This window comes from Trichosurus vulpecula, chromosome 9 (genome assembly GCF_011100635.1).
Source record: "Trichosurus vulpecula isolate mTriVul1 chromosome 9, mTriVul1.pri, whole genome shotgun sequence".
Lineage (NCBI taxonomy): Eukaryota > Metazoa > Chordata > Mammalia > Diprotodontia > Phalangeridae > Trichosurus > Trichosurus vulpecula.
Genome location: NC_050581.1, coordinates 123,751,010 through 123,895,188, shown reverse-complemented (window position 1 = coordinate 123,895,188; position 144,179 = coordinate 123,751,010). Strand labels below are relative to the sequence as shown.

The 144,179-nt window shown below is 42.2% G+C and overlaps 4 protein-coding genes across 4 annotated transcripts; 3 read left to right on the top strand and 1 right to left on the bottom strand.

Moving 5' to 3' along the window:
* Window positions 1–8,326: 8,326 nt before the first annotated feature.
* Window positions 8,327–9,324, bottom strand: LOC118832236 (60S ribosomal protein L19-like). The gene is made up of 2 exons (XM_036739635.1): window positions 9,313–9,324; window positions 8,327–8,910 (listed from the first exon to the last, which is right to left on the bottom strand). The coding sequence occupies exons 1-2, from the start codon at window positions 9,322–9,324 to the stop codon at window positions 8,407–8,409; spliced, it is 516 nt and encodes a 171-aa protein (XP_036595530.1). The 3' UTR covers window positions 8,327–8,406.
* A 2,269-nt stretch (window positions 9,325–11,593) lies between these two features.
* LOC118831376 (inter-alpha-trypsin inhibitor heavy chain H4-like) lies at window positions 11,594–44,656 on the top strand. Its single transcript, XM_036738697.1, has 21 exons — window positions 11,594–11,733; window positions 12,763–12,923; window positions 21,430–21,534; window positions 21,967–22,129; window positions 22,357–22,467; window positions 23,079–23,207; window positions 27,325–27,441; window positions 27,718–27,886; window positions 28,485–28,610; window positions 29,116–29,297; window positions 29,607–29,792; window positions 36,902–37,041; window positions 37,350–37,504; window positions 37,743–37,793; window positions 38,967–39,101; window positions 40,676–40,720; window positions 41,786–41,995; window positions 42,546–42,726; window positions 43,010–43,161; window positions 43,846–43,945; window positions 44,435–44,656. The coding sequence occupies exons 1-21, from the start codon at window positions 11,653–11,655 to the stop codon at window positions 44,517–44,519; spliced, it is 2,784 nt and encodes a 927-aa protein (XP_036594592.1). The 5' UTR covers window positions 11,594–11,652; the 3' UTR covers window positions 44,520–44,656.
* Window positions 44,657–65,836: 21,180 nt separating this feature from the next.
* On the top strand, window positions 65,837–90,479 carry LOC118831377 (inter-alpha-trypsin inhibitor heavy chain H4-like). The gene is made up of 20 exons (XM_036738698.1): window positions 65,837–65,933; window positions 66,693–66,853; window positions 72,702–72,806; window positions 73,090–73,252; window positions 73,478–73,588; window positions 74,199–74,327; window positions 75,058–75,174; window positions 75,416–75,584; window positions 76,158–76,283; window positions 79,238–79,419; window positions 79,724–79,909; window positions 84,944–85,083; window positions 85,391–85,545; window positions 85,781–85,837; window positions 87,086–87,145; window positions 87,453–87,650; window positions 88,192–88,372; window positions 88,675–88,826; window positions 89,557–89,656; window positions 90,252–90,479. The coding sequence occupies exons 1-20, from the start codon at window positions 65,853–65,855 to the stop codon at window positions 90,346–90,348; spliced, it is 2,670 nt and encodes an 889-aa protein (XP_036594593.1). The 5' UTR covers window positions 65,837–65,852; the 3' UTR covers window positions 90,349–90,479.
* An 8,719-nt stretch (window positions 90,480–99,198) lies between these two features.
* On the top strand, window positions 99,199–142,167 carry LOC118831378 (inter-alpha-trypsin inhibitor heavy chain H4-like). The gene is made up of 21 exons (XM_036738699.1): window positions 99,199–99,370; window positions 100,582–100,742; window positions 110,471–110,575; window positions 110,784–110,946; window positions 111,178–111,288; window positions 112,114–112,242; window positions 113,156–113,272; window positions 114,231–114,399; window positions 114,963–115,088; window positions 115,929–116,110; window positions 116,401–116,586; window positions 119,114–119,253; window positions 119,554–119,708; window positions 127,239–127,277; window positions 130,094–130,147; window positions 131,346–131,381; window positions 132,397–132,594; window positions 134,864–135,050; window positions 136,932–137,083; window positions 141,203–141,290; window positions 141,946–142,167. The coding sequence occupies exons 1-21, from the start codon at window positions 99,290–99,292 to the stop codon at window positions 142,028–142,030; spliced, it is 2,664 nt and encodes an 887-aa protein (XP_036594594.1). The 5' UTR covers window positions 99,199–99,289; the 3' UTR covers window positions 142,031–142,167.
* Window positions 142,168–144,179: the final 2,012 nt, after the last annotated feature.

Genomic DNA, 144,179 nt, shown 5'->3' with positions numbered 1-144,179 from the left:
AGGAGGGAAAGGCTATCTGGAGGTTTTAGGGGCTTCCAAACTTCCTATTTGCTAACACTATGCTATGGCAGCCAATAACATTAATCTGATCCCAGACTTACCTAAGAGAAGCAAAATGTCCAGGACTAGGGAGGTGAGGGTCACACTGTCCTCTGTTCTGGCCATATCATATCTGAAGTATTGTAATAAGTCCCGGGCACCACATTTAGGAAAAACACTGATAAGCCTCTTTCAGGAGAGGCAGGTGGCCAAGACTGTGAAGAGCTTTTAGATCATGCTATATGAGGACCAATTGAATGAATTTGGGATATTTAGCATGAAGATGAGAAGAGCTGGAGTGGGGTGGGGAGGAAAGAGAAGCAGGGTGGAGAGAATGAAAACTGTCTTCAATTATTTGAAAGGCTGTCGCATGGAATACCAGCTCTAGTTATTTATCCTTCCTCCTTTCTCAAGGAGTTCAGTACCTGTGTTAGAGTCTTTCCTTCTATGTCTCTGCTCAGGCTGTCCCTTTTGCCTGGAAGGTTTTCCCCTGTCACCTCCACCTTTCAGAATCTAAAACTTCCTTCAAGGATTGGCTTGGATGTACTGGTATATATTTAACAACTGAGCTCTCTGAAGGAAAAACGTATGCACGCGATCACACATCTAAGCATAGTTTTGCTCTATGTTTATTCCTCTAATCCTTTTTCTTATCTTATTGCTATAGCTAGCATTTCTGGCACTATGTAAAATAATAATGATTTATAATAACATCCTTGCTTTGCACCTGATCTTATTGGAAAGGACTCTAGCATTTCTTCATTGCATATAATGTTGGCTCTTGGCTTTTTGTTGTTGTTCGGTCGTTTTCAGTTGTGTCCTACTCTTCATGACCCCATTGGGGGTTTTCTTGGCAATGATACTGAAGTGGTTTGCCATTTCCTTCTCCAGCTCATTTTACAGATGAGGAGTGACTTGCCCAGGGTCACACAGTTATGAAGTGTCTGAAGTATGAGAAGTCTTCCTGACTCTAGGTCTGGCATTCTATGCACTGTGCCACCTAGCAGCCCTGTAGACTTTAGGTAGACACGATTTACCATATTAAGAAAAGTTCCATTTTCCCTATTCTTTTTAATGTCTTTAACAGAAATCATTCAATTTGTTTCAAAAGTTTTTTCTTCATCTGTTGACATAATTATATGGTTTTTCAATCATTTTTGTTAGGTTTCTAATTTTCCTAACATTGAACCAATCCTCTATTCTTAGCATAAATCCAATCTGGTCACAGTGTATAGTCTTTTAATATTGTTGGAACCTCTTTGTTAGTATTTTTAGTTAACATTTTTGCTGTGATAGTCATAAAGGTTGTTGAATTATAGTTTTCCTTTTATGCTTTGTCTTTCCCTGGTTTACATATCAAGACCATATTTGTAGTATAGATGGATTTTGGTGGGATCTCTTCCATTTTTTGCAAACATTTTATAAAATATTAGATTTAATTATTTTTGAATGCTTGTTAGAATTAACTTGTAAATCTATCTAGTCCAGTTTTTTTATTACTTTTGTAATTTCTTTATAATTTTTTTCAATTTCTTTTTTCTGAGATTTGGTTTATTTAAATATCCTATTTGTTGTTTGTTGTTCTGTTCAGCTAGTATTTTGTTTATAAACATGTATCCCTTTCATCTGCTTTTAATTTTGTTGGTGTATAATTGTACAAATTAGCTCCTCACAGTTTCTTTTATTTCATCTTCAATTATTGTGAATCTCCTTTTTCATTTTTGATAGTATTTTCTCTCATTTTTTAAAGAAAATTCTCTCTGTTTTATTTTTTAAAAAATCAACTTAGTTTCATCTATCAATTCACTGCTTTTATGTTTTCAATGTAATTAATCTCCAGATTTTTAGAATTTCTAATCTGGTATTTAGCTGAGTTTTTTAAAAATTGGTTGGTTTTCTGATTTTTCTTAGTTGCGTACGTAATTTATTGAATTGAACTTTTTCTCCTTTGTTGATAAAAGCATTTAGAGATAAAAATTTCCCTTAAGGACTGCTTTGTTTGCATCTTTAGGTCTCATTGTTATCATTTTCTTTGATACAATTTTCTGTTTCTATATTTTCTGTATTATTTTAATAAGTATTTATATACTATAAATATGTTTATATGTGTATATATTTCTGTTTTTATATCCTTTGACCCATCAATTCTTTTAGATTAAGTTACTTAGTCTTGAATCAAATTTTAAGCCTTTCTCCAGTGTGCTGGAATATGCTGGAACCACCTCTCTAACTGATTTGCACTTAAGAAAATTGTTAAATTTTCAGTGTGAGCATTTACACTTCAGAAAGCAGCAAATGCTACACATCTACATTTGATTTATTGTTTTGCTGATTGTTTAGACTTAAAGAAGTGATAGTAATGCAGAGTAAACTTTAAAGTGTGGTTGCACACATTTTTTTCCCCTAGAGACCCCAGTTGTTAAACAGTTACCATCACACCCCTGTAAACATTGTTTGAACTCAACAGGAGTTCGGTAGAAAGCTCAGGGAATGAACTCATCACCATAGGTAATAATAATAATAATCAACAACAATAATTGTCATTTATTTAGTTCTTAAGATTTGCAAACTGATTTGCATATATTATCATATTTGAGACTCACAACACCCTTTTGTCTTTATTAAATACAACTTTTTTGTATTATGGTCAGTAAAGGATATCTTTACTATATATCCTTTTCTGCATTGGTTTATGATGCTTTTGTGCCTTCATACATGTTTAGTCTTGTAAAGGTCTCATGTATATACTTTTTGCTGTTCTTATTCAGTAATTTCCAGAGATTTATATCTAACTTTTTTCTCTTTTTTTTTTTGGAGGGGAGAAGGCAGGGCAATTGGGGTTAAGTGACCTGCCCAAGGTCATGCAGCTAGTAAATGTGTCAAGTGTCCAAGGCTGGATTTGAACTCAGGTCCTCCTGACTCCAGGGCCAGTGCTCTCCTCATTGCGCCACATAGCTGCCCCTTATATCTAACTTTAAAAATATTCTCTCCAGATATTTAACTTCTTTATTGTTTCTCTTTTTGTTAGATTCATCCAGGTCCAAAAAATGCACATTGAGGTCCCTATTATTAAAGTTTTACTGTCTATTTCACCCAGAAATTTAATAAGATTTTTCTTATAAATAATAATGTATTTATACATTATTCCATCATATGTATATATACGTATATACACACACTGAAGTATTTACATTGATTCATTATCTATATTTCCTTTAAGCACAATTTAGTTATCTCTTATTTGTCCATTTTAATTGTGTTTAATTTAATTTAATACTTTGCTTTGATTATGATTACTGCTCTTGGTTTTTTTTTTGGAGTTCACCTTAAGTATAATGCATTTCTATCTTTTAAATTTGTGTCAATACTTCTGTTTCAAGTGTGTTCCTTATAAATAATATATTGGATTCTGTTTTCTAATCTATTTTGCTATCATCTATTTTATGGGTGAATTCCTCCCATTGTTGTTCATATTTATAATTTTTAATTGTATATTTCCCTCTATTTTATTCTCATCTTTTCTCCTATACTTGCTGCCAAATTCTTCTTTACAAAGAAAAAGGTGGTAAAAGAGGAGCGTGCTTAACCCTGAATGTAGCTTGCTCTGTTTGTATTTGTTTGCATGTTTTCTCTCCCATTAGAGTGTAAGCTCCTGGAGGGCAGGGACTATTTTTTGCCTCTTTTTGTATCTTCAGAACTTGGCACTTGGGCACATAGTAGGTGCTTAATAAATGTTTATTGATTGATCGATTACCTACTTTGTATAATCCTGACTGTAATTCCTTGTTGTTGAACTTTTTCTTTTGGTCTGCTTTTAGTATTTTTTTTTAATCTGGATGCTGTAGGTTTGGGTTCTACCATTGCTGGGAATTTTCATTTAGGGGTTTCTTTTAGGCAATGACTAATGGATTCTTATTTTTTTCATTTTGCCTTCTGTTTCTAATAGATCTGTGCTATTTTCATTTGTAACTTTTTGAAATATGGTATGCAGGTTTTTTTTTAATTCTATCATGATTTTTGGGAAGTCTGATGATTCTTAGGTGAGCTCTCCTTGATTCATTTACTAAACAAGTTGTTTTTATTACTCTCTGTATTATATTTCCTTTTTATATCATTTCCCAGGTGCTACTCTGGCCTCTTCTCCTGCTGTGACTCAGGAATGGGCAGCCTTGATGCTAGGTCAGGCACAGGCTGCCTGCGTATTAGCCTAGGCCATTCTCCTATTGTGTGCTCAGGCCTGACTGCTTAAGTACTGACCAGTTCCTGTCTCTTGAGCAGGATTCCTGCATTTAATACTGGGCACTGGTTTAATCCTGTCTCCTTTTGTGACTCTGGGTTGCTCATCCACTGACTTGTTCCTGCTTGCCTAAATAGATAGAATTTCCATTCCATTGTACTCTATTCTTCACTCTCTTGGCCTGGCCTGGCCTGGCCTGGCCTGCCTGCTGGGAAAGGAGAGAGATGCCATTCCATCCAAGCCTCTGCCTTGGATTATTCGCACTATCTGCTGTGTTCACTCCTATTCATATGCTGTTGAATGATGATGGAGAAAATTAGGAAACAGTGCTGATTGAACTCTCCACAAATTTATTTTACATAGTCTCAACTGGGCCCTCACTGCAGCTAGGCAATCCTTTTGCACCTCCCTAGTTGACTCACTATCTCATTCACTTTAGCAGCTATTCTGAATCTTTTCATTCCTCAAATCACTCATAGTTCCCCTCCTCCTGCTATCTCAATTGGAAACCTTACCTTATATTTTACTGAAAATTTTGAAGCAATTCAGAGAGCTCACTTTTCTCCTTTCTTCCTCATCTCAATTACTCAGGTGCATTCTGTAACTATTATTTTTTCAACCTCTTAGGTGAAGAAGAGGTGACCCTTCTTCTTGCCAAGACAAACTTCTCTACTAGCTTAAGTGATCCCATTCCATCCTTCCTCTCCAGCAGATTGCCCTCTCTGTCACTTCCACTCTCCCACTTCTCTTCAATCTTTCCATTGACTGTTTCCCTACTGCCTACAAACATGCCCATGTTTCCCTATCCTCAAAAGAAAAACTCACTTGATCCATCCGACCTTGCTAGCTAGGGTCACCTATTTCTCTTCCATTTTGCAGCTAAACTCCTTGAGAAGACCATCTACAATAGGTGTTTCCAATTCCCTTTCTTCTCACTCTCTTCTTAACTCTTTGCAGTCTGGCTCCCATGACCCCATTATTCAACCAAAATGGCTCCCTCCCAACTTACTAATGATCTCTTAATTGTCAAATGTAATGGCCTTTTCTCAATTGTCATTCTTCATGATCACCCTTGATAATCTCTTTTCTCTAGGTTTTCATAACACTGCTCTCTCTGGGTTCTTCTCCTACCTATATGACTATTTTTTCAGTCTCCTTTGTTGGATCTTCATTCGGGACACTCCCATTAATCATGGGTATATCCCCCAAGGCTCAGTCTTGGGCCCTCTTCTCTTCATCGTCTATACTATTCCACTTGGTCATATCACCAGCTCCCACTAGATGCAGATGATTCTCAGACTTATTTATCTAGCCTTAACTCCTCTGTTGACTTCTAGTCTCATATCTCTAATTGCTTATTGGACATCTTGGACTGGAAGTCATACAGCCACCCTAAACTCAACATGTACAAACTGAACTCATTATCTCTCTCCTACCAAGCCCCAAACCCTCCCCTCTTCCTATATTCCCTGTTACTATCAAGGGTACCATTGTTCTGCCAGTTACCTGGGCTCAAAACCTAGGTGTTATCCTCAATTCATCATTCTCTTTCATCCTCAAATATTAGAAGTGTTACGAAAGTAAAAATTAATCAGACAATCTGTTGCCAAGTCTAATCAATTTTTACCTTTGTAACACCTCTAATATTTGTCTCCTTCTCTCCTCCTGACACTGCCACCTCCCTGGCGTAGGTCCTCATCACCTTACACATGAACTATTGCAGTCATCTTTTGGTTGGTCACCCAGCCTCAAGTCTTTCCTCACTCCAGTCCATCCTTGTAGTGCCAATGTGATATTCACAGCGCCGATGGTGGCTATGAATATGCTGGCATAGTTCTGAATCACAAAATATAATAGACTCTCTATTTGGAAGACAGAACCAAAACATTTATTCAAACACCAGAAAGCCAAATCCATCAAAGCAACTAAGAAATCCACACACAATAACAATGCAGGGGGCACCGCCACCCCAAAGCCTTCCTCTGGCCTTCTCGAAAACAAACACTCATATCAGCTCTAACTGCTCTGACCAACTTCCTGTCAGCTCTGCTCCACCCTTTCTGTTCAGCAAGCTCCTCCCACCACAGGCTTCATGTGACTCAGGCTTCCATGTGACTTAAGCAGGTCACATGGGCCTATCAATGAATGGGAAGATCTTCAAATTAAGCAAAAATACATTAACAATACAATCCTCCACTCAGCTGTCAAATTAATCTTCCTAAAAGGACAGATCTGACTGTGTCACTCTCCTATTCAATAAACTCCAGTGGCTCTGATTGCCTTTAGGATCAAATAGAAAATTTGCTTAGTGTTCAAAGCCCTTCATGATCTGGCCCCTGTCTATCTTTCCAGTCTTACACCCTCCTGCCCCTTTCCCTCAAGTGCTCTGCCATCCAGTAACACTGGTCACCTTACTATTCCTCACACAAGATACTCCACTCCATCTCTCAGATCTATGATTTTTCCCTGGTTATCTCTCAGGCCTTGAATTCCCTCCTTCATCATCACCTTTTGGCTTTTCTGGCTTTCTTCAAGTCCTAGGTAAGATCCCACCTTCTATAAGAAGTCTTTCCCATCCCCCCTTAATGCCAGCACCTTCTCTCTCTTGATCATTTCCAATTTATCCTGGATATAATTTCTCTGTACATAGTTTGCATATTGTCTTCCCCATTAGATTGTGAGTTCCTTGAGATCTGGGACTGTCCTTTGCCTTTCTTTGCATTTTTAGGCCTTACTTTTCTTATCTATAAAATAAAGAGGCTGGACTAGAGGATATATAATATATATATATTACACACACACACACACACACACACATATATATGTGTATATATATATGTATATGTATATATATATGTATATGTATGTGTATATGTGTATATATATATGTGTATATATATATATATATATATTATGGTTTCTTCTGGACCCAGAGCTATGATTCTATGATCCTAGAATTTAAGAAAAAGTTATATTTTGGCAAAGTATTTTTGCATCATGTAGTCTTGTAGTAGGAATTTATCCTACATCTTTAGAGAAATGACACAAATTTATAAGATTAATAGTCACTCTGCAAGAGATAGGTGGTCAAAAGATGTGAACAAATAGGTTTCAAGAGAAGAATTTAAAACCATCAACAGTTATCTGAAAAATGTTCCAGATCATGAATGAAGAGATAAATGCAAATTACAGCAATACTGAGTCGTCACCACCTCAAACCCATCAAATTGGCAAAGATGCTGAATGGCAGAAGTAGTCAATGTTGGATGGAGGTGATGTTGTGGCACTGACAAGATGCATTTTTACATATCAGTCCATTTCTTCAAGTTTATTTGTCATGGTTTTGGAGCTAGGGGATTCACTGACTTTTCAGAGCAATGTTCCCAGAGTGCCAGCAGATAATCTGGCATGTGTATACAGCTACAGGCATAAGGGAGCCGTGCCAGAGACCAGAAGCCAGCAGACTTCAGTGAGGTCAGAGGTTTTATTTCACATTTAGTGCTCACCCTCACCCTGGGGTCCACAGTTCTGGGAACTGGCCCTGAGCAAGAGATAGGTTTGGGATATGTTATATAAGTCATCTTTCCCAGATGAGAAAAGGACAGCTGAGTGACTGCATATATGGGAGCAAATGAGGAGAAATAAGTCATGTCTGAATGACAGAAGCCTGAGCTCTGGAAAGGCAGCATTTACAAGAACACAAGGAAGACAGAGACAGGGAGTGCCCTTGGGTATCTGAGAAAAAAATAGTTCTGCCTGCTTTGCAAGTTTCCACTTAAAGATTGTTTCAGTTCCTTCAGAAGAGGAAAAAAACATTTTTGTGTGTTAAGTTAGATTGATTTTTTTCTTCTTCAGTTCCTTCAGCACAGAAAAAACCCCACATTTTTGTGTATTAAGTTAAACTTTGGTCAGAATATAGAGCATAAAGCTATACAACAAATGGGAAAGCAGGTAAGACTGATCTTAGGTACAGGGAAAAAATTATTTTTCTAATCTGGGACTACGGGAAGTTAAATGCGCTAATACATTGTTGGTGGAGCTGTGCTTTGATTTTTTTTTTTGACAGTCTGTCAAGTTTTATTGTATAAGCCAAATAGAAGGGTACTATGTACAGAAGAGATAGGGGAGGATCATTTCTTAGTCTCCTCCTCCTTGGACAAAGTCTTGATGATCTCCTCTTTCTTAGCCTGCAGACGCTCTTCCCGACGCTTTCGTGCTTCCTTAGTCTTGGACCTGAGAGCTTCAGCCTGGTCAGCCAAGAGCTTCTTCCGGGCCTTGTCTGCCTTTGGTTTATGAATGTGCCCAATGAGGATTCGCTTATTCTTGAACACATTTCCCTTCACCTTCAAGTACAGGCTGTGGTACATGTGGCAGTCAGTCTTTTTGGATTCCCGGTGTCTTCGGAGCAGACGGCGCAGAATCCGCATTTGCCTCATCCATGTCACCTTCTCAGGCATACGAGCATTGGCAGTACCCTTTCTCTTACCAGTACCCATGTGCCTGCCCTTCCGTCGAGCCAGAGTATTTTTCCAGCATCTAGCACGAGAGTGCACAGTAATGGGCTTCTGGATGATCAGACCATCTTCAAAACAGTTTGGAGTTATTTGAGAGGAATGACTAAATTGTTCATGCTTCTTGATTGAGCAATATTATTTCTGGGTTCATAATCCAAGGAGGCCAAAGGCTAAAAGAAAGGTCCCTTTGTGTTAAAATGCTTCTGGTAGAGCTATTTGTAGCATAAAAAGGTTAAAAAGTTAAAAGTTTAAAAGTTAAAGTTAAAAAAAAATTGTGCCCATTGAGTGGGACATGCTTGAACAAATTGTGGTATATGTATACATTTGAATGTAATGGAATAGTATTTCACTATTAGGATCTATGCATATGAAGAATTTGGAGAACCACAGAAGATTTGTGTAAATTGATACAATGAAATGGCCAAATGAGAGACAGAGACAGAAAGAGAGAGACAGAGACAGAGAGAGACACACAGAGACAGAGACAGAGAGATGTTTACAGATTTGATCTTCACCACAAACCTGTGAGGTCATAAGTACTATTCTTATCCTTGGAGATTGAGGCTCAGAGAGGCTGAATGAGCTCATGTGAGAGAAGTAGACAAAGCCCACCACCCCATTTGAATCCCAGGCACACCCTCTTCGGCTATTTTGTTGGGAGCTGAAGGACAAAGCTGCTGCAGTGCTATCCTAAGTGTCTCATTCTCACCTTTTATCAGAACCAAAAGACTGTTAATGAAGATGGGGGATTCCAGAGTCCCTGGAAAAGTTCTCTTCCCAATCTTTGATTTAAGTGGGACCACCTATATAAACCCCTTATCTATCTCCTACAACTAAGAATACACATTTTTTTTGTATACTAATACTAATCTTTTTGCATAACCACCTTTGCTTTATGAATAGCCACCTTTTTTTACTTTGTTTCACACGATGTTACTTTGAATAATGCTTAACTTATGAATGCTGCCCTAATAACCTGAATGTAAGGAGACTCTTACGCATGCGTGGCTAGATTGCCATCTACCTTGCTATCTATCCCGGCTGGCCTGAACAAACAGCTACTTGCTTCACTCTTATTTGACTCTGTACTCGTATTTTGCAACCCTGACCTTGAGAACCCAGATTGGTGAGTACTGTGACTCTCGGGTCACTAAAAAATGTCAGTACTGTACCCTCCAGGAAATGAAATCGCTTCCATGTGAACTGTCTCAGGAAGATTCTAAAGATCAAAAGATCACCTGGCAGGATGAGATACCAAACACTGAGGTCCTTTCTCAAACTAAACTGTCAAGCATTCAAACTCTAGTGCAGAGAACACAACTATGATGGGCTGGCCTCGTTATTCAAATACCAAATGTACGCTTGGCTAAAAGACCATTTTATGGAGAACTCACATAGGGTAAGTGCTCCCATGGTGGTCATGACGAAGAAGTGATACAAGGACACTTTCAAGGTCTCTCTTAAGAACTTTGGGACTGATTGTGTGATATGGAAGACCCTGCCGCAGGACTGCTTGGCATGGTGGGAAGGTGCTGTGCTCTATGAGCAAAGCAGAATTGAAACAGCTCCAAAGAAACGTGCGATGTGCAAATTTAGAGAATCCACCCCAGGTGTTCCCACGGACTATTTGTGCCCAACATGTAGAACATTCTGAGCTCGTATTGATTTGATCAGCCACAGTCAGATACATAGTAACTTGACTCTAACATAGTGAGGTCATTTTGGTCCTCTTTGAGAATGAAGGACAACCAGCAACTGTCACAGTGTCTGGAGGGAGGATGTGAACCCAGGTCTTCCTCAGTCGGTGTCCAATTTTCTGTCTGCTTTGCTTCATTGTGTTTAAACTTGATGACTATAAAATATATTTAATATTTTATTTTCCCTAATTAAATATAAAGACAACTTTAACATTCTTTTGACTACAAAAATATAAACAAAGACAAAACTAAAGGATCACCAAAAAAGTCAAATACAATGGCCTATATAGACCAACCGAGGTACAAATTCCCCTTCCTCACTCTGTTAAGAAATGATAAATTTCTAAGAACCCAAAGTTTCATGTTTTATCAGTCACAATTGCTAACTTAGATGGTTTTACCTAACCTGTTTTTTTTTTTTTTTTTGTGGCAAGCTGCCGGGTGTGGGGGTGGACTAAGTTGGTGATTGGGAAATGATGTTTGTGTTGAAACAAAATATGACGGAATTGATCTGCCTCCTTTGGATTTCATGCTTTGCGCAGAAGACGGGAAAGGGAAGATGGGGGCCTCATGGAGCGTACTTGGGGCTTGTGTGTTCAAGTCATCTGCATCAGCTTCTTTTCCCTGTACTGATCTGTGAAGGGGAAACCTTGTCTTATTGAAACATTTTTAATATCTCTCAGGTCCTTTCATTGGTCTCTAGATATAATATGATATCCCTATAATAATAATATCCCTAGATATAATCACACTAGAATGACTTGAACTCAACTCTCAATTCTGCTCAAGCTTGAGATTTCCCCCTCCTTGTCTCTACCTCCCTTCTACCTCCAGCACTTGGGGTAACCTAGTCTAGGTCCTGGGGTATGGGGAAGGAAGCAATATCCTAGGTCCAATAGCAAAAAGGGAGGGTTGGTCTGTGGGCGGTACAACCTAGGGTACAGAGGGACAGAGGAGGAAACTGCATGACACTTCCCATCTGAGGGGGTGTTTTCCGACAGTACCAAGGCGTGCTAGGAGGTTGCTATCCTGGAGCCCTTCGTTTGGCCTGTTAAAACCCCTCCCCCTTCCCAACTTCCCGTAATCACTGCAGGGGGTGGTTATTGATTCACCGAAACCTCTAAAATCCTGGCCCTTCTAGCACCTTTGCCTCTGTCCAACCAGAATGGGGGCCCCAGCTCACACCCTGCCCTTCTCTATCCTCATCTTTCTGTTGGCTTCCTTTGTTTCTGTGGCTGCTCAGAAGGTACTTGGGTATCTGTGATTGAGGGCATATGTGTGGGAGAAAATGGATTTTGAGGGCATATGTAGGCATCTAGAAATACAATGGACTTGGGGTTTAGGGACCTGAGTTTGACTTCCAGGTCTATCCGAGGATGAATTTGGGCAAGTTGGTTTATCCCTTGGCCTCAGTTTCTTAATCTGAAAAAAATGAGGTGCTTGGACTAGATAACCTCTATGTGTCTTTAGGCTACCGTGATGACCTTATGTTGGTAAAATGGGCACAAGGGAATGTGGGTGTGAATATGTACAGATGAATGTCTGAGCTGGCACATGGCTATTGGGTGTTTGTGCATCTGTAATATGGGCTAATAATAGCACCTACTTCCCAGGGCAGTTGTGAAGATTGAATGAAATATCTGTAAAGTGCTTTGCCAACCTTAAAGCTAGCTATTACATTGTCATTACGACCATCTATCATCTATTATATTACGAATATAGAAAAGTTGGAATGAGTTTGTTCTTACTGAGAATGAAGCAGGGTATCTACATCCCCTACTGTACTGGCAAGGACCCCAAGAACAGAAGGGCATGACTCAGAAGCCAGAGCTCCAGTGACATGGTTTCCCTGTGAAAAGAATCAGGCCAAAAAGAGAGAAGTCCCTAGGATCTCAGGACCAAACGTACTCAGTCTTTGTTCTCTCCACCTTTAAGAATAAAAGATGAACTGAAGTCACTTGCTCGGTTACCCAGAAGCTTGAGCAGAGGCAGAATCAAGACCTAAGTCTCTGATTCCCAACTCAACTCATCCTATATTGACATATTCTTCTGACCAGGCCCATAGGAATTAAATAATATTATTCCCCTCTCTCCTAATTGGGTTACATTGAGAAACTCGGGCTCTGTTACTTCTTCCATGCGATGATTAATGGCATTTGTGAATTGTTCTGCCTCCAGGGTTCAGGGAAGTGGGGATAAGACTGTGAAGGAGGCAGAATCATAGGCCAGATCTTCTCCCCTTGGTGACCTCCCCATTCTCTCAATCCCACCCTAGAATGGTATTGACATCTACAGTCTCACCCTGGACTCCAGGGTCACATCTCGCTTTGCCCACACCACCGTCACCAGCCGAGTGGTCAACAAGGCGCAAGAGGCCCAGGAAGCTGTCTTCCAGGTGGAGCTGCCCAAATCAGCCTTCGTCACCAGCTTCTCCATGTAAGTACTGATCCTGGATGACCTACTCCCCTCCCCTCCAATTTTCCTCCTCTCTGTGATGCCTTATCCCCCATATCTCAACTTTCTCTGCTTCCTATCTCCCTTATGAATATAGTCTAAGGAGCAGGACTCATGGCCTGATTATATATGCACCCAACATGCAGGGTATGGTTAATGAGCAGAGTGGAGCTGAGACTTTAATACAAGGAAATAAACATGACTTCATATGAATCACAAAGTCTTGGTAGGATGAGAGTCATGACTGGAGCCAATTAGGCAGAAGAGGATTGAAAAACCACCTTCCTGAAGCTGCCCAAGGTAGACTTATCACCAACTTTCCATAGAGGTGGTGAGTCTGGACCTTCCCCCAACCCCATACCTCCTCCCCCTCTCTGTGACATACCCCCCCATCAACTTCCTGTGCTCCCCATCTCTCCTAAGAGTAACTATTCATGACTTCAAGTGTCTGTACATCAATGAATACAGTATGGATAATAAATAAAGTCAACTTGAGGTTTTAACACAAGGAAGAAAATATAACCTCATTGGAATCACATCCTTTACTGAATGGAAATTCATGAACATGTGGGTAGCAATATAAGTGATGAGCATTTGGGCTAGGACGAAGAGAGAAACAGAGGAATGTTAGTTTTAAAGTATACTACTATACACTGTTTGGTCAGATAGGGGCTATGGATGATGTTTTCCTAATTTTAAGGGACTGAGGCATTCACCACCTTTGTAATTTCTTTTTTTTAATTTCTTTTTTATTTAGTTTACAACACTCAGTTCCACAAGTTGTTGAGTTCCAAATTTTCTCCCCCTCCTTCTCCTCCCCCACCCCCCAAGATGGCATGTAATCTGATATAGGTTCTACATACATTAGACTTATTTTCCCAGTAGTCAAGTTGTAAAGAAGAATTATAACCAATGGAATGAACTATGAGAAAGAAGAAACCAAAAACAAAAAAGAAAAAAAGAGAGAGAGCAAATAGTTTGCTTCAATCTGCATTCAGACTCCATAACTCTTTCTCTGGATGTGGATAGCCTTTTCCATCATGAAGCTTTTGGAGTGTAATTTCTAAGGTAGAATTAATAAAACTTGATAATTGATTGTATACAAGGGGTAAGGCAGAAGAAAGATTCAGAGACTGACAAAAATTGGAGACTGAATGGTGCACAGAGAAAAAAACTGAGAGAAAACAAATGTAGGGGAAAGATAATGAGTTCAATATTGTATATACCGAGCTCAAGATGCAGATGGGACATCCAGGTGGAGATATCCTGAAGGCACTTGGAGATATCATTCCGGAGCTCAGAGCAGAGGTCTGAGCTAGAGACATAAACTGGCTGTCATCTGCACATACATGCTCATTGAAAATAGGGGAGTGAATGAGATCTCTGAGAGAGAAAGAAGAGGGGAGAAAAGAGACCCTTAGGGAACAACTTCATTGAGGGGGTTAGAAGAGGAAAAGGAGCCACCAAAAGAGACAGAGAAGGAGAGGTAGAAGGAAAGCCAGTAAAGCACAGTGTCTCTGGAGTCGAGGGAATTGATGTATGGGTTGGAGGGATACTGCAGTTGTGTGGTGATCTGTGACCTTGAGGTTTCTTTGACCTTGAGATTCTCTGATTTCCAGTGTCCTCTTCTCTCCAGCGACCTCCTATTACATTCTTCATTGTTCTCCTTATCACCCCCTCCTCCTAGAGGTACCTAGAGGAGGACAGTAGAAGGTGAGCAGTGAGAAAAGTGGCAGATTGTGTCTCACCCGACTCAGAACACAAGCTCTCACCTCTCTTCCCCTCCATTTTTCTCTCTTCTCTTCCCTAGTCCCCTTTGCCCTCTCCTCTCCTCGGGGCGGTTCCCAGACAGATTTTGTAATGTTTGTAGTGGGGCAGTGAACTCCTTCTCTGGCCTTCCCTTGGTCATAGCAGGAAATGGAGGAGGGGCAGAGGACCTGGGACAGGCAGTGAAAGGAAGCTAAGATGAGGAAGAGAGGACAGTCTATTAGAAGGGAAGTCTAATTAGAATAGCTCAGTCTCAAGGAAGAGCCTTGTCTAGACAGGATGGTGTGAATGAGGTCCAACTGCAGAGACAGGAGTTTGAACCCTGTGACTTCTGGATGTCCCCCCCCACCCAGGATGAGGGACTCTGATTCTATGTCTAGGCTGGAAGGAGAGGTGTGGTGAATCACATTAGGCCTGAAGAGCCTAACATGTCCTCAGAGCATCTCAGCCTCTCTGGGGTGGGCAACAGTTTCATCCATTTGGAAATGAGACCAAATCCTTGTCCCCATCCTGACCCAGCACAGACATTTCTCCCAGGGTAGGGCCACACGGGCCATACCACAGGTGGTATGAGCTGCCTGGAGCTTTGTCCTCCTGGTTGGGAGCTCCTAATCTCAAGGGTTGGTCATATCTCTTGACTTGCTGGATGTTGCAGGGACCCGCCTTGGGGACCTTTAGTTCCCTGAGATAAGGGGGCAGGGGAATTTTTGTCTTGATTTCAAAATCCTATAGCAGAGGTGTAACTGGAGGGAGCCTGGATTTTTCTGGAGCCTCGGATCAGCACCCACTAAAGTAGCTATCCAGGCTCTAGAACCAGAATGTCACAGTCGTAGGAGATCTTAGTGACTCTTGCCCAAGCAACTTCTTTTCCAGATGGGGAGACTAAGGCCAAGAGAAAGTAAAAGACAGACAAACTCATACAGTGAGTTAAGGGTAGAGCTAGGAGGAGGCTCCTGCTAGGTGGTACAATGGTGGGGTGGATAGAGCACTGTCCCTTAAGTCAGAGAGACTTGAATTCAAATCCTGCTCCTGACATTTAATAGCTATGTGACCCTCAGTCTCAGTTTCCTCATCTGTAAAATGAAGATAATGGGATGTTAATACCACCTGCTTCACAGGGCTATTTTGAGGATCAGGTGACACAACACTTGCAAAGTGCTTTTGCAAGCCTTAAAATGCTGTGTAAATTCTAGCCCCGGAGAAGACAGGCCCGGACTATTCCACTCTTCATCTCTAGTCCCATGTCCAGCTCTGTCCTGTATTTGATTTTACTGTTTCCTGAAACCATCAAACCCTATGTTCATATTTGTGACTGCATATCATTTGTACACCAATAATTTACTAAAAATCCCCCTTCGAGGAGGTGATGGAGAACAGTCCTATGGAATTATATTTTTTCTATTCATAGGAAAGTGGCCCAAACACTTCTTGGTTAATCTAGAAACTGTATTAGACGCTCTTGAATATTTGGAGATAATTATAGCAACATTGGATATCTAGGGGGTGCAGTGGATAGAGTGCTGGGCCTGGAATCAAGAAGACTCGTCTTCCTAAGTTTAAATCTGGCTGCAGACACATACTAGCTGTATGGCCTTGGGCAAGTCACTTAACCCTATTTGCCTCAGCTTCTTCATGGAGAAGGAAATGGCAAACTACTCTAGGATCTTTGCCAAGAAAACTCCAAATGGAGTCACAAAAGAGTTGGATATGACTAAAACAACTGAACAATGACAAAATAGCAACATCTTGAGATTGTCATCTCCTATCTCCATGCTTTTGCAGTGGTGTTCCTCACACCTGGAACACACTCCCCTTTCATTTCTGTCTCTTGGAATCTTTACCTTCCTTGTGCCACTTCTTACAGGAAGTCCTTCCTGACGTCCAGTGTTTGGTGCTCTCTTCCCCTGGCTCAAAACAACTCCATTTTGTCTCCCTAGCACAGAGCTTTGCGTATAGTAGGCACTTACTATATAGCTGGGCCCTCTTCTCTCTGTCTCTGTCTGTCTCTCTCTCTCTCTCTCTCTCTCTCTCTCTCTCTCTCTCTCTCTGTCTCTCTCTCTCTCTCTCTCTGTCTCTCTCTCTCTGTCTCTGTCTCTCTCTCCGTCTCTCTCTCTGTCTCTCTCTCTCACACACACATATATTTCATATCTCATCATTTAGGTCTCATAGGTTCAATTTCTTCTCTACAAGTGATTTTTATATTTATACATCCAGCCCTCATCTCTCTTAAGCTCCAGTTCCCCATCATAAACCTCTTGCTAGACATTCCCAATTGGATGTCCCATAAGCATCTCAAACTCAGCATGTACAAAGCAGTGCATATTATTATTTATAATAATAACTAACATGTACATAGCACTTTAAAGTTTGAAAGTGCATTACTTATATTATCTTCTTTGATCTTAGGAACAACCCTGTAGGTTAGATGCTATTATTATCATCCGCATTTTATGAATGAGGAAACTGAGGCTGAGAGCAATTAAGTGCCTTGCCTCTTTTGGCTAATAATTGTCTGAGATAGGATTTGAATTCAGGTTTTCCTGACTCCAAGTCTAGCACCCTATGTATTGCACTACATTCCTCCCTAAACATAGCCTTTCTCCTAACTTCCTATTTCTTTTTAGAGTACCACTATCTTTCCAGCAACCCAGATTCCCAACTTTGTAGTCATTCTCTGCTCCTCTATTTCCTCTGCTACCACCATATGTAATGAGTCTTGGATTCTACCTCCATGGCATCTCTCGTATCTGTGCCCTTCTCTCTAACCATGTCGCAACTATCCTCGTCCAGTCCCCTAACATCTCTTGTATCTGGACATCTGGACTCTTGTAATAGCCTTCCAATCGATGTCCTCACTTTTGGTCTTTCCATTCTCCAATCTCTCCTTCACAGAGATATATAATTACTATCCTTGAAGTACAGCTTCCACAATGTCGCTTCTCCACTCAAGGAGCTTCAGAAGTCCTCTGTCGCCACTGGGGTAAAACATAAACTCCTCTGTTTATCTTTTAATTTTTTTATTAATAGCTTTGCCTTTGACATTACCTATATTTCAGAGAGGGAGAGAGCGTCAGAGTCAATAAACGTTGATTAATGCATTAGGCACTGGGGATACAAAGAAAGGCACGACATAGTCCCTGCCCTCGAGGATCTCACAATCTAACGGCAGAAGACAACGCATAGAAAGAAGCTAAAAAGGTGGGGGCGGGGATGGTACCAGCGTGGTGGCATGATTGAGGCATTTCCCAATGTGCTCTCCACCTTTCTCACCCAGAAAACCATCCTTTATAATGAAGAATTTGAAAAGGAAAAGAAAAAGAAAAACAGTTGAGCAAAACTAAACAACATGTAAACCAAGTCCAACATCATACGTGGAGTTCTACACTCAGACTCCCCCACCTCTGCAAAGAAGATTGGAGCTTGCACTCTCTCCTTTGGGGCCAAGCTTGGTTACTCTAATTTCACTGCCTTAGGTTTCATTTGTTTTGTCCTAGTTCTTTGCAGTTACATTGTTGCACTCTGAGTATGTTACTTTCCTAGTTCTGCTTGCTTCATTTTCTGTCAGCTCTTATACATTTTCCCATGCTTCTCTGTATTTTTCTCATCCATCATTATTTCAATGTCACAGTGATATTCCATTATATTCATGTACCAGAACATATCTAGCCATTCCCTTATTGACAGGCATCTATTTCATTTCTGGTTCTTTGCTACAAAAAGTATTCCTATAAGTATTTTAGTGTGTATGAGATCTTTCTTTTTATGATCGACTTCCCTGGCAGGTTCCCTGCCTAGCAGTGGAACTTCTGGCTCAAAAAGTATGAACATTTTAGTTATCTTCTTAGCATAATTTGAATTGCTTTCCAGAAGCATTGGATGAACCCACAGTTCCATTAGCAATGCATTAGTGTGCCTATCTATTTGATAAGAATTGCTAGGGAAACTGGAAGACCGGCTTAGGCTTGGACCACCATCTTATACCATACGCCACAATAAACTCAAAATGGAAAATGACCTGAATATTAAAGGTCACATCATTTTTTTTAAATTAGGATTAGAAGAGAAGATCAGATACCTTTTACAACTTAGGCTAGGGAGAAAATTCTTAACCAAACAAGGGATAGAAACTGTCACAAAAGATAAAACAAATATTTTTGATTTCATGAAATTAAAAAGCATTTTCAGGAAAAAAACAATATAAATAAGTTAAGAGAAGTGATTGGGGGAAAATCTTTGCATCATCTATCTCTGATGAGAGTTTAATATCCAATATACACAGGGAATGAATTCAATGATAGAAGACCAAAAATCATTCCCAATTGATAACTAGTCAAAAGCAGAATTGTAAGCGATTAACAACCATCTGAAAGACTGTAGTAAAAGAAATGCAAATCAAAGCAATGCTGAGACTTGACTGTATGCCCAGCAAGTTGGGCAAAAATGACAAAGCATGGGAATAGTCAATTCTGGAGGAATTGTAGAAAGACAGGCACAGCGTGAGACTTTTTAAGTCCTTCCCAATCTTGCTTCATCATAGACTTGCTTCGTATTACTTTTCTTTGCACACTCTAATTTCCAGCTAAGGGAACCAATTTTACGATTTCTGTACGGGACATTCCATCTCCCACTTTTGTGCCCTTCCTCAGATTGTCCTCCACTCCTGGGGTGTTCTTCCTTCTCACTCCCGCCTCTCAGGATCCCTATCTCCCTTCAAAATTCCCCATGGGAAGCCTTTTTTGTTTTTCCCAGTTGTTAGAGCTATCCCCACTTCCCACCCCATATCACACACACAAAAATTGCTTTGTGTGTACTTAATACTTTGTGTGCACATATGGTCACCCTCCAGTACGCAGCAAACTTCCTAGGGACAGGAATTGCTTCCCTTTTGCTGTTCAATCCCAAGCAACTGGCACAGTGCCTTAATAGAACAGGTGTTCAATAAATGCTTTTCAAGTTGAATTAAATTGAATTTTCCCAAGAAAGTCCCTGAGGCAGGGCCTAGGAAAATAGGGGCACAGGAAAAAATCCAGATAGGTTGGTTGGTTCTCTGACTTTCCTCTCCTCTGAGAGTTCATGGTCTGGTGGAGGAGATAGGACTTCCATTTGGGTCAACTGAACCAGTGTTCATTAACAAGCTACAGTATGGTGTGCAAAGTTTTGTTCTTTGCCTGGGGAGACTGAGGAGGATGGGATGGAGAACCTGCTGGAAAGAAGTTGATCGTCTAAAGATGAATGAATAACTCTGACTTGCGAGAGACAGAGCTAAGAAAAAGGGAGAAATCTAGACAGGCCCATGAGGAATAATGGCAGCAGAGATCAACTGCAGATCGAGGTTGGGAGAGAGGAGTCAGCAAAGGCTTCATGGAGGAGAGACTTCCATGGGCAGAAATGGAAGTTAGGAGAAGTCATTCGAGGCAGATGACTGAAGGCACCAAGATGGTCCAGGATAGAGTGAGAACACGGAATGAGGAGTTCTCTAGTTTGGGTGGTTCTAAAGTGCATGAAGGGATCTTGGGGCTGCTAAGTGGTGCAGTGGGTACAATTCTGGACTGTGGGTCAGGAAAATCTGAATTTGAACCTGGCCTTAGGCACTGACAAACTGTGTGGCCCTGGGCAAGTTACTAAACTGCTCTGGGACTCGGTTTCCTCATCTGTAAAAAGGGCATAATAATAACACCTAAGCAAGAGAGTGGTTGTGAGAATACATGTATGTGTGTGTGTATGTATATATACACTTATATGTTTCTTTGCTAACTTTAATAAATTATAGACATACTTTTGATTATTTTTATTTTTTACATATTAATATACTATAACAATATATTATAATTAATATATTATGTTATATAAAATAACAATACAAATTATATTATATATGTTTTTAATTTATACTTTATTTTATTCTTAATTAGTTTCTGGACAGATATGTAGAAGCCAGAATACGGAGGACCTGAAACGCTAGGATTAGCAGTTTTTATTTCACAGCTTTAAATTGGCCATAGGGAGCCATGGAGGGTTTTTGAGCCAAAAGAAGCCTTAGGAAACCCATAAAGGATGGGTTGGAAAAAGGTGAGACTGAAGTTAGGGAGAGCAGGTTGGAGGCTCAATCAATAAACGTTTATTTAGCACTGTCCTAGACGATGGGGATACAAAGACAAGAGCTTATATGCTGTCCAGAAAAATAACATGTTCACTTACCAAAAAATACAAAGTATATACAAGGCAAATATAAACTAATATAGGGGGATAGGATAGGTATTGGTATCTAGGAGGATCAGAGAACTAAGAGGTGGTACTAGAGCTGAGCTTTAATTCAAGGATTTGGTGGAGCAGAGATGAAGGGTGCATTTCAGTCATGGGGCACAGCCTGGGCAAAAGTACAGAGATGGGACATGGAATGTTTTGTACAGGGAACAGCAAGTGGGACAGTTTGGGTATAAAGTCCAGTTTGTGAAGGAGAATCATGTGTAATAAGCCTGAAAGTATAGCCTGTAGCCAGTGGTGAAGGATTTTAAATGATAAACAGAGGAATTTGTATTGGAACCATTCGGAACAAGGAAGGACAATCTAGAATAGTTAGGTTGCATCATGGACATTAAGTTATCTGCCAGGTCAGAATTCAACCTCCTCCCTCCTCTGTCCCTCCAGCCTTCTTCCCTCAGCCCCCACCTTGCTCCTTCCCTGAGGCTTCCCTATGGCCCCCTTCTCTCTCCCTCCTCAGGATTATTGATGGTGTGACATACCCAGGGGAGATCAAGGAGAAGGCAGCTGCCCAGGAGAAGTACAGCTCAGCTGTAGCCAGGGGTCAGAGTGCTGGCATCATCAGGTAAGGTCCGTGGCAGGGCTTGGGCTGGGGCAGCCAGGGCATCAGAAAGTCCCACACAGCCAAGCCCCTGCCTGAGAGCACCTCCTGCCTTGCCTGTTTAGGCTGTGGCCATTCTGCCATCAACCTCTACATGGCCAACTCCCTGCCGGAGAGCACCTCCTGCCCTGCCTGTTCAGGCCATGGCCACTTTGCCATCAGCCTCTACACGGCCAACCCCCTGCCTGAGAGCACCTCCTGCCCTGCCTGTTCAGGCCGTGGCCACTTTACCATCAGCCTCTACATGGCCACCCCCCGCCTGAGAGCACCTCCTGCCCTGCCTGTTTAGGCTGTGGCCACTTTGTCATCAGTCTCTACGTGGCCAAGCTCTGCCCAAGCTCCCACTGCCCACTCTGTCCATTCCCAGTAGCACTAAGGCGCCAACCTCCCACCCAGGGCCACAGGGAGGAATCTGGAAAAGTTCCAGGTGTCTGTCAATGTGGCTCCAACTGCCAAGGTCACCTTTGAGCTGGTCTATGAGGAGCTGTTGAAGAGGCAGCTGGGGAAATATGAGCTAATGCTGAAGGTCCGGCCCCAACAGCTGGTCAAACATCTGCAGGTAACAGGGCTCAACCCTAAGACTCCTCCTCTGGGAAGGCTGCTCTGATGCACTCATTCTACTCCTCACCCCCACCAGACAAGACTGTTTCTCTCCCCTTACCCCCACCTCCAAGCAGGGCCTCCCTGGGGCCAGAGGCTCTTCCTCCTCAGATCAGGGGTTCCCTGAGCAGAGCTCACTCCCTCCTCCAGACTTCTTCTCATGTCTTATCCCTCTCCACCCCACAGATAGATGTCCACATCTTTGAGCCTCAGGGCATCAGCTCCCTGGAGACTGAGAGCACCTTCATGACCAAGAACCTGGCAAAAGCCCTTACCACGACACAGAACGAGACCAAGGTCAGACTCTGAGACCTGGGGGAACAGAGTAGAACAGAGTCTGGGCCCTATCCCACATAGCCCAGTCTTCATCCCATCTGATTTCCAGAGGCTTGGGGTGTCCCAGACTCTATAGAATGTCAGAAGTGAAATAAGCTTAAAGTCCAGTTAATCCAACCCTTTGCTATACAGATAGGGAAACTGAGGTGCAGAGGGGAGGTGACTTACCCTAGAGCCAGTTTCCTCATTCCCTAATTCCAGTGCCTGTTCTCTGGGCTCAGCCCTAGACTGGGGGAAGGAGTCTCTGATCCCCAAATGTAATGGCCACTAGTCACAACAGGGACAGGAGAAACTGAGGTAGGGTGGGACAGGGATTGGGCAGGTCATTGAGGTTACCAGGTTGTCAAGCCTCAGAGAAGGACCACCCCGAGAGTAGAGGCAGTTCAGCTTTTCCACTGGCTCTTGGCTAAGGCCAGTCCCAGAGAGGGAAGAAGGAGGTCCTAGTGGGAAAGATTATCCACCATGTAGCCCATGCTGTCTCTCAGCTTCCCCAGCTTTGGGGGCACTGGAAGGGCTTGTAACTCCTTTTGACCTCTCAGCTAACTCCTCAGCACCAGCTTCTTCTCCTCCAGGCTCACATAGTGTTCAAGCCATCTGTGGCCCAGCAGCAGAAGGAGCCCGGGAAGCTGGACACGATTCTGGATGGTAACTTCATTGTGCGTTATGATGTAAACCAGGCCACTGCTGCAGGGGACATCCAGGTGAGGAGGGCTGCAAGGCTCTGGGAACCCTGTGGGAAGGAGGCAGCTACTTTTCCATCCAGGAAAGGTAGGTAGGTGCACAGACTGAATAGAGTCTGGAATCAGGAAGAACTGTGTTCAAATCCAGTCTCAGACACATACTAGCTGTGTGACCTTGGGCAAGTCATTTAATCTTTTGTCTGCCTCAGTTTCTTAATTGTAAAACAGGAATAATAATAGCACCTATATCCCAGGGTGGTTGTGAGGTTCAAATTAGACAATATTTGTGAAGCAGTTAGCACAGTCCAGCACGTACTTGATGAATGCTTGTTCCTGGCCCTCCTCCCACTAGCTTTTGCTTTTAGCATGGCTAGAGACTTTGGGAGAAATCGATCAGTTAGCAAACATTGCTAATCTCTTCTGTGGGTTTAGTTCTGTGCTCAGCCCTATCGTGAGGAAGACACATGATGTGCAAACCAGGACCCTGCCCTCTGAGAGGGATAACATATACATACATACATATGGATATATGTATAACATATACATACATATATGTATTTAAAATATACCTGTTGATATATTTTATTTTTATTTCACCATCAATTTCAAATATATCCTTTCTGTTTCCCCTCCCATACAGTCTCCTCTTACAATAAAGAATAAAAAAGAAAAAAATGTTCATTAAAACCAACCGGCATATCAACCAATCCAATGTCACATGTAGTATTCTCTACCCATAGTCCCCTACCTCTGCAAAGGAGGGAGGGAGAAGTATTCTCCTCTGCTTTCTTCAGGGCTAAGCTTGGTTAATATAATTGCACAACATTCAAGTTAGATATTTTGTGCTGTCTTTTTTCTATTTGCTTTATTATATTCATTGAATATATTCTTTTCTTTCTTTTGCATGCTTTACTTTGAAATAGTTCCTTTAGGTCCTTCACTGTGATCTTCACGTTCAACATCTCTTACAGTAGTATCCCATTACATTCATGCCCACAATTTGTTTAACCACGCCCCACTTGATAGTCGTCTCCTTTGTTTCCAGTTTTGTTTTGTTTTGTTTTTTGCTATTGCAGATAGTGCTGCTATAAATATTTTGAGGGATATATTGGACATTTTTTATCATTAACCTACTTGGGATATATGCTTACCAGAGTGATCTCTGGGTAAAGAGCACATTGTAGTCAATTTCTTAGCATCGTTCTCATATCGCTTTTCAGTGTGATTTACCAGTTCAAAGCTCTTTTGTTGTTTGGTGGTTTCAGTGACCCCATTTAGGGTTTTCTTGGCAGAGATACTGGAGTGGCTTGCCATTTCCAGCTCATTTTACAAATGAGGAAACTGAGGCAAACAGGGTTAAGTGACTTGCCCAGGGTCATATAGCTACTAAGTGTTTGAGTTCAGGAAGATGAGTCTTCTTGACTCCAGGCCCAGCAGTCTATCCATTGCACCACCTAGCTGCCAACAATACTTAGCGTGCTTGTCTTTCTACAACCCATTAACGTTTGCCATTCTCATTTTTTGTCATCTTTGGAAATTTGCTGGATGTGAGGTGAAACCTCCTGAGTTGTTTTAATTTACATTTTAATTCCTATTTGTCATTTGGAGAAATTAGTTCTCTTCCTCCTCCCTCCCTTCCTCCATGAGGGATCCTCTTTTTGCTGATGGTTTTTCCCCATCCTGTGTGTTTTCTTGTCTGCTTCCATTATGAGAGGGGATGACCTTTATTGTCCTCCACCTTGCATCTTGGGAGGCATGCTATGTTTTCAGACCCATAACTCCCTGTGCCTTAACTACAGAGGATATAGACAGTAAAAGCAATGGAAAGTAGTTCAGAAGAGGTCAGTGTTTTGTGCTTCTTTAGGCTTAGATCCCATCCTGCCCTGCCATGTTATAGTTCATGGAATCAGAGGATCAGAGATTTAGAGCTGAAAGGGAACTTCTCACTCATCTAGTCCAATCACCTCATTTTCATCATCACCACCATCATCATCACCATAATCACCACCATCACCATCACCACCATCATCATCACCACCATCACCACCACCATTATCATCATCACCATCACCATCATCACCATCACCACCATCATCATCACCATCATCACCACCATCATCATCACCATCACCACCATCATCATCATCATCACCACCATCATCATCACCACCACCATCATCACTACCACCACAACCACCACCACCACCACCACCACCATCATCATCATCATCACCATCACCACCACCACCATCATCATCATCCCCACCTCCACCATCATCTTCACAATAGCAGTTAGCATTTATATAGCTATGTGCCAGACACTATGCTAAGCAGTTCACAAATATTATCTCATTTGATCCTCACAACTCTAGGAAGGAGGCGCTATTATTATCCCCATTTACAGTAAAGGAAACTGAGGCAAGCAAAGGTTAAGTGACTTGTCCAAGGTCACACAGCTAGTAAGTCTTTGAGGCTGAATTTGAACTTGGGTCTTCCTGACTCTAGGCCCAGCACCCAATCCACTGGGCTGCCTAGATGAGGCCACACAGATGGTCAGTGGCAGAGTCAGGGTTTCAAACTTTTGGCCTGTCTTTCACCGCCCTTTCCCCAGATCAGTGAACTACATTCCTGCCATCCTTCTCCCATGTTGTCTGACCCTATCTTGTACTACTTTGCTTAGTTTCCTTTCAAAAACATTTTATTTTATTGATTATTTTTTCTTTTTCACCTCGTTGTCATATTACAATGACTATACTGCCCCAGACAGAACCAACCATCCTTTGTAAAGAAAAAGAAAAAAGAAAGAATGCAGTGAAACAAATAATCAATGCAGTGGCCATGTTTGAAAGTGCATGCCCCATTCTGAACCAGATGCTCACCACCTCTTTGCTGAGAGGGAGAGGGTGGGGGCATGCTTCACCAATTCCTCTGAAGTTATAGTTGTTTCTTGAGTTCCCTGAGGGCAAGGACCCGGTCCTAGGCACCCCTGTCCTCATCTCCACTTTGTTTGGCACCTGGGGCATGTTTGTTTAATGAATGAATGGCAGGAGGATATAGGGCACAGAGTCCAGAAGCCTTAGAACCCAGAAAACTTAACTTCTAGTGCTGGTTGTCATTAACTCCATGTTCAAGTTTTCTAAAGGCAGTCTTCAACTGACAGTCAGCTCCTTTCATGACCTACAAAATAAGGGATAAACTCACTTATCCTACCCACCTGATGGGGTCCCAGGAGGAAAGGAAAGATCTTTGTCAACATTCAAATGTCACAGGCGTGTGAAGAGGTAGATGCTGAGTGGTCAAGGAAGGCCCCTGCTCAGTGCAGAGCACTTGAGTGGGGCCTTGGACAACAAGCCAGATTGAGAGATTAGCTGGTGGGTATTTCTGGTCTGAGGAGAGGGGAAGGGCAGGATAGAAGCAGGAGAAAAGAGAGGGCTAACACACTAACAACAACAGCAATAGTCATAACCACTATTCACGTGGCGCTTCAGTGTTTGCAAAGTGCCTTATACATATTATTTCATTTATCCTCACAACAACTCTACAAGCCAGGTCCTATTTGTCACCCCCATTTTATAGGTTGAAGGAGCTGAGATCAAGAGGTAAGTGACTTGTCTAGGGTTGGTTGTTATTCAGTCGTGCCTGATTCTTCATGACGCATTTGGGGTTTTCTTGGCCAAGATATTGGAGTGGCTTGCCATTTTCTTCTCCAGCTCATCTTATAGATGAGGCAACTGAGGCAATCAGGCTCACATTGCTAGTAAGTGCCTGAGGCCATACTTGAAATCAGGAAGATGAATCTTCCTGACTCCAGCCTCCAGTGCTCTATCTGCTGTACCTCCAGGGTCTGTCCAGGGTTACCTAACTGATAATTAACTGTAAGACAGAAATTGAACTTGTATTTCTGAGTCCAAGTCAAGCGCTTTATCAACTCACTGCCTCATTTAGCTTTGAGGCCCTCATGTCTGAGAGAGAGAGATAGAGAGAGAGAGGCAGACAGAGACGGAGTAGAAGAGACAGAGACAGAGAAGGAGTGAGTGGAGGAAGGACAGCTGATTCTCATGTTGCTGTTGGCAAAGCTAGAAGGTATGTAGATGTACAGGAGGTGTAGCTCTGACCCACGGCTGTCTACACACTGCAGATCGAGAATGGATACTTCGTGCATCACTTTGCCCCAGCAGAGCTGCCTACACTGCCTAAGAATGTGGTCTTTGTCATCGACAAGAGTGGGTCCATGTCCGGTAGGAAGATTAAACAGGTAAGTTGGCTCCTCTACACAAGGAAGGCCTCAAGGACGCCTCAAGCCACTTCATTGTCACTCTGATGTACCCTCTCTATCAGCCTCAGGGTTGGTGCCACTACTGCCTCCTTTGGTCAGAAAATAGCCCACATAGCAACAGACCAGCATCTTCCAGTCTCAATTCTGCATTCCCAGAGGCTTTTGCCCACATCTGTCCTTGCTACCCCTGTTCATCTGTCATGCCCCTTCTTTGCTGCCTGAGCTTCTCCTCCCCTTCCTTTCCTGCCCTCTTAGACCCGTGAAGCCCTGGTAAAGATTCTGGGTGATCTCAAACCAGAGGACCAGTTCAACTTGGTCATCTTTGATGGACATGTGACCCAATGGAAGCCAATGCTGCTTCAGGCTTCACCTGAGAACGTGGAAGAAGCCAAGAAATTTGCCTCCTCTATCTTAGCCAGGGGTGGTGAGTGAGGGGCCAGGGCTTCTGGGGGTGGGTAGTGTGGCTGATCTGATGGCTCCTAGCCTAGCTACTTAGCTGAGGGTTTCTGGGGAATCTAATATGGATGGTCTGATAAGAAGAAACAAACAGGACCTGTTGAAAAGCTATTGGGAAGAGTGTTGGCATTTCCCTTATCCCATTCCCAACTGTGCCTTGGCCCCATGACCCAACTTTATTAAAAGGACCTTTGATCAATCAATAACCTTTCCTCTACCCCCCAACACATATACTTGGCACTCAGAACCTCGAGCTGCCCTAGACTGGCCTATGTAGAATCCAAGTGTGAATTTCACCTTCTCTGTTCATTGATGTAGGCCCTTGCTTGATGTTCCTGAAAATGTCCAAGCTATACTTTGCTAACTTGGCCTGGTTTCTTGACCCCATTCCCCTTCTGACCCATTTCTAGTCTCCTTCCCTTTCTACTGTGCCCTCTAACCTTACTTGATCCTTGACTCTGCTCCTGGACAACCTCCATCCCTCTCTCCCTCTCAGGCCTCCCAACCTCTGCTTGTCTCAGTTGATACCAAAGCTGAGGCAGGTATGAGCAGATTTCTCTCCCTAGCAACCAACATCAATGAGGCTGTCCTTCTGGCTGTGACAATGCTGGATGACAGCAACAGGAAGGAGCAGCTGCCATCAGGGAGTGTGTCCATGATCATCCTGCTCACCGATGGGGATCCCACTGAAGGTGAGGTGGGGGTGGGGAGGACTCTTTCTTCTTGGTCGATTCCCAGCTCTTCCTCTAATCATCTGGGTGACCTTGAACATCCCTGAGCTTCAGTTTTATCGTTTTCACTTTGATGGAGTCGAGCTCCCTCAGGGCGGCAGAGTTTTTTTTGGTGGGGGGCGGGGTGGTATTGTGGAAGGAGATGCCTATCCACATAGGGGTAGAGGTGGCTGTAGAGTCAGAGGTCATGCGTTCAAATCTCACCTCTGATACTTGCTACTTGTGAGGCCCATGACAAGTCATTTGGCCTCCATGGGCCTCAGTTTCCTCTTCTATAAAATGAGGTGCTTGGGACTAGATGATCTCTGGGGTCCTTTCCAGATCCACCTAGTTTTTTAGTCTGTGATCTCAGAGGTCCCTCCCAGCTCTGATATTCTACGATTCTAGCTTAATACTCCCCTGCCGAATACCTAATCAATATTTCTCTCTTCCCTCCCTGCCTACTCATTGGCTTCTGTTGCTATAGGGGAGAAAGATCCCCAGAAGATTCAGGAGAATGTAAAGGCAGCTATTGAGGGCCAGTACTACCTCTACTGCCTGGGCTTTGGCTTTGATGTCAACTATGCTTTCCTGGAGAAGCTGGCCCTGGAAAATGGTGGGGTGGCCCGGCGCATCTATGAGGACTCAGATGCTGACCTGCAGCTCCAGGTACCATCAGCTGGCCTTTGGGTTCCCATGGGGAGACCTCCCAGGAGAAGTTGTGAGTACGCTTTATCTGTGGGACACTGTGTCAGGTACTGGGGAATGGAGGAGTTACCACTTGATTCTTGTGTGGCTAAGGACAAGTTCTTTCCCACCTGTAGATTTTACTTTTCTTTTTTGTCCAATGAGGGAGTTAATTGGATCAGACCATCCCTAAAACCCTGTCTACCTCTAAAGTCCTACAAATCCCAGGCAGCTGTACTCCCCACTGTGCTTCAGTCTGCCCTAAGAAGCAGTCTCCCCTCCCTCCCAAAGGACTTTTACCAGGAGGTGGCCAACCCACTGCTGACCATGGTGAAGTTCCAGTACCCAGAAAATGCTGTGGAGCATCTCACTCAGGACAACTTCAGGGTCTTCTTCAAGGGTTCTGAGCTAGTGGTGGCCGGGAAGCTCCAGCCCCAGGTCCAGGATTTGCTCTCAGCCAAAGTCAATGCCCAGTCGGTGAGTGAAGCCCAGAAATCCTTAGATGGGAGAGCCTCAGCCTGAGAGCCAGGAGACCTGGGTCCTAGTCATGGCTGTCATCTGCCTGAAATTAATCAATCTATTCACCATCCAACTTTCCTAAGCTACAAGAATTCCCTTCCCCTCTTTGTGCCCAGGTCTGTGCTCCTCATTGACGGCTTAGTATAAGAAGCAGGTCTAGATGGAGACAGTATTTGAGAATGATCCAGCAGAATAAACAGCTAGAGAGTGCGGTACAACATAAAGTCAACAGACAGTGGGCTGGATAGTGAGTAAAGACTTTCTCAGAGAGGTGAGATTTGAGTTGACCTTTTGAAGAAGAGTAGGTTTTGTTCAGGTAAAGGGAAAGTAGGGAGGGATTTTAGAGCTTAGGGGGTAGAGGGAAAATAAGGGGATAGGATAAACTTTAGTTTTACATTCCTGAAAGATTCTAGAACCCTTTACTAAAGGAATAGTTTGTGAACAGTTAGGAACAGAAGAGATGATAGAGAAGAGCACTCTGAGTTGATTAAGAACAGATCATGCCAGAATAACCTCATTTCCTTTTATATAGGGCCACTAGTTTGTTAAATCAAGGGAATTCCATAGATGCCTAGAGAAGTAGTAAGACATAACGCATTGAGGGCCAGCCATAGACACAGGAATACCTGGGTTCAGGTTAGTAGTTCCTGACCTGCATTGATAGGTTGCTAAGGGACTGGACAAAGTTTCTGCATCAGTCAACCAACAAACATTTATTAAGCATCTACTGTGTGCCAGATGGGGCAGCTAGGTGGTACAGTGGTTAGAGCTCTGGGCCTGGAATCAGGAAGACCCATCTTTCTGAGTTCAAATTGGACCTCAGACACTTAGTAGCTGTGTGACCCTGGGCAAGTCACTTCACCCTGCTTGCCTCAGTTTCCTCATCTATAAAATGAGTTAGAGAAGGAAATGGCAAACCCCTTCAGTGTCTCTGCCAATAAAACCCCAAATAGGGTCACGAAGAGTTGGACACAACTAAAAAACAACTGAACGACAGCATGTGCCAGACACCATGCTAGGCACTGGGAATACAAAGACAGGAATGAAACCATCCCCATCACCAAGGAGCTGATTTTTATGGACAGGATGGAGAGATGTGGGATGCATACTACAGGTAGGACCAGATCCAAACACAGGTAGCTAAGGAATTTATGACAGCTCAGCCAAGGGCAGTTTCCAGTCAAATAAATCAATAGTCCGTCCTTGAAAATACTTTGTTCAATTGAACAAGCATTTATTGGGTGCCAATATGGTCCAGGCACTGTACAAAGTGCTGGACATATGAAGCAAAACATGAATCAATCCCTGCCCTCAGGGAGCTTCCATTCCCCAGAGGGGCTACAAACATAGATACAACTAAGAAAATCGAGGTAATTTGAATAGGAAGAGACAAGTGACAGTTGTTACATGAGGGAATTCCCTTTAGGTTTTTACTTTTTTTTTTCCTTTCCCAGATGTGTTATCATTCTCGTTACAAACCCAATGTAAATCATCAAATCATAAATGCAAACTGTCCGACCATGCTGCTGTTGATGAATGATCTTAATTTGCTTATTTTACAATTTAATTTGATGCACATTAGTTGCATGTAATTATTTCACTGCTTATTACTGTATATTCATGCTTAATTTGTTTAGCATTATTAGCTTGCTAAATATAATTTTATGTCACATTTATTGAAAAAATGGAGCCTGATGTATTTAACGAGTATTGTGAGTTGATGAGGGTAAATATATAAATAACTGCATGTAAAAACACACAGTTTAATGTCACCAATAAATCCCAAGTGTAAGAATAAGGAAATTATATGATTATTTTTGAAAACTTAAAAAGAGCTGAAGAAATGTAAAGTGGTAATTTGCAAAATAAGACCAGGAGGAAGTGGTTAGTCAATATTTTGTGAACTATAAGTCTGGATAATATTTTGAAATTGACCCCTAAACCCATCTGAGAAGTAGTTGATTTTTTTAAATGAAAGATTTCATGTGCAGAGATTTGCCGGTAGAAAACCTTAGAGGTATGCTTAAATCAGTGCTGAGTATAGATTTCTTATATCACAAAAATATTATAGGGCCATGTTAGGAATCTTTTTAGGACAAGATCTCTTTCCTCCTGGGTAAGGGTCAGGAGAAGTTTGGATCAGGCATGCAACAGAATTATTTGAAAGGCTGAAGACATGTAATTTAATGGAAAATGCCCAAGGAATAATTTTTTAAATGTGAGATCTCTAAAATCAGAAAAACTTGAAGCCAGTTTTAGGCACCCCAGTTTTAGAGGCAGCTGGGTGGCACCATAGGGCACAGAGCACAGAGGGTCTGGAGTCAGGAAGACCTGAGTTCAAATTTGACCTCAGATGCTTATTAGCTGTGTGACCCCAGACAAGTCACTTAACTACTGTCTGCTTCAGTTTCCTCGCTTGAAAAATGAGGAGGTTGAATTTGATGGCCCCTAAGGTCTATGATCCTATGTCTGACTAGAAAAGGAGATGGGCTAGTAATATAATGGGGGAATGGAACAGCAGATGGAAAGTCAAAGCAAACTTGTCTTCCCTGGCCTCAGATGTGTTCCTGAGGACAAAGTGTAAAAGTTTCAGAAATTCAAATTTCAACTCCAGCTGAGGAAAAACTTCCTAACACTTCAAAGGGACCAACAGTGAAGTGAATGAAGTCTTGGGAGTTTCTAGAGCTCTCCAAGGTTCTCTGGGCTGATGACCCCTGGTGGGGCATGATATTGTTGACAGAGCTCCTACTCAGGTAGTAGTTGGACTATAGAGGTGCCTTCAGGTACCTTCCTAAGCCATGGGGACAGGGCCACTGGGTGAAAGGGGCAGAGAGCATGGATAGCAAGGGCTGGTGAAGCAGCACCTTCACAGGGTGCAGGGGGAAGAAGAGACAGTCAGTCATACCCGGTCCTGGAACACTCCACAGTCAGTGACTTCTGGACCCAATTGATAAAGGTTTTGTCTGAGGTGAGTGGGGAGAGAGGGGATAAGCCAAGTGAGGTGTACAAAGATCGAATGGTCTTTCTTAAAAGGCAAAGGAGAAGAGGAAGAGGGGAGAATGATAATCTCAGTGAAGATTCCCTGGAGCAGCAGAAAAGTCTGAACCCATCAGTGTGAAAGTCATCACCTATAGCTACAGGCAAGAAGCCAATACTTCTGGGCAGGGGGTAGCTCCCCTGGTTGCTGTTGAAATCATAGGATACACACTGAGAGAGGTCATTGACCCAATTTATTGGTTACTGCTAGCCTCACTACTAAATTGAGCATAGTCAGTAAAACCCAGCAAACGAACAGAAATCCAAGGACACATCAATTCAGGTGACAAAACAACTGTAAACCTTCCCTCCTCTGGCCTAATCCCCTGAGGGTGCCCTGAATCAGTTTGGTATGTGTTGTGTCTCTGCCTCTAGAGCTGCACACTGTTTCCCCTGCTAGAATGTAATCTCCTTGAGGACAGGAGGTGTTTTGCTTTTGTGTTTGTATATCCAGAGCCTGACACACAGTAGGAGCTTATAAAATGCTTGTCGATTGATGGATTGTTCTCAAGCTCTAAGAAAAGAACTGAAATGGCACCATATGAGGACTGAGTGAAGGAGCTGGGCATGTTTGGACTGGAGAAGGGGTGGCTCAGTTCTCACCAACTGTATGAAGGGCTGTCATAAAGGGTGAATTAGATTGGTTCTTTTTGGCCCTAGAAGATGCTTTGGTTCTGAGGAAATATTGGCTTGTTTAGAAGTGGGGAGAGGGGTGCCAAGCCCGGTCACATGCAGGACTGTCCCTGCCTTCCTCCTACGGGTGTCTTGGGGTGCAGCGTCTGGGCTTTCCAAAGACTTGTGTCGGGGGCCTGAGCCTCCCTGACTCTGAGTCATCCGCAAACTTGGGCAACTTGTGACACCCCCCACCCCGACCCCAGACCGTGGGAGAAGATTCTGCCTTTCCCCGAGAAAGAGGAGTAGAGAATGACATCTGAGCTTCTGATGGCCAGGTCAATGGAATTGGTGACGTTCCAGGATGTGGCTGTGGACTTCACCCAGGAGGAGTGGGGGCTCTGGGAGCCGGCCCAGGAGGACCTGTACAGGGAGGTGATGCTGGAGAACTAGCAGAACTTTGTCTCCCTTGGAGAACTGCTGGCCCCCAAACCTCACGCTATCTCTCAGTTGAGGAGAGGAGAAGCACCATGGATAGCAGAGAGAGAAGCTGTAGGAGGCAGTTTATCAAGATTCCTTTATTCAGAATACAAGATACGAGATCAAGGAGCCATGTGTAAATTACGGCATTTTTATGGGATCATCAGCCAAGGAGAGACTCTCAAAGAATCCCACCTGGAATTCTAAGTTAGATGAAGCTTGGGATTTGAATGTCCGGTTGGAAGACCATAAAGGGAAGGAGGAGAGAGGGTCCCAGCAAGTTAGTCAGTCACAGAACAACTTCTGATGACTTGGATGTTTGTGAACAGAATGCTTTTGGGAGCAGGTTCAAGTTAGAGTCTGTTCTTGTTCCCAGGAGTACAACACAATCAACGTGACACGCTTGGGAGGAGCTTCAAACAGTTGTCAAACATAATTGACCATAATAGGAATTCCTTAGGGAAGAAAATTTGTAACTACAAATGCAAGAAGCCTGTTGTTTACCACTCAGACCTTTTTCAGTACCACAGATTACACAGTGGAGAGACTACATACATGCAGTTAATGTGGGAAAACCTTCAGCAGTAGCTCATGCCTTATTACACAGCAGAGAATCCATACTGGAGAGAAGCCTTTTAAATGTAATGAAGGCACAAAAGCCTATCGGCGTAAGGCACATCTTATTCAATATCAGAGAATTCATACTGGAGAGAAACCCTACGTTTGTAATGACTGTGGAAAAGCTTTCAGCATTGATTCACTCCTGGTTAAACACCAAAGAATTCATCCTGGAGAAAAGCCCTACAGTGTGAGAAAGGCTTTAGTCAAAAGGACATCTTAATCAACACCAAAGAATTCATACTGGAGAGAAACCTTTTACATGTAATGAATGTGGGAAAGCTTTTAACCAATATAAACACCTTAATGAACACCGAAGGATTCATACTGGGGAGAAACCCTATGAATGTAATGTATGTGGGAAAGTTTTTAGACAATTTGAAAACCTTAGTAAACATCAGAGAATTCATACTGGAGAAAAACCATATAAACGTAAACAGTGTGGCAAAGCTTTCACTGACAATTGTGTTCTTATTCAGCATGAAAGAATTGATACAGGAGAGAAACCATATATATGTAATGAATGTGGAAAGGCCTTCAGTCAAAAGATATGCCTCAAGAAACTGGAGAGATACAATATAAATGTAATGATTGTGGAAAAGAGTTCACTGACAAAACGTCCTTTATTTGTCACTAGAAAATTCATACTGGAGAGAAGCTCCATGAGTGTATTGACTGTGGGAAAACTTTTTGCCAGAAGGCAAACCTTAAAAAACACAAAATGATTCATACTGGAGAGAGAAGCCCTTTGAATGTAATGAATGTGGGAAAGCTTTCCAAGTGGTGGGACAGTTTAACATACATAAAAGAATTCATACTGGAGAGAAACCTTTTAAATGTAGTGAATGTGGAAAAGCTTTCAGAGACAGGGAAGGACCTAGTGTACATAAGGAAAAATATGAGAGAAATGTTACACACCTGATGACTGTGGGAAAACCTTCGGAAACCGGGCATACTTTTATATATATCGAAAAACTCATAATTGGAAGAAACGTTACAAGTGTAATGAATATGGGAAAGACTTTAGCCTGAGAGAATCCTTTGTTGTTCATCAGAGAATTCACAATGGAGAAAAGCCTTATAAATGTAATGTATGTGGAAAAGTCTTCATTTACAATACATCCTGCAGTAAACATCCGAGAATCCACACTGAAGAGAAGCCCTACACATGTAAAGAATGTGGAAAAGCTTTTATGCAGAAGCATTACCTTACAGAACATGAGAGAATCCATACTGGAGAGAGAGCCTTTGAATGTAATGAATGTGGAAAGTCCTTTACAGAAGCAAACTTATAAGGCTCATTAAAAAAAACCATCCTAGAGATAAATCACGCCTTCAGTTAGGACACATTTGAGAATATCAGTGATTATATAATATTGGACAATTGATGTAAATGGATCAATGTGGAAAAGCTATAATTTCAACCCATAGGGAAACCTGCCACCTCAGAATTCATCTGTAACTGAGACCATGACTGACCATGGAACGACTCTTGCACGTGTATTTAGCTTCTTATTACAGGTTTCTTGTGGAAATTTTACTGTGGGGTTTTAGCATGGGAAATACTTCATAGGATCACAAGGTCATAGGTTTAAAGCTGGAAAGAACCTTAAAAGGACATTGAATCCCAACTGCCTCATTAGGTAGACCTTTGTAGAACACAAAGGAAAAGTTTATCAAGATTATCAAGAGTGACTTGCCTGGAATCCTATAGCCATTAAGTATATGAGGCACTATTTAAACCCTGACACAGTCTGGTGCCCCACCCACTAGTCTATACTTCCTTTCATCTTGTTACTTGTTAAATACTGAAAGTTAAAATGTCAAAATTTTTTCACAAGTTACAATATTGTTTGGGGATTTGAAAGGGAAACATAGTAATCATAGGAATAATAAAATAATAAAAACCTTTAAAAAGAAATTAAATTAAATTTAAAAAATAGAAGTAGGGAAAGAATTCCAGCTCTGCTCCTCACCACCCATTTCACCTTGGGCAAATCTTTTTAATCATTTGGGCTTCAGTTTCCTCATCTATAATATGAGGGCATTGGAACAGGTGATTCCTGAGGTCTGTTCCAGCCCTGTGGGTGGTACGTATGCATGCTATTTTACATGCTATAACCTTTAAGAGACACAGGATGGCAAAGTGGAGCCAACAAGCCAGCCAGCAAGGGCCTGGGAGTTTGCCTGGAATTGCAGTTCAGCCTTGGTTTGATGCTGCTCTGTCCAGCTGGTGGGGGGGGGAAGTGGGGAAAGGGGCTGGGGTCTGAGCACAGCCCCAGGCAGATGCCTGGCTTCACCCCCATCTCCCCTCTATTCAGCACACCCAGAACTTCACCTTCCAAACAGAAGTAAATGTTGTGGGCAAAGAGAAAGTCTTCCAGAGCCCGAAATACATTTTCCACAACTTCATGGAGCGCCTGTGGGCGTACCTGACCATCCAGCAGCTGCTGGAGAAAGCGTGAGTGACCCTTTTCCCCATGACCTTGAGGAAAGCATTGAGGCTCTCTGCACCTCACCTGGGTCACTGACACCCATGAGTGAGGGTGCTCTCCTCCTCCTGGGCAATCTTTCAATCTGGCTGTGGGGTAGAGGAGGGATGAGGGATCTGGGTGGGTCTGTTATATCCTGTAAGGGAGAGGGAAGAAGCCCTCTGCCTCATTTCCAAAGCAGTGGATGCTAGAGTGATGAGCTCCCTTGGGGCCAGAAGGAGCAGAAGAATGATTGATGAGAGGGAAAGGGGCCATCATTGATGGCCTGGACCTTCAGTGTTTCAGCCTCAGATGATGAACAAAAGAGCCTGGAGGCTCGAGCTTTGGACCTGTCCCTCAAATTCAGCTTTGTCACTCCCCTCACATCTATGGTGGTCACCAAACCAGAGGGTCAGGAACAGGCCCAGGTGGTTTCAAAGCCAGTGGAAGCAGGTGAGCAGTGGGTGAGTGAGTGGATGGGGGTTTTCTGGAGGTCAGGGGCATTCCCTGAACCAGATTTTTCCAGGTCCTTTAACCTTCACTGCCCAGGTATCCCTCCTGTCCCCCTTTTCTGCCCTGCCCTGAGGGCTCCAGTGCTCTGTTTCTCTGAGAGCCTGGCCCCACTAGGGGCTTTGGGGGCAGAGTCAGGGAGAACCTGGGGGCCAACTTCTCTTTCCTTTTTTTTCTTCAGATAATGATAAGTCGTCTTCATTTTCAATTTTGGCACAACTTCCTGGAACAGGTAAAGACTGGATTTCCTGGAGCAGAGCCCAGGGGACAAAGTGGCTGCGTGATTGGGATTATTTAGTGGTTTAATGTCAAATCTGTCCACAGATAGCTTTTATGCCAAAACAGAGTGAGCTCTGACCTTGGCCCCAAATTCAGTCCTTACCCCAACCTCAGCCACAAATGGGCTCCAATCAACCAGCTCACAAAGGAGATAGAACCACAATGTGGGAGAGACCTTAGGGGTCATCTAGTGCAGCCTGTGCCCCTCTCACCCACCCCACCCCCAACACACTTGCACAGAACATCAAGGACAGATGGTTAGTCAGCCTCAATTTGAACATTTCCAGTGACAGGGAACTTGGTACATGCCATTGTTAAGTCAAGTCAACAAGCATTTATTAAGTCCCTACTATGTGCCAGGTGCTAAGTACTGGGGATACAAGAAAGGCAAAAAAAACCCCAAACAAACCAAAAAACCTCAGTCCCCGCTCTCAAGCAGCTCACAATCTAATTGGGGAGGAAACATGAAAGTGACTATACAAACAAAATATATATAGCATAAATTGGAGATAATCTCAGAGGGGAGGAAATGAGGACCCCTCTTGAGAAAGTATGAATGGTGCTATGGAATCCCTCTCCATTGCCAGAGACGTAACTATGTTACTTGATTTATCTTCCTTGGAGAGGAGGTGGGAAGACACAGATCATTTCCCACATTTTACGTGTAAGGAAATTGAGGCAAAGGAGGGTGAGTGACTTGGCCAATGTTATACCAGAAGTTAGTGGCCAAGGTGAAATGAGGCGGTAACAGTCAGGACTAGGGAGATGTCTAAGTTCCCCATCATGTCCTTGTAAATAGCAAGAAGCTTTCACCTGGACTGGATATCAGGAGAGAACGGCAGAGGTGATGCCTTGCGGGGAGATGTCTTAAAAATTTTACAGTTCATGTCTGTGGGTGGGGGACACATTCTCTGGAGCTAGCCAGGTCATCCATCCCTTGGAAGCCAAGCCCTGAGAAGGAGTTCTTGTCTGAAGACACAGGCGTTGTAGGACTCTGGTATACTTTCTCTGAGAAATGGCCCTTGTAGGGGAAGCCTCTGTTGAGCATCTTCCTGGGGGGTAAGAGCAGACTTTCCTGCCTGCCCTTGTGGTAGACTTTCTCCCTCACCCTCTGCCTCCTTTTCAGCTCTTCACCACAGTCCAAGGATCTCACAGAGTAAAGAAATTTTGTTACTACGAAGGCCTCCAGGTTTTCCAGGTGCTGGAGGTCCTCCGGGTCATCCAGGAAGGTTCTTTCTTAGGGGAGCACCCAGATTTGATAGTAAGTCAATTAACTCAGCCTTGGGACCTTTTCTACATTATTACTAACATCATCCTGGGACCATCACTGGGAAATCCTGATTCCTAAGCAATCCCAGAAGGCCCTGCGGAGGAGGTGAAGCTCCATGCACACTCTATCCCAGAGAGAGTTGAGTGGATATGGGCGAGGGACACTCAGCATTCCTTCCTGCCTGCCCTTGGCCTTGAGTATTGCCGAACCTGGACGTCTCTTCTCTGTCCTGATCCTAGCCCCCCAAGATGTGGGCCAAGACAGAAAGAGACACATCTTCTGCCTTCTTTTCTCTCTTAGCTGTGTATGACCGGTCCTCTCTCCACCCCCGTGGCTCCATGCTGTACCATTGATTCCCAGCTTTGCTTTGGTTTGTCCTCTGACTTACCCGATTTGGAAGTCTAGATTTTCAGCCATCAGATTAGCTGAGAGCAGGACCAGACTCTCAGAAAACGTGTGCCAGAAGGACCCTAGTCCTCATCATTGTACAGCAGCTAGGTGGCGCCATAGTGCATAGAGTGCTGGGCCTGGAGTCAAGAAGACCTGAGTTCAAGTCCAACTTTGGATGCTTACTAGCTGTGTGACCCTGGGCCAGTCATGAAACCTCTCAATCTAGGTTTTTTCATCTTTAAAATGGAGGTGCCAATAACAACATCTACCTTATAGGGTCGTTGGGGAGATTAAGTGAGACACCATAGAAAATGTTTTGCATGCCTTTAAAGCGCTAGACAGGGGGTATGCTGGAATAATTTTCAGTGCAAGCATTTGTACCTTGGAAATTTGCAAATGCTCCAAATTTTGATTTATTTGTTTTGTTGATTTTCTAGATTTAAGAAAGTGATGGAAAAACTGTTAATGCAAATTAAATGTAAAAGTATATCATGAGTTCCTTGTTTTTCTTCCAGAGAACTGGTTGTTAAACATTTGCCAGCATAGCCCTGGTACTGTAATGTTAGCTACAGAGAAGGAAGCTGGCGTCCAGAGAAGGGAGGGCGCATTTACAGAGCACCTACTGTGCGACAAAGAGTGTGCTTGGTGCTTTACAAATATTATCTCATTTAATCCTTACAACAACCCTGAGAGGAAGATGCTGTTACCCCATTGTACAGTAACTGAAGCAAATGGAGGTGAGGTGACTTGCCCAGGGTCACACAACTAAGTGTCTGAGCTTAGATCTTCTTGACTCTAGGCCCAGCATTCTGTCCATTTTGCCACTGAGCTGCTTGAGGTGGAGTTACCTGCCACGGTGACACAGCGGCTTTTGGGGACCAGAACTCTGGTCTTCTGAGTATGAGCTCTTGAAGTTTGGCTGGGTACTTAGTTACCACCCTCTGTGAAGCCTGGCAAACATGCTTTGGAAAGGGAAAAAATCAAGTTTCTTATTCAATCTTTTAAAAGGCTGCAATGGGCCGCTTAGGTTTGGGCCCTTGCATGGAAAGCATCTGTTCTTTAGGTGGCTCAGGGGAAGTATTTGCTGGGTTCCTTAATCCCAGCCTCCTCTGTCCTCTGCTCTGGTGACTCAACCTGGTTAGTTGACCTCTTCTCTCTCTCTCTTTTGTTCCTAGTGCGACCTGACTATGCCACTGAAGACCTCCCACCTGAAGGACCCGGTAAAACTGATTCATGAAAGAGCAGAGGGAATATAAATGGTTGGGTGGAGGAGATTGGGTAGGCCAATCTGTGCCTTTCTGTGCCTGGTCTGCCAACACAAGGGACAAAATCATGGCCATACTGTCCATAGCCAAGTCAGAAACTGCTCTTTTGGGGGGTGTCCAAACCAGGAGACCACAGCTGGGGGAACATGGAGGTTTTTTGAAAGGAATTAAGATGAGGTCTCTACACACACACACACACATACACACACACACACACACACACACACACAAACACACAAACACCGCCCCCCCCCCTAACCTTCTCTACACCTCTAAGATTAGTAGATCTAAGTCTAGTTGGTCCCTTTCTCACAAACCCGAGACCCCTCCATTATATTCTCTCATACCCTGTTCATCAGGATGAAGGTCCAGAACAGAGAAAGGCCTAAATACATACTCTCTGAATGGTCTTTCCATTTTCTTTTCTTTAAAATTAATTATTTGACATTTTAAAATTTCTTATCAACTCCCTTCATATCTCTCTCCCTTCTCCCATTCTCCCTTATAATAATATAAAAAGAGGGGGAAAAGCCATTCGATTAAGCTAATTAACCCATCATTCAAGCCTAACAGTTTATGGGATGCTCTGTATCCCCACCCCCTTTCCACCCCTTTTCAAAGAAAGGAGTCTTTCTATAGTATGTTTTCCTAAGGGATTTGACAGGGGGAAGGGGCGAAAGAGGGAGAGAAAAGTGGAGGGGAGACTCAGAACAGAGCTGATGACAGAGAGGAAGCAGATATTTTGATGTCCTCCACTGCTATCCTAGACAAGAGGGCCATTCTTGCCTAGAACCAGTTCCAGAGTCTCATAGAAAGAACAATGGTTTTTAGAACCTGGAGACCTGGGTTCAAATCCCAGCTCCAATGCATATTCCCTGTCCTTGGGCAGCTCATTGAATCTGTCTGGGCCTCACTTGATTCACCTTTAAAATGGGCATGATGATACTTACTCAAAGAGTTGTGGTGGGAAAAGAGATTTGTACACTAAAATGTTATCATTCTCTTCTATTTCTTCCTTAGATCCCTTTCTCTCTTCACGGCTTTTGGATTCTTCTAATTTTGGTCCTCAGATGGAATCGTATGAAGTTCCAAGTCCTTCCCCAACTCTGTCAGTGGAAAAGGCCCCTCATTTTATCTTGCTGAGAAACAACCGCACTGAGGAGACAATGTGTGTGAATGTCAAGGGATCACCCCTGACCTCCCAGAGTCTCTTCTCTGATCCTGCCCAAGGTAAGTGGACAGAGCTGTGTGCATGTACACACACACACACACACACACACACACACACACACACATGTTTATATTTCCCCTCAAATCTTCCACCCTCAATTGTGCAGATTTCTCCCATTTTGTTATGACATTTTGTTCTATGTTGGAGAGTTCTTTCTTCTAATTGGGAACTCCCTGAGGGCAAAACTAAGGTCTTCTCCTCCCTTGTACCTTCCACATCTTGGCTAAGAGAAATATCAGTGCATTATGGGCTTGTGCTTTCCTGGAGTAGACAAGACCCACATAGAAAAAGATGGGCCCTTTACAAAGCTATTTACAGATGGACACCAAAGAGCATAGACCAAGCCTGAAGGAAGAGAGGAAAGGCAGGGGAAAAGATCAATCAGGGCTGGGAGGGCCCAACTCCAGCAGGCTTCCCCAAGAGGACACTAGCTTCCATGGGGAAGGTTTTCCAGAGGGAGATGGTTAATCACCACGGGCCTCCTAAATGAGGTAACTAGTTGCTGTCCTGAGGGCTGCTCTCAACCCTTCTGATCTCTTGGGTTTCCAGGCATTAAGGTGACTGGCAAATACGAGGGGAGCACAGATAAGTTTGTCTGGCTCCAGGTGAGTTACAGGAGTCCTGAGGTGAAGGTGCGTGTGACCCAGGACAGCATCGTGGTGACTCGTGGCAGTGGTGGGAAAAGCTCCTCTTACCAATGGCAGGGGACGCTGTACTTGGTGATGCCTGGGTAAGCCTGGGGCTATTAGGGGACTCAGGAGCAGGTAGGGCCTTTAACCCAGGACTGGTCAGCTCTTTGAACCAGCAGAAATGGACAAGATCCACAGGTGCCAGACCTTGAGGCTTCTGGGAGCCTGTGGACAAGAGCCAATCCCTACATTTGGGATGGGGGCAGGGTGTCTTCACTTGAACATCTGCTTCCTTTGTACCTGGAGAGGCAGAAATTCCCTTTTCTGACTACTGTGCTCCCTGAATCTCCCACCTACCCTGCTTAGGACTTGGTTTCTCAACAGGCTGAAGTTGAACTTGGAAAATGGCCTCTTGCTGCTCAGTGACTCAGACAAAGTCACCATTGGCCTAGTGTACTTGGGCCATCCCGGTCCTGGATTGAGGCTCTTCCTAAATGATCCAGGTCACTTCTCCAGCCAAGCCAATGGAGTTCTTGGTATGGCCTGGACACTGTCCACAGCAATCTGTAACTTCCTGATCAAGTACTTTCTTCTTTCACCACCCCCCCCCCTTTTTTAACTATCCACTGTTCTAACTGTTTCCCTTTTCTGAATGTTTCCCTCTGGGATCACCTATCTGCTCCCTGGTCACTCTCTACCTCTCAGAGCATTCCCTTACCATCACCTGCTCCTCCGACCATCCCTAAGGCTCAGCCCACCATCTCCCCTCCTCCCATATTCCCCTTGTCATCCCTGCCTTCCTATCATTCTCCAAATCGGCTCACATCCCAGCTCTCCGACCATTTTCTCCTTCCCACTTGTGCCCATCTGACAATCCACCCACACCTCCGAGCATCTATTAATACTCCTCTTTCAGAAACCCCTTCCCCAGTACACACTCAAAAGCGACCTCTTTCTGGGAGTTGAAATCTGAATTTTGGCTTTTCTCTGTCCCTCTGACCTATTCCCTTATTCTCTCTGCCTTTCTCTCTGTCTCTCTTTCCCCTTCTCTAGCTCCCTCTTGCTGTCTTTCTCTCTGTTTATTTTTCTGTCTCTGACCATCTTGATGTTTTTCCTTCTTGGTTTCTTCTCATTTCTGCTTGTGTCTGTCTCTCTCTTTGTGTGTCTCCAATTCTCTGTCCCTCTTCCTCTAACATATCCCCCATCCTCTTGCTTCTCAGGTCAGTTTTACCAGGACTTGCAATGGGATCCTGCTGGGCCAAGCACAGTTGAAGACACACGGGAGCTGAGTGTGAGGGGAAAGACGTATACAGTCACCAGGTAACTATCGGCCACTGTGAGCCCAGGCTAGACTTTCTTTCCACTTCTTCAAGGAGAATCCCAGGTTTGGGCATCTTATGCCCAAGCACAGATCTGTTCATTCAAGGCAGTGGTGACACCTTTGGTCAAGTGGTCTCTGATGATCTGAGACAACCATGGGTCACTCTGCCATCCTCAGATAATTCAAAATCCAGAGATCTTCCAAAATACCCACAAAAATTACAAAAAAAAAGATCTTTGAAATCCATGGTCAATTAAACATGTTCCGTAAAGGTCAAACAGTACAGATAATGGGAAGAAAAAAATAAAGGAGTGAGAACTAGGAGAAACAAGGTACAGATCGTTTAAAAAGATGTATAATCTGAAAACCATAGATAACTGAAGAAAAAAAGAAATAGTTAATATAACACTACTACTATTAGATAATTAACGAAACTTTTAATAATTAGTTGAGGATTTTCTGACAAGCTGTGTTTGTGTATTTTGCAGAAAGTCCATGGTGGATTTCCAAGGAAGCAGAGATACCATCCCACCGCCAAAGTTATCATGCTTGTACCTAGAGCAGCCTTTATGAGGTGGAAGAGAATCAGGGCCAGCTATACCCTTCTGGTCTCCATACTTGCCCCAAGCAGGGTCAGGAGCTGCCTCTCTGCCCTTTGCTAATTGCCCATCTGGGACCAGGTGGGGGATGCATAAAGCAAAATCTTAGCATTTCTGTGTGTGATGCCTCTCATTTCCTGTGGGACAGTGGTGGGAAATGTCTTTGGTGATTGAATCCCATGATGAAGTGTCATGGAGGAATAAGGATTTCTGTCTCAGGGACTTATTCTGGGCCAGTTTGGGATGCAAATCCAAAATTCACAGATGTTCCAAATACCCAAATAAGTTGAACCAAGAGAGATTTTTCAATTGATCAACAAACATTTATTAATCACCTACTACATGCCATTCACTGTGCTAGGTTCTGAGGATTCAAATACAAAGAATTAAATAATTTCTCTCTGCATATCTTTGAAAAAAAGAAATGGTTAATTAACTCTCAGAGTTTAAAGTTTTAGAGTATAAATGTAGCCCTTCCTCTGGAACATTCCCTACCATTCCCATTCTGTTGTTGTTGTTTGTCCTTTGTTCTCAAAAAGGACCATGACATCGGAAGATGATGCCATGATTTGCAAACAAATTGGATTTCAGTGAGGCAGGGCTGTGCAGAGTTACCAACCTCACTTTCTCCTCCAGAGTCATGTGGGTCCAGTGGCCAGATATAGATCAGGATCACTGGAGATGGCCCTGGATGCAGTGGGAAACCTTGGCCTCTTTAAGCTAAGGTCTTTAAGAGGTCTCAGTTTGACTGAGGTAACACCCATTCAATGATTAAGGCTAGGCTCTTTGCTAAGGCAGAGAATGGCTTCTTTACCTAGTTAAAAAAAATCAATCAGGGAGGGGAAGAACCCATTCAACCTTTTGATTCAGTCCCCTTCAAGGAGTAACTACCTCCTCAGGCTCAAAACGTCCTTAGGGAGTCCTTACTTCTAAAACGTTCACTTGATGCTCTTGCCTGGAATCATTAGTCAGTAGGGGAAAAAATACCTCAAAGTGAAGGCATTTACTAGAAGGGCATAGTAAGAACAGTAAATTCCCCTCATAAACCTGAGGCAGACTCACAAATACACACATTATCAGTAGAAATATTGGGCACAATTTTAAAATAAGGTGGTTGTGAGACAGCTGTGTATGGAGCATGTGACAGAGGCAGCTCTCAACTCTGGTACCAAAAGGCTCTCATATTCTATTACTTCCCAGGTTGTTTTCACCTTGCTCCCCTCTCCAGTTGGCCTCTTCTCCTTACCCCCTAACCATGCCCACACACCGAGTGTCCCACCTGGTTACAGCTTCTCTATTAGGCAGGGCACTCAACTGAGCTTCCTGGGCCTGCTCCTCTTTGTTCAACCACTAACTACTAGGACAAATTTACTTCTCCCATGCCCTTCCTTGGTGTTGCCTCCTGACACAACTGCCTGTCTGTATATCCCTAGAGAAAGAGTTCTTAACCTATGATCTGTGAATTTCTTTTTAAAAAATAGTTTGATAGCTATTTTCCAGTATAATTGGTTTCTTTTGTGATCCTGTATATTTTATTTATTTAAAAATACTATTTAAGAAGGGGTCTATTGGCTTTACCAGAATATCAAAGGGGTCTAGGATACACATGCACAAAAGTTAATAACTCCTGCCTTAAAGAGCATGGTCCATTTTGTAAAGGTCACCAGTGACGTGGTATATCTTTTATCTGCCAATAGCTAGGTGTTCTCTGATTCTATCAAATACAATTTGATGCGTCATAAAGATATAATAAGACTTAGCCACTTTTATCAACAATACCTTCTATAATTTCATTAACTGGGCTGAAGGAGAGGGGTTAATTGATCAGGGACAAGTTTTTCACCCCACCCCCAATAGATAAAACTCACATACTTCACTAAGGACTTTGTGATGAAGTGTGTGTGTGTGTGTGTGTGTGTGTGTGTGTGTGTGTGTGTGTAAAACCAGAAAATACTTTAGCCTTAGAATCCTGAAACTAGATGGACTTAGGAGGAATTCTAATCCAATCTGCTCTTGAGCAAGAATCTCCTTTATAATAAACCTGAGAAGTAGTTATCCAGCATTTGTATGAAGACTTGAAATGATAGGAAATTTTCTACTTCCCAAACAACATTCCATTTTAAGCCAGTATTATAAGATGTTTTTAACATTAAGATGTTGTTAAGATTTTTTGACTATTACATTTTTGATTATCTTATTATTAAGAACTCTTTTTCTGGGGCAGCTAGGTGGTACAGTGAGTAGAGCACCGTCCCTGGAGTCAGGAGGACCTGAGTTCAAATCTGGCCTCAGACACTTGACACATTTACCAGCTGTGTGACACTGGGCAAGTCACTTAACCCCAATTGCCCTGCCAAAAAAAAAGGAAGTCTTTTTTCTTCCATTGAATTTAAATCTACTTCTCTGTACTTTCCCCGAAATGATCTACCTTCTGCTCTTTTGGGACCAATTTCTGTTTTCCACGACAACCTACAAACATGAGAAAAAGACACTCAGGTATCTCTTTCCCCCAGTTTGCACTCCAAGACCAGTTTCTTTTAGTCTCTTGTGGCCAGAGTGGCCTTTGTTTTCTTTGAGTGACTCAGTTTATCTCATTGAGCCTTGCTGGGTGCTGGGTCTGTGGCTTCTCTTCCAGGGCAGGAAGCCCAGAGACCATGCCTGGGAGCAGAGAACTTCCTGTGTGATGATTCATGGGGCTGGCTGAGGGGAGGTGTTGACTCCAGAGCCACGCCCTATTGGGTGTTAACCTAGGGGAAGGGGCCAACTCAAGAACCAATTGGCCTTGGTCATTCAGGCGGCGCTTGATGATGTCAAAAACTCTATAAGAAGGGAGAAGACAGCTTGAAGATCCCTTTTTCCTTTTCCGGTTGGCGCGGCAGCGGTGGGAAGCATGACTCTGGGCCAGCCCGAGCTCTTGGGCTGAACCTAGATGTTGGTAACTATGAATTGTATTGGGTCTGTCTGTTGATATTTATAATTTGTTTGTATTTAGTTCTGAAGTTCAGGGTGCTGGCTTTTTCCCCCGAACTAAATGAATGTTCTGAACTTCAGGGTGCTGGATTTTTCCCTTGAAGTAAGTGAATGAATCTGTATTTGGTCTGTCTGTTGATGCTTGTCTGTATGCTCCCCTGAACTAACTGAATGCTGGATTAAAGTAAGCTGGTCAACCCCTTCACCATGCTTTCCTTGTTTAAGCAGATAAAAAGAACCTGTGCTTTCCTGGCGTGCCGGCAGCTTTCTGGGCCCCACAGAAGCTGCTAGCCGGATTGTTAAAACATCTCTTTCTCCCTTGTTCTTTAATGATCTTCCTCCTCTCACCATCCTGTTGTCCTCCCCTGGCTTGCCTCTGTCTTTCAACGTCCCTCTTACAATATGGTGCCCCAAACCAATTACTAGTAGCTCCACTAACATAGAACTTTCTGACTTATGAAGCCCTTCCTCCAATACAGTCCCTTCAGAGAGACAGCATCCCTGGGTATTTTTAGTGTCCCAATTTTCTCCCATCCTCTCCAACATTTGTTCTTTTCCTTTTTTGTCATATTAGCCAATCCGATAGGCATAAGGTGGCACCTCAGAGTTGTTTTAATTTGCCTAGATCTTTTTATTATAAGGGAAAAGATTTTCCTCCTTACCTCAACTACTGTTGTCATAGATGGTCCAGAATGTATTAATAAGTTTAACTGTAAAGGATGTATCCCTGATCTCATGTGAGATGCAAATGCCTCTCTGATTAGGACTTTAAATAGCTAAGCCTTGAATGAATTTCAGCAGTTTGAAAATTTCCTGTTTTCCCCTGCCAATGGATTGCCCCATTTAATGTCTTTTCAATAGGGAAGGGGGAACCTAAGACATTTATTAAACACCTAACATGTACCAGAGGGCAGCTAGGTAGCACAGTGCATAGAGTGACCCCAGACAAGTCACTTAACCCTGTTTGCCTCAGTTTCCTCACCTATAAGATGAGCTGGAGAAGGAAATGACAAACCATTACAGTGTCTTTGCCAAGAAAACCCCAAATGGGGTTATAGAGAGTTGGACACAACCAATCAACAACAAACACATACCAGGGACTTTACTAAATACTTTTATAGATGTTGCCTCATTTGAGCCTCACAACCACCCTATGAAGCAGATGCTATTGTTATACCCCTTCTACAGTAGAGTGAATGAGACAGACAGATGAAGTGACTTGCCCAGGGTCACACAACTAGTAAGAGTCTGAGGCTGGATTCTGACTCAGGTCTTCCTGACTTCAGGCCCAATGTTTTATCCATTGTGCCATCTAGCTGCCTCCAAATGGAAGAGATTAGAAACTGGGAAGTTCCTGCAAAGGATACCCCTGAAGAGAAGAGGAAGGAATTTCCTTCCTCACCCTTCCTTTTCTCCTCTAGCTCTAATGGGGAGCTATTGGATGAGCAGGAGACACTACATCCAGGAAGGAGTAGGGACACGTACTCTAAAGTAACAAAGATACAGAGGTAAGTCACCTGAGGGAGAGAGCGGCTTCAAGGATTGTGATCTTTTGCAAGCCAGAGTTGGGTTGTAAGAAGGACTAGACCCTGAGAATCCAGCTTGAGAATTCTAGGAGAAGTCCTGCTCTACTAGGAGTTGTGAATTGACCTTGCTGAGGTACCACAGTGTTTTTTTAACTATTGTTCTTGCTCTGCCATTTGAGCAAATGCCTTTTGTGAGAGCTTATTGAGTCTACTGGCTGATTGTTCATGGGAGGGGCACTGGTAGGGTCTTGCAAGCTGGAGTAGTAGAAGTAGCCATCTACTATTCTAGGCTTATCCCTAGAACCTCAGGTAGCAGCTGTCCTCTGGGGACCCAATCCATCAGGACAAATTTATGTACAAATTAGGGGAGAAGGGTTATTATAATAACAAGGACAGTTTGGCTATACTTGGCTCATCTGTCACTTTTTGGTCAGTTGATTGATTTTTAAAGCTTTAATCAGCAGAGATTCCTGCTCACCAGTTGCCTGATTCTATTCAGTAATCAGTATCAAATGATCTCCAACACTTATCCCTAGATGTTATGTGCCCTCAACCAATACCAGACGTCACTTTTGGGAGGGAGTGCTGTATTTCCAATCTTTGTATATCAGATACTTGGTTTCCTCTTTTACCCTTTGTGCACAGCATGAATTTTTTTAAAGTTAATTAATTATTATTATTATTTTAGTTTACAACACTCAGTTCCACAAGTTTTTGAGTTCCAAATTTTCTCCCTCCCTCTCTTCCCCCACCTTCAAGATGGCATGTGATCGGATATAGGTTCTACATATACCTTCACGTTAAACTTATTTTCCCAATAATCAAGTTGTAAAGAAGAATTGTAACCAATGAAATGAACCATGAGAAAGATGAAACCAAACCAAGAATCAAATAAAATTAAATTTAAAAAAAGAGAGAGCAAATAGTTTGCTTCAATCTGCATTCAGACTCTGTAGTTCTTTCTCTGGTTGTAGATAGCCTTTTCCAACATGAGTCTTTATGAAGTCCATCTGCTCCTCATTTCTCTTTTTTTTATCGCTCCTCATTTCTTATAGCACAATAGTATTCCATTACATTCGTATACCACAGTTTGTTTAGCCATTCCCCAATTGATGGGCATCCACTTGATTTCCAATTCTTTGCCACCACAAAAAGAGCTGCTATAAATATTTTTGTACATATGGGTCCTTTTCCCCTTTGTATGATCTCTTTGGGATATAGCCCTGGACAATCTATCAGGAGGGATGTGGTACCTAAGAGTTGTTTTGATTTGCATTTCTCTAATCAATAGAGATTTGGAGCAATTTTTCATATGACTATAGATATCTTTAATTTCTTTCTCTGAAAACTGCCTGTTCGTATCCTTCGACCATTTATGCAGCATGAATTTTTTAAAAAGTGATTAAGTATTTATTAAGGATTTACTATGTGCAAGTGCTGTAATAAACCTTGGATATAAAGACAAAAGGTAAACATCTGTCCTGTCAGATTAGCTAACATGACAAAACAGGAAAATGATAAATGCTGGAGAGGATGTAGGAAAATTGGAACACTGTTACATTGTTGGTGGAGTTGTGAATGGATCCAGTCATTCTGGAGAGAAATTTGGAACTATGCCCAAAGGGCTGTAAAAAAGTGCATAACGGGGGGCGGAGCCAAGATGGCCGCATGAAGGCAGCTTCTTACCGGAGCTCTCTCACAAGGTCTGTCAGATTCCCATAAAAAAGTGAATTTGAGCAGATTTGAGAGAGTCAGAAACCGCGAGCAGTCTGCGTGGGGCAAATTTCCGAGCCGGGAGAGTTTGAAAGGCCGGAGGAACGAACCTGCAGGCTCGGAGAGTGCTCGGTGCAGAGCTGCACCAGACTAAGGCGGAAGCGGCTGGCCGGGAAATCCACGTGGGAGACGGGCTGGGAGAAAGCTGGGCGCCCGAAACCGGCAGAGATCCCCAGGCCTCCCAACACAGGACGGCAGTCTCTGGGAGCGATGAGAGGCAGCGCAACGCCACCAGCCGAGAAAATACCCAGCCCTGACGCTTGCAAAACCCAGGAACTCGGCTTCTTGAACTTCCGGAAGACTCAATGGCCAGGTAACCGCCTCTAACCCCTCCCCCCCTCACCCAGAGAATTCCTCGGGAAAAAAAAAAGAGAACTGAAACAGAGGAGAGAGTAGCGGGGCTTCACAGGACAAATACTAGAAGCTCATTAGTCCCAGAGGGGAAGAGTCGGCAGGGGGCCAAGCCAGGAGCCCAGACGTAATCTTGCTCCCCCAGGGGAAGCGCCAGTCATCAGCTCAAACAACAAACAGCTGAGACCATTGCTGAAAAGCAAGTGCTGGAGAGCACCCACAGGGAGTGAGACGCCAGGGAGCCAGACCCCTCCCCCACACCTCAGGAAACTGAAGGTTATAATTCTAGACTCACAACTGGGGGACAGAAAGCCCTGAGATCCACAGATAGAAATTCGTTGTAAAGCCAGCAAAAGGCAAACCAACATGAAGAAGAACACAAAAAAACCGAGGACAATAGATTCTTTTTATGGAGACAGGCAGGATCAAAATATCGACATAGAAGAAGATAGCAATGACACGGTAGATACATCAGATACCTCAAAGGCTAATATGATCTGGTCTCCAGCCCAAAAAGCACTGCTGGAAGAGCTAAAAGAGGATTTTAAAAACCAAATTAGGGAGGTAAAAGAAAACATGGAAAAAATGGAAAAGTCCCTAAAGAATAAGATTGGCGAAATGGCTATGGAGATTCAGAATCTAGAGAGAGAAAAGGACACCCTGAGAGGTGAAATCAACCAATTGAAAATGGAGGCTCAAAAGCAAAATGTAAACACTAACTCATTTAAAATTAGACTTGAGCAAGTAGAAGCTAATGAATCTATGAGGCATCAAGAAGTAATAAAACAAAATGTAAAGAATGAAAAAATAGAAAAAAATGTGAAATATCTGATTGGCAAAACTACTGACCTGGAAAATAGATCCAGGAGAGACAATTTGAGAGTTATTGGTCTACCGGAAATTCACGATGAAAAAAGGAGCCTTGACAGTATCTTCGAAGAAATTATCAAAGACAACTGCCCAGAGGTCCTAGAACCAGAGGGCAAAATAGTCATTGAAAGAATTCACCGATCACCCCCTGAAAGAGATCCCAAACTGAAAACACCAAGAAATATTATAGCCAAATTTCAGAGCTATAAACTCAAGGAGAAAATACTGCAAGCAGCCAAAAGAAGCAATTCAAATATCGTGGAACTACAGTCAGGATCACGCAGGATCTCTCAGCTTCCACATTAAAAGACAGGAGAAATTGGAATATGATATTCCGAAGGGCAAAGGAGCTGGGACTACAACCAAGGATCAACTACCCAGCAAAACTAAGCATAATTTTCCAGGCAAGGCGATGGACATTCAATGAAATAGGGGAATTCCAGACCTTCCTGATGAAAAAGCCAGAACTCAATGGAAAATTTGATCTCCAAATACAAACCTTAAGAGAGACATAAAAAGGTAACCAGGGGGAAAAACCCCACAAACTTCATTAACCAATAAGGTTAGGTTGTTTACATCTTTATGTGGGATTATATCACCTTATGTATGTTTTTTATGTATATATATATATATATACATATATATATATATACATATACATATATAAGTCATTCTTGTGAATGGTACAACTATTGTGACAAATGAAAGGGATATACATAGGTTGTGAATGCCTGTATAAATTAACTGATGTAAAGATATAAAATATAAATAAGAGATATAAAGGGAGGGCTATGAGGGAAGTGGTAAGGAGGTTGTAGAAAAGGGTAAATTACACCAAAGGAAGTGGCAAAAAAACATATTATAGTAGAGGGAAAGAAGGGAGGGAGAAGAGCAGTATTTGAGCTTTACTGTCATCTGATCTAGTTCAAGAAGGGAATAACATACTCTGATAAGTTTAGAAATCTAACTTGTCCTATGGGAAGTGGGAGGGAAAGGGGGGAAAAAGGGAGGGGGGAGGGCAGAAGGAAGAGGAGAAGTAGCAAGTGGGTAACGGTAAGATAAGGGAGGGGAATAAAGAGGGAGGGTTTACTGAGGAAAGCGGCGGTCAAAAGCAAAACTTTGTTGGGGAGGAGAAGGGGAAAGGGAGAAATAAAAGCATAAACAGGGGGAATTAGGATGGAGAAAAAGACACAGATAGAAATCATAACCCTGAACGTGCAGGGGATGAACATTCTCCCAAAACAGAAGCAGATAGCAGAATGGATTAAAAACCATAATCCTACAATATGCTGTTTACAAGAAACGCATCTGAAACAGGGGGATACACATAGGGTTAAGGTAAAAGGCTGGAGTAAAATATATTGTGCCTCAGCTAAAGTAAAAAAAGCAGGTGTAGCAATCCTAATCTCAGACAAAGCAAAAGTAAAGATAGATCTAATTAAAAGAGATAAGGAAGGACATTATATCCTGCTAAAAGGCACCATAAACAATGAAGCAATATCATTGCTTAACATATATGCACCAAGTGGTAAGGCATACAAATTCTTAGAGGAGAGGTTAAGGGAGTTACAGGAAGAAATAGACAGCAAAACTATAATATTGGGAGACCTCAACCTCCCCCTTTCTGAACTTGATAAATCTAACCTCAAAATAAATAAGAAAAAAGTTAAGGAGGTAAACAGAATTTTAGAAAAGGCACATATGATAGACCTCTGGAGAAAACTGAACGGGGATAAAAAGGAATATACTTTCTTCTTAAAAGTACATGGCACATACTCAAAAATTGACCATGTACTAGGGCATAAAAACCTCACAATCCAGTGCAGAAAAGCAGAAGTAGTCAATGCATCCTTTTCAGATCATGATGCAATAAGAATCATTTTTAATAAAGTACCATGGAAAAATAAGCTAAAAACTAATTGGAAACTAAATAATTTAATTCTAAAGAGTGAGTGGGCCAAAGATCAAATCAGAGAAACAATTAATAATTTCATTCAAGAGAATGACAATAATGAAACAACATACCAAAACTTATGGGATGCAGCAAAAGCAGTTCTTAGGGGAAGTTTTATATCTCTAAATGCCTACATGAATAAAATAGTGAAAAAGGAGATCAATGATCTGGGCAGACAGCTGAAAAAGCTAGAAAAAGAGCAAATTGAAAACCCCCAATTAAATACCAAATTAGAAATACTGAAAATCAAAGGAGAGATTAATAAAATTGAAACCAAGAAAACTATTGAATTAATAAATAAAACAAAGAGCTGGTTTTATGAAAAAACCAATAAAATTGACAAACCTTTGGCCAATTTGATTAAAAAAAAGAAAGAAGAAAATCAAATTACCAGTATCAAAAACGAAAAGGGTGAGGTCACCTCTAATGAAGAGGAAATCAAAACAATAATTAGGAATTATTTTGCCCAACTGTATGCCCGTAAATTTGACAACCTTAGAGATATGGATGAATATCTACAAAAACATAAACTGCCCAGACTAACAGAGAAGGAAGTGAAATTTCTTAATGACCCCATATCAGAAAAAGAAATTGAGCAGGCCATCAACGAACTCCCTAGGAAAAAATCTCCAGGGCCAGATGGTTTTACATGTGAATTCTATCAAACATTTAAAGAACAACTAATTCCAATACTTTGTAGACTATTTGGGAAAATAGGTGAAGAAGGAGTCCTACCAAATTCTTTTTATGACACAAATATGGTACTAATACCCAAACCAGGTAGAGTTAAAACAGAGAAAGAAAATTATAGACCAATTTCTCTAATGAATATTGATGCAAAAATTTTAAATAAAATATTAGCAAAAAGATTGCAGCAACTCATTACGAGAATAATACACCATGACCAGGTAGGATTTATTCCAGGAATGCAAGGCTGGTTCAATATTAGGAAAACTATTAGCATAATTGACCATATCAACAACAAAACTAGCAGAAACCATATGATCATCTCAATAGACGCAGAAAAAGCCTTTGACAAAGTACAACACCCATTCCTATTAAAAACACTAGAAAGCATAGGAATAAGGGGAACCTTCCTCAAAATTATAAATAGCATCTACCTAAAACCATCAACAAGCATTATTTGTAATGGGGATAAACTAGATGCATTCCCAATAAGATCAGGGGTGAAACAAGGATGTCCATTATCACCCCTATTATTCAATTTGGTTCTAGAAACATTAGCTGTAGCAATAAGAGAAGAAAAAGAAATTGAAGGAATTAGAATAGGAAAAGAAGAAACTAAATTATCACTGTTTGCAGATGATATGATGATTTATCTAGAGAATCCTAGAGAATCAAGTAAAAAACTACTTGAAATAATAAACAACTTTAGCAAAGTTGCAGGATATAAAATAAACCCACATAAATCCTCAGCATTCCTATACATTACTGACAAAGCCCAACAGCAAGAGATAGAAAGAGAAATTCCATTCAAAGTTACTGAAGGCACTATAAAATATTTGGGAGTCTATTTGCCAAGACAAACCCAGGGCCTATATGAACATAACTATGAAACACTTTTCACGCGAATAAAATCAGATCTAAATAAATGGAGAAAGATCACTTGCTCATGGTTAGGCCGAGCTAATATAATAAAAATGACAATTCTACCTAAATTAATCTATCTATTCAGTGCCATACCAATCGAACTACCAAAAAATTTTTTTACCGAGCTGGACAAAATAATAACAAAATTCATTTGGAAAAACAAGAGGTCTAGAGTATCTAGGATATTAATGAAAAGACATGCTAGAGATGGTGGTTTAGCCACACCAGATATTAAACTGTACTACACAGCAGCAGTCATCAAAACTGCCTGGTACTGGTTAAGAAACAGGGGTGTGGATCAGTGGAATAGGATAGGTACACAAGTAGGTGAAATCAACAAGTTTAGCAATCTACTCTTTGATAAACCCAAAGAAGCCAGTTTCTGGGCTAATAATTCACTATTTCACAAAAACTGTTGGGAAAATTGGAAAATGGTAGGGAAAAAAACTGGGCATAGACCAATATCTTACACCATATACCAAAATAAAGTCAAAATGGGTTCATGATTTAGGAGTAAAAGTTGATACTCTAAATAATTTGGGAAAGCAAGGAATAGTTTACTTATCAGATTTGTGGAAAAGTAAAGAATTCATGACCCAACAAGAGATAGAGAGCATTACAAAATGCAAAATGGATAATTTTGATTATGTCAAATTGAAATGTTTTTGTACAAAAAAAGCCAATGCAACAAGAATTAGGAGGGAAGCAGAAAATTGGGAGAAAATCTTTGCAACTAGTATCTCTGATAAAGGCCTCATCTCTAAAATATACAGGGAGCTAAGCCAAATATATAGGAATACAAGCCATTCCCCAATTGAGAAATGGTCAAAGGATATGAACAGGCAGTTTTCAGAGGAAGAAATTAAAGCTATCTACAGGCATATGAAAAAATGCTCTGGATCGCTGCTGATTAGAGAAATGCAAATCAAAACAACTCTTAGATACCACATCTCTCCTGTCAGATTGGCTAAAATAACAAATCAGGAGAATGATAAATGCTGGAAAGGATGTGGGGAAATTGGAACATTGTTGCATTGCTGGTGGAGTTGTGAGCTGATCCAGCCATTTTGGAGGGCGGTGTGGAACTATGCCCAAAGGGCTATAGAAATGTTCATACCCTTTGACCCAGTAATACCACTTCTAGGGTTGTATCCCAAAGAAATCATGCAAGCGGGAAAAGGACCCATATGTACAAGAATATTTATAGCAGCTCTCTTTGTGGTAGCCAAGAATTGGAAAGCAAAGGGATGCCCATCAATTGGGGAATGGCTGAACAAGCTGTGGTATATGAAGGTGATGGAATACTATTGTGTCATAAGAAATGGGGATGATGCAGACTTCATAACAACCTGGAAAAACCCACACGACATAATGCTGAGTGAGCGGAGCAGAGCCAGGAGAACGTTGTGCACAGCCACAGATATGTGGATTCCGTGAGGACCAACCCTGACATACTGCGCTTCTTTCAGCAACCTAAAGGGGCAAGGACAACTCCAGGGGACTCACGATGGAGAATGCTATCTTCATTCAGAGAAAGAACTGCGAAGTTTGAATACAGACTGAGGCACACTACATGCTCGCCTTTTCTGCTTCTCTTTTGTTTTTGTTTTTGGGGTTTTTTTTTGTTTGTTTTGTTTTTTTTTTTTTTGGTTCTGTTTCTTCTTTCTCATGATTCATTCCATTGGTCAAAATTCTTCTCCACGACTTGACTAGAGCATAAATTAATTCAATGCGAAGTTATACATGACAGTTATATGAGACTTCATGCCGTCTTGGGGAGGGAGGGGGGAGGGAGGGGAGAAAAATTGGAACTCAAAACTATGTAGAACCGTGTGTGGTAAACTAAAAATAAATAAAACACCTTTAAAAAAAAAGTGCATAACCTTGACCCAGCAATACCACTTCTAGGGCTGTATCCCAAAGAGATCACAGTAGTAGGAAAGGGACCCGTATTTACAAAAATATTTATAGCTCCCCTTTTTGTGGTAGCAAAGAATTGGAAATCAAGTGGATGCCCGTCAATTGGGGAATGGCTAAACAAGCTGTGCTATATGAATGTAATGGAATACTATTGTGCTATAAGAAATGGGGAAGATATGGACTTCATAATAACCTGGAAAGACCTACATGATCTGATGCTGAGTGAGGGGAGCAGAACCAGGAGAACATTTTACACAACCACAGTCATATTGCTTCTGTGATGACTAACTTTGATAGACTTGACCCTTCTCAACAATGCAAGATTCAAAGACAGCTCCAAAGGACTCATGATGGAAAGAGCTATCTACATCCAGAGAAAGAACTACAGAGTCTGAATGTAGATTGAGGCAAACTGTTCGCTCTCTCTCTTTTTTTTTTTTGGTTTTGTTTCTTCTCTCTCATGATTCATTCCATTGGTCATAATTCTTCTTTGCAATTTGACTATTATGTAAATAAGTTTAATGCGAAGGTATATGTAGAACATATATTGGATTCCATACCATCTTGGTGGGAGGGGGGTGGGGAAGAGAATTTGGAACTCAAAAACTTGTGGAGCTGAGTGCTGTAAACTAAAAATAATAAATCTAATTAGAATACAAAAACACAAATATATATATATACATATATATATACATATATATATATATATAAAAATGTGTGTGCGTATAAAATAAATGCTTATTCAAGGAATGGAAAAAAAGACAAAAGGTAAAACAGACCTGCCTTCAAGGAACTTGCAAAATATATAGGAAAAGTGGTAGCTGTGGAGGGGTGTTTTGACTCAGAAAGTTGGTGAGTGAAGCCATGGGGGAGTAGATTGATGCCCCCGTTCCAGGTCTAATGGCAGTATTATTTGATTATGGTTCCATACCTAGGAAGGGGGGAATGTAAATGTGTAATGGCAGGGCAGCTGGTGAGAACATCAGCAGGAAGTAAAGTGAAGTATTGCTGCGGCATGGCTGGAATGGTGAGCTTTTGCAGATGCTCTCAAATCAGAGCACAAGACCCATGATGGGAGTTCCGGACATGAAAGGATTAAGTCCTCGTGGCATGGTTTCTGGTTCTGGTACCGAAACAGCCGACTAGCATAGAATTATTATGCCTCAGATGTAATAAAAAAGCAGGGATGTCAAAGTCTCAAGATCTCAGACAAGGCAACAGTAACCACAGGTGTGATTAAAAAGGAAACTATGTTATGCTTAAATAACAGATAATGGGAAAAAAACACCATACTTACTATCCATGCACAGAAAGGCACAGCATTTATATATTTGAAGATAAAAATAGAACTACAAGGAGAAATACACAGAAAACTATAATAATTCATTCCTTTGCAAGCTAGACAACTGCACAGAAAAATATAATTCATTCTTTTGCAAGCTAGACAAATCTAAGAAAAGCATTAAGAAAGAGGTTAAAGCTGTAAGTATGATTTTAGAAAAGATAGATGTGATATAATAGATCTTTTGTCATTAATGAATGAGAATCAAAAGGACCATGCCTATTTTTCAGCTTTGTGTGGTACCTTTATAAGAACTGACTATTTCTAGGGCATAAAAATTCAAACAAGTATAAAAAAAAGGAGAAATATTAAGCATCCTTTACTGACTACAATGTAATAAAATTATAATCACTAAAGACTCTTTTATGTAAAAAGTCAAATGTAAATGGAAACTAAATAATATAATTCCAAATAATATGTGGGTCAAAGATCATAAAACCAATTACGGAACCAAGAAAATCAAAGAAAATGACAACGAGACAACATATCAAAAATTTGAGGATGCAGTCAAATAAGTTATTTGGGACATTTTAACTTCTAAATACCAGCAAGGCTTGGTCCAAGGGCTTACTGAAGGTAGGTTTATGAAATCAGACTTTTGGCTTAATCACCATTTTTACTCCAGGTAAATACCTCCCCTTATCCTATCCCTGCTGCATTAAATAGGAATTATTCAAAAATGTGTGTGCACAATTAATTATACTATTAGAAATGAATAAAAAACAAATTTTGTTGTTGTTAAATTATTTCAGTCATGTTTGACTCTTTGTGACCCCCATTTGGCAAAGATACTGGAATGGTTTGAAATTTCCTTCTCCATCTCATTTTACAGATGAGAAATTGAAGCAAATAGGGTTAAGTGACTTATCTAGGGCCACACAGCTAGTGAGTGTTTGAGGCAGGATTTGAATTCAGGAAGGTGAGTCTTCTTAATTCCAAGCCCAGTGCTCTATCCACTGCTCCAAAAAAAACAAAAACAAAAGCAAACAAACAAAACATTAAAGCAACCAGAATAGATTGGGAGCCCATGAATCCTTCCTAGACCAGGCAACCAACAGCTTTCTTTCTCTATACGCAAGTTAAAACCTAAGACTCAATCAACAAGTATATATTAAACACCTACCATGTGTCACAGTATATTAGATGTTAGGGATAGAGATACCAAGAATGAAACAATCCCTACTTTCAAGGAGTTTATATTCTAATGGTAGAGATAATAATTATGTATTAAAATATAGTTATATATAAAAATATGACTATATAAATATAAAGTTAACAAATACATCTACACACAGTAATTAAATACAGTCTACTAAGGGTGGGGTGGCAGCTAGGTGGCACACTGGATAGAGCACAAGAACTTGGAATCAGGAAGATTCGTCTTCCTGAATTCAAATCTGGCCTCAGACACTTAGTAACTGTGTGGCCCTGAGCAAGTTACTTAACCCAGTTTGCCTCAGTTTCCTCATTGGCAAAATGAGCTAGAGAAGGAATGAGCAAAACCACTGCAGTATCTTTGCCAAGAAAACCCCAAATGGGGTTATGAAGAGTCAGACTCGACTGAAATAATTAAACAGCAACACTATAGGTGGGAAGACACTAAGTGGTTGGGGGATTGAGAAAGGGTTTGGTGCCTGAGCTGCATCTTAAAGGACGAGAGGTTCTTTTTGAGATATAAGGAAGGAAGGAAGGAAGGAAGGAAGGAAGGAAGGAAGGAAGGAAGGAAGGAAGGAAGGCATTTCATATGCGGGAGATAGCCAGTACAAAAGCACAGAGATGAGAAATAGAACTCAAAAGAACACAGTTTTTGTGCTTAGATTCATCTCTCCCACTCCCAAGTAGAGAGGGAAATGCACTTGCCATTGCTGGAATCCCCAGACCAAACTGAGGTAAGGAAGACAATGGCTTGACCCCACCATGCTGCTAATCTTCCTTGCTGGATTTTGACCTTTCTAGTCCTGCTCTGTTTGCTGCTGTGACCCTTGACCAGTCTGCTCTGACTCTGCTTCCCACCCCTCATTTGCCTCTGTTTCTATCCCTCACTTGCTGCTGGGCCTGGGTCATGCCCAAAGCATATCATCTCTTTCCCTTGCCAACTCTCCTGGTGGCCTCCGCACTCCCAACCTGAACCCCACTGTCCTTCTTTCAGGGCCTCACTCCAATGAGACATGGCAAGAAGATGTAAGGTAGAGTAGGGAGAGGTGTGTGTGTATGTGTGTGTGTGCCTACTATGTGCCTCAATTTAGAGGGATTGTGGGAAGATGGGTACATGAATGCATTGTTGGTGGAGCTTTTGATCAATATAACTATTTTGGAAAGCAATTTGGTATAATGCAAATAAAAATGAGTAAAATGTCCATATGGTTTGACCTAGAGAATCTAGCCCATGGAAGTCTAGCCTTGCAGCCCAAGGAAATCATTGATTTCCACACCGGGGGAAATTTTGGTGATTTTATATATAATTCTATTTTAAACAATCACTTCAGCAAAACGAACTTATCGACCATTGAAAAGGATAAGGAGGAGTGTACCCCTCGCCCTAGCCCTAGGAATTGTAGACTGTGGTATTTTCAGGAGATGGCTAGGTTTCCTTGAGCACCAGAACACGGGAGCGATGTGAGAAGAGACCTAGAATGAAGGGGATTTTCTTAACCGTATACTGCAGTGGAAAGGGAAGGCAGAGAAGGGTAGAAACTGGGGAGGACAACAGAGATGAGAATGTAGGGAGAGTAGCCAGAGAAAAGGGGTTTCATATAGGCAGAAAGAGGTTCTGAATCATTGGGACTAGAGAAGCAAGATAAGGTGAAAGAAGGAAGTATTTCTGTCATGCCTACTATGTGTCAGGCACTTGCTAAACGCTTTACAAATGAAATCTCTCAAAGATAGACTCAAGAGGCAACATTTGCTGACCTAGTTATAGGACATTGTCTGTACCAAGGATAGGGAGGCAAAATCTACTACTAAGTTCTAATTAGAATGTTGACTAAATGTCTGCAGATCTTGACTATAGAGGTGGGGGGGAAATGGGGAGGGGTGGGTAGGACTCTTTGTTTTGACAGGAGACAGCCTGTCAAATATTTATTGACTGTTTATTCTGTAAGGGAGAGGTGTGAGATATCTGCCTTGCATTCTAAGTGTTTTACTGAGAGATTCGGAAGGGTGGTGGTGAGGCTGAATTCATCTTTCCACTTTTCTGGAGCTAATCCTGAGCATCCCCTGTAATGAGGGTCTATGGGCCAGCACAGGGCAGGGTGTGTATGTGTGTATGTGTGTAATGGGGATCATACATCCTGGTAGAAAGGTAGACCTGAGAGGGCAGGACAGTCATAGGATCTTAGTGGGTGGCAGGTCAAAGCTGGGAAAGGAAGTGGCAAGATCTGAGCAATTGTTTTCTGCAAGGGGGTTGGGCAGACCAAACACCCCCTTTGCCCTTCCCTCAACCCCATCTAAGGATCAGCATCTGAAGCAAAGCTCCAGTTTTCCCATGCTAGCTTTGGCTTTGTCTTCCATGATTTTTCAAAGATCACTTACAGTGATCTAGCAATAATAACAAGTGTGCATGTGTGTGTGTGTGTGTGTGTGTGTGTTTGGGAGAGAACAGCCTATGAAGCCTTGTTTGTATTGTTTTCCATTAATTTTTTTTTATTGATGCCTTCTGTTACCCAAATTGTGGTCACTTTTATATATAAAACACATACACACACATATATGTGTGTATATATAATATCTATCTATACATGCATGTATATGTGCATATATTTATGAATATATGTGTGTATATGTATATGCACATTCTCTCTATATATACATATATACATATATATGTTTAGTCATTTTTCAGGCATATCTGACTCTTCATGAACCCATTTGAGGTTTTCTTGGCAAAGGTACTCGAGTGGTTTGCCGTTTCCTTCTCCAGATCATTTTACAGATGAGAAACTGGAGGCAAGCAGGGTTAAGTGACTTGCCCAGGGTCACACAGCTAGTAAATGTTTGAGGAAGGATTGGAACTTGGGTCTTCCTGACTCCAGGCCTGATGCTCTATTCACTGTATCTCCTAGCTGCCATATAAGTGTGTGTGTGTGTGTGTGTGTGTGGAGTGTATGTATTTATTATACATGTATATATGTGTGTATGTGTGTTTTTTGTCCAATTGCTAACTTAGCAACTTGGCTTTTCTCTTTTTTAGAAATTAGACTAGTTGTGGTATATGACTGCAATAGAATATTGGTGTGCTATAAGAAAGGATGAGCAGGTTGATTTCAGAAAAACCTGGAAAGACTTACATGAACTGATACAAAGTGAAGTAAGTAGAACCAGAACACTGTACACGGTAACAGCAACAGTGTATAATGGCCGACTGTGAATGATGTAGCTATTTTCAGCAATACAGTGATCCAAGACAATTCTAAAGGACTTAGGATTGATTAAAAATATTACCCACCTCCAGAAAAAGAACTGATGGAGTCTAAAGGCAGATCAAAGCATATGTTTTAAAAACTTCATTTTTCTTGGGTTTTTTTGTCTGTTTTCTTTTGCAACATGGCTAATATGGGAATATGTTTTGCATGACAATCCATGTATAATCTGTATCAAAGTGTTTACCTTCTCAAGGAGTGGGGAGGGAGGGAGAGAATTTGGAACTATTCTTATCCCCATTTTCTAGAAGAGGAAACCGACACAAACAGAAATGAAATGATGTACCCAGGATCACAAAGCTCGGGAGTGTCTGAGGTCAGATTTGAACCCAGGTCTTCCTGACTCTAGGCCCAGGTGCTCTATCCATCGAGCAAACAAACAGCGACACAGTATTCAAAAAATCCAAACCCCCTAGCTACTGAGTTAAGTCTTCACTGACTAAAATTCCAGGGAAACCTGGGAAGTAGTCTAACAGAAATCAGGCTTAGGCTTCCTTCTCACTCATACACTGATATAAACTCTAAAGAGATACGTAGCCCGGATATAAAAGGTCACATCTTAAGCAAATTAGAGGAATGTCTAGACACACCTTGCCTTCATCTCCTCCCCTTTGTTTAGGCTATTCCAGGGGCATGGATCATCCATTCTCCCCCAATTTAATTACTGGATTCTTCCCTATATATTAAATTCAAGTCAAATGCTGTCTGTACCAGGAAGCCTTCTCTGATCCCTATTACTTGTAAGCTCTTTTGTCTTGGACTTCATGTCATGCTTTTGTTTGTATCTCTCCGGTGCTTATTTTCCTCTATAAGATGTGTGTGTGCCCATGTAAGATACACATGTCCACATGGGTTGTCTCAATGTGTAGACATAAAGCTTGTGGGACTTATGAATAGATAACATCTTTTTCATCTGTCTCACCTCTTTTCAAAGGAGATGGTGATTTCCACCTTGAGGGGAGCAGGAGAAGGACCATGTCTGGTCAGTTGGTCCTTGCTTCACCTATCTCCGAGATGGGTGTCAGAGTAGAATTGTATGTATCTGTTCCTCCCTGTAAATACTGCTGGTCTAGGGATATAAGCAAGGTTCAGAAGTAAAGCTACTTCACCAGTCCTCAGCTTACATTTGCCAGCTGAATTCACCAAACACTAGTTATACAAAAGACTATAACAAATAAGAAATATATAGCCTGTGATTGGAAAGGAAGTAGTGCCCTCAATAGTGATAAAGAAGTTAGGAAGAGGGAAGCACCTGGGCATAAAGGTAATGGGTTTTGTTTTGGACATGTTGAATTGAAGATGTCTATGGGTCATCCAGCTGACATATCCAATAAGCAGTTGGTGATACAAGACTGGAAATAAAGAGAGATGTTAGAGCTTAATAAGTATGTCTGAGAATCTTCTGACTAGAAATAGTAATTGAATTCACAGGAGCTGATGGGAACATCAAAGCTAAACAGTACAGAGGGAGAAGAGGGCCAAGGATGCTTGGGGGATAGCCAGAAGTTTAGTGGGCATGACCTGGAGGAAAATCCAGCAAAGGAGGCTGAGAAGGAGCACAGGTGGAAGAAGAACCAGGAGAGTGCAATGTCACAAAAACCTGGAGAGAAGTGAGTATTCAAGAGAAGAAGGTGGTCAACAGTATCAAAGCCTAAGGGGAAGGCAAGGACAACGGGCATTGAGAAAAGGCCATCAGTTTTGGCAACCAAGAGATCATTGACAGCTTTGGAGAAGGCGGTCACAGTTGAATGATGAGGTCAGGAACCATATTGTAGAGGGTTTAGGAGAGACTAAGAGGAGAGGAAATAGAGGCACCAATTATGGAAAGCTTTCTGGAGTGGTTTAGTCATTAAGGGGAGTAGAGATACAGGGTAACAGCTACTGGAAATGTTCAGCTAAAATAAGAAGTTTTTTAAGGATAGGAGAAGAAGTTAGCATGTTTGTAGGAAGCAGAGGAGGCAGTGGACAGAGAAAGATTGAAGTTTAGTGACCTATGGTCTTATGGGATGCAGAACCACTAAGAACCTTGAACCTAGAGAGCTTCCTCTATGAGGAATAACAATCCTGTGAGCTGGGAAGTGGCTTCTGGTGTTATGAATATTTCTGAACATAAGTGAATTGAATTGATTTTGATACTACTCTCTTCTTAATTTTTATTGAATACATGGCTTCTTATTCCTTTTATCACCTTCTCCTCTCTCTCTCGGTGTTACCCAACCCAAATACTGGAGTTGAGAAAGTTGTAGTGGGCAGACCCAGAAAGGGGAGGTCTCTGGGTGAGATGATCTGCGCCTATAGGGGCAAAGAGAGAAACTATGCTAGGTCTTCCACTCCGAGTGTGTAGGGAAGGGGGGGAGGTATTTCCCAATAGATCAAAGGCCCTCTGGGAGGAGGGTATTGGCAGCTTATCATGAGCTGTTGGCTGCATTTGGCCAGTAAATACACATTACCTTGGGGCCAGCTTCCTGGAATCTATAGGAGTAGTGGGAGGGAAGGGAGCCAGGGGAGAACTGGGAGAGGGATGAGTTACTGATTCTAAATCCTGGCCCCTCCCTATCCCTGCATAGTCAAAATGGAGCCTGCAGCTCATGCCCTGCTACTCCCCATTCTCCTTCTTCTTCTGGCCTCCCTCAGCCCCATCATTGCCCAAGAGGTACCTATCTGTGCTCATGAACATGTATGACTATATGTTTATGAGAGTGTGCATGTACAAATGTGTGACTGTGGACATTTGTGGATATATATGAATATAAGACAGTATGAATGTGTTTTAGAGGACTTGGGGGAGAATGTCATGGACCTAGGAATAGACATCTGATAATAAGTGTGTTCCAGACATTGTGGGTAGTGCTAAATGTTGCAGGAGTTTATTGGGTTGCCTTTACCTCTCTACCTCTGTAGAAAGAATCAGAGCAGAGCTTCCATAGAGTTTGGGTGGGTGGGGGAGGTCGGTCTACGGACAGGGAAAAGCTCTGGCATAAACCCTGGACATGTGACCTGGCCCTACCTTTCTTACTGAGAGAATTGCAGTCTCTTAGGAAAGAGAAAGGAAAAGTTCTGAAGGTTTCACCTTCAGTCTTTCACCTCTTATGCTGCCATTAGCCCTTGATGAGAGATTAGAATAAAATTTCATTCTTCCCATCTTCAAGAGAAAGAGACTAAGGTCCAGCGAGGTTTGACTATTTTCCCCAAGTCACCCAGAGCTAGATTCCAAACACATCCCAGCTTTCTATGCCAAAATACGTTCCTGATTTCCCATTCCCAGGTTTTAAACGATATTGCATCTGTACTTTGCCACTGGATGCCTAGGGTGTACAGTGGGACTTGTGAATAGGTTGGCTAGGGTTAGTGAAGGGGAAAACTATCAAATATTCTCCCATTTTGTTTCCCTATTCTGGCAATCCCATTCTAGGATGGCATTGATCTCTACAGTCTCACTGTGGACTCCAAGGTCACAATGCGCTTTGCCCATACCACCATCACCAGCCGTGTCGTCAATAAGGCAAAAGAGGCCCAAGAGGCTATCTTCCAGGTGGAGTTGCCCAGAAGAGCCTTCATCACTAACTTCTGCATGTAAGTACTCATTTATGCCTATTCAATTTCATCTTGTTAGTTTCATCTCACAACTTTTTGGGGTATGTGCTGCAGATATTGGTATCCACATTTTACAGGTAAGGAAACAGGCTCAAAAAAATTAAGTGATTTGCCAAAGAACACCCTGTAAGAAAATGCATTGACTGATCCTGAACATAGATCTAATTCTAAGTAAAGTGCTTTTTCTTCTCCGTGAGGCTGCCTCCAGATCACAAAACTGGTACAGAGGCAGGATAGAGCCATAGTGAAGGATGCCAATTTTCTCTACATGTTCAAGATGTCTTTTTCACTAGAAGCAGGCTATCTAAGAAATTCTTCATTTGCCTGAAACTTTTAATCACCCTGTTCTGTTCAATATTTCTAACAATGACTTGGATGAAGACACAGATGACATTTGACACCTTTGCAGGTGGCAGACACCTGAGAGGGATAGCTAAATATATTGGACAACAGAAGAATCAAGATTCAAAATGATCACTATGGCTTTAAAAATAGGCTGAGACTGACAATATGAAATTTAGTGAATATTTTGAAACGTGAATCAAAAAAAAAAAATCAGCTAAACAAAGACAGGGTGAGGATTAAATGACAAAAATCACCTGAGATTCCAAGATCAACAGAAATCAACATGGTAGCCCAAAATGATGACACAATATTCAGCTATATTAGGGGAAGCATTGGTTCCATAATGAAGTGGAAGGTAATTTTGTCTTTTCTTTTGGTCAAATCACATCTGGAGAATTGTTTCTACTTGTGGGAACCACATTTTAGAAAGGACATTAATAAGCTGATACATATCCAGGCCACCCAGGATGGAGGAAGTGGAGAAGAGGAGGGCAGGGGGAGGGGGAGGGGGAAGGAGAAGAAGGAAAAGGAAGAGAAGGAGGAGGAGGAAGAGGAAAGAGGAGGGAGAGAGGAGAGAGAGGGAAGGGAAGGGAGAGAGAGGGGAAGGGGAAGGAGAAGAGGAAGGGGAGAGGGGAAGGGGAAGGGGAAACAGGAAACTCTCAGGCATTAAGTTGTCAAAGAAAACGAGCAGCCATTGAAAGATGCAGGAAAGGAGTGGTTAGAGAGGTGGGAGGCAAGGCATGGGAGTGTAATGTCTTTGAAAGGAAGAAAGGAGAAAGCATCTAGCAGATCATAAGATCATAGATTTAGAGCTGAAGAGGATCATAGAGACAATCTGGTCTTATCCCCTCATTTTATAGAAGAGGAAACTGATGCCCAGATGTTAAGTGGGGTAGGGCAAAAGGAAGTAGGGAGGTAGTGGTGTGTGTGTGTGTGTGTGTGTGTGTGTGTGTGTGTGTGTGTGTATGTGTGTGTGTGGACCTGCCTAGAACACAGGCGCTTCTCCCTTTCTCCACCCCCCTTTCCTGTTCTCTCTCCTCCTGTCCTGGAGTTGTTTTCCAAACATTTTTTTTGCAATGTTTGCAGTAGATAGAGAACTCCTGGTCCATTCTTCTCCACCTATTCCAGAGCTACAAGAAGAAAGAGGGGGATGAGGGGGAAAGGTGGACCCAAGATAAGTAACAAAAGGAAATGTAAACAGGATAGGAGGGCATTGTCAAGGGTCCTTTGGGGCAGGATAAAGAGGAGACTCAACTTCAAGACAGAAGGGTGGACTCGATTTTGAGATGTCCCTTTAATGTTGCTCCTCATTCCCTAGGTCCCACACAGGTGGGGAACCCACGGCCTCGAGGCCACATGTGGCCCTCTAGGTCCTCAAGTGCAGCCCTTTGACAGGATCCAAACTTCACAGTTTGGCCACACTTGAAGCCTCTGATTGTATATATCTGAGCTGGAGTGGAGTTAGGGAATTAGGAGGGGAAGGGGGAGTCATGTCAGGCCCATGGTTCTGTTGCCTTTACAGTACCTCAGCATCTCTCCAGGATGGGCAATAATTTAATCTACTTGCAAATGAGACCAAAGCCTTTCCAGGACCTGACCCAGCAGAGATACTTAGCCTCGGGATGGGCCACAATAGGCACACCAGCAACATGTAGCATAGGAGCTGGCTTGGATGTAGACTCTCCAGGCTGGAACCCCTGACCAGATCACCTGTTGATCAAACCCTTCTACTGTATAATCCCTCTTCCCTTTGGCTTCAGAAACACCATTCTCTCATGATTCACCTGCCTCTCTGTGTGGAGCTAGAAATAAGTTATAGAAGGGCATTGAATCCCTCTCCTTCATTTATATGTATGTACTTGACAAAGTGTTTTATCAATGTTATTTCATTTGGCAGTTAAGTGACTTAATGAAAAGTTTGCTGGACTTGGAGTCAGGGAGATCTGAGTTCAAATCCTGCCTCAGATATGAACTAGCTGTCTGACCGTCAGCAAGTCATTTAACCTCATCTGGAAAAATGAGAAGGTTGAACCCAATGACTTCTAAGGTCCTTTCCAGTTCTAAATCTATGCGTCTACCATCACAAGGTCTGGTCGTGTCTCTTCTTGACTTGCTTTGTTATCTAGGGTCACATAACCTCTCTGGGCTGAGGGCTTTTTATCCTCTGAAACAGGAAATTAGGGAAATGTTTGTCTTAAGCTTACCCACAGCAGAGATGCAGCTGGAGGGGGCCAGGATTTTCCTTGGACCCTTAGCTCAGCCTCCAGGGAGGCATAGATCCAGGCCCTAGAAAGGAATTTCAGATAGAAGAAAACCTTAGAGATTCTCTGACCCAAACTCTTCATTTTACAGATAGGAAGACTGAGACTCAGATAAAGCAAAGAACTTGTACAAAGTCTTGGTGACAAGACTAGGAAGATTTCCTACTCTCCTCACTCCTTGGCTCATTTTGGCCCCTAGTTAAATTATAATCTCAATTTAGGGGAGAGGACAAGTCCAGACTCCTTCATACCTCATCCCTAATCCTTGTCTGGTTTGTATAATTCTGATTTTTCTGTGTCTTAGACCCATCAAACCAGTGGCCCTTTTGCATCTGTTTATATATTGCTTTCATGCCAATAATTTACCAGGCATTCTCCTCTATGAAAGTAGATTTTTTTCCCCAGAGAAGTGACCCAAAGACTTGGTTATTCTAGAAACCAGTCTATTAGCTCCTTCATATTTGGAGGTAATAATAATTCATGCTGTATATATCTTGCATATATAATTTTTTGTGTTATTAGTCTCCCTTTTTTGAATGTAAGGTCCTTGATGGCAAGGACTCTGTTTTTGTCTTTCTTTACATTCTGGCACTTAGCATTGTATCTGGCACATTGCAGGCTCTTAATGTTTGTTGATTACAACCAACATCCCCAAATTGGTATTTTATCTTCCCTCTCACTGACTTTGTACTAGTTGTATACCATGCCTAGAATCTCTCCAAACTTATTTCTGCCTCTTAGAATCTCTAGCTTCCTCCCTCTCTCCCTCAGTCTCAATTAGATCTATTCTGCATCCAGAATTATTGTGTATAGCTGTAACTTAGTGAACCATTGTTGTACAACCCTTGGTGCAGGCTATGGGTATGGCCTTGCTGAGTATTACAGGTCTCCTGTGCCTCAGGAGCAGTAGTGGCTCACGCCAGCTCATGTTCTACCTTCTTTGAGGCAACGGGAGACAAGATGTCAATTTGCAATTAACCAGTGAGGAAGTAGAATGTGTATTTAACCCACCAAGTGGAGATGTACTCTTGCCATCAAAAAAGTAGTCGTATGCGGTCCAGTGAAAGTCTCTGAAATCTGGGCAGAACATTCTTTCTATGCACATAGAACAGTCACTCAACTCTGCAAATGGGTACTCTAAGTGGTTGGATCAGAATGAAAACCTGTTTTCTGAATTCAGACTACAGTATGATGAAATGTGGCTCCAAATTATTAGAACATTATAGATCTAATACCCACTCCCACCTAGGCAAGGGGGAGGGGGATAGTTTTTTTTTTCTTTTCTAAGGGACAGCCCTGTGCCACGTGCTGCCTACTAGGAACATAACTCCTGATTATCTGAGAGACTGTGGAATGAGAGGCTGCATACCTTCATAGGGGACTTAATTCAGTTGGTTACAGAAACTTTGAATGGGTGGGGGAGAGAGGAGAAAAGGGTAAGAGAGACAGATAGAGAGGGACAGAGACAGAGAGAGAGAGAGTGAAGAGAGACAGAGACAGACAGACAGACAGACAGACAGAGACAGAGACAGAAAGACAAAAACAGAAATAAACCCCACATGGACCCTCCCGTTGCCCTTACCCCATCTGCAACCCTCATTGTTCAGTCAGCTCCCAGAGCAAGGCTACATCACTTCCTCAGAGTTCTAGGAACAGCCCAGGAAATTGGGTTGTTCTTTTAAATGTTTTCTTTTAAATGAGAGCTTTAGCTGCCATTCCATTGTGTTCTTCCCAATATAAATGCCAATTACAGTTAATATATGCCCCATATCATTGTCTGACCAAGTGATTGTTGTCTCAGTATCATTTAACCAATCAACATCAATTAGATTTCTTTTAAAGAATATACACAATGACTTTAATAACATAAAAGGAAAGAACCAAAAAACCTCAAGCTGAACAAGATGTATTGTCCAAACTCGCCTCCAAACAATAGAGAAGAAAATGCACACCCCTTCTTTGCAGAAGTCAAAGTGTGTAATGGGAAGACTAGCAACAAGAGCGCTTTTCCTATGCACCAGGCTCTGTGCTAAGTGCTTTACAATCATTATCTCACTTGATCCTCACAACCCAACAACCCTGGGAGGCAGGTGCTCTTATTATCCCCATTTTGCAATTGAGGAAATTGAGGCTAACAAGGACTAAGTGCTTTAGCTAGCGACACATAGGCAGCAAGTGTCTGAGGCTGCACTGGACTCCAGGTCCGGTGCTCTGTCCACTGTGCCACTTGGCTGCCATTGAACATCAATTAGCTTTTGCAAAAAAAATATATTTATTGAGAAAATATACAAGAACAGAACTAGAAAATATTTCCCCCAACCAAGGGCACAGTCTCCCCATTCCGCTTCAGTTCCCTGGGGAGAGTGGACTCACACTTATAATGGGTACTCTCATTGAGCAAGCCTCCATTACCAGTGAAAATCCATGGATCCCCACCACACCAGATCTGAGACTTTTCCCAGCTCAATTTTAACCCTTTCCTTTTATAATACACAAGTGAGTAACTTTCCATGGCCATATAGTTTATTAGACATGGCCAAAGTTGGAAAGGTAGTGGATAAATGTTCCATGCTCAGACTGCTACATCCAGTTGCCTCCCAGTCCATCCAACCACAACAGCAGGTCATGGCAAAGGAATAAAGGAAGAGGGGTGTTGCATGAGTGTGTGTGTGTGTGTGTGTGTGTGTGTGTGTGTGTGTGTGTATGTGTGTGTGTGTGTGTCCTAGCCCCTAAGCCTGGATGGACCTTAGAACTTAAACAGCAAGGCAAGGGTGATGAATGGAGGAGTGTCTGTCTTCCCTCCCTTAACTTACCACTCCTCTATGTTCCAGTCCCCTGCAATCTGGATTTTGTCTCAGTGGCAGTGAGACTACAATATTAATCAGTAGCTCGTATTTCTGCTCCAGTTTGGAACTCAGCTCTATCCACCCCAGATACCACAGAGACTGTGAAGCTGCAAATCCAAGAAGTCTGATTCCTAAGTCACATATCACCACATATCAGGCAGTCTCTCTAGAATGAGGAGATTGTTGGTAACCTTAGGGAAAAAGAGAAGTCTCCTACACCCCAGTTCCATTCATCCACTTGACAGCCAAATTAGCTTTTGACAAAGAAATATTTACTTGAAAGGCATAGTAAGAACAAACTTACAAACAATTCCCCCAACCTGAGAGTTATAATCCCACATCACCTCAGTCTCTGTGCTCTTTCTCCCTCCTCAGGATCATTGATGGTGTGACATACCCAGGGGAGATCAAGGAGAAGGCAGCTGCCCAGGAGAAATACAGCTCAGCTGTAGCCAGGGGTCAGAGTGCTGGCATCATCAGGTAATGTCTGTGGCAGGGCTTGGGCTGGGGCAGCCAGGGCATCAGAAAGTCCTGCACAGCCAAGCCCCTGCCTGACAGCACCTCCTGCCCTGCCTGTTCAGGCTGCGGCCACTTTGCCATCAGCCTCTACGTGGCCAATCACCTGCCTGAGAGCACCTCCTGCCCTGCCTGTTTAGGCTGTGGACACTTTACCATCAGCCTCCACATGGTCAAGCTCTGCCTAAGCTCCCCATGCCCACTCTGTCTATTCCCAATGGCACTAAGTAGCCAACCTCCCACCCAGGGCCACAGGGAGGAATCTGGAGCAGTTCCAGGTGTCTGTCAATGTGGCTCCAACTGCCAAGGTCACCTTTGAGCTGGTCTATGAGGAGCTGTTGAGGAGGCAGCTGGGGAAATATGAGCTAATGCTGAAGGTCCGGCCCCAACAGCTGGTCAAACATCTGCAGGTAACAGGGCTCAACCCTAAGACTCCTCCTCTGGGAAGGCTGCCCTGATGAACTCATTTTACTCCTCACTCCCGCCAAACAGAAGGCTGTTTCCCCTCACCCCTACCTCCCAGCAGGGCCTCCCTGGGGCCAGAGGTTCTTCCTCCTCAGATCAGGGGTTCCCTGAGCAGAGCTCACTCCCTCTTTCAGACTTCTTCTCATGTCTTACCCTCCTTCACCCCATAGATAGATGTCCACATCTTTGAGCCTCAGGGCATCAGCTCCCTGGAGACTGAGAGCACCTTCATGACCAAGAACCTGGCAGATGCCCTTACCATGACACAGAACGAGACCAAGGTCAGACTCTGAGACCTGGGGGAACAGAGTAGAACAGAGTCTGGGCCCTATCCCACATAGCCCAGTCCTCATCCCATCTGATTTCCAGATGCTTGGAGTGTCTCAGACTCTATAGAATGTCAGAAGTGAAGTAGGCTTAAAGTCCAGTTAATCCAACCCTTTGCTATACAAATAGGGAAACTGAGGTCCAGAGAAGAGGTGATTTACCCTAGAGCCTAGTTTCCTCATTCCCTAATTCCAGTGCCTGTTCTCTGGGCTCAGCCCTAGACTGGGGGGAGGAGTCTCTGATCCCCAAATGTAATGGCCAGTAGTCACAACAGGGACAGGAGAAACTGAGGTAGGGTGGGACAGGGATTGGGAAGGTCACTGGGGTTACCAGATTGTCAAGCTCCAGGGAAGGACCACTCAGAGAGTAGAGGCAGTTCAGCTTTTCCGTTGGCTCTTGGCTAAGGCCAGTCCCAGAGAGGGAAGGAGGTCCCAGTGGGAAAGATTATCCACCATGTAGTCCCATGCTGTCTCTCAGATTCTCTAGCTTTGGGGGCACTGGAAGGGCTCATAACTCCTTTTGACCTCTCAGCTAACTCCTCAGCACCAGCTTCTTCTCCTCCAGGCTCACATAGTGTTCAAGCCATCTGTGACCCAGCAGCAGAAGGAGCCCGGGAAGTTGGACACGATTCTGGATGGTAACTTCATTGTGCGTTATGATGTGAACCGGGCCACTGCTGCAGGGGACATCCAGGTGAGGAGGGCTGCAAGGCTCTGGGAACCCTGTGGGAAGGAGGCAGCTGCCAAGCCCTTTCCATCCTTTGACTCTAGCAGCGCCAATGACCTTTGGGGAACCAATCCATCCAAGGTGCTGAGCTTTCTACGAAGTAGCTTTGTGGGGAGATACCAGAGGCGCATTCCAGGGCCCTGCCCTGAAGGAATCCCCAGTCTGAGAGAGACAGGACATCTCTACCTTAGTGTGCATTTCCATTTTATCTACAGACACTGCTTGCTGTGTGTCTCTAAGTAAATTCCCTCCTGTGCCTGGCTCTTAGTTTTTTCCTCTAAGCAATGAATACTTGTATTAGATGGTCCCATAGTCACTTCACCTCACTGATGTGAATCCATGTTGTGATCTGTTAAATGGTGATAGTAGCCCTCATGTGACCTACCTTGGAGGAACTATCTTTTTAAACATTCATATATCATAGGCATGTGAGCTGTTAAGATCATCAGGATAGTAACAAGAGCTCAGGGAATGTTTGCTCAGTTGGCAGGCTTTGGGTAAGATTTAGAGAGAAGCTGGGAGGATACCCCTGGTCTGAGAAGAAGGGAAGGATTCAAGGAGAAGGGAATATCCCATGTTTCATCAGAGTGAGGAAGGGTGGGGACAACAAGCTTGATTCCAAATCTACACGTGGAAAAGGTGGGGAGGTGGGGTATGAGAGGTGTAGCTCTGACCCACAGCTATCTCCACACTGCAGATTGAGAATGGATACTTCGTGCATCACTTTGCCCCAACAGAGCTGCCTACACTGCCTAAGAATGTGGTCTTTGTCATCGACAAGAGCGGGTCCATGTCTGGTAGGAAGATTAAACAGGTAAATGGTCCGCTTCAGACAAGGGAAGACTCAAGTTCAGCACAAGTTGCTACTTTGTTCCTCTGCCCCTCTGATGCCCCTTTTCTATCAGCCTCAGGCCCAGAGCTGACCTCACCTCTGCCACTATGTATGGGAGAATGGTGTATGTGGGAGGAGCACCACGTCCTCCGGCTTGAGCTGCTATTGCTAAGCATTCTGCCCCATCTCTCCTTCCTGCTTTTTGATTCTCCTTTCCTCTTAGACTCAGGAAGCTCTGGTAAAGATCCTGAGTGATCTAAAGCCAGGGGACCAGTTTAACTTGGTCACCTTCAGTGGGCTTGTGACCCAGTGGAAACCAGCACTCCTTCAGGCCTTAACTGAGCATGTGGAAGAAGCCAAGAAATTTGCCCACAGTATACAGGCACATGGATGTGAGTAAAGAATCAGGGCCCCAGAGGGTGGGCAATATGGCATGTCTCACGTCTCCTAGCCTGCCTGATTAGCTGAAAGTTTGGGAGGAATCTAATCTGGGAGATCTGTTAAAATAGGATTCACTGAACAGCTATGGAGAAGAAAGCTGCCCTGGCCCTATTTCCCAACCTCATTAACCCGAAAGGACAATCATTTACTTTGTGATCTACACCCCTCCCGAAACTCTCCGAGCCCCTCTTCTGATCCCCCACCCACAGTAAAACTCACTGCCTAAAGCTAGACTGACAATCTAAATAGAATCCAAGTATTAATTTCAAGTTATTCTCTGTTCATTGAAGCAAGCTCCTGACCAGGTCCTGCAAAATGATCAAATATCCTCCTCTGACCTGGCCTGGTCTCTTGGCCACCCTCCCTTTCTGACCTGTCTCTCAGCTTCCAACCTCCATCATTCTCTGCTGTCCTTCTGCTTCTGGACAAGCCTCCATCCCTCTCTCCCTCCCAGGCCTCCCATCATCCACCTGTCTCAGCTGGTACCGAAGCTGAGACAGGTGTGAGCAGATTTCTCTCCCCAGCAACCAACATCAATGAGGCTGTCCTTGTGGCTGTGAAAATGCTGGATGAGAGCAACAGGAAGGAGCAGCTGCCAACAGGGAGTGTCTCCATGGTCATCCTGCTCACTGATGGGGATCCCACTGAAGGTGAGGTGGGGGTGGGGAGGACTCTTTCTGCTTGGTCGCCAACTTCCTGGGGGATTCCTTAATGGTCTATGTGTGCTGGGGGCTCTTGTTCTGGGATCCCTTTCCCAAGGTAAGAGAGTAGTAGTTTAGGGGAGACAGAGGAGGAAAAGATTCTGGTCCTTCACTCAGAATGCACACAGTCTAGGAGAAACAGAAGAGAATTAGATCTGGCCCTTGCTAGTAAGGAATTCCTGGCCTGAGTGAGCGGATGAGATACACATGGCAATGAAGAAAAGGACGAAACAAGACAGACAGAGGGCTCAGGTGTGTGGTCCTATCCCTAAGCTCTTCAGGAGACCAGAAGAGGGGTGACAAAGTTAGAGAAAGTCTCATGTAGTGTACTTCAGAGAAAGCATGTTGGAAAGGGCAGCTGTCTGTGAATCAGGAGTCCTTGGTGCTAACCCCACCACGCCACTAATTCTCCAGATGGCCTTGGACAAGACAAAAGCTCTGGGCCTCAGCTTTGCCATATTCACCCTGAAGGAATCATGCTCCTTCAAGGTTTGAGGGAGAGGGCATTATGGAGGAGATTCCTGTTCAGATAGATAAAGGTAGAATAATCTAAGTAAGAGTAGAAAGAGGACTGGCTGTAAAGTTAGAGCACCTGGCTTCCAATCCCACCTCTGACACTATCTGTGTGATTTGTGGCAAGTTCCTTTGTCTCCAAAAGTCTCAGCTTTCACTGAAAAGTGAGAGGCTTGAATTAGATAGCCCTAATGGCTCTTTCTTCTCTTGTTCTACCACCATCCTTCTCCCTACCCACCCCACCCACAGCATAAAAAAGTCTTCATTTATTAGATTTAGCAAAGTTTACATTTAGGAAACTCAACTATTGCCTCTATAAGAAATCAAAGGTTAGGGTTAGAGTTCTGTGTTAAAGTATTCCATGAAGCTGAATATTTGAGGCACCAGGAAGATCAAGCTTGAAATGCACAGTGTTTGACTTAGCATGAAAGGCTTTTCCTCAGTGTGACATCACTTGCTTTCACTAAGCATCCGCATTTCTCCTGAATTTGTGTTTGCATGTCAAATTTCCTATTCAGCTCTAGTCTTTTCATTAGAAATGCTTAAAAGTCCTCTGTTCCCATAAATACCCATTGTTGTCCTTATGGGATTATATACATCTATTTAGAGTACAACATTCTTAGGCATAAGCCTTTTGAAAACTTAAATTACAAGATATCCTCTCATTTACGGGAAAAGCTGACAAGTCTTGTACGATCCTTTCTGTGGTTCCTTGGTGCTTGAACTGGTTCTTTCTGGATGTTTGAAGTGTGTTCTTTGATACAGGAGTTCTAGCTTTGGGCTATGCTATTACTAGAAATTTTTCTTTTGGAGTTTCTTTTAAGAGGTGATTGGTGGATGCTTTCTATCTTTACATTGCCTAGTGGTTCTAATAAATTTTTGGTAGTTTTTTTTTAAAATGATTCCTTGAAATATAGTGTCCAATATTTTTAAAATATGGTTTTCAAGGAGTTTTATGATTCTGCAATGAACTCACCTTGAATTGGTTTCTAGGTCCATTATTTTTAATATGATAGCTTACATTTTCTTCTATTTGTTCCAATATTTTTTTTTGCTGTCTCATAAGGTTGCTGAATTCTGTTTGGTCTATTTTAGTCTTTAGGGAATCCCTTACTTGGGTAAGTTTCACCATTTTGTCTTCTAAGCTTTTTACTCTCTTTCCAATTCTTTCTTCCAGAGTTTTTACTTCGTTCACCCCCTCTTGCTTAATTTCTCTCAGGTATTCATGCAGTCCTTGTGGAATATGCATTTTTCCCCTTTGAGTGTCTGCTATTAGCAAGTTTCTTTCTTTTTCTTCGGTAGGATTTCTAGATTTGCTGAATTTTTTTTTAGTAGTCTGTGTCTTCTGGGGTTTACTAATCTCTCCAGCTTTAGTTGCTGAACTGGGGCTTTGTACCAGGAGCAGGCTAAATATCCTGCTGAGGTTGTTGTTGTTTTTGGAAGGAGGACTGTGTAGGACTTGGTCCTGCTTAAACCCACCCTGAATCACCTCAGTTCCTATGCTGATCTCCTCCCAGATTTAGATATTTCCCCCTCCTTGATCTTTGAAGTTCAGGTTTCTGAATCTCCAGGGCCCTCTCTGGCATCTCAGAAGAAGCGATTAGGGATCTCCAGAGCCCTGGAGTATCCAGGTTCCAAGCTATACTCATAGTAAATCCTGCTCCACGTACACAAATCACTCCTGCTCCTTTTGGGACTTTTTGGGGAGCCTAGTGCTCTTGATGCCTCCAGACAGAAAACATTGTGGGCAGCACTGGTCTTAGGGCCTTCTCTGGTCCCACTGGAAGACTACTAACTTGTCTGCCTGTGCTAGTGGCCCTCTTTCTTATTGTCCATGGGTTGTTGACCGACTTTTTGTATAGTTCTAGGATAAGTAAAGGCACTTACTGAAGTTTCTCATTGGATTTCTTGATTGTTATTCGATCTGGAGTGAATTTCAGGTTTTTGCTGGAGTAGGTGTGGGAGAGCTAGGTAACTGGCTTCCTTTCAAGCAGCCATTTTGGACTTAAGTTCTAGTTGAAAATTCATCTCAGGACCTCTCTGGGCCTCAGTCTTACCATCTTCACTCTGAAGTGGGGTTATCGTGGAGGGGATTCCTGCTCATATGGAGATGGAGGCATCAAGGTACACAGGAAAGAATACTGGCTATGCAGAAGACTTGTATTCAAATCCCTCCTCTGATACTCCTTGTGAGCCATGACAAGCCACTTGGCCTCTGTGAGCCTCAGTTCCCTCATCTATAAAATGAGGGGCTTAGAGTAAGCAGTTAGTCTCAGAGGTCCCTCCCAGCTCTGACATTCTAAGATTCTAGCTTAATACTCCCCTGCTGAATACCTAACCAATATTTCTCTCTTCCCTCCCGGCCCATTCATTGGCTTCTGTTGCTATAGGGGAGAAAGATCCCCAGAAGATTCAGGAGAATGTGAAGGTGGCTATTGAGGGCCAGTACTACCTCTACTGCCTGGGCTTTGGCTTTGATGTCAACTATGCTTTCCTGGAGAAGCTGGCCCTGGAAAATGGTGGGGTGGCCCGGCGCATCTATGAGGACTCAGATGCTGACCTGCAGCTCCAGGTACCATCAGCTGGCCTTTGGGATCCCATGAGGAGACCTCCCAGGGGAGGTCGTGAGTACCCTTTTATCTGTGGGACACTGTGTCAGGTACTGGGGAGTGGAGGAGTTACCACTTGATTCTTGTGTGGCTATGGACAAGTTGTTTTCCACCTGTAGACTTTACTCTTCCTTTTTGTCCAATGAAGGAGTTAATTGGACCAGACTGTTCCTAAAACCCTGTCTAGCTCTAAAGTCCTATGAATCCCAGGCAGCAGTGGGGACACTGCACCTCAGTCTGCCCTATCCTTTCCCCTCCCTCCCAAAGGACTTTTACCAGGAGGTTGCCAACCCACTGCTGACCATGGTGAAGTTCCAGTACCCAGAAAATGCTGTGGAGCATCTCACTCAGGACAACTTCAGGGTCTTCTTCAAGGGTTCTGAGCTAGTGGTGGCCGGGAAGCTCCAGCCCCAGGTCCAGGATTTGCTCTCAGCCAAAGTCAACTCTCAGTCGGTGAGTGAAGCCCAGAAATCCTTAGATGGGAAAGCCTTGGCTTGAGGGCCAGGAGACCTGGGTCCTAGTCATGGCTGTGCCTCTGCCTGAAATTAATCAATCTATTCATCAGCCAGTTCTTCCTAAGCCACAAGAATTCCTTTCCCCTTTTTGTGCCAAGGTCTGTGCCCCTCATTGATGGCTTAGTGTGGAGAGAAGTAGGTGCAAATACTATTCTCAAGGAGCTCAGAGTCTTGAGACAGAGGGATGAGAGGAGGTGAAGAAGGACCCAGGCCCAGCCTTCAAGGGGTGGACAGTTTGGCAGACCAAATGTAGCTCCTAACCTCGGGCAGCTGACATTCTGTGAGAAGTGAGTAGAAACTGGGACCTGTCTTTAGCAAGCTAAAGGAGATGGAGAAGAAGCAGTTTCTGTTTTCAGAGAGCTTATAGTCTGAGAGAGACATCACTCACCAACGAGTCCACTGGAGAATGACAGAGTAGAGGGCAATCAGTGGCTACAAAGTCTGAGGAGAGAGAAGTCAAGGATGGAGTAGATACTAAAGGCCTCCTTGGAGAGAGAGGACTTGAGCTGAGTTTTTTAAGGATTAGTAGGATCTGTAAAGATAGAGGAATTAGACCTAGATCTTAGGGGTCAGATCTTTGTCCAGTAACCATCACTGCCTTTCCCAGAACATATTATGAAAAAATATTTGTGTGCATTTAGGAAGGGAAGAAGCAAGAGCAGGTAGGTACTCTGTACTAAGACCACTAAGTAAAAGCACTAATTGTAGTGTGGGTTAAGAATAGGCCATATCAGACTGACTTCATCTGAATTGTAGGTGAGGGGGTGGAGATATTGTAGATGGTACTCCTACTCAGATACGGGTTGGATTTGATTTGCCTTGAAGTCTTCCAACTGAGATTCCATGGTTGAATTGCATTCTCTGTAAGAGGAGAATTAGGGGAGACAAAGGGAAATATTAGAGAGTATGGACAAAGCCAAGCCCAAACATTCCTTTGTTCAGGATAGACTGGTTCAGTGTGATCCATCAAGGCCATTGGGTAGAAGAAGAAGAGACATGGATAGCAAGTTCCTGGGCTGGTGACCCATACCAAGGTTTGGGAGGAAGAGAAGACAGTCATATTTGATTCTCAAATGCACCAGAACCAGTAATTTATGGATCTAAGTGGTTAAGACATTAAAGGGGGAAAAGAAAAGACAAGCCAGAGCTTCACAGAAAGAATTTACGGACCTTTCTTAAAAGAACAGGGGAAAGTAAAAATGCAAAGACCTTTTATTTTGTTTTTTTTTTTAGTTGCTTTTATTTCATCAAATAAATTCCAATTACATGTAAATATTTTTAACAACTAATTTTTTAAAATTCGCATTCCGAATTCTTTCCCTCCCTCCCATCCTTCCTAAGAAGGCAAACAATTTGATATCGATTATACATGTAAAGTCATGCAAAACATATTTCCACATTAGCTATATTGCAAAAAAAACCCACAAACAAAATAAAAAAATAAAAATAAAATTTGCTTTTTTAAAAGTGAGCTTCAATCTCATTCAGAGTTCATCAGTTCTCCCTCTAGAGGTAGATAGCAATTTTCATCATGAGTCCTTTGGAATTGCCTTGGATCGTTGTCTTGATCAGAGTAGCTGAGTTTTTCATGATTGATCATCCTTACAATATTGCTATTACTATGTACAGTGTTTTCCTGGTTCTGCCCACTTTACTTTGCATTAGTTCATATAAGTCTTTCTAGGTTTTTCTGAGAACATCCTGTTCATACTTTCTTATGGAATAATAGCAATCCATCACATTCCTATACTACAACCTATTCAGTCATTCCCCAGTTGATGGGCATCCCCTCAATTTCCAATTCTTTTCCTCCACAAAAAAGAGCTACTATAAATATTTTTGTATGTATAGGTACTTTTCCCTTTTCTTTGATCTCTTTGGGATACAGACCTAGTAAATGGTCAAAGGGCATACATAGTTTCATAGCCCCTTGGGTATAGTTCCAAATTGTTCTCCAGAGTATTTGGACTAATTCACAACTCCAGCAATAGTGCATTAGCGTCCCAATTTTTCCACACTCTCTCCAGCATTTGTCATCTTTTTCCTGTCATGTTAGTCAATCTGATAATTGTGAGGTAGTATCTAAGAGCTGTTTCAATTTGCATTTCTCTAATCAACAGTGATTTAGAACCCTTTTCATATGATTGTAGATAGCTTTGATTTCTTCTTCTGAAATCTGCCTATTCATATCTTTTGACCATTTATCATTTGGGAAATGGCTCTTATTTTTATAAATCTGGCTCAGTTTCCTATGTATTTGATAAAGAAGCCTTTATCAGAGAATCTTGCTATAAATTCCCCCCCACCCCAGTTTCCTATTTTCCTTCTAATCTTAGTTATATTAGTTTTGTTTGTGCAAAAGCTTTTTAATTTCATATAATAAAATTATCTATTTTACTTCCCTAATTCGAATTCTCTCTATCTCTTGTTTGGTCAGAAACTCTTTCCTTATTCATAGGTCTGATAGGTACATTTTTCCATGCTCCTTTAGCTTCCTTATGACATCACTCTTTATGGCCAAATCATTTATCCATTATGACCTCATCTTAGTACACAGTGTGAGATGTTAATCTATACCTGTTTTCTGCCAAACTGTTTTCTAGTTTTCTGAACAATTTTAGTCAAATGTTGAGTTCTGACCCCAAAAGCTTAGATCTTCAGGTTCATCAAAGACTAGATTACTGTGGTCATTTGTAACCATTCATAGTTTATAGAATCTATTCCACTGATCCACCAGTCTGTTTCTTAGCTGACAGCAAATTGTTTTGATGATTACCACTTTGTAATATAATTTGATACCCAGGACCACTAGGCCACCTTCCTTAACATTTTTAGTGATCCCCTTGATATTCTTGACCTTTTGCTCTTCCAGATGAATTTTATTACTATTTTTTCCAGCTCTATAAAATAATTCTTTGGTAGTTTGATTGGAATGGCACTGAATAAGTAAATTAACTTAGGTAGAATTATCATTTTTATTATATTGCCTTGGCCTACCCATGAACAATTAACATTTCTCCCATTGTTTATCTTTATTTATGTGAAGAGTCTTTTGTAAATCCCTGGGTTTGTCTTGGCAAGTAGACTCCCAAGTCTTTTATATTGTCTGCAATTATTTTAAATGGAACTTCTGTTTTACTTCTTGCTGCTCAGTTTCATTGGTAGTATATAGAAATGCTGATGATCTATGTGGATTTATTTTATAACCTGCAACTTTGTTGAAGTTGTTAATTATTTCAACTAGTTTTTTAATTGGTTCTCAAGGAGTATCTGTAAAGAGGTATAGTTTTATTTCCTCATTGCCTATTTTCATTCCTTCACTTTCTTTTTCTTGTCTTATTGCTATAGCTAGCATTTCTAGTACAATAGTGAATAATAGCGGTGATAATGGCCATCCTTGCTTCACTCCTGATCTTATTGGGAAAGTTTCAAGTTTATTCCCGTTACAGATAATGCTTGCTCTTGGTTTTAGATAGCTATCACTTATCATTTTAAGAAAGGCCCCATTGATTCCTATGCTTCCTTGTATTTTTAATCTGAATGTGTATTGTATTTTGTCAAAAGGTTTTTTGCATCTATTGATATAATCATAGGGTTTTTGTTGTTTTCATTACTGGCATGCTCAACTATGCTGGTAGATATCCTAATATTGAACCATCCCTGCATTCCAGGCATAAATTCCATCTCACCATAGTGTACGATCATTGTGATATATTGCTGTAATCTCCTTGCTAGTATTTATTTAAAATTTTTGCATTGATATTTATTAAAGAAATCAGTCTATAGTTTTGTTTTTTACATTTCTTATTTAAAGTTTTCAGTTCCAAATTCTATCCCTCCCTCCTTCCTTTCCCTTCTCCCTCCCTGAGACAGTAAGCAATCAGATATAGGTTATATGTGTACAATTATGTAAAAATTTCTATATTTGTCATTTGGCACAAGAACGCTTGAATAAAAGAGAAAAAATGAAAGAAAGAAAGTTAAAAATAGCCTGCTTCAGTGTGTATTCAAACAATATCAGCTCTTTCTCTGAAGGCAGATAGTATGCTTTATCATTAGTCCTTTAGGATTGTCTTAGAATCAGATCATTGTATTGCTGAGAATAGCTAAATCACTCACAGTTCTTCATCGAACAATATTGCTGTTACTGTGTACAATGTTCTCCTGGTTCTGTTCACTTCACTTTGCATCAGTTCATGTAGGTCTTTCTAGGTTTTTCTAAAATCATCCTGCTTGTCATTTCTTATTAATATTCCATTACAATCATATACCACAACTTGTTTAGCCATTCTCCAATTGATAGGCATATCCTCAATTTCCGATTCTTTGCCACCACAAAAAGAACTGCTATACATATTTTTGTACAAATAGATGCTTTTCCCTTTTTTTGGATGTCTTTGGGATATAGACCTAGCAGTGATATTGCTGGACCAAAGGGTATGCACAGTTTTACAGCCCTTTGGGCATAGGAACTGGGGCTGTTTGACCTGGAGAAAAGAAGGCTAAACTGTCATCAAGTATAAGAAGGGATAGGACAGGAAAGAGTGATTAATCTGCTTCTGCTTAGAGGCAATGCTGGTGTACTCTAGTGGGGAAAGAATCCTAGCTTTGCTGCTTACCCTACATTACTTTGGGCAGATCATTTAACTTTTCTGGGTCCCATTTTCTTCATCTGTAAAACACAGATCCTGGAATAGGTTACCCCTAAAGTCCTTTGAAATTCTAAACTCTATTGGCCAATGGATGGTAGATATTTAAAATAGCTTTTTGTTTTATGATGAACTAAAATGGTAAAATTAAGTTCATGGAGCCAACAAGCCAGTCAGCAAGGGCCTGAGAGATTGCCTGGAACTGCAGTTCAGTCTTGGTTTGTTGCTGCTCTGTCCAGCTGGGGGGAAGGGGGAGAGGGGCTAGGGCCTGAGCAGAGCCCCAGGCAAATGCCTGGCTTCACCCCCATCTCCCCTCTATTCAGCACACCCAGAACTTCACCTTCCAAACAGAAGTAAATGTTGTGGACAAGGAGAGAGTCTTCCAGAGCCCAAAGTACATTTTCCACAAATTCATGGAGCACCTGTGGGCATACCTGACCATCCAGCAGCTGCTGGAGAAAGCGTGAGTGACCCTTTTCTCCATGACCTTGAGGAAAGCATTGAGGCTCTCTGCAGCTCACCTGGGTCACTGACACCTATGAGTGAGGGTGCTCTTCTCCTCCTGGGCAATCTTTCAGTCTAGCTGTGGGGTAGAGGAGGGATGAGGGATCTGGGTGGGTCTGTTATATCCTGTAAGGGAGAGAGAAGAAGGCCTCTGCCTCATTTCCAAACCAGAGATGCTAGAGTGATGAGCCCCCTTGGGGCCAGAAGGAGCAGAAGAATGATTGATGAGAGGGAAAGGAGCCATCATTGATGGCCTGGACCTTCAGTGTTTCAGCCTCAGGTGATGAGCAGAAGAGCCTGGAGGCTCGAGCCTTGGACCTGTCCCTCAAATTCAGCTTTGTCACTCCCCTCACATCTATGGTGGTCACCAAACCAGAGGGTCAGGAACAGGCCCAGGTGGTTTCAAAGCCAGTGGAAGCAGGTGAGCAGTGGGTGAGTGAGTGGATGGGGGTTTTCTGGAGGTCAGGGGCATTCCCTGAACCAGATTTTTCCAGGTCCTTTAACCTTCACTGCCCAGGTATCCCTCCTGTCCCCCTTTTCTGCCCTGCCCTGAGGGCTCCAGTGCTCTGTTTCTCAGAGAGCTTGGCCGTACTAGGGGCTTTGGGGGTAGAGTCAGGGACAATCTGGGGGCCAACTTCTCTTACCTTTTTTTTCAGATAATAGTCAGTCATTTTCATTTTCACTATCATCACGAAATGCACGAATATCTCAAGGTAAATGATAGATTTCCTGGAGCAGAGCCCAGGAGATACGTGTGGCTGTGTGACTGGGCTTACTCTAGTGGTTAGAGCTTAGTGTGAATGAATTCAAGGAATAAGGATGATTGTTGTGTGGACCAATTTGTCTCCTGACTCAGGCCTCAGATTAAACCCTAGCTTTGAATGTACTGAGCCCTTAATTCAGGCTCAAACTATACCCAGAATCCCCCCAGCAGCATCCCTGACTGGCTCAAACATTTCCAATGATTGGAATCTTACTCTATGTTATTGGTAAGAAAGGGATCCAGTCAAGATATTGTGAATGGTTCTGTGGAACCCATGCCCACTACCTAGAGATAGCTAGGTAGCCCAGTGGATAGAGTGATGGGCCTGGAGTCAGGAAGAACTGACTTCAAATCCAACCTCAGACATTTACTACCTGTTTATTCTTGGGCTGGTCACTTAACTTGTTTGCCTCAGTTTTCTCGCCTATGAAATTAAGATAATAAAAACAAGTACCTCTCAGGGTTATTGTGAAGATAAAATGAAATAATATTGGCAAAGCTCTTGGCATGGTGCTTGGCACATAATAGGCACTAATGTTTATTCCTTTCCCTTCCCCCTTGCTTCAGCATAGATGTCCTGATTTCTTCCTTCAAGAGGTCTTCATTCACCTTTTTCCAGATCATTTAAGGGACCCTTGGTAGAACAGCCCAGGTCATTTTTCTAAGCTTTACGTATGAGGAAAGTGAGCTGTGGGGGAGGTAACTGATTCAGCCAAGGTCATACAGTGAGTTATTGGCAGAAAGAGGGACTTGACCAACATGAGTGAGGTCCTGATGGTCAGGCTGAGAAATATCGCAGGACTCCTCGTCCTCTCTCTGCAACTAGAAGAAAGTATCAAAAGACTGGATTACATAGGCTCAGTGAGGGGATTGTGGTGTATGAAACTGGAGCTGACTTCTCTGGGGAGATGCCTTAGAGATTTTACAGCTAACATGTGTGCGTGGGGTGGGATTGGAGGGAGGGACACTCTGTCTGGACCAGGTCATCATCCATCACCTGGAGTCTGGGCCCTGAGGAAGAGTTCTTGTCCGGTGGTTGAGACATCGTAGGACCCTATTGTCCTTCCTTTGGAGAAGGGCCTCAGTGGAAGAAGCCCCTTCTTTCTTGGACCCTTTCTCTGGGGCATCAGAACACACCTGGCTGCTTTCCCTTGTTTTCCCTTCTTCCCTCATCCCCTCCATGTTTGTCTTCTTCCAGATTCAAAGACTATCAGGAGCAAGTTAGCCTCCAGGTCAAGGCCATCGCCTCGCTTTAAAAGTAAGGCACCCCATGATATTCAGAATAGCCCTTGCTGCTTACCTTTCTCATCTTTTATGTAAGACCCTCTTCAATGCCCAGAGCAGGCACACCATGGACCATTATTATGTATCTTCAGATCCTGTGGCTGGGGAGGATGTTAAGAAGTCAACAGTGTTACATTGGTCCAGTCATTCAGTCTGACTGAGACTAACTTTCTTCATCTGTAAAATGGACACGATGATACTTTGTAGCACCCAGATCACAGGGTGGTTGTGAGGAAAGAATTTTGTAATGTTCACCTGCTATTGTTTTTTTTATTCTTTAGATGTTCAAAGTCGTTATAAAACTGACCTGGAGGAATCACATCACTCAGTTCTGTCCTCTCCTGGTCCAATGGAAAGGGGCCCTCATTTCATCTTGTCACTGCCTAGGCAGAGTAATAACCGTATCCAGGAGGCGCTGTGTGTGGATATCAGGGGGTCATCCCAGACCCCTGTGAATATCCTGTCTGATCCAGTCCAAGGTGAGGGACCATCTACCAGCTCAAACACACACCATTTATGTTCCCTTAGTCTTCTCCCTGTTACACCCATTTGATCCATGTCAGGGAGTCTGCTCTCCTTAAGTCTAGAGCAAGGCTTGGGGAATCAGCTCCTACTCTGTCTCCTCTGAGGAAAGGGCTGCTCTCCTCTCTCTTCCATAGCATGGCTAAACATAGGGTTGTGTACAGGAGGGAAACAAGAAATACTGGCTGATATGAGAAACCAGGTCCACTAGGGGAGGCAGGATCCCTGTAGAAAAAGATTGTGGGCCCTTTACAAAACTATTTACAAATGGACACCAAAGAGCATAGGCCAAGCCTGAAGGAAGAGAGGAAAGGCAGGGGAGAAGATCAATCAGGGCTGGGAGGGCCCAACCCCAGCAGGCTTCCTCAAGAGGACACTAGCTTGCATGGGGAAGGTTTTCCAGAGGGAGATGGTTAATTACCACGGGCTTCCTAAATGAGGTGACTAGTTGCTGTCCTGAGGGCTGCTCTCAACCTTTCTGATCTCTTGGGCTTCTAGACATTGAGGTGACTGGAAAATACGAGGGGAGCACAGATAGGTTTGTCTGGCTCCAGGTGAGCTACAGGAGTCCTGAGGTGAAGGTGCGTGTGACCCAGGACAGCATCGTGGTGACTCGTGGCAGTGGTGGGAAAAGCTCCTCTTACCAATGGCAGGGGACGCTGTACTTGGTGATGCCTGGGTAAGCCTGGGGCTATTAGGGGACTCAGGAGCAGGTAGGGCCTTTAACCCAGGACTGGTCAGCTCTTTGAACCTGCAGAAATGGGCAGGATCCACAGATGCCAGAACTTAAGGCCCCTGGGAGCCTATGGACAAGAGCCAATCCCTACATTTGGGATGGGGGCAGGGTGTCTTCACTTGAACATCTGCTTCCCTTGTACCTAGAGAGGCAGAAATTCCCTTTTCTGACTACTGTGCCCCAGACTTTGAGCTGTCCCCCCTGGGTCTCCCATCTACCTTGCTGAGGGCTTGGTTTCTCAACAGGCTGAAGTTGACCTTGGAAAATGGCCTCTTGCTGCTCAGTGACTCAGACAAAGTCACCGTTGGCCTAGTGTCCTTGGGCCATCCCACTCCTGGATTGCGGCTCTTCCTAAATGATCAAGGTCACTTCTCCAGCCAAGCCAATGGAGTCCTTGGTATGCCCTGGACTCTGAGCACAGCTCTCTGTGGCTCCCTGACCACCTACTTCTCTGTGCCCCTACCTACAATCTTCACTTCTGAGCAAACCGTTTTCTGACCATCAGCCTTATGAACATCCCATCCTGTGACCACAGTCTCCTTTTAACATGCTCTAGCCCTCAGAGCATTCCCTACCCCTACCCATCATCTACCCTCTGTTCATCCCCCTTGAGACACTTAAGATCACCTTTCTTCCATCCCCCTTTTCTGATCCTTTTCTAGATTCACCCAACTCTGATCATCTCCTATCCATCTCACTACCCCACTCTCCGATGATTTGCCCCTTAGCTAATCCCCCCCAAATCTGAATAGTTATTCCCATATTTCAGAAAAAAACAATAAACCCTTATCCCAGTATACATTTAAATGTTATCTCTTTATGGGAATCTGAATTCATTTTCTTATGTCTCTGTTCATCTCTTTTCCAGTCTCCTCTGTGTTTTTCTCTTCCCTCCTTTTGGTTTGTCTTCATTTTCCTCTCCCTCTCCCTGTGTTTCTCTTTCTATCCCTGCAGACCATTCTCTCTGTTCAGATGTTTCTTTCTTGGTCTCTTTGTGTGTGTGCGTGCGTGCGTGTGTGTGTGTGTGTGTGGTGTGTCCCTTTGTGTGTCTCCTGTTCTCTGATTCTCTGTCCCTGTCCCACTGTGGCTCTTTCTCTAACATATCCCCCTGACCTCTTGCTTCTCAGGTCAATTTTACCAGGACTTGCAGTGGGATCCTGCTGGGCCGAGCACAGCTGAAGACAAAAGGGAACTGAGTGTGAGGGGCAAGGAGTATACAGTCACCAGGTAATATGGACAAAGAGTGAGGGTGCCTGAGTTCTGTTCTATCAATCCCTCCCTTCCATACCCTTCCAGTGAACCTCAAGTGTGGGCACCTTATGCCCAAACACAGATCTGGCCACTCAAGGTAGTGGTGGCACCTTTGGCCATGTAACTTCTGAAGATGTGACCCAACAAAGGGGTGCCTTGGCACCTCTAGATAATCCCAAACTCACAGATACTCCAAATAACAAGATGCATGGAGCCTCTTTGAAAACCACAGTTAATTCTTATTACATGTAATAGAAAAAGCTATAGACATAATTGAAATATAGAAATACTCTAGAAATAATTGGATGAGGAAAAAGAGAGAATTAGTAGTAGTAGAAAAGGCACAAATCATTTTAGAAAATAGATAATTCTGACACTACAGGTAATTGAACAAAAAGATGATTAATTGAAAATGAAAGAATGATTATAAAGTAAACAAAACCCTCAAAAAATCAACTGAGGATTTTTCTCTCTCTCTCTCTCTCTCTTTCTCTGTCTCTGTCTCTCCCTGTCTCTGTCTCTATTTCTGTGTCTCTCTCTGTGTGTGTCTCTCTCTCTTTCTGTTTCACAGAAAGCCTGTGATGGATTTTCAAGGAAGCAGAGTTACTACCCCACCACCAACATTCCCATGCTGGACTTTGGAGCAGCCCTTACAAAGTGAAGATTAATGGCCAGCTATGTTTTCCTCTTCTGGTCCCCATGCCTGGTGCTGCCCCTGCCCTTTGCTATTTGTCTATCTGGGACAAATGGGGAGGCAAGAAGAACAGTGAGATATTATAAAGCAGAGGTCATATCAGTACCATTTTGTGTGACGACTCTCATTTCCTGGGGACCAGTGGCAGAAGGCATCCCTAGTTACTGAATCCCACAATGAAGTGTGGAGAGTCATGGGGAGAAGAGGGTTACCTACCTCAGGGACTTGCCCTGGTCCAGTTTGGGATGACACTCTTAAATCTGTAGAACTACAAGGCTAGAACCTTAGAATCTTGAGATCATATCATCTCTGTGCTAGATGGACTTCTGAGGGCATCAGATCCAACCTGGACTTGAGCAAGAATCTCCTTTACAATAACTCTGAAAAGTTGTCTCCTAGTATTTGTTAAAGACTACCAGTGATAGGGAGCTCACTGCTTCCCAAGCACATGATTTCATATGGGGACACATCTGATTGTAAAGTTTTTCCTTCTAGTGAGTCCAAATCTACTTCTCTGCAATCTCCCTAAATGAATATATTCATATATTCTAATTTCAATTCCTCCTGATGTCCTTCATCTTGTCAATAGTCTTCCTAAAATATGGCACCCAAATTTGAATGTCCTACTCCAGAGCATCCAATCAGCTAAAAAAAAAATCGAAACACATTTACATAACAGTTTTACATGGACCAAGTCCTTTCCCCACAATAACTTTTTAACAGGTACCATCCCTAGATCTTTTTTTACCACGTGCACTTTAGCTCTAGCTTGTCCATCTGTACTCACTCAGTTGATTTATTTATTTTTATTCATTTTTTTTCATAATCACAGTTTGAAACTTAATTGTGTTTATAAGACAATTTTCCCTGGTTTAATGTCCTCATGGTCAGTGATTACCTAATCATTTTCAGTAATTGGTGGAAATTATAAACCTGCCACAATCTGACTCCAATTGGTCTTTCTAGGCTTATTTCTTATTACTGTCATTAATGGGCTTTCCATTCTGAACTGGCCCAGTAATTTTTCCCTGATTTTGACATTCCATTGAGAGGAAGCCATGGAAAGCTGGCCTCAGAGTTAGGAGCCCAAGCTTGTTTCACCTCTGACATGTACAGGCTATGTGACTGGGGGCAAATTACTAAAACTCTTAGCACTCTAAGCCTGGAGGCAGCTAGGTGGTACAGTAGATAGAAAACTGGGCTTGGAGTCAGGAAGACTTGAGTTCCAATTCGGCCTTAGAAACTTCTTTAGAAAATTCTGTTTCTAGCTGTGTGACCTTCGACAAGTCATTTAACCTTTCTTTGCCTTAATCCACTAGAGAAGGGAATGACAAACCACTCCAGTATCTTTGCCAAGAAAACCCCATGGACAGAGGTGCATGGGGTCATTGAAGAGGCAGACACAGCTGAAATGACTGAACAACTCTAAGCCCAAGATGTTAAACATATCCACTGGTGGCAAAACTCCCAGAGTGCAGCCTTCACCAGATCAAAAAGTAATTGGGAAATATTTAACAAGAAATGTAATATTTAAGAAATATTTTAAAAGCCAGATTCTCTTAAACTGGTTATCTTTTGACCAGATTAACCATAACAGGGAAATATTTAACAAAATAAAAGAAAATGCAATAGAATGTAGATAATGCTAATCTGTGGTTTTCAAAATCAATATGCAGCCAACAGGGATCCTTATGAACAGTTTAGTGGCCCCTTTTTCTTTCTGAGTTTGACATCACTACAACTCTCTCAAGCTATAAATTGTAAAGAATGTGTGACCTTGCATTGGTAGTTTCCTCATCTAAGATTTTCCTACAACTAAATGAAATCACAAGTCCAGTCCTGCCTGTTTGCAAACCCTATGTTATCTGGGATGTGTTCCTCCATTGGCTCTTCCTCTTAGAAATTTTGGCTTTCTTCAAGACTGCTCCTTTGTTGAGGCAGCTAGGTGGTACAGTGGATAGAGAACTAGACCGGGAGTTGGGAAGACCTAGGTTCAAATCTAGCCTCGATATCCACAAGCAGCTGTGTGAACCTGGGCAAGTCAACCAACCTGTCTCCTCATCTGCAAAGTGGGGGCCACAAGAGCCCCTGCCTCCATGAGGATCAAATGAGATAACATTTATAAAGTGCTTTTCATACCCCATAGATTAGCCGAGGCTCATTTCAGATGCCATCTAATACAGGAATCCTTTCTGATGCCCCATTCCTTAGTATTCATTTGAATAGGTCTTCAAATTATATTGCATTTATTTATCTATTTATCTGTTGCCCCTCCAGGAGAATCTCTGCTTCTTGAGGACGGGAAGTATTTCATTTCTCTTCTGTAGTCTTAGCACCCACCAAATGTCTCTCACACAGTAGGTACTTAACAAATAGTTGATTTATTTTTAAGCTTTAACCAGCAGAGGTTGCTGCGGACCAGTTACCTAATCTTGTTTACTAAGAACTTAGAGTTGTCAATCATTTATTTTGGTTGTTATGCAGCCCAGCACCAGAGGGAATTCTGGGAGAAGGAGGAATGCCAAGTTCTTTTTGGCTCCCCTGTCTCCTGCCCTTTGCAGGTAGCAACACTTGGCTCATGAGTCTAAGGGTTTAATGGAGGTTTGTCCAATCAGGTTCTTGGCTCAACTCCTATTAGTACATCCGCAACATTCCTTTGCTCATTTTGTCTCTGTTGCATTTCAGCCAAGGTTACTAAAAAAAAAAAAAAGAAAGGAAAGGAAAAGAAAAAAATAGAATATAGCTATATGCATTTCCTTAATTATGCCATTATAAAGGAATGAAACCAAATACATTAAATCAGTGGAGTGAAAATCCACAAATAATTCTCAGGTCAGGCAAGTCAAAACCCAGGAACTCAAAAGCACATTGTTCAGGTACTCAGATTCCAATCTCTCCCATCCTGGAAAGGCCTCTCATGGAGTCCCAAAATTGGGCAAAGTGCTAGTGGTTCTGGCTTGATCCCAACATGTTTCTATTCTCATGTTAGTCTCCAGTTTGGTCCTGCTCTGCTCACTATTCTTTCTCTTTTTAAAAATTTATTACTCAAAAATTTTAACACATTTTTAAAGTTTTTCAGTTCCAAATTCCCTCCTGCCCCTTCCCCACCCATTGTGAAGGCAAAGAATGTGATATCTGTTATACATGTGAAATCATGTGTAACATTCCCATATTAGCCTTGTTGCAAAAAAAACAACAAAAATAAAGTGAAAAAATTGTATTTCAGTTTGCATTCAGATACCATTAGTTCTTTCTCTGAAGATTAATAGCATTTTTCATCATAAGCCCTTTGTAATTGTCCTGGATCTTTATATTGATCAGAATAGCTAAGTTATTCATAGTTGATCATTGTACAATATTGCTATTACTGTGCACAGTGTTCTCCTGGTTCTGCTCACTTCACTTTGCATCAGTTCATATAGGTGTGAAGTTGTATCTCAGAGTTGTTTTAATTTGTATTTTTCTAATCAATACTGATTTAGAACATTTTTTCATATGACTACAGAAAGCTTTGATTTTCTTCTGAAAACTGCCTATTCATATCTTTAACCATTTATCAATGTGGGTATGACTTGCATTCTTATAAAGTTGGCTCAGTTCTCTATATATTTGAGAAATGAGGGCTTTGTCAGAGAAACTTGTAAAAATTTTTTGTCCAATTTCCTGCTTTCCTTTCGACCTTGGCTGCATTGGTTTTGTTTGTGCAAAACCTTTTCAATTTAATGTCATCAAAACTATCCGTTTTAATACTGTAATGCTCTCTATCTCTCATTTGGTCATAAATTCTTCCCTTCTCCATAGATTTTAGGGATAACATTTTTTATGTTCCCCTAATTTGTGTAAGATATCACCTTATATGTTACCACAGGGACTTTATGTTACCATGGTTGTCTGTAAGCACCACTCCTCTGACTTCTTATTCAACTCCATATACTATTCATTCCCTGCTTGCCCCTGAAAGTGGCTCATGCTCAGAGGAGTGTGTGGCCTCAATATAAATTCAGGAAAATGACTGATGGTGGAGGAGAGATAGAGATTGTATGCCCATTTTGCTTCTCTCTCCTTTTATCTTGTCTAGAATCTTATCTACCCTAGTTTCAGTCTCTTTTTTTGGAAAAGACTCCTCAGGAAAGGAAGAGTCTCATCCATTTACTCACCTTAAACCATTAAACCCTGCCCTAAGCTTACTGTTTTTACACCAAAGACATCTTGGGGGATAGAATGAGGAGTTCACCAAAGGGATAAATTTTAATCCTTTGCCAAAGGAGTCTCAGCACAGGACAAAATCCAAGAAAAGAACTAGTAGTAAAAACCATGGCCTCAATTGTCTCTACATAAACAAGCCTATGACTCTATATGAGTGTATCTTGTTCCAGAGAAACATGTTATGTAAAAGGGGCTGGGTGGTGGGTTAGCAGTATATATTGATAAGGTATAATACTCATGTGAGGAAATCCAGGAATCAGATAAGGGAAGCATCATGGAAAGTGTTTGGGTAAAGATCAAAAGAGGGAGAAACAGAAATGGTTTGGTTATCAAAGCATACTGTAAGACTTGGATAGAACGATGAAACAGATGAGAAGTTTGTGAAACAGATGTTAAGCCTGGTACAGAGGCATGATACAGTAGTAATGGGGGACTGCAATTACCCAGACATCTGCTGGTGTTCTTTCTGTGCCAAAAGCAGAGCAGCTAATAACTTCTTGACTTGCCTTAATATTCATTTCATCCTTCGAAAGGTGGTGTAACCAACAAGGGGAGACTATATTCTTGATCTCACACATAGGATGGATTTGGTGGTTACAATTGAAATGTTGAGAATTTTGAGGGGAAGTGACTACTCTTTCCCAGAGGTCATGATAGAGAAGAAGAGGAAATATCTGCAGTCTTTTATATGTCCCCTCGATACTAGGAAAGTAGATTTCAAAGGTTTTGGAGGAAAAATAAGTAGGATTCCATATATTTCAGGGAATGTCAGCCCAAGATGAATGAGAGGTGTTCAAGAATAAAATTTCTAAAGATGCAAAAGGCAACAATTCCCATGAAGAGGAAAAACAGGCTTTGTCTGAAGAGAACAATGTGGATGCACAAGGAACTTATCAACCAATTTCAATTTTCAAAAGAAATGTACAGAGGAAGGAAACAAAGCTGGGTAATAGAAGATGAATATAGGGGAGTGTTATGACCACACTCTGTAAAAGTAGGAATGTTAATTCTGGAATGAGTTAAAGACTGATGAGGTAAGCTAAGGTCAACAAACAAGATTTTTTTCAAGCTATATTGGGAGAAAAAGTAGAATCAAAGAAGAGATGAGACCTGTAGATAGGATGATGATAATTGGCAACAGAGAGATAGTAGAGTCACTCAGTTATTATTGGATTTGTTTTTTCTGCAGAGAATAACCTCTTACATTGAACATGACACAATCAAATGACTAAAAAGCTAAGTTAGGCTACAGTACGAAAGTATCAATTGTCTTTGATAAATTCAAGTCATTTGGCCCAGATCAGCTATATCTTTGGATCTTTGAGGTCCCAAGTAATTAAAGAGGTATAGAACAGTGGTATCAAACTTATATAGAAATGGAGTCACTAATCTATGTGAAGGGTGCAGAAGTAATTTTAGAATGACTTTTTATGTATAATAAGTATCATATTTCTTGCCTTTTCAATGGGAGGAGGTGGGATAGAACTTGGAATTGAAAATAAAAATTAAATTAAGTTAAAAATAAAATGTCATGTTATCTATGTTCTATTATTTTTTATTTATTTTTAAATATGCCCCAATTACATTTTAATCTGGTTCAGGCTGTGCTTGAGAGTGTTGCTTACATGTTTAACACCTCTGGTGGGTAAGGATTGCTTTGCTGCAGTGAAGGACTAGTTGAGTTTATGTAACATAAATTTATGATGGATTCAATGAGCACAATTTTCTGATTTTTTCCAGCTCCAAACAGTGGTGTGTGAGTAGGAGTAACAGAGGTGTGTGGTGGAAGTGCCCAGGTTTGGGATTAGGGAAAACATGATTGATCATACAAAAAGATGTTCTGGTCTGGGTCTGACTCAGGCCAATGCCCTGGTAGTTTAGGTTAGATATTGGAACAAAATGACACATTCAGTACGTCATTTGGCAGTTAACGAAAAGAACTTTACTGAGCCATAGCAGAAAAGAACGATATTTTGCAAGAATAGGCATTGAGCAAATACTAGTTGATTCAGACAATCAAAGCTGCTAGCTCCATTGCCTGTGTTAACTATCAAGATCAACTAGCCAAATCTCTAAGAACAATTCTCCCACTCCAGGTCCTTTGGCTACTTTGTTGGTCAGTGCCTGCATAAAATGACATCAACAAAGTCTGAGCCCTTAGACTCCTGAGCCAACCAAGTCGTGAAGAATAGCTCGATATCTTTTAAGGAAAAATTATCCTAACTTGCATGGAAGGAAGGATTAGATGTTGTTCCTCCCATGGTGGGGCAAAGGATTCAAGAGTATAGCATAAAGTTTAACTGAGTCACTAAGGGGTCAAGATAGAGAAGAGTAGAGAGTACAGTCAGTTCAGAGATAATGGCTTGAGAAAGGACAGAAGGATGGGAGGAATGAAGTGAAGATGAAAAAGAGGGTTGGGGTCATAAGGCATAGGGAAAGTAGGAATGATAAAAGATTATGATCAGATAAGGGAATTTTAGAGTTCACGAATATGGAAGTAAAACAGTCGTGGGTGATGGCAAGATCAAGGGCATAACCACTTGTGTATGTGGCAGACCTGAAATGGACGAATAGCTCACGGGAATTGAGTAGATGGACAAGGGTTTTTGAGAGACCATTGTGATCGTATTGAAATCCCCTAGTCTGAGGGAAGGAGTTGGGACAGAAAGGCTGTGAGCTAGGCGCACATTGAGAGAGAAGAGAGAATGTCCGTAGGTCAGTAGGTAACAACTACCAGGCTCTGGATTGGGCGATAAATTTGAATTGGATGAACACCAAAAGAGTGTTGCTGAGTCACTGCAGTAGAGGGAGAGTCTGGAAGTGGCAATGAGGAGCACAGAGTTTCCAAGTCACAAGACCACCATGACTAGTGGGTCAGGGGGGTTGGGGGGAAGAGTACTGAAAAAGATGGGCAGGGATTCAATATCTTCAGAAGGAAGTCAGTTCTTGTGAGTGCCAGAAGACTGAAGGAACAAGAAAAGAAATGGTTTAGGAGGAAAAGAAGTTTGGCAATTGTGGAGCAGATATTCCAGAGAACATAGTGGAAGGAACAGGCAGGTCTGGAGTGGGACAGAAAGGTTGAAGGGTATGGGATTAAGTGAGTAAGCAGCTGGGAAATGGGGAACGGGGTCTGTACACAGATGGTAGGTATAGAGTCACTAGGATTTGGGAGTCTATAAGGGACTGGGAGTGTGCTAGCCCTTGAGAAGTGAGTTCAAGTGGAGTATAAGTGAAGTGAGGTCTACTGCAGAAGGCGAGGGATTAGATTGTTAAAGTACTTCCTCAAAATCCAACCTCTTGGGCAGGTGGCAATGTTGTGTCTTGGGAAGCTAACCTCAGAGCAGGCAGGAACAGGTAGAGTTATGGGACTCTGGTGGGGAGACAGGAGATGGCAGTATAAGGTGGGTTGGCAGAGGGTTGTGACAGAAGCCTAAATGAAAACTGGCAACCAAAGTGTGGTTTCAAGAATACCCAAAGAAGTGCTAGAAAAAGCCCTGGGGTGAAGATTGAAACTGGAAATCAGATGGGTGGCCCAGTCTGGTACCTAGGATGGCCCCTGGAGAAAGCTCCAGGACAAAGCCAGAAGAGGGGAGGCAAGTGGACAAGTCTGATTGACACCATGGAAATGCCTGGGACTGTGGCAACTCCGAGCCCTTGGAAATTTGGGGGGAAAGCAGCTGCTACACAGGGGATGACTAGGTATAATCTAGCCTTCAAAGATTAAAATCAGGAGGCATACAGAATGCTTTCTGTAAGCTAGAGGAAGATTTCTGACAGAGACACAAGTTCCTGGGCCAGGAAGTTCTGCTTGAGAGAACTAGCTGTTTCTCTAGGGACATCTCTTCCCTTTATTCTAAAGAGCTTGATGCCTGTGGCAAAGAATCTCCTCTTGAAAATGAGGGGCTATGGCCAAGCCTTTGATGGGAAGAATGCAGGTCACCTCTTAGGGGAAAAATCAAAGATGTTGCTTTGTTCTGTTCTGCTCTGTTTCTAAGGGGGGCTGCTGCTGATCAGCCGGTGAGGGAGGGGGGCTGCTAATTTTTTAAACAAACTTTTAAAGAGACTCAAGGCTTTGAACTTAAAAAGCACAATAGAGTCCACTCTTACTATGAATAAGACATAGCATTAAAGCCAAGGCCTTTAACTAAAGTCAGAAACTAGAAGCAGAGTTCTGTAGGAAGGTATCCAGTGGGACTGTACTTGATAGTGTCTGATCAAGACCAGGTAGTCACAGGAAACTCTAGCATAAGCTTCATGTACAGCGAAGCAGCATCTGGTGGAGACAGTGACCCCAGAGGGAAGAGAATGAAAATATCACCAAAAGACATCTGTGGCTCTACATCAGAAATTAGAATTGCCCCCATAAATGCACACTGGCCACAAATGTTCCCTATTCTATAAGGGGAGGTCAATGGATGGCACGGTCTGACTATTGTCAGTGCAGAGAGGGTCTGTTCCAAGCCTTCCTATCTGGGGGGAGGAGGGGAAGGTGTTTCTCAATAGATTAAAGTTCCTCTGAGAGGTGGAGCCTGGCAACTTATTCTGTACTATTGCATTTGGTTAGTAAATATCTACCACCTTGGGACCAGCTTCCGGGAACCCACCCCCTAGGGTCAGGGATGGAACAAAGTGAGGGAAGGGAGGAAGAGAGAGTTACTAATTCATAGGAGATTCTCAATTCTGGCCCCTCCTATCCCTACATAACCAAGATGGAGGCTCTAGACCATACTCTGCTACTTACCACTCTCTTTCTTCTGCTGGCCTCCTTCAGCCCCATTGCTGCTCAGGAGGTACCTCTGTGTGTGTGTGTATGTGTGTGTGTGTGTGTGTGTGTGTTCATGAGCATGTATGACTGCACATTTGTGAGCTTACACTGGCACAAATATTTGGAAGTGTGTTGTATATCTGTGTACATGTATAGAAATAGGAGGGTATGAATATATATATAGTCTATCTGGAGGGGATGTACATGTATAGAAATAGGAGGGTATGAATATATATATAGTCTATCTGGAGGGGACTTTGGGTTGAATATTCTGGAAGGGCCTAGAGAGGGTATTTCAGGGACATGTGAGTGTTATAGGGGAACTGATGGTGGTAGCTGTGTGTGTGTGTGTGTGTGTTCATGAGCATGTATGACTGCATATTTGTGAGCTTACACTGGCACAAATATTTGGAAGTGTGTTGTATGTCTGTGTACATGTATAGAAATAGGAGGGTATGAATATATATATATAGCTGAGTCTATCTGGAGGGGACTTTGGGTTGAATATTCTGGAAGGGCCTAGAGAGGGTATTTCAGGGACATGTGAGTGTTATAGGGGAACTGATGGTGGTAGCTCTGTGTGTGTGTGTGTGTGTGTGTGTGTGTGTGTGTGTTAGTGGTGGTGGTGGGGTCCTAAATAATCCAGAAGTTTGGTGAGTTGTCTCTACAGAAGGCCAGAATAAAACTGCCATAGACCTTGGGTCGGTGAGGGAGAGCTGTCCTAAAGAAGCGGAGCAGTTCTAGCATAAACCATGGACACTCGATCAAGACGTGGCTTTCCTATTACGAGAATGGCACTCACCTAGGGTAGAGGGGGGGGAAGTCTTGGTGTTTCACTTGGTGTTTCTGTGCTCACTCCCCCAGCCCTTGATGAGAGACTAGGATAGGTTTCATTTTCCCCATCTTCAAAAGTGAGAGACAAAGGCCCCGAAAGATTAAATTACTCGACCCAATTTGCCAAACAAGTCAGCATAGGAAGGAATAGAACCTAAATTTCCCAAGGCAGCTCAACCTTCCCACTTCTGCTCCCCACTCTAAATCACATCCCTAGCAATGGAGATGCGCTATACTGCACTATCTACTACCTGATGCCCAAAGTGACCGATTGATTTGTAATTAGCTTGTCAGGGTCAGAGAACTGTCTGCAGTAGGGGAAGAACTGAGGGGTAGCAAAGAAGAGACTACCAGAAATTCCTTCAACTGTGTCTCCCTCTTCTGGTATCATTCATACCTTAGGATGGCATTGACATCTACAGTCTCACCATGGACTCCAGGATCACATCACGATTTGCCCACACCACCATCACCAGCCATGTGGTCAATAAGGCTGAACAAGCCCAAGAGGCCACCTTCCAAGTGGAGATGCCCCTGACAGCCTTCATCACCAATTTCTCCATGTAGGTACTGATACTCAGGATTTCCAATTCCCTTTATACTTCAACATCCTCTGCTCCCCAACTCCCTTATAAAGTGTGTCAGGAACAGGACTCACGACCTGATGTATATGCGCCAATATGCAGAATATGGGTGATGAACATAATGAACTCAATATTTTAGTACAAGGATATAAGTAATTCATATAGCTCATGTAGACTTGGTGGGATGAGACTTATAAATTAGAATGTTGTAATGCAATATCACACTTAGTTTTTTAAAAATTGATTTGAGAGTCTCTATCTGCATGGAAATTAATGGACTCAAGTAAGATATGTAGGTGGAGAAAGTTTAGATAAGAATAAAAGGAAAGAGGAAGAGAACTATTCCTATGAGAGTATACTACAAACTGCCTGGCCAGATGGAGAGCACAGATGATACTTTTCTAATATTAATAGATTCCTATAGTAATTTAAGGTTTTCAGAGTCTTGTCCAAAGAACAACTGTTAGGGATATTCATTGCAAATATTGATATTCCCACTTTGCAGCTAAAGAAGCAGAGGCTCAGATAAATTAAGCAATATTTGCAAGGTTATGCAGCAATAAAGTACTTTGAACACACACTTTCTAAACACAAGTATGGTGTTCTTTTCATTTTGTCAGGCTGCCTACAGGTCATGAAACTGTACAGAGACAAAATAGAATGACAATAGGGAATGCTGACTCTCTAGCTACCTGGTGGAGGTGTCTTTCTGCCAGAAACATGACCTAAGAAACTCTCCATTTGCTTGGTTAGAAATTTAATCTCCATATTCTGCACAAAATTTCTATCCATGACACAGATGAAAATATAGGGGACTGTTTACTGCCTTTGCCAATGATAGAAAGGTGGGAGAGGTAGTTAATATATTGGACAACAGAAGAATCAAACTTCAACATGATCACTACTGGCTAGAACAATGAGAATGAATTGAAACTAGCAGTTGAAATATGACAGGAATAGATTCTAGTTGAAGTATAATAGGAAAAAATGTGCCTTGGAACAAGGTAAGAGCTAAACATTAAAAAGGATCTGGGAGTCTTAATGGACTGCAAGTTCAATAAAATTAATATAGCAGTCAATGTCAGCACAATCCCACCCTGTATTAGGAAAGGCATTGGGTCCAATGAAGGAAATAATATTCTGTCTTCTGCCCTGGTCAAGTCACATCTTCTGCCCTCGTGGAGCTTAGTAGGGAAACCTGACACATAATCGGGCTTATCCTACGATATTGGTGGTGAGTGAGGAGGAAGGAATGGGAGACAGATATTCCAATGTAAACTAAATGAGAGTAACTCATTGGCTGAGAGGTGAGGGAGAGAGAATAGTTCAAGATAGCCCCAAAGTTACAAACATAAGCAGCTGAGTGAATGGTATGCAGAGAAAAATGATGAGGTGAGAAGGAGGAGCAAATGTGAGAGGGAAAATAGCGAGATTGGTTTGGGGACATTATCTCTACCTGCATGTTTCAGGTGTAGATGGGACATGCAGGTAGAGATGGCTTTCAGGGAGATGAAGATGAGGATCTAGAGCTCAGTAGAGTGGTTAGAGCTGGAGATCTGGTTTGGGCATCATCTGCACAGAGGTGGTGATTAAAGCCCATAGTGAATGAGATCAACAAATGCAGAGGATACCCCCAGGCAACAACCATATTAGAAATCACTGAGCCCATCTGTTCTGCTCCCTCTGAGCAGATGCCTCATTTGTTCAAGAAGAGCCTGGGAAGCCAGTGAAATGGGCAGAAAGAGTGCTTGAAGAGGTGGGAGGATAACTGAGAGATGACGTCTCTAAAGGCAAGAGGGGAGAAAGTCACAAAGGGAATCCATGATTTGGATTCACTATGACCTCTGAGGTCCCATCAACCTCTAGGGTTTGATGATTGCCTGCCCATTTTGGTTACTTCTTCCTCCAGGACCTCCCTTCTTCTTTCCCTTCAAGTACCTTGCCATTTCCCCCTTCTGAAGATACCCAGTTAGTCAGCAAGCATTTATTTAAGCTCCTACTATGTTCAAGGAATTGTGCTAAGTGCTGAGAATACAAAGAAAGGCAAAAACAGTCCTCACTCTCAGGGCTGTGCAGTCTAATGGGAGAAACAACACCCATGCAAGCTCTGTACATGTAAGAGATAGATGGAGCCAATGGGAGGTAGTCTCAGGTGGAAGGGATTAGCATTAAGGGGGAACCAGCAAAGGCTTCTTGCAGAAGGCAGGATTTTAGATGAGACTTGGGGAAAGTCAGAGAAGCCAGAAGGCAGAGATGAAAAGGGAGAGAACTCTAGGCATAGGAAACAGCCAGTGAAAGTGCATGGAGTCAGGAGATGGGGTGAGTCAGGAAAATAGTCAGGAGATGATGAGTCTTGTACAAAGAAGCCAATGACACTGGATTGTAGAGTATGTGGGGGAAAGTGAGATGGAAGAAGTCTAAGAAGGGTTTTAAAAATCAAATAGGGGATTTTATATATGATCATGGAGTTAATAGGGAGGTGTGTATGTGACATAGTTAGAACTGGACTTTAGGAAGATGAATTTTACAGCTGAATGGAGGAAGGAGTACAGTGGGAGAGAGACTTGGGGCTAGCAGACTAACCCGAAAGTATTGCGAGAGTTCAGGCATGAAGTGATGAGGGCCCATATCAGGGGTGAGTGGAGAAAAGGGACCGCACATGAGAGATGTGGCAAATGGAGATTTGATAGCACTTGGCAACTGGGTAGATATGGAGTTGGGGTAAGAGAGAATGAGGACTGGAGGATGACAGTGAGGTTGCAAGCGTCAATGACTGGAGAAATAGTGTGGTACCTACTTTTGACAGCAATAGTGAGCAGTTTGGGGGGAAAGATCATGAGTTCAATTTTGGATATGTTCATTTTAAGATGTCTATAAGTCATCCAGTTTGAGATATCCAGTAGGCAGTTGTAGGTTAGAGACTGGAGGTCAGGGGAGATGTTTTGGCTGCATAAATAGATTTGAGAATCATCGAGATAAAAATTTAGTCCATGGAAGTTAATGAGCTTACTAAGAAAAACTGTATAGAGGAAGAGAAGCCAGGGATCACACTTTACCATTAACTAGCTCAGGAATGTAATATAAAATTTGTCCAACAGGTGGTGCCATACTCCAGGCACCAGTCCAATGGTCTTGTCAATGTCCTTTGACATCTGCACAGAAGACCGAGTTGAGTTGAACAATCTAGAAACCAAACAATCCATCAAATCACTAGGCCTCTTCCCAGCCTCCCCAGTGAAAGACCATGGAGGATGGACTGATCTCTCCCAGTCAGCAAGTTCTCTGAGGTCAGGGCCAGAGTCTCCTCTGATTTTATCTCCTCTGGCTGTGAGGTCTCAGAGGGTCAGGCTGGTCCTATTCCTTCTGTCTCCCTAGCCTGTGGATACCCTGATGGCAGACCTTGGGTCTGCTCTTCTTCTGTCCCAAGGCTCCTAACAAGATCTTAATCACAATGACCATGGGACTTTTCTCAACCTGCATCCTTCTTGACCTCTGTATAGCTTTTGAAATTGTTGGCTACCCGTTCCTGCTAAATACTGTTCTCCCCTCCCCTGCGGCATTATAACATGGAACTTCCCTAGTTTTCCTAACACCCCTCTATTCTGCTCCTTCTCAATCTCCTTTGCTAGATTTTCATTCATTTCCATCCTCCTATGCATAGGTGTTATTCAGGATTCTGTCCTGGCCTTCTTCTCTTCCTTCGTTGTCCTATTCTCTTGGTGATCTCATCAGCTCCCATTGGTTCAATTCTTATCTTGATATAGATGACTCCCATATCTGCATATCCAACTCCTACCTCTTCCTTGAGATCCAAGTTCCCCATTACCAACTATCAGCCACCATCTGGGACTCAACGTGTCCAAAATGAACGTTCAATATTCAAATATTCAAAGGGTGATCAATCTTATTGATTTGAATGTTTGCTTGGATGATGCAGATAGCAACCCATTCATGCCTACCTATCCCATGTGACTCTTCTCCATGACCTTCCCTAAGTGCACCACAGAGGATTCATCCAATACACTTTCACCTGACTTTTCAAAGATGCCCATGGAGAATTTGGCCTGTTGAATCTTCTTTTTCCCTCACCATGTAGCCATCCCATATTTACCCATCAATATTTCCCTGATGACATCCTTCCCTACTCTTCTTCCTCAAAGTTCCTCAGTTTTTAAAATATATTACAGCCTACTCACACCCCACAATTCATGCATCTCTACATTTCTCTCTTTGTGATGGTAATTTTTCAATTTTTTGCAGCTTTTTGGGTTCATGTAACACAACTGTGATTGAATATTGATATTACAAAGCTGGGCCTTTGTTTATGGGAGAGATTTGGGGTCTTTGAGTATTGCAATTTCCTGAAGTTAATCCACCCAATCCATTCTCTTCCACCTATTTAATTTGAGGCCCAACTCATTGCTAAGTTGTATTATTGGCTGTGGATAGATGAGTTGATGAACAAGTCCTATAGGTTGTCCTTGCAACTGTATGTCATAAATTGGGTAATAGATATTATTTATCCACCAGCTTTTTCCTGCGTGGATTGTGAGGCATTATGGATCTCTTCTAGGAAGTGCTACAGTGTTCTAGAATTTGGTACAATGAGTACAATGTCAGCTAAAAATAGAAGGATCTGGAGAACCTCACCATCCACATGGAATACTTTTTTTTAACCTTGAACTCTGTGTTGAATTATCTCCATTAACTGTACCAAATACCTCTGGTGAGCGTGAATCTTCCTCTGTTATGGCTGCTAGGTGACATAGTGAATAGAGTGCTGGGCCAGGAGTCGGAAAGACCCGATTTCAAATCCAGCCTGAGACATTTGGTCCTGGACAAATCACTTAACCTCTCTTAGCCTCAGTTTCTTCATCTGTAAAGTGGGAAGAATAACAGCACCTGATTTCCTGAGATTTTTGCAGAGATAATATGAGATAAGATTTGCAAAGTGCTTTGCAAACCTTAAGGCACTGCATAGATGATAGCTATTATTATGGTTCGTCTTGATGTTTATGAAAACAGGGTCATTGAATAAGATTATATGTCTTATATCTGTCTCCTATGCAGGTGATATATATAGTATTCCCAGTGCTTTGCATATAATAATTACTTAATAAATGGTTTTCCATTCATTCATTCATTTAGTCAATCAGTTACCTTTCATGGATTCTTGAATGATATCAATGGGAAATAGCCCATTGGAAGATAGCAGTTTAAGGCAACATTTTGCTGTGCTGAATCAAACTTTAAGAGAAGCCAATAATAAGTATAGCAGAATCTCATATTTTCTACATAATTTAGTCAATTGTGTAATGGTTAAGTGTGGTCCACTATGGAAAGTTGCTTGTGAAAACCTTCCTGTTTCCTACTAATAACCTGACCAAGGATACCCTTGATGTTCATGACGATAATTCTCCTAAAAATTTTATATACATGGGAACTTGGGCGTATGTCAGTAGTAACTCATGTTCTCTCAGTCATTTATTTTAGTATTAATAAAGTCTGAGATTTTTTCCCCATGTCTTTGATATCTTCCCCTTTTCCAGATACATCATTAATACCTTCACTGCCCTCACAATTGTGTCACCTCCAGCATGGACCTCCTGAATAGACAATTGGTCTAATTTGGCTACTTTTCCCGTCTTTGTCCTTATGGTGCCTTTTCTATCTCTTCTATGAATATACTGAGGACTGTGATGTTATAGTCTCATTTTGATGTCTCTCCTGTCCTTGATGGTAAAAAAACAACTTGCTATAAAAAAAAATTTGCAGATTTTTTCTTATTTTCTTCTGTTTGTTTTCCTCTTTCCATTTTCATACTTAAAACATCCTCAAGATCCCTTATTTAGGTCTCTTACCAAGCTTTCTTTAAAATGGTTTTTACTATTGAGAGAAATGACCATTAATGACCAAATATAGGGGAGATCCAGGTTTTTTCCCTGTCTTATTTCCTTGTTCAAAGCTTAGCCTTTGAAGGACACTACTGACCTCTGCCAAAAATTTTCCCATTTAGGCCATCTTATGTGAGGTGAATTCCTACCTATTGTATTCCACTCAAACAAGTTTGGATGGAGGTAGATCCTTTGCCCAAGGCTGGAAATGGTCTGCGTATGGCTATAATCTCTTTGTCCAAGTATGACATGATGTCACTCTCTCAGCCCCTCATTGCAGTGAGTGTACGTCTCATTGTAATATTCATTCTCTCATTAGTTGTTAGCCAATCAGAGTTGATTGTGACCTTCTGAACAACCGCTTTTCCAAGGGCAATTAAGCCATGAGTCCACCACCATGATGGGCTTTGGCATTCGAGAATAACACTGATCTCTTTTATTAATAAAATGTTAGCATTATTAATAAAATGACTAATTATCCAGAAACTATGTCTCCTGAACTTTTTAAACATAACACTATCCATTGCCTTTCTCAGCCTTATGAGGTAATACTGTTAATCGTGTTCCATTATCTTTCTTTGTAAGATTTTACAAATATATATTCTAAACCGGTGCTCTCTATGTCCACCATCTTTCAGCACTTAACAGCTAAGTGCTGACTAAGAGGCTTTTGGGGCTCTAATTGGTCTTCTTGTTATAGCCATTAGTTCACATTGGTTAAACTTCTGAATAAATCATTATAATTAGTGTCAATGGTCCTGTCTCCATCTCCCAGTTTTCATTTTCCACAACTTATTTAAATAAGTCAAGATTTCAATTTCAAACCATATCTTTTTCTCATTCTTTTTCTTCTACCGCTATATTAATTCTCATCTTTGCTGTAATGCAAGAGTTCTTAACCTTTTATATGGAATGAACTCCTTTGGCAATCTGGAGAAGCCTATGGATCTTTTCTCAGAAAAAGGTTTTTAAACAGTTGAAGAAAATGCTGAATTTCTGTTAGAGGTCTGAAAATAAAGATGTCATTTTTTTCCCATCCAAGTTCTAGATCCCCTTGAAGTCTGTCCACAGAGCTTTTGTTCTGGAGTCAGCAAATTGGACAACACACAGGGAGTCAGGTGACATAGCGGATAGAGTGATGAACCCAGAGCCAGGAAAACCTGTGTTAGAATCCTTCCTCAGGTGCTTACTAGCTATGTGAGCCTAGACAAGTCACCAACTCCTCTCAGCCTCAGTTTTCTCATTTGTAAAATGGATGTAATAATAATACCTACCTAATAGAGTTATTGTGAGGATCAAATAAGGTAACATGTGGAAAACACCTTTGCAAACCTTAAAAAGTGCCACTATATGCTAGTCACTTAGGGATGACTTCTACATCAATAATGGGTCTTTTCCTGTCTATTAAAATTTCATCAATTTTATCTTTGGGGCTGTTATTCAATACTCACCATGTCTAGTATCTACTGATCCTTTTCTCAAAAAAAATATTCGTGATGTAGTCAGGAAGCTTTTGTGCAGTCTAGAAGTATCTCTGGTTTTTTTTTTTATTTCCTATTTCTGATCCATGGTTTCTAATACAATTTTCCCCATCTTTACCTATTTCTGCCTTTGTAATAAAGTTGACTATCAAAGTATACACTGACTTAATTGGGAGAGTTTGATCCACCTCTTTACACCTTATTTCTCAACATATATTCCTTCATGCAACGACACTGGCCTCCTGGCTGTTTCATGAACAAGGCACTCCTTCTCTTGGCTCCAAGAATTTTTCTCTGGCTGTCCCTCATGCCTGGAATGTTTTCCTTCCTCTGCTCTGCTTTCTGATCTATCTTCCTTTGAGCACCAAACAAAATCCCATCTTTTCCTGGAAGCTTCCCCCAACCTCTCTTAATTTTAGTACTTTCCCTCTGTTAATTTTATTTCCTATTTATCCTGTATGTAGCTTGCTTTATATACATACATACATATATATATATATATATACATATATATATATATATATATATATATATATATATAATTTGTTTGCATGTTGTCTCTTCCATTAGATTGCAAGCTTCTTGAGGGCAGGGACTGTCTTTTGCCTTGTTTTGTATCTCCAGCACTTAACACAGTACCTGACATATAGCAGATGCTTAATAAATGTTTACTGACTGATTGATTATCCTGTGAAATGAAGTTTTATATTGTATGCCAAGAAGCATACAGTAAAACTAATTCTACCAACCCCTTTCTTTATCTATAAGAAATACCTATGAGAATCCTTCCATCTAGCTTCAACTTCCCTCTGGTTTACTTTATAGCAAGAATGCCAATATTGTTATGCTACTGCTCCTCTAGTAGTAAATTAATTCATTAATTATTGGGTAGGGAATTTGTGTTTAGAGTACCAAGACACATGCTAGTTTATAGCGTAAAAACCACATGGTTCTTAGCCTCCAGTATGGTGTGCCCTCATCAGAGAAGATGCTGTGATCTATGAGCAAACCAGAATCGAAGCAGCTCAAAAGAAACATGAGATGCACAAATTTAGAGAATCCCCCCAAATGTTCACATGGACCAGTTGTGCCTGAGCATTCCAAGTTCATATAGGTCTGATCAGACACAGTCGGACACACTGTAACTTGACTCTGACATAGCGATATCATTTTGGGCCCCTTTGAGAGCAAAGGACAACAACCAACCACTCACTTCCTTCTCTGCCATTTTGTCACTGAGGAAGCAGAAGAGACACACAGGACCAAGAGTCATTGTGTATTTGTTTATTATCTTATAGTTTGCTATGGCAAAAGAATTCATCACCAAGTGGACAGCCTACTGGTGATGAGCCTCTCTCCACTAAGAAGATCCTTAGGGAATAGTCTCAGTATATTCCCAGGCTATATATGAAGCTTTACTAGTATGATAGAAACTCTCAGAGCTTACATTCCACTGGTATTACCTTTAAGATCCCGGAGTCACCTCCACACCACAATGAGGCAGCCTCCTAACTTCCCTGTTTCTTTTGACTAGTCCACTAGTTCACACTAGTCCACTGGTCCACAAAATCAGTCATCTTTGGGCCTTTGCTCTCTCCCATCTCCCACATTCACTCACTTGCCAAGTCTTTTTGACATTGCCTCAACATCTCTGGCATCTGCCTCCTTTCCACTCCCTTGGCCAACACCCTAGGTTAGAACCTTATCATTTCTTACCTTTCCTCTTGCAATGGCCTTCTCTTTGGTTTCCCCGCTCCTATTCTCTCATCTCCCCAGTGTAGCTTCCAACACAGGAAGGGTTCATTATTGAATGTCATTTGTGAAAGTTTGCTTGTTCCCTAAAAAATATTCTAAGTGATGATGCCTTTGATCCATGTAATAAGCTAGGCTGCAGCCAGCTGTGGAAGGGTTTTAAATAATGAATAGAAGTTTGTACAGGAACCATTCAGAACAAGGAAGGACAATCTAAAATAATTAAGTTGGGTTGTGTAGATGTTAAAGGCACCTAAGTGGCATGGTGGATAGAGCACTGGGCCTGTAAGGAGGACCTGAGTTCAAATCCAGCCTCAGACACATACTAGCTGGGTCACCCTAGGCAGGTCATTTAACTCTGTTTCCCTTAGTTTGAGCTGGAGAAGGAAATGGCAAACTACTCCAGTGACCCCAAATGGGGTGTTGAAGAGTTGGACATGACTGAACAACAACTAGTGTAAATGTTAAGTAATATGAGAAACCAATATCCAACCTGCCCTCCTCAGTCCCTCTAGCCCTCTTTCCTCAGCAGCCTGAGCTCCTTCCCTGAGGCTTCTCTGTGCTCTTCCTCCCTCCTCAGGATCATCGATGGTGTGACATACCCAGGGGAGATCAAGGAGAAGGCAGCTGCCCAGGAGAAGTATGGCTCAGCTGTAGCCAGGGGGCAGAGTGCTCGCATCATCAGGTAATGTCTGTGGCAGGGCTTGGGCTGGGGCAGCCAGGGGATCAGAAAGTCCCGCACAGCCAAGCCCCTGCCTGAGAGCTCCTCCTGCCCTGCCTGTTTAGGCTGTGGACACTTTACCATCAGCCTCCACGTGACCAAGCTCTGCCTAAGCTCCCTCTGCCCACCCTGTCCATTCCCAGTGGCACTAAGGGGCCAACCTCCCACCCAGGGCCACAGGGAGGAATCTGGAGCAGTTCCAGGTGTCTGTCAATGTGGCCCCAACTGCCAATGCCACCTTTGAGCTGGTCTATGAGGAGCTGTTGAAGAGGCATCTGGGGAAATATGAGCTAATGCTGAAGGTCCGGCCCCGACAGCTGGTCAAACACCTGCAGGTAAAAGGCTGAACCCTAAGTCACCTCCACCGGAAAGCCTGCCTCGATGCATTTATTCTACTACCCCAGCAGAGAGAAGTCTGTCTTTTTCCCCCTATTCCCCCTTAGACCAGGGGATCCCAGGGGCCAGGGCCTCTTCCTTCTCAGACTGGGGCCTCCCTGAGCATAGAGGTGTCACCTTCCTTTAGACCTCCAGACTCTTCCCATGCTTTATCCCCCTCCACACCACAGGTAGATGTCCACATCTTTGAGCCTCAGGGCATCAGCTCCCTGGACACCGAGATTGCCTTTATGACCAAGGATCTGGCAGATGCTCTCACCACGACACAGAACAAAACCAAGGTCAGATGCTGGGACATGGAAGAACAGAGTTTGGGCCCTAGACTAAGTACTTATAGGGACAGGAGGAAATAAGGAGAAGGGATTGGGCAGGTCAGTGTAAATACAAGGTTTTCAGGCCCCTGTGCACACAGAAGGTACATGGAATCTGGCTGTTCTATTGAACAAACTATGGAATTCTTGCTTAAGAGGGATTTAGACCCAGGGAGGGCAGAAGGGGATTTTGCCCATGGTTCTATCGCGACCTTTGTCTCAGTCTAATCACCAAGAGGAACCGGTGAGTGAGGTTAGTCACAGGCAGCTTTGCTGGGTCACTGTGGGAGAGTCTAACACATTCAGGTTCCCTGTGAGGAAGAGGAATGGTTGTTAGCATCTCTTTTCCTAGCTCATGTTAGAGCAGCAATGAAGATTTTTCCTAATAAATAAATCATACTCTAATTATACCATCGCTCCTTGGCTAGGAGTCATCACGTTTCTCTGACTGCCACCTCCCCCCCCATATACCCTGCAGTTCGATGGCTCCCCAGAGCAGATGTTCCCAATGTCCTCCCTGCCATCTGTGCCCCATGGCCTCTCTCTTGGACCTTCTCGTTTGCTACTATTTCCATTTCTATTCACATAATTCCTCAACCTCAAAACCAGGGTCAAGGGAAGAGCTTGGGAATCTGGCTAATCATTATCTAGCTGGTGAACCACCCTTTCAGAAGTCTCTCGGCTTCCTGTGGGTATAGGTTACTACAGCTTCCCCAGGTCTTGGGACACTGGCAGGGCCCAGAACAACCTCTGGCCTCTCAGCTAATTCCTCAGCACCAGCTTCTTCTCCTCCAGGCTCACATAATGTTCAAGCCCTCTGTGGCCCAGCAGCAGAAGGAGCCCGGGAAGCTGGACACAATTCTGGATGGTAACTTCATTGTCCATTATGACGTGGACCGAACCGCCGTTGCAGGGGACATCCAGGTGAAAGCTATAGGGGCCTGGCGATGAGAAGGATGGGCTCTGGGAACACTGTGGGAATGAAGCAGCTGTCAAGCTTTTTTCTACGCTTTGACTTTAGCAATACGGCAGACTTTTGGGAAATCAATCCATCAGCAAATGTTGTTGGCCCTCACTTGTGTGCCTAGCTCGTGCTTAGCAGCCTTGTGAGGGTGATGCAGGCTGTGCCACCCAGGGCCCTGTCCTCAAGGAAGTAGTCTGAGAGACACAGGACATCATTGCATGTGTAGACTCTACTGTCTACATATCTTGGCCTCAATCTTGTCTCCTATGTCATGAAAGTTCTTACTACGCTGCGCTGCCCATCTCTTTCAATTCTTACATTCTTGAATTCTGTGATTAATTGTCAAATCTGTGAATTACAGTTGAAAGAAAGTATGAACTTGGGCAGCTAGGTGGCACAGTGAGTAGAGCACCAGCCTTAGAGTCAGGAGGACCTGAGTTCAAATCTGGCCTGAGACACTTGACACACTTACTAGTTGTGTGACCTTGGGCAAGTTGCTTCAGCCCAATTTCCCTGCCTTCTCCCCTCAAAAAAAAAAAGAAATCCAAAGGTTTAAAATAAATAAATGAAAGAAAGTATGAACTGGATGCTTTTGCTCAGATTAATTGGTGGGCAGTGGAAGAGTAAGGGATTGCTAGCTCAGTCCAGAGTCTGTCTTACTTACTTATAGGCACTTAATAAATGCTTCTCAATTGGTCTATTGGATTAAATGGGAGGTAGTTCAGAGAAGGGCAATGAATGTACCTCTCTAGACTGAGGTCCTACTCAGGGATGGGGACCCTGTGGCCTTGAGGCCACATGTGGCCCTCTAGGTCCTCGAGTGCAGCACTAGGGGAGGGAGAGCTCTGACCCACAGCTGTCGTCATGCTGCAGATCGAGAATGGATACTTCGTGCATCACTTTGCCCCAAGAGAGTTGCCCCCGTTGCCCAAGAATATGGTCTTCGTAATCGACAAGAGTGGATCCATGGCTGGCAAGAAGATGAAGAAGGTCAGGAGGTGTCCTGGAAGCATGTGGGAATGGGAAGGGGCAAGAGTCAGGGACTGCTCTAGGCAGGAAAGGACCCAAATTTATTACACACTATGCCTCAACCCTTCTATTTTTCTGATATTCTCACCCTATCAGCTCCTCCTCCAGGGCATCCTTCTGACTCTGCCATGATGTATCAGGGAATGTGCCAGGTGGAAAGGGACTAACATCATCCTGCCCTAGATCCCTATTTCCTGAGAATTCTGCCCCCATCTTCACTCTTCACCTGAGCCTCCCTTCATTCTCCCTCCCTGCTGAATCTGCCTCTGCCTCCCTCCCTTTCCCTTTGAACATCTTCAATCTTACCTCTCTACCCATAATTCTCCACCATCTCCACCGTCTTCCTACCCATGAGTCTCTACCATCTCTACCATGGAGATAGTGTGGAGGCAGCTGCCGGCACAATGGATAGAACATTAGACATGGAGTCAGGAAGACCTAGGTTCAAACCTAGCCTGGGAGTTCTCAATCTTGTCCTCTATGTAATGAAAGCTCATACTATGCAGAGCTGAAAGTCCTTTTCAGTTCAGTTATTAGTAGGGTGACCCTGGGCAAGCTACTTAGCTCCTGTTTGACTCAGTTTCCTCAACTGTGAATGGGAGTAATAGTTACTACCTTGTAGGGTTATTGTAAAGACCAAATGAGATAATATTTGTAAAATAGTACACAGCTTGGCACAGCACCTGGCACATATTAGCTGCTATATAAGGGCTTAATCCCTTCCCTTTCCCTTCTCTGGACCCTCTCCCTATCTCCTAAGGCTTCCCAGCATCTGTCTTCTCTGCCTTTGATTGTCTCTCCACGTCCCATCTCTGCCCCTTAAACTTCCACCCAACATTTTGGCTTCCTGAACTCCTCCTAGCTCCTTCCCTTGCTCCCTGAACCTCTCCTCCACCAAGTTCTTCCCCTGCCCTTTCAGACCAGAATGGCCCTACTAAAGATCATGGATGATCTCAAACCAGAGGATCATTTCAACTTGGTTGCCTTCAGTGGACGAGTAATCCCGTGGAAGCCAATGTTGCTTCAGGCCTCTAAAGAACACCTGGAATCAGCCAAGATGTTTCTGACTAATACCCAAGCCCTGGGTGGTGAGTGAGGGGCCAGGGCTTCAAAGGGTAGGCATTGTGTTTGGCCTCAAGGATCCTAGCATCGCGGTTTAGATGAGGGTTTCTGAAGAGTCTGGTAGGGGAAGGCAGAGAACTGATCAAAAACAGGACCTATTGGGCCCCTATTGAGAAGAACATTGGTATTTCCTTGTCCCCATTCCTGACCCTATGTCCTAACCTTACTAAAAAGACTCTCAGTAATTTGCTCTCCATTCACAATACCAACACACTTGGAACTTACTGCCTCTATATAGGCTAGACTGACCAATCTGCATAGAATCTAGATGTGATTCTCATCTTCTCTGTTCATTGATGCAGAAATTATTAAGCTATGCTTCTCTTGGCTGACTCGGTCCCTTGACCCTCCACCCTTTCTGACATCAGTCTCCAGCCTCCTTCCCTTTCTGCTCTACCCCCTAACCTTACTTGATCTCTTCCTCTGCCCCTGGACAACCCATCCCTCTTTTCCTCCCAGGCCTCTCACCCTCCACCTATCTCAGTTGGTGCCAAAGCTGAGGCAGGTGTGAGAAGATTTCTCTCCCTAGCAACTAACATCAATGAGGCCGTCCTTGTGGCTGTGACAATGCTGGATGAGAGCAACAGGAAGAAGCAGCTGCCAACAGGGAGTGTCTCCATGGTCATCCTGCTCACCGATGGGGATCCCACTGAGGGTGAGGTGGGGGTGTGAAAGACTATTTTAGCTTGGGTACCAACTTCCTATGGATGCCTAAAGGGCGTGTGTATCCTGGGGGCTCTTGTTCTGGGAACCCTTTTCTAGGAGAGGAAGACAATAATTTGAGGAAAACAGGTGGGGCAGACTTTGGACCTACCCTCAGAGAGATTACATTCTGCAAAAGACAGAGTAGGAACAGATCTAGACTCTGACATTGGGATTCTCCCAACCTCAGTGGGGAGACGATACGCATGGGAACAAACTGAAGGCCCGGAATATGTGGTTCTGTGGTTAAGCTCTCCAGGAAATGCAGAAGGGAGCTCTCAATGTGGGCTTGAGTGGTCAGAGATGGGCTCCGGCAGGAGTAGGTAGAGCTCAGAGTAGGTACTCCTCAGAGCTCCTCACTGGGAGCCAACTGTCCTAAGCTCTAGTCCAATCTCTGCCATTAATTGTCTTTGTGACCTTGGATAAGTCGTTCGCCCTTTGGGGGCCCCAGCTTCACTGTATGATCCCTGGACTCCATGACTGACTGGGGTTGGGGTGAGTATTGTAAAGATACTCCCATCTGGATGGAGATTGGAGTTAATGATCCTTGAGGTTCCTCCCAGCTCTCACATCCTACAATTCTGTTCTTTGATATTTAACCGTTGAACAGATAACTGATATTTCTTGGCCTTTTATAATAAAACACTCAAGAAATGCCCTATCTACTCCTCTCTCTATATCTCTTTCTCTCTCCCTCTCTCTATCCACCAATATCTCTCTCTGTCTCTTTCTCTCTATTTTTCTCTGTCTTTCTCTTGCTTCTCTGTCTCTTCCCTGGCCTGAGTTGCTGCAGGGGAGACAAAATTGTGGAAGATTAAGAACAATGTGAAGGCAGCCGTAGGGGGCCGATACCACTTCTATTGCCTGGGCCTTGGCTCTGATACCAACTATGCCTTTCTGGAGAAGCTGGCCTTGGACAATGGTGGGATGGCCCGGCGCATCTATGAGAACTCGGATGCTAACCTGCAGCTCCAGGTACCAGCACCCAGCTTTGGGATCCCATGGGGAGACCTCCTGGGTATGGATGCCCTCTATATGTGGGATGGAGGAGTTAGAGAAGAAAAGAAGAACTCCCAGAACCTTGATTTGGACCTGCCCCTCAATTCCTGTGTGACCTTGGATATATCTTTTCCCTTCTATGGGCTTCACTTTGCTTTTATTATCAGTGAGGAAGTTGGATTCCAGTTCCAAAGTACTGCAGGCCCCAGAAAGCTGCCCTACCCACCATTCTTCATTTTACCCTAATCCCTCCCCTTCCCCCAAAGGACTTTTACCAGGAAGTGGCTAATCCGCTACTGACCACGGTGAAGTTCCAGTACCCAGACAATGCCGTGGAGCTGCTTACACAGGACAACTTCAGGGTCTTCTTCAAAGGCTCGGAGCTAGTGGTGGCTGGGAAGCTCATGCCCCAGGCCCCGGACCTGCTTTTAGCCCAAGTCAGGGGCCAGTCGGTGAGTGAGACCCAGAAATCCTTAGATGGGAGAGCTTGGTCTGAGAGCCATCCCTGGTATAGTACAAGGACAGGATGAAGGACGCAGGGCTAGACAAATATTCCTATGAATTCAGTTCAGTTCAGTTGAGAACACATTTACATATTGTATACTAGGGACCAAGGACAAAAAAGAAACAGTCCCTGCCTTCAACCGGCTTACCTTCTCCTGTGAGAAAATGGCGAACAGATAAGTAAATGTATAAAATATATAAAGTAAATACAAAGTTATTTCTTGGTGGAGACATGTACAGAGTAGCTGTATAGTTGTGGTTGGGGATAGGTAAAACACTAATAAGTAGAGAGAATTAAGAAAGCTCTCCTAAAATAAATGGACCTTAAAGTGGACTAGAGATTCCAAAATATAGAGGCTAGTACAGAGAGTATTGTACACATACGGGACAACCTATGCAAAGGTGTGGAGGTGGGAGATGGAATGTTATCTATGCAGAATAGCAAGCAGAATGCCATATAGTGAGCAATGTGAAATCAATCTAGAAAAAGCCAGATTGTGCCAGATGCCAGGTACAATGCATTGTGCCAGGTGCCAGAAAAGAGCCTGGTGTTTTTAAATTTGAAACAAGCAGAAAAAAAAAGTTAGTGTCATCTAAAGCTGCATTTATACAGACACCACATCTAGAATGAGGGAGGCCATAATCCTATTGTCCTCTGTTCTGCCTAGATCATATTTGGGGTATTGGGTTCATTTTTAGTGGGGGGGACTGGGTCTCTCTATCTTGCTGAGAGTAAAAGTACAGTAGCCACCTGTGGGCCTGATCCCAATACTGATCCAGGTAAAAGTTTTTTTTCTGAGCTGAGCCAGTTGACCCCTCCTTAGGGAACCTGGTGGCCTTCCATTCCCCGAGGGCTTGCCATACTACAGTTGGACTTAGCTGGACACCCAATTGGTTTTAGCTCTACTTAGAACTCCAGAACTTAACGATCTACCAGCCTCCATCACCTTAGCAGCAGGAACCACCAGGCATGTGCAACCACACCCAGCAGGAATATTGTGTTCAATCCAATTGAATTCAACAAAAAAATGTACTGAAAGCCTATTGCAAGCAAGGCATTGTGTTTAGTTCTGGGTACCATATTTGAGGAGGAACTTTGGTAAACTAGTATAGGTCTTCAGGAGGACAAAAAGAATGATGAAAACCGTGGCATTAGAGGGTCAAGGAAAGAAAATAGAGATATTTAGCCTGGAGAAAAGAAGATGACAGACATATTCCAATATTTGAAAAGTAGTCACATGACAGAGGAATAAGATTTATTTTACTTCAATGCAAAGAATTAGGAGGACTGGGTGAAAATTGAAGAGTGGTATGTTTTGACTCAATACAAAACAAATGTCCCCACATTTAGAACAGTCCAAAATGTAATGGGCTGCCTAGGATTGTAGTGAGTTTCCTGTCCCTACAGGTCTTCAAATAAGACGTGTTGTTTAGGTGCAGGTTGTACTATAAGATGTCTAAGGTCTCTTTCAACTCCAAAATCTCCATGACTGAATATGTCAATGACCAGGAGAGGATGCTAGGGATCAGGTTAGCATTTGAGGGGGATGAGCCAAAGGTCAAGCCAACCTGATAGATCACATTTTGGCCAGTTCGGTGTGATCCATCAGGGCTGGAGACAGGCCACTGGATGAAAAGAGCGGAGGTGTGGACATCAAAGTTTAGGGCTGAAAAGAACACTTGCCCAAGAGAATTCGGCTTGAGAGGGATATGTAATAACCTCTGGCTTTTCACCAGAGTCAGTGCCTTTTATAACCAGTTGGCTAAGACTTTGGGGGAAAAGAATAAGCCATAGCCACAAAGAATGAACTTGTAGGGCCATATTAAAAGGAAGGAAGAAAGAGCAAGAGCAAAGAATAATGAACTTGGTGGTGGTAAAGGACTTCTGAGGCAGCAGAAATGCTCAAAATCTATGAGCGTTTGGAAGAGTCAGGAGAAGTATACAGAAAGGCAATGGTATTATGGAAAAGAGGAGAAGAACAGAGAAAGAAGAAAGGAAAACAGTGGTGTTTGTAGTCAATTTAATGTCTGAGGAAACTTTTTTGTTTTGCAGTGGGAAAAGAAACCTGGCTTTGTTCTTTTCTTTGTATCCTCGACACTTAGCACAGGGCCTGGTAGGCCCTTAATAAATGCTGGATGGCTGACTGTTACCTAACATGTGTATGACGTTGGTGAGGCATTTACCTCAGTTTCCTCAACTGTAAAAAAAGAAAGGGAATTGGAAAGAATCTCAACATTTTCTTCTAGCTCTCAATCCTGTGATTCCATGGAAGACAGTTACAGTGTTTTATATTTTATAACCTTTTATAATAACTCCAAATGATGAAATGAGATGAACCAACCATCAGCATAGGCATCAGATATAACATGGAGCTGTGTGGTTTAGGCTCAGTTTGATGCTTCAGGAGGGATCCTACATCCTGGGATAGCCCCAGGCAAATATTTGGCTTATGTCTGTGTCTCCCCTCTATTCAGAACACCCAGGATGTCAACTTCCAAACAGAAGTGAATGTTGTGAACAAGGAGAAAGTCTTCCAGGGCCCAAAGTACATTTCCCAGAGCTTCATGGAGCGCCTGTGGGCATACCTGACCATCCAGCAGCTGCTGGAGAAAGCGTGAGTAACCCTTATCTGTGTGACTTTGTAACCTCTCTGAGTCTCAGTTTGTTCATCTGGGTAAGTATACCCATCTATGAAGGCCTAAGAAGTAAGGGAAAGAAAATTTCCCCCTGTAATCATGCATCCCTGAACTGCCCATCACTCAGCTACAGAGTAAGATTTGTCACATCCTGGACAACTTGGGAAGGGGGTGATAGCCTTGTTCCTTAAATTCTGAATTGTAGAGAGAACAGCGAGTACATGAAGGGAGAGAGGTGAAACCTCCTCAGGTTGAATGCTAATAGATCTGATTATCAGTGTTTCAGCCTCGGGTACTGAACAGCAGAGCCTGGAGGCCAGGGCTGTGGACCTTTCCCTCAATTTCAGCTTTGTCACTCCACTCACCTGTATGGTAGTCAACCAGCCTAATAGCCAGGGCCAGCCCCAGTTGGCTATGAAGTCTGTGGAAATAGGTAAGCAGTGTATGGAGTACTTCCTGGCTCTGGCAGGGCTAAGACATCAGGGTATAGTGGGAGGAGCATTTGAGTTGGAGTCAGGAAGACCTAGATTCATATCCTGCCTCAGATAAACTTACTGGATGATCACGAGCATATCACTTAAATTCTCTGCGCCTCTCAGTGTTCTCATCTGTAAAATGAGAGGGTTTGATTCAATAATCTCGAAGGTAACTTCTAACTCTAAGTCTATGATGTTATGATCCTAACACCACTTCCAGAGTTACTTCCCCAATTCCCACTAGTGCAAATAGGTTGGGTCTCCAAAAGGTAGCTGACTATTCCTCTCTTCAGGATTCTAGAGGGGTTGAGATTATTAATACTGTTGCTCATGAGCCCCCATCTGATGTGTTTCTCCAGATCAATCTACCAGCTGACATCAATGAGCTTTTTCAAAAGGGATATTTATAGCAACAATAGCAGATACAAAATAGTCCCCTTTTGAATATTCTTCCCTTGTACATACAAGGATCCTGGGGATAGTAGGATCAAATTTAGAGAAAACACATGGCAAAAGGTCAAATTCACAGTTCTTGATTACTGGAATTCTTTTTCTTCCTTTGTGGAGCACTCATGAAATTCCCCTCAAGTGTATCTCTCTATTGGGCTCTGAGCTAGAAGTTCTGCTCTCTATAAAGGAAGGCTTTGTGAGGAGTTTAGTACTCTACCCTCCAATGGGAGGGGAGAGGAGGCTGAGGAAGGTGGTATCCAAGGCTATCCTGGGAGAGGCATCTCGTTCTGTGGAGTTGAAACCAGGCATAACTACAGATGCAAAGTAGAGTGAGAAGTACCTAATTCTCTTCTACCAATCAGAATAATTCTTGGTGAAATGACTCGTTTTCATCCAATTATCAAGGCACTTCACTTTTCTCAAACTGATTAAGGATTTGTTCTTACCTACTTTGCACTTTGGGGCAGCTAGGTAGCACAATGAACAGAGAACTGGGCCTGGAGTCAAGAAGATCTAAATTCAAACCTGTCCTCAGAAAATTACTAGCTATGTGACCCTGGGCAAGTCACTTAACCCTGTTTGCCTCAATTCCTCATTTGTAAAATTTGTGAATCAATTGGAGTGCTTTGGGCAAATTCCATGGTCCCAAATCCTGTGAGCTTTCTAGTGATTTAGGAATGTTTTGGTTTGTTTGTTTGTTTTTCTAGTGTGTTGTACTAGAAGTTCTTCTGAAGAGTCTAGGTGGCACAGTTCATGAACAGATCTGGAGATTAAACTTCTTCCATACTCCCAATAAATAGTGATACAACTTCACAGATATCATTTTACAAGTTACAGCCTATCCATGTTTGCAAAAGGCCTCATTACCACCATACTCTAAGGTCAAGACCACTCTTCCCCTCCGATTTTGTGTGTTCTTGTGGGAGAGTATGTCCAAGGCTTTTGGGGGAAAATATACCAACTGTTCTTAATGTACCAGTCACTGGATTAGTCAATATCCTTTTTCTAAAAGCTAATTGAGACTACTGACTGATAATCAATGAGAAATATACCAGTGGGAGGCTTATGAGTGATAGCACTCGAAAACCCAGCAACCCTTAGGGTTGCTTGGGAATAGGACCCTCAAGGGAAAAGTAGTTGACCCAACCCCTAGGGATCTAATCTGCCATTGCTAGTAGGAGTTGGGGAAGTAGCAGACAGGTTTCTTTATGATAGCCTTTGCTTGAACTGAGGGTGCTTGATTGAGTACTTCAGTACAAATATTCATAATTGTGCCCTTAGAGGGCACAGGGGTTCTATGGATTTTTACTTGCCTAAAATACTGGAGCCTAACAATTTACCTAGAGCATACTATGACAACTTATAAATGTCCTTTTTTTTCTTTTTTACTTTTATACAGACCTAGATAACTTGCTTTATTGTGACATGAATCTAAACAATTTGTCTCAGACATCAATGGACTCAAGATCCATAGGATAATGTTTGTCTGCTATGCCGCAAAATCAAGAAATCAACCTCTAATGCTTCATCTCTTTTCTCCATTTCTCTTTGAGTCCTTTTCCTAGTTTGATTCTCTTTTTAAATTAAATTTTTTTTTCTTCAGTGAGGGGTGAGTTAGGAGCTCTAATGCATTGGCAGGGTTCTTTTGAAGAATTTTGTGATATTCTACAGAACAGGAATCCAGAAATAACTTATATCTAGTCCTCCAGTGGGGTTGTTTTGTGTGTGAAAAGGAGTGCTGGAAACATTTAGCACTCTGTGTGTGAAAGGAATACCTACAGATGTTTTTGAGGAGACCTCAAATTAGATCATTCTGTATGATAAAAGAAATCACAAAAGGATTTTCACCCAGAACAATAATGGTTTCTCACCTAAGGATAAGGGAGTAACTTCTAGATGACCCCAGGTCCATAATCTCTATGAGGAGAGGCTTGCCTGTCCCAGGAGCTCTGAAGGGACAAGGATTTTTGTCTTAGAAGGGAGGCTTGATTTTCTTTTCCTTTTTCAACTCAATTCAAAAGACATTTATGAAGTGCCTACTATGTGCTAGGCACTGTGCTGAGCACTGGGGGTATAAAAAGAGCCAAAAGAGTCCCTGGCCTCAAGGAGTTTTTTCTTCCATTAATTGTTTTTGGGTTGGGAAGGCCAGTTAAAAATGCCAAGATAGTCAGTAACCTATGAGAATTTTGTAAAATCATACCTGTTTGTTAAAATGTATTTGGCAGTATGTAGGAAATTTAATTTCCAAATTGACTCATAAACTATGCCCCTTAGGCTTTCCCTCAGACAACTTAGTACAAGGCAGTGGAAAAAGGACAATGCTTGAAATTCTCTCAATCGCTAGAGATATCCAGGATTTGGGACTGTGGACTTTGCCAAAAGCACCCCAGTTGATTTGCTAAAGACAACAAATGTTTAGCTGGGGATGGAGTATAAGAAAGTTGTTCCATACCCCACTTCAATTAATGTAATATAATCAGTGTAAAGACATGAGAGAGTTTTAAATGTCTAAACACAATAGCTCATGGCCTGTGATTTCTTTGTAAGGTGTCAGCTTCTTTGATTGATCAAGATTGGCATAGCCAATTGTTTGACCAAATGGGCCAGCCAGGCTTCTGAGGTCTTTAAATAGCTGGAAGAATTTTTCAATTTAACATAATCAAAATTATCCATTTTGCATCTTGTAACGCTCTCTATCTCTTGTTGTGTCATGAATTCTTTCCTTTCCCATAAATCTGATAGGTAAACTATTCCTTGCTCTCCCAAATTGCTTATAGTATCAGCCTTTATTCCTAAATTATGAACCCATTTTGACTTTATTTTGGTATATGGTGTAAGATATTGGTCTCTGCCCTACCATTTTCCAATTTTCCTAGCAGTTTTTGTGAAATAGTGAATTCTTAGCCCAGAAGCTGGACTCTTGGGGTTTATCAAAGAGTAGATTGCTATAGTCATTGACTACTGTGTCTTGTGTGCCTAACCTATTCTACTGATCCACCACTCTGTTTCTTAGCCAGTACCAAGTAGTTTTGATGGCTGCTGCTTTATAGTACAGTTTAATATCTGGTATGGCTTGGCCACCTTCCCTAGCATTTCTTTCCATTAATTCCCTAGATATTCTAGACCTCTTGTTCTTCCAGATGAATTTTGTTATTATATTATCCAGCTCTGTAAAATAATTTTTGGTAGTTTTATTGGTATGGTGCTGAATAAGTAAATTAATTTCGGTAAAATTGTCATTTTTATTATATTAGCTCGGCCTAACTGTGAGCAACTGATATTTTTCCATTTATTTAGATCCGACTTTATTTGTTTGAAAAGTGTTTTGTAATTATGTTCATATAGGCCCTGGGTTTGTCTTGGCAGATAGACTCCCAGATATTTTGTAGTGTCTACAGTAACTTTAAATGGAATTTCTCTTTCTATATCTTGCTGTTGGGCTTTGTTAGTAATGCATAGGAATGCCAAGGATTTATGTGGGTTTATTTTATATCTTGCAACTTTGCTAAAGTTGTTTATTATTTCAAATAGTTTTTTACTTGATTCTCTAGGATTCTCTATGTAAATCATCAAGTGATAATTTAGTTTCTTCTTTGCCTATTCTAATTCCTTCAATTTCTTTTTCTTATTGCTACAGCTAGCATTTCTAGTACCAAATTGAATAATAGGGGTGATAATGGACATACCTGTTTCACCCCTGATCTTATTGGGAATGCATCTAGCTTATCCCCCTTATAAATAATGTTTGTTGATGGTTTTAGGTAGATGCTATTTATAATTTTAAGGAAGGTTCCATTTATTCCTATGCTTTCTAGTGTTTTTAATAGGAATGGGTGTTGTATTTTGTCAAAGGTTTTTTCTGCATCTATTGAGATGATCATATGGTTTCTGCTAGTTTTGTTGTTGATATGATCAATTATGCTGATAGTTTAAAAAGCCAATGCAAGAAATTTTAGGAGGGAAGCAGAAAATTGGGAGAAAATCTTTATAACTACTGTCTCTGATAAAGGCCTCATCTCTATCATCTCTAAAATATACAGGGAACTGAGCCAAATTTATAGGAATACAAGTCATTCCCCATTTGAGAAATGGTCAAAGGATATGAACAGGCAGTTTTCAGAGGAAGAAATTAGTGATATCTATAGGCATATGAAAAATGCTCTAAATCACTACTGATTAGAGAAATGCAAATCAAAACAACTCTTAGGTACCACATGCCTCCTGTCAGATTGGCTAAAATGACAAAACAGGAAAATGATAAGTGCTGGAGAGGATATAGGAAATTGGAACACTGTTACATTGCTGGTGAAGTTGTAAACTGATCTAGCCATTCTAGAGATCAATTTGGAACTATGCCTAAAGGGCTATAAAAATGTTCATACCCTTTGACCCAGCAATACCACTTCTAGGACTGTATCCCAAAGAGATCATACAAGTGGGAAAAGGACCTGTATGTACAAAAATATTTATAGCAGCTCTTTTTGTAGTAGCAAAGAATTGGAAATCAAGGGGATGCCCATCAATTAGGGAATGGCTGAACAAGTTGTGGTATATGAATGTAATGGAATACTATTGTGCTATAAGAAATGGGGATGATGCAGACTTCGTAACAACCTGGAAAAACCTACACGACATAATGCTGAGTGAGCAGAGCAGAGCCAGGAGAACGTTGTGCATAACCACAGGGTTGGTTCTGTGAGGACCAACCCTGACATACTTCGCTCTTCTCAGCAACCTAAGGTGCAAGGACAATTCCAGGGGACTCACGATGGAGAATGCTATCTTCATCCAGAGAAAGAACTGTGAAGTTTGAATACAGATTGAGGCACACTACATGCTCGCCTCTTTTGCTTCTCTTTTGTTTTTGTTTTTGGGTTGGTTTTTTTTTTCTGGTTCTGTTTCTTCTTTCTCATGATTCATTCCATTGGTCATAATTCTTCTCCACAACTTGACTAGTGTATAAATTAATTCAATGCGAAGTTATACGTGATAGTTATATGAGATTCCATGCCGTCTTGGGGAGGGAGGGGGGAGGGAGGGGAGAAAATCTGGAACTCAAAATTATGTAGAACCGTGTGTGGTAAACAAAAAATAAATAAATAAATTAAAAAAAAGAAATGGGGAAGATAAAGACTTCATAATAACCTAGAAAAACCTACATGATATAATGCTGAGTAAGCGGAGCAGAACTAGGAGAACATTATATACAACCACAGATATATTGAGTCGGTGATGACTAACCTTGATAGACTTGGCTCTTCTCAGCAATATATGGTTCAAAGACAGCTCCAAAGGACTCATGTTGGAGAGAGCTATCTACATCCAGAGAAAGAACTATGGAGTCTGAAGCAAACTATTTGCTCTTCTTTTTTTCTTTTTTTTTCTCTTTTGTTTTTGTTTTCGCTTGGTTTTTTTGTTTTGTTTTGTTTCTTCTTTCTCATGACTCATTCCATTGGTCATAATTCTTCTTTACAACTTGACTGTTGTGTAAATAAGTTTAGTGAAAAGTTATATGTAGAAAATGTATTGGATTCCATGCCATCTGGGGGAGGAGGGGGGGAGGGGGAGGAAGAAAATCTGGAACTCAAAATCATGTGGAATTGAGTGTTGTAAACTGAAAATAAAAACATCTTAATTTAATAAAAAAAAATTAGCAAGGGTAAAAAAAATAGCTGGAAGAATTTCAACAGAAGTCAGCCCAATGGCAAAGTAGCCTAACAATGGAGAGCTTCAAGTTCTGGAGCTGAGGATTTCAGTTTGAGAGTTGGAGCCAGGTCCATGGGAGAGAACGTTCGTGTTTAAAAGAAAGAATTTTTTGTTACCTCCCACCTCCCCACCCCGCCCGCCCAGTGACTCCTTAGAGAATTGACTAGTAACAATGGTCCCAGCTAGAAGAGATACACTAAAGACATGCAAAGAATAAATGCATATAGAGAAAGAAAGTCACTTTTGGGGGGGGATTTGGGGGGGCAGCTTTAAAGAGCATGGACCCTTTGAATCATAAAAGGATATCAGATATAATCCCAAGAAATGCTTGCCAGTAATCAGGACTTGTGAGTTCCACATTTTTCTCTACATGTATGTCTCAGCATCGTGGTACTTTACATTTATGCCCACTCTCCCCACTGATGCTGTGTATATTTGTGAGAGACTGTGCCCCAGGCTTTTGGAACAGGGGTAAGGGAAGGTTTGTATCAACTGCCTGGCTTAGTAAATACCCTTTCTAAAATCGAATTAACTCTGGCTGATAATCAATGCAGAGCCCACCTGTGGAAGCTCAGGAACTAGAACAGGGTTTCTTGAACTTTTTCCACTGGGGACCCCTTTTTGTGTTTCAGCAGCATTTGTTGGCAATGCATGGCCTGAGGGCATGTGCAGTGCAAAATGCGCATGCTTTGGGTTCAGAACCAAGGCTACAATGAAGTTGCACAGTGCAGCAAGCCTTGCTAGAAATACCTCATATTCATTATGTGTTTGATCTTTAATTGATTTTTGGTCATTGTGTGTTCAGAAACCTTTTCTCTCACCAAATTTTTTTTTTGGCCCTATACATGGTTGTAATCCACAGTTTAAGAAGCACTGACTAGAGAAACCCCAACGCATCAGTGATAACCCCAGACATGCCCCCCCCCAAAAGGGGACAAGAAGAGATCATTTTCTTCAGGGAATCTAACTTGCCAACTCAGTATGAGTTTTGAAAGTGAGCCTAGAGGAGGTGCTGGACTATGACCAGACTTTTTCAGTCTTTTATCCTTACTACACTCCCCTCTGAAGCCCCTATGTGTAATGTTAAAGGTTTTCACTCCCATTTCATCCAATGCTCTTGTCCTATATCTACTATGTTCCACTGGGGATTTAGAATTTCCCTCCTTCTCTGGACAAAGGCAAGCCAAACTCTCTGATAGATGACTGGGGTCCTGTTACTCTGAGGGCTCAGTCATTCTATTTCCTCTTGCTTATGGGAAACAGTGGGGACTCATGGATCAGAGAGGCAGAAGTTCTTAGCTAGGAGTTAACATCTCTCTTCTTGGTTTCAGATCATGAAGAGCTGAAAATGGAACAACCAACGAGACTAGGTAAAATTTGGATTTCTACTAATGAGGTCCCTATACTTGTTCCTAACTCCAGCCCAAGACAATCTCTAAATCTGGTCACAGGCTGAGGCCTGACCTCAACCATAGAATGACCCCTAACCCCCAAGTGTAGACTGAATTTTATCCCTGGTTACAGAATAAAGCCCTCCACCCAAGGACAGACATTACCACATCCCTACCTACAAACCGAACTCTAAACACAGCCCTGAATCAAACCACCACCTAAACATAGACTGAGCCTTAACCTGGCCCTAGACTGATTTTGTGTTTGTGACCTTGTCCACAGACTTATCCCCTATACTTAACACACTCTGAACCATGGCCACAGAAAGAACCTCAACCCATGACCCAAACATACTGCCAACCCCCACCCTACTGTGACCACACACTAAGCCCTAAGCCAAACACATATACTCTGCTATGATTCCATGCCCTCATTGGACCCTAACTTCAGCCCAGAATAAGCCCTGCCTCTGCCCCTTCACCCTGGCCACAGGCTCCCCATGACCATGACCACATACAGAGAGCCTTGACCTTGGCCACAGGGTGAGCCCCAATGTCAGTCACAGACTGAACCCAGACTGCACACAAATTTCAGCTACCCACTGATCCTTAACCCCACTCTAATATGAGCCCTGATCCTCCTCCCTTGCCATAGTTATCAACCATGACCACATACTAAGAAGTCCTAACCTTGGCCTCTGACTGGGTCCTAACCTCAGACATTCCCTGACTCCAACCCCCAGCCTGAACTCTCACCCTGCTCTCTCACTTTGGTAACAGACTAATCCCCTCCCATGCTCACATATTCCTGTCAATTAAGCCTCAAAGAGGAGTTTGACCCCTTGTTTGTATCATATCTCTGGAGATCTGATGAAATATGAATTCCTGACAGCTAAGTGATCAATTGGATGGGAGCACTGGGCCTGGAGTCCAGAAGACCTAAGTTTAAATCTGGCTTTGGATACTTAATAGCTGGGTGACCTTGGGCAAGTCACTTAAATGCTGTTGCCTCAGTTTCTTCGGCTATAAAATGAGCATAATGGTAGCACCTAACTCACAGAGTTGTTGTGAGGATCAAATGAGATTAATATAGGTACTATATAAGTGTTCATTCCCTTCCCTTCCCTGAAATTCATAAAATAAAATACCAAGATTACAAAGTAAACCAATTATATTGAAATAATTATAAGAATATTTTTTAAAAAAATATATACTTACAGACCCCAGATTAAAAGAATCCTAGATTCAGTCAGACCCAAAGCCCTAATTCCAACCACATATTGAGTCCTGACAACTGGCCCCAGACTGATCCCGGACTCCATCCCCAGAATGAGTACATTGATAGATACAGACTAAGCCTCCTAACCTGAGAACATTGTTGTTCAGCCATTCAGTTGTGTCTGACTCTTCATAACCCCATGGACTTGTCCATGAGGTTTTTCTTGGCAAAGATATTAGAGTGATTTTCCATTTCTTTCTCCAGTGCACCCCCATTTTATAGATGAGGAATTGAGACAAATAGGTTAAAGTGACTTACCGAAGGTCACCGGCTAGTAAGCGTCTAAGGCTGGATTTGAACTCAGATCTTTCTGACTCTGGGCCCAATGCTCTAACCACTCTGTCACCTAGCTGCACTGAGAACATACTGAGCCCTAATTCCCACTCTTTGATCTAGCCCCAGACCAAGCACTGATTCCATTTCCAAACAGCACCATCAACAGCCTCAAAATTAGCTCCAAATCCATACTTTTCCCTAAACTTGGCCCAACCTGATCTCTCTCCTTAGCCTCAAATCTGAACCCAACCCTAGTATACACTAATACGGTGTATAAGCCATGTTCCCATTCCCAGACAAAGCCCTGATCCCAGCCAAAGACTAATTTGCTCTTTCTACCTCCCATACACAAACAACCTGGTACACACTAACCTCTAAATCTGCTCATGGATGGACTCCCCTAACCTAGTCCTAACCTCATACCCATACTGAACTCCAACGTAGCCTTAGACTTAGTCCTACCCTCAATCACAGAGCAAACTCTCATGCTGGCTACAAATTAATTTCCTCCCCTGACCACACTGAGGCCTAATCTCAGCTCTACTCTGAGCAGATATCAACACAGCCCCATACAGATCCCCTAAGCCCATGCCCAGACCGAGTCCAACCCTGGACTCCTCAGCCCTGAGCACACAATGAGTCCAAACCCCACTTCGGCCTGAGCACTAACTCTGGCTGGCCCCAGTCTGACCCTAGTCAGTCAGCTCATAAGCAAGTGCAATCAAAGAATTAGCAGAGATCTTGAAGATCGTCTAGCATGGCCTCCTTCCCTATGTTGAACTCGACCCTCTAGCATATCTTCCTGGTGGTCAGCAAGCCTCTTTGCTGAATACTCCTGCCAATGTAAGATTACTGCAGGCCACAAGAGGATCTGGGAGACATTGTGAATAGTAGCATATACCTACTGCTAAGGACCCAACATGGCTTAGGTGACATACTTGGGAGAACCTTGAACCTTTCCCTTCTTCCTTGGAGGGAATTGGATTGGGCTCCTCTCTTAGCTCTTTCTAAAGCTTTGAACCACCATCTCCTCAGGTGGACCTGGTCTGGCAGAAGTACGCAGACCATCTCCCTCATTTTTACACATGAGAAAGCTAAGGATCAGGAAATGGGAGTAATTCAGCCAAGGCCAGACAGTGAGTTAGTGGCAAAGAGGAGGACTTCACCAAGATGAGTGAAGTACCAACAGTCAGGATTAGAAAGAATCTGGGTTTCCTGACTCCTAATCATCTCCCTGCAGGCAGAACGAAATTTCAAAGAAGGAAGATCATTCTCCAGGAACCAACTGAACTAAGTAAGACACCAACTGACTTATGTGGGGTAAGGGTGAGGATGAGGTCTTTGGGGAAACGGTTTGAAGGGAGATTGGGAGAAATCCTACCTGGAGCTAGCTGAACCATCCATAGAAGGTCAGACCCCTAATGTTTAGAAGTTCCTTCTGTTCCCTTTCTCCTATGCTCTGGGGAAGAGGATCTAGAGCAGGCTCCTGGGGAAGAAACCCTGTGGGGTCCCTTCTCTAGGTCCTAGGTTTCCCTAGGACAGGTCTTGCCTCTTGCCCATGTAATAATCCTCTCTCCTTTCCCCCACATCCTTCCAGTATAGTGTAGTAGAAAAACCATTAGATTTATAAACAAAGTACAAATCTTGTCTCTGACATTAACTAATGCAGCAACCTGCTTTGGGGTCTCTTTCCACCCTAGACACTTGTATTTGAAGATCAGGGTCCCAAGTTAATTGCCATTCTTATAGTTCTATGGAGTATATATAGCATCACAGCTTCTAAGCCCCCACTGGCGTGTCCCTTTCCATGATCAATCAATCAATCAGCTGGACGCCATTAACATTTAGAAAAGGGATTTACTGAGAAATAATAGAAAGAATAGTTGGTGCAAAACATTCCTACCTAATCAGGAACACATTCTCCTCATGCGCACCCCGGGGAGAATGGCCTTGAACTTAAGTACAAATAAAGTGAGGCCCACATGTGGAGCACACGTGACAAAAAGCGGTGACTCATAACTCTTGATTATTGAATGTCTTCTTTCTTCTTAGAGTCCTTGTGAGCTTCCCTTTAGGTGTAGCTCTCTGCTGGGACCTGGGGGACAGGGCCTTTCTAGAAACCACAGCCAGCATACTCTCCGTCAAGGGGAGTCACACTCCTAGAAACTGCTTCCTCTCTTAGGTGTCTATCTTTTTGTGTCTGTTTGTGTCCATGTTTGTCCTTGGGATGTCCTTTGGCTGTATTACCTGCTACTAGTCTAGTTGGATACCATAATCAATGGGGGAGGGGGATACTGTGTAACACTTCCTCTGGGTTCACTTCCCTCAGTCCCTTGCTGATCTCTGGCTTCCACAAGAGGCTCTTGATCCTGGAGTCCTCCAGGACTAGATTGCTTCACTGCTGGGCAATATACATATGTATAATGTGTAATATGTATTATATGTAATATAATGTATATGTATGTGGTTATTATTCCTTCTTCTTTCCCTAGAGTCCCGGTCGACTCCTTTAGAAGATGTCTTACCAGGTTAGAGTACCTGACAGGGACTAACCTTGTGCCTCATCATTGGGATTGGTAATGGGAAATAGAATGATTCCTGGGGAATCCAGGAAGGAGGTATAAGTGTCTGCCTCCTGTAGTTGTCCTTTCTACTGGAGGCCTCTATTATTTGTTTGTTTCACTGCTTGACTGTTTATTTTTTACCAAATCCTCTCCGTTGAATCGGCGATGTACATAATTTCTCATCTCATTGAAAAATCTTGTGGTATTCTTTCTTTGTTCCCTGTGGTTGAGTCCTGTTCCCCCTAGACAGTTAGCTCAAGTATAGGACTTGAAGTCTGCTCCTCCTCTGTCTCTCTCAGACTGTTAAAATTTTTCCAGTCATTTAAAGACACCAGAAACGCAATTGACTTGCTTTATTAACCAAGCATGATTTTCTTCCTTTTGATGCAAAGAGGCTCATTTCATATAGGAGACAAAACTTTTCAGCCCCTTTTGCTCCTGTCCCACCCCACTCCACCCCTGACCTGAGTGGAGACAGGATTCTGACTAGAGTGAATTGTATGGCTTGATAGAAAGGCCATTCTTAGAATCATAGGTTCTGGTTCAAAACCTTGTTCTAATGTATGACTTTTGACAAATAATTTAACCTCTCTGACACTCAGTTTTGTCATCTGTAAAGGAGAGATGATAATGTGTTCCACCTGTCTCACAGAGGGGCAAAGTGGTCTTGTGAATAGAGAGCTGATCTAAAAGCTCCAAAGGCCTGCGTTCAAGTCCCATCTCTTACACATGCAGTTTGTATGATCCTGGGAAAGCATCTTAACCTCTCACTGCTCTAGGTAACTCTCTAAGATTAGAAATTGCAGAGAAGGTGCCAACCTACATTGGTGGAAGGAATTTCCTTAGCTTAGAGTTCTCTATACCAATAACATCATAGTTCTAGTCAATACCTTCCTACCTCACAGGGTTGTTGTGGCCAGTGTTTCATGTAGTTAGTATACATTAATCTGAGTTGTTTTCATCATTATTTCTGTTCCAGGGGCCTCTAAGCCACTGCCAAGGGAGATTCCAATACCTCATACCTCTGTTCCTCTGGAAGAATCTTTGAAGTCAACGGAAAGGGCCCCTCACTTCATTTTGTCACTATTTGCACCAAAAACCCACAAAGAGTTTTTGTGTGTGGATCTCAAAGGATCACCCTTTAGGCCACTAAGTCTGATGTCTGATCCAGTACAAGGTAACTGCCCCCCCCAAACACCCACCCACACACACACACACACACACACACACCTCTATACTTTTATTTTTTACCAAATCCTCCACACTGAATCGGTGATGTACATAATCTCTCATCTCATTGAAAAATCTTGTGGTATTCTTTATTTGTTCCCTGTGGTTGAGTCCTGTCTCCCCTAGACAGTTAGATCAAGTATAGGACTTGAGGCCTACTCCTCTACTGCCTCTCTTAGACAGAGACCTTCCTGAGGGCAAGGCCTGGAATTATTCCTTCTGTCCCAGACTGGGAGCTCCCATAGGTGGGGAGAAGGTCTCTTCCTCCCCTGTGTTTCCCACAAACTTGGTTTAACAAAGGACTGAGGACACCAGATCATTCAGGAATGACCTTCTGACTTAAGAAACTATCCTCACACTTCGGTGAAAGAGCCCCTTGTCTACTGGGGAAAGAAGACGCATGTGCAGGAAAAGTTTGAAGATTCTAGTGAGTGTGGACAGAGCCTGTCAGAGTTAAGGGGGTACAGTTAAAAGGACTAGTCAAGGCTGGTGTAGCAGCAAGCACCCTAGAATACCCAGGATGCCCTGCTAGCACAGGTTCTTTGATCTGCTTTTAAAGGAAAGCAACTTTAAAGGGGCTGATAGTCTTCTTTAATTACATTCACTAGTTCAGGGGAAAGGTCAGCACCCGGAACTCAGAGAAAATACAGAGAAAATATGAGCAGAGAAATTAGACCAACAGACAGGGCTCTGACTGCCTGAATCAAAGCAACATTGCTATACACTTGACGTACACCCCAGGATCAAGAGAGCCTTTACATCTGAGAAGTGGCGGGGTCTGAACTTACGGCTACTCAGAGTCTCGACCAGGAAATCACAAGTTCCTTCTCATGAGCGAATCCCCAAAGCAAAATACCAATTTAGAGTATATATATATATATATATATATATGTATGTATGTATGTATGTATATATGTATATATATATACTTCTCAGAGCCAGAAAGCATCACAACCCTCATGACTCAGTGCCTAATCAACTTAGCACCAAAAGGTGTGAAAGCCTTACTACAAGGAAGCCTCCCCTAAGCAAGTTTCCCTTAATGGGCTCCATGTGAGGCCTATTAATGGACAGGGAAGATCTTCATATCCTATTAACATTACTGATGGATGGAATTAATCCTACCAGGCTCTAATCAATCAATAAACAAGTATTTATTAAGGACTAACTATATACCAGGGACTGTGCTGGGCGCTAGGGATACAAAGACAGAAGTGAAAATACCAAAGATATTTTGTCATCAAAGATCATACAGTGTAACTGGGAGAGATGCTATGTACCTATATTTTGTTTAACAAAATAGATACAAAATGATTAGAGAGATAAGGCACTATCAACAATGAGGATCAGAAAAGCTCTCATGTCACATGATTCCTGGGCAATCCAGGAAACCTGAAGGAAACCGGGGATTCTGAGAGACAGAGGTGAGGAGGGAGTGGACTGGAGGCATGGGAGGTAACCAATACAAAGGCAAGAAGAAGGGATACACCGTGTTAAGTATGTAACAGCAAAAGGGCCAGTTTAGCTGGACCATGGTAGGAACGAAGGAGAATAATGTACAATAAGGTTGAAAAGATTAGGGCCACATTGTGAAGGGCTTTAAATGCCAAATGGAGGAGTTTATGTTTGATCCCAGAGGCAATAGGAAGCCGTTGGAGTTTATTGCATAGGGCAGTGAAAAGGTCAGATTTATACTTTAGAAAAATTGGTTTGTCAGCTATACAATGTGTAATATATAGTATTATATGTAATATAATAATTACTATTATAATAGCATTTCTATAGTGCTTTTTGGTGTGCAAAGTGCTTTACATATGTTAACTCAATCGATCTTGAAAATGTCAGGCAGGTGCTATTATTAGCCCCACTTTATAGAAGAGCAAATTGAGGCACAGGGTAGTTAAGTGACTTGCCCAAAGTCACACACCAGTCAGTGTCTGAAGCGGAATTTGAACTCGGTTCTTCTGGGCTCCATGTCCTGTGCTCTATCCACTGCTCCATTTAGATGTATGAAGGTTAGACTGTAAAGGGGAAAGACTTGAGTCAAAAGGACCAATCAGACTGCTGCGAAGTCCAAGCAGGGGTGACTAGGGTCTGAACCAGGTAAAATGAATTCATTAAGAAAGGGAGGCTAGTTGGGAAGACTGGACTTCCCAAAGGAGGTAACTTACTGCTTCCCTTGGTCCTGCTGTTAAACTGATTCCATGGTTTTCTAGGTATTGAGGTGACTGGCCATTATAAGGACTTTCTGGATACGTTTTCCTGGCTCCAGGTGAGCTACAAGACTCCTGAAATACAGGTGTATGTGACTCAGTACAACATCATAGTGATTCATGGCCGTGGTCAACATGGAAAAAGCAACTCTTATCAGTGGCAGGAGACATTCTTCTTGGGGTTTCCTGGGTAAGCCTGGCTGACTGCTAGCCTAATGCTCTGGATTTTGGGCCTCTCCTTTCTTCCTTTTCCCATCTTAACTGATGTCTCTTGCTCTAGAGAAGAACCTGGTTAGCCTCCATTGGATGAATGTCTGTGAAAATGGACCACAATATTATAGATTTAGAGCTGGATGGGATTTTAGAGATCATCCAATTTACCAGTCCCCCTTTTTTTGTTTTTGTTTTATTCTGTTTTTCCCACTAAATAGTATTTTATTTTTCCAATTACATGTAAAGATAGTTTTCAGCATTCAATTTTATAAGATTTTGAGTTTCAAATTTTTTTCTCCCTTCGTCTTCCCCAAGACTGAATGCAATTTGATATAGGCTATACACATACAATCATATTAAACATATTTCCACGTTAGTCATGTTGTGAAAGAAGAATCAGAACAAAAGGGGAAAGCCACAAGAAAGAAAAAAGAGAGAGAGAAAACAGTATGCTTCGATCTCCATTCAGACTCCATAGTTCTTTCTCTGGATGTAGATAGCATTCTCCATCATGAGACTTTTGGAATTGTCTTAGATCATTGTGTTGTTGAGAAGAGCTAGGTCTATCAAAGTTGGTCATTGCACAATGTTCCTGTTACTGTGTACAATGTTCTCCTGGCCCTGCTCACTTCACTCAGCATCAGTTCATTTAAGTCTTTCCAGATTTTTCTGAAATCTGCCTGCTCATCATTTCTTATAGCATAACAGTATTCCACTTCATTCACATGAAACTTGTTCAGCCATTTCCCAATTGATGGGCATCCCCTCAATTTCCAATTCTTGGCCACCACAAAAAGGGCTGCTATAAATATTTTTGTACCTGTGGACCCTTTTATCTTTTTTACAAATGTCTTTGTGATACAGACCTAGCAGTGATATTGCTGGATCAAAGGGTATGCACTGTTTTAGTCCTTTGGGCATAGTACCAGATTGCTCTCCAGAATGGTTTTAACTCCCTTTTTTAAAAAAAGAAAGCATCTCAGACTCATAAAAGTGAAGAGATTTACCCAAGGTCACACAGCAAGTTAACAGAAGATCTGGGGACGAGAATTCAATGGTGGAGGAAGGAATGGATGGAGAATGGAACTCTAAGGCCTGATTAAATCATGGTTCATGTCAAATAGCACTGGGAGGGCAAGTGATAGGTTTTCTGGATCTAGTTTAGAATTAATCAGTTTGTCTAGCCAGTTACTTTTCTGCTTAAGTAACTCTTTAGTAGGAAGGCTTGTCCCTATTTCCTATTACAGAGCTTTTACAATTCACCAAGGATTTTTCTCACAACATGAGCTAGGTAGTTGATGCATGATCATCTCCATTTTGTAACTGATGCTCAGAGAGGTAGTAACTTGCTCAAAGTAACACAATTTGTGCATGTCAACCAAAATTCAAACTCAGATCTCCTGACTCCAAGTCTGGTGATCAGTTTCTTACACATATACTTCCCGAACTCAGGATGAATCAGGATTGGGGGTTGAGGGGGAAGAGCTAGAAGTACCCAATATTAGTAGTAGTAGTAATAGGAGGAGGAGGAGGAGGAGGAGGAGGAGGAGGAAGAGGAGGAGTGAAGCCTGGGGTTAGGGGTGGCTGGGTTTGCAGCAAAGATCAGAAGACTAGAGTGAATAGGTAGCAATTTCAGCCTAGCAGGATCATCTAGGTCCTCATGCACAAGATCTGGAGGCCCCTGTGGGAATTCTTGGATACTGGATATTGGACTCTTTTGTAAGGTTTGTTTTCACACAAAGTGTGTTTGTCATATACTAGAGAGGCAGGAAACTCCATTCTGACTACTAGTTTCTAGACTTTGAATTGTGCTCTTGGGTCTTCCATCTACCCCACTCATGGCTTGTTTTTTCCACAGGCTGAAGATAATCTTGGAAAATCATGTCATGTTGCTCATTGCCCCAGAAAAAGTCACCATCGGTCTGGTGTGCTTGAGTCATCTCACTCCTGGACTCCATCTCTTTCTGCAGAATCCAGTTCACTTTTCTGAGAAAGTCAGTGGAATCCTTGGTATGAGCTGGACCCTATTCACAGATTCCTGTGGATCCTTGCCCAACTACGTCTCTGATCAGCTCTCTTTTCTCATCACCTCCTGACTATGCTCTCTGGTGACCATTCCTCTTCTGAATGTCCCCCTCTATGGACATCTCCTCTGAACACTCTCCACCTCTCAGGGCATTCCTACCTCTATGATCAACCATCACTCTCTATTCAGCCTACCACCCTTCCTTCCATTTTTCCCTTTGTAATCCTTCATTATCATCATTCCCCTACCCTGATCATCTCCTTCTCTATTCCTGTCTACCCCTCACTCCCTGACTGTGCCCATGCCAACAGGCCTCTACTATTGTGAATGCCCCCAATCCCCCCATCTCCTCAGATTCCCTAGCTAAGTTGGTAGACTTCTCAGTATAGCTTGGACCCTGTTCATAGCCCCTCATATTTCCCTGACTACTTCTTTGACCAGCTTTCCCACCTCTCATACATACCCTTCCTACTCCTATGTTTATCTCCTGATCATCCCCTTGTATAAAGATCATCTTTTCTTGTCCATTCCTTCTGTGATCCTCCTCATCCTCCTGCCTTTCCCCTCTACTTTCTGACTGCCTTCCACTTTCCATTTGCCCTTATAAGTTGGTACTAGAGCTTGCTACTTGAGCTGCCTCATTATTGGCATTAAAGACTGAATTATTTTTCTCCCTCTTTGTCTTTCTATTGATTCCTTCCTCTCTGTTTCTTTTTGTCTCTTCTTCCATCTCCTTCTTTGTCTCTCCTTCCTTTCTGTCTCATTCTTTCTCTCTGTCTTTGTTTGCTTCTATTTTTCCTACCTATTTCTTACTCTGTCTCTGTTTCTTTATCTCTGCCTCTCCATTTTTCTGCGTTCCTGTATCTGTTTATTATTTAATCTCTTTCTCTGTTTCCCGCTGTGTTCTTGTGACTCTGTTTCCATTATTCTCTGTCTCTTTTTCTGCTTTTTCTCTGTGTTCCTGGATCTAGGTTTCCATTTTGCTCTCTCTCTCTTCCTCTGTCTTCATCTGGGTTTCACTACCTCTTCATCTGACACATTCTCCAACTGCTTTCCCCAGGTCAATTTTTTTTTTGATTTGTAGTTTTTAAAATTTAAAACTTAAATACAAGATAAGAAAAGAAAAGAAATAAACAAATTTAAAACTAAAATTAAAATTATACAAAATAAGAAAAGAAAAAAAGCATTGCCATGTTCACAGCAGAATACGAGAGAGGATTCAAAATATATAGCAATAAATTTCCATTTCAAGAAAGCCTATATAATAAACACTACATGTTATGTTGAGAGCTGTCCATCTTTTCTTTGCTTCCCTGTATGTTTTCTTTTGTTCTCTGCTGTGCATTTTTTACTTTGTTCTTTTTTCTCCCTTTCTCTCCCCAGCCCCAGAAAGCTACAATTGAGCACATATACACACACATATGTTCATATATATATATATATATATATATATACACATATACATACACATATATATACACATGCATACATATGCACACACATGCATAGACAAATACACACAAAGATATACATATATACATAAACATATAGACCTGTATATACATGTAATTACACATACATATACTTAGGTATCAATAATTATAGTAATATATATAGACATATCCGTTCATATGTATCTATGTAAGACCATACTAATTTATCCTCTGTTTCTCTGAGGGTGGATAATCTCTTCCTTCATAAATCTGAGCCTTTCCATATTTTTCCAAGTCCACCAACTTGTCATTTCCTACACCACAGCAATATTCTCACCTTATACTGTCTAGTTGTTTTAAATAATCCAAAACAATGCTGATAAATATGGTTGACACATAGTGCAGTTTCCCTATTTTTCTCTTTTGATTAAATCTATTTTAGCCTTAACTTTGTTGGAAATCATGATTACCACTCCTGCTCCTTTTTCCCTAACAAAATTTACTCCTGATCTTTATTTTATGTTTGTGCATATCTCTTATTTCTTATTCCTCCTGATTCCTCTATTTTGCTTCTAGCCATACCTTGCCCTCCTATTATTTAACCTACCCCCCTCCAAGGATCCTTCCTTTATCCTCCCATTCCCATTAATCTAAACACCCTTCTATGCCCCACCTCTAACCTATTCCCTCACTCTCCCTTCTAAAGATCACTCCCTTATTCTTTTAGTATTGTATTATCCTCTCCCTAACCCCTTAGCATTTTGTTACTTTCTAAATTTAGAAAACTTTTATATTCTTTTAGATATATATGTAATGTACCCTCTTGAATCCATTCCTGATGAAAGTAGATTTCCAGAATTATCAGCCTTCCTCCCATATCTAATTCCTCTGTGTTGGTTCTTCCTCTATCATTTGTATAAGATAATTACTCTTATTAAGCTGTTCCTAAGGGGTTTTACTTTTTAAAATCACATCATACTCAGGTCTACTCCAATCTGTCTTATAAACTACCCAATTACTAATAACAATCTTAGACACATGTTTTACATTTTACATATATAAAAGCTAAATAATCTGTCCTTATCGAGTCACTTGTAATTAGTCTTTGGTATGTACCTTATATTTCTCTTGGTTCTTGTATGTCAAATCTTCTGTTAAGTTCAGATGTTTGTTTATTTGTTTGTTTGTTTTAACAAAATCCTAAAAGTCTGACAATTCATTAAATGTCCATTTTTTTCCATTCAGGATTATGCTTAGCTTTGCTGGGTATGACATTTTCAGCCAGAACTCCAATTCTTTTACTCTTCAATATATACTGTTCCAAGACCTGTGATCTTTTGATATTACCACTACTAGGTCTTGTGTGATTATAATTGTAGCACCACCATATTTCAATTGTTTTTTTCCTTGTTGCTCATATCATTTTATCCTTGAGCTGGGGGGTTTGGAATTTGACTATGATATTCCTTTGGGTTTTCCTTGTAGGATCTCTTTCAGGTGGTGATCAGTGTATATTTTTTCTATTTCTACTTTCCCCTCTTGTTCTAATGCTTTGAGACAATTTTCTTTAATTATTTCTTGTTTTATTGTATCAAGATTCTTTTTTGATCATAGCTTTCAGGTTGTCTGATTATTCTTATGTTTTCTCTTCTTAATCTGTTCTCCAGATCAGTTATTTTTCTTATGAGATGTGTCACACTCTCTTCTATTTTTTCATTCTTCATATCTTGTTTTATTATTTCTTAATCTCTTAGAACTTTGCTAGCTTCCCCTTGCCCAATGCTGATTGTCAAGGAATCATTTTCTTCCTTAAGATTCTGGATCTCCTTTTCTAATTGGTTGAATTTCTTTTCATAAGCTTCTTGTTTTTCTCAGATTGTTCTTATTTTTTTTTCAGTTTTTCCTCAATCTCTCTCATTTGATTTTTAAAGTCTTTTTAAAGTTCTTCTATAAATTCTTTTTGGGCAAGTGACCATTTGATGTTACCCTTTGGGGTAGAAGAGGGTTTCTTTGCTTCAGTATCCTTTTCTGAAGATGAACCTTGGTCTTCTCTATTCCCACAGTAATTATCCATGGTTGGAGTCTTTCTCCTTTGCCTTTTCATTTTTTAAAATTTGTAGCCGCTTAGTTTTTATAATCATCTCTAGTCCTGGAATATGAGTTCTCCCCTCTGCCTTGGAACTAAAACCAAGACCTCCAACCTCCTGTAAGTGTCCACAGCCAGCAGCATCCCCACTCCATTGTTTCTGCACTCACCAGGTGTGCTGGTTCCTTCTTACCCTGGCTGCATCTCTGCTGCATAGCTGCATCTGGCATTCCTTGTCAGCAGAGGTTCTCTCAGTCTTCCCCAGCTCAGATGCCCAACTATCCTGGGGGTAATGGTTCCTGTGGCTGGGACTGAGGCAGCATCTCAACCCAGCTAACCCCAGGGCTTGTGGCTTGTTGTTTAAGCAGACCTAGCCTGGAGGTGTTTGCCCTTCACAAGGACAAAACCTGGTCCTGGGAATTTTCTTCAGATCTTCTCCGATGGTCCCAGGAGGACCCCTGTTCTGCCCCTACTCTTATTTATTTTTACTACTCTATGTTCACCCTGAGGTGCTATTATTATCTCATTTCTGGGGGAAATACGGAGAGCTTGGAATTTTCTGACCTACTCCACCATTTCCCCAGGTCAGTTTTATCAGCAGTTGTACTGCCTTTCCTTGGAAGATAACAAGATGGAGCTGACAGTAATGGGAAAGACATATACAATCACCAGGTAAACACTGGCTAGCCCAGTGAAGATGCCCTGATTTTGTTCCATCTATTGATCGCTTCTTCCCTTGCCATCTAGAATGCTACATTTGGGCATTTTAGGCCTAAGCGTAGAACCAGTAACCAGAATCATGATGGCAGCCTTGGAAGGGATATAATTAGTTTTATAATATATAATATGATTATACGTAATATACATCTATAATATAATTATAATAATATAAATAGAGCCAAAAAGGGCCTCATTGAGACAGATCCACAGATAATCCACGTCTATAGATAACCCAACCTCATAGACAATCCAAAGCTATGAGCAAGTAATAATCTACAATAATCTAAATGGACCGATAATATAAACCTACAAATGACCTAAGACCCACAAATGATCTAAAATCCAAAGATAAATGGAGAACAAACCAATCACTGAACACCACAATTAATTTGAATCATTTGTAATAGAAAAAGCAAGCTACAGAGATCATTGGAAGGAAAAAAGAGAAGAGGGGCACAGATCATTTTAAAATATGAATTTTTTTTAAAATTACAGATAATTGAAGAAAAATTCAAAAACACAGATCATTATAAAATAAAACTATCAGAAAGTCGGTTGAGAGTTTTCTGACAAACTCTGTTAATGTATGTCCTTGTGTGTATCACAGAAAGTCCATGCTGGATTACCAAAATGGAGAAAGAAGCACCCCAATGCCAACGTTGCAGTGCTGGTCCCTGGAACAATCTTTATAAGATGGAAAAAACTTCATAGACAATAAATAACATGTATTTCCCCGTTCTGCCTCACATACCTGGCCCAGATCAGCCAAGAGCTGCTACTTGGGGCCAGGATGTGAGATGCTATAAAGCAGAGGATATGGGTCAACATTGTTTTGTGTGAGGCGTCTTGTTTTGGCGGGGGAAATGATGAGGTGTATCCTTGATGACTGAATTCCATAATGAAGTGTGGAGTCAGACTTAGAGGGAGGAGAGACACCAGCCTTGGGGACTTAGCCCAAGCCAATTTGGATTAATAATCCCAGGTTCGTAGAAAGTACCTACACATATTAGAACAAGAGGAAAAAGTGAAAAATGAAAAAAAAAATCACTAAACACTTACAAAAAAAAAAAGAAAAGAAAACTCTCAGGGATTTAATAGTCAAAATCCAGAGCTTCCAAAGAAAAAATACCACAAGCAGCTGGCAAGAAAGAATTTAAGTTTCAAGGAACCAAAGTCAGCATCACACAAGCTTCAGTAATTACCACCCTAAAGGAGGGCAGAGCATTGAATAAGATATCCCAAAAGGCAAAAGTTACAGACCTACAACCAAGAATTACTTATCCAACAAAACTGAGAATAACCCTACAGGGGAAATAGAAGACTTCCAAGGATTCCTGATTTAAAATTTTTTAAAAAACAGAGCTGAATAGAAACTTTGAAATACAAACACAAGAGTCAAGAAAAAAAAAATTTAAAGCAACAAATGAGCAACCAGCAAAGAAAATTTATATCTATAAATACCCTTATCAATAAAAGAAAGAACAGACTAATGAGTTAGGCATGCACCTAAAAAAATCCCCACTAGAAATCAATTCATTAAAAAAATATTAAACACCAAAGTAGAAACCTTGCAAATCAAAGAAAATATTAACAAAGTGGAAAGCAACCATGGAATTCATAAATAAAATTGAGAGCTATTTAAAAAACAACAACATACATAAGCCATCAGCTAATTTGATTAGAAAGAAGAAACCAAATTACCAGATAAAAAGGAAAATGGAGAATTTATGACAAATGAGGAAGTGAAGGATATCATTAGAAACTATTTTACTCAGCCATATGCCAATAAAAGTGCCAATATGAAATATGTGAATATTTTTAAAATAGAAAATGAACAAATTAACAGAACAAGAAATAGATAATCTAAACAACTCAATATCCAAGAATAATAATAATTTAAACAAGCCATAAAGGAATTCTCAAAGGAAAAAAAAAACTCCTGGAACAGATGAACTTATAAGCAAGCTCTAACAACCATTCAAAGATCAATTAATTTCTAAAACACAATTTGCAAAAACAGCAAAAAAAAGGGGGGGAGAGGGACCTTTACACATTCCTTCTTTGCTACAAATATGATCTTGAAACCAAAACCATGGAAAATTAAAATAGAGAAAGAAAACTATAAACCAATATCCCTAATGACCATGTGCAAAAAGCAAAGTAGCAGTGGACTACCAAGTTGCCTGAGGAGGAACAAACTGATATAAATCAGAAACAGAGCAGGTCAAAGCTCCTGTGCCAATATGAATGGAAATAGGCTCATGAGTGGCCTATGCACTTCTGGTCAGGGCAAGATAAAGAGATCTAGTCTTTAAAAATTTTAAGTATAAATTTTAAAAAAATTTAAATAAAAAACAGTAGAAAACATAGGACTAAACTGATTTTTTCCTTCGCATGACAGTGTATGTCTAAAACCAAAGCCAGCATCATATGTAGTAGGGATAAATTAAAATCCTTTCCACTAAGATTAAGAATGAAAAAACAAGGTACATTGTCTGCTTTTCAAATATAGTACTAGAAATCCTTTGGCAATAAGACAAAAAAAAAAGAAAATGAGGGAATAAGCATAGTCAAAGAAGAAATAAAATTAGCACTTTTTGCAGATGATCTTGTATACTTGAAGAATCCAAAAGAGTCACTTAGAAAGTAACTGAGACAATTAATAAACTTCAGTGAAGTTGCAAATATAAATTGACATAAATCATCTGCAAATCCTGCATATTGCCAATAAAACCCAGCAAGAAGATATAGAAAGAGAAATTTCACTTAAAATAACTATATAATGTCTGAGGAGTCTATCTGTCAAGACACAACCAAGAATCATATAAATACAGCTACAAA

Coding starts and splice junctions, on each gene's coding strand:
- LOC118831376 (XM_036738697.1), top strand. CDS start 11,653: ATGGGGGCCCCAGCTCACACCCTGCCCTTCTCTATCCTCATCTTTCTG. Junction 27,887..28,484: donor CTCTATCTTAGCCAGGGGTG/GTGAGTGAGGGG, acceptor TTCTCTCCCTAG/CAACCAACATCAATGAGGCT. Junction 40,721..41,785: donor CCTCCCACCTGAAGGACCCG/GTAAAACTGATT, acceptor TTTCTTCCTTAG/ATCCCTTTCTCTCTTCACGG.
- LOC118831377 (XM_036738698.1), top strand. CDS start 65,853: ATGGAGCCTGCAGCTCATGCCCTGCTACTCCCCATTCTCCTTCTTCTT. Junction 72,807..73,089: donor CAGAGTGCTGGCATCATCAG/GTAATGTCTGTG, acceptor CCTCCCACCCAG/GGCCACAGGGAGGAATCTGG. Junction 88,827..89,556: donor CCAAGCCAATGGAGTCCTTG/GTATGCCCTGGA, acceptor CTTGCTTCTCAG/GTCAATTTTACCAGGACTTG.
- LOC118831378 (XM_036738699.1), top strand. CDS start 99,290: ATGGAGGCTCTAGACCATACTCTGCTACTTACCACTCTCTTTCTTCTG. Junction 119,709..127,238: donor TATGAAGTCTGTGGAAATAG/GTAAGCAGTGTA, acceptor TCTTGGTTTCAG/ATCATGAAGAGCTGAAAATG. Junction 141,291..141,945: donor AAGACATATACAATCACCAG/GTAAACACTGGC, acceptor TGTGTATCACAG/AAAGTCCATGCTGGATTACC.